At 37.9% G+C, this 144,179-nt stretch overlaps 8 protein-coding genes, 1 long non-coding RNA gene and 1 other non-coding gene across 13 annotated transcripts in view; 6 read left to right on the top strand and 4 right to left on the bottom strand.

Moving 5' to 3' along the window:
* Positions 1-3,503, top strand: part of LOC122656633 (amino acid transporter AVT6C-like) — a 7,386-nt gene extending 3,883 nt beyond the window's left edge. Inside the window, exons 2-5 of the mRNA XM_043851240.1 lie at positions 944-1,096; positions 1,785-1,988; positions 2,797-3,265; positions 3,366-3,503. Of these exons, the coding sequence (XP_043707175.1) occupies positions 944-1,096; positions 1,785-1,988; positions 2,797-3,265; positions 3,366-3,489 (950 nt within the window). The 3' untranslated portion in view covers positions 3,490-3,503. The remainder of the gene's footprint in view (positions 1-943; positions 1,097-1,784; positions 1,989-2,796; positions 3,266-3,365) is intronic.
* Positions 3,504-6,090: 2,587 nt separating this feature from the next.
* On the bottom strand, positions 6,091-7,158 carry LOC122655400. Its single transcript, XM_043849597.1, has 3 exons — positions 6,995-7,158; positions 6,633-6,907; positions 6,091-6,569 (listed from the first exon to the last, which is right to left on the bottom strand). The coding sequence occupies exons 1-3, from the start codon at positions 7,156-7,158 to the stop codon at positions 6,091-6,093; spliced, it is 918 nt and encodes a 305-aa protein (XP_043705532.1).
* A 2,555-nt stretch (positions 7,159-9,713) lies between these two features.
* On the bottom strand, positions 9,714-12,583 carry LOC122655399 (alpha-soluble NSF attachment protein 2-like). Its single transcript, XM_043849596.1, has 3 exons — positions 12,371-12,583; positions 9,894-9,943; positions 9,714-9,809 (listed from the first exon to the last, which is right to left on the bottom strand). Exons 1-3 carry the CDS (start codon positions 12,513-12,515, stop codon positions 9,714-9,716), a joined length of 291 nt encoding a protein of 96 aa, XP_043705531.1. The 5' UTR covers positions 12,516-12,583.
* An 11,595-nt stretch (positions 12,584-24,178) lies between these two features.
* On the top strand, positions 24,179-33,742 carry LOC122656632 (amino acid transporter AVT6C-like). Its single transcript, XM_043851239.1, has 5 exons — positions 24,179-24,600; positions 31,188-31,340; positions 32,026-32,229; positions 33,036-33,504; positions 33,605-33,742. The coding sequence occupies exons 1-5, from the start codon at positions 24,189-24,191 to the stop codon at positions 33,726-33,728; spliced, it is 1,362 nt and encodes a 453-aa protein (XP_043707174.1). The 5' UTR covers positions 24,179-24,188; the 3' UTR covers positions 33,729-33,742.
* A 15,377-nt stretch (positions 33,743-49,119) lies between these two features.
* On the top strand, positions 49,120-58,798 carry LOC122656934. The gene is made up of 3 exons (XR_006332192.1): positions 49,120-49,130; positions 53,255-53,260; positions 58,594-58,798. It is a non-coding gene; the product is annotated as an uncharacterized LOC122656934 (long non-coding RNA).
* Positions 58,799-63,584: 4,786 nt separating this feature from the next.
* Positions 63,585-76,413, bottom strand: LOC122653817 (protein LURP-one-related 7). The gene is made up of 3 exons (XM_043847767.1): positions 76,046-76,413; positions 75,608-75,817; positions 63,585-63,731 (listed from the first exon to the last, which is right to left on the bottom strand). The coding sequence occupies exons 1-3, from the start codon at positions 76,361-76,363 to the stop codon at positions 63,600-63,602; spliced, it is 660 nt and encodes a 219-aa protein (XP_043703702.1). The 5' UTR covers positions 76,364-76,413; the 3' UTR covers positions 63,585-63,599.
* Positions 75,898-75,970, top strand: TRNAA-AGC. Its single transcript has one exon. It is a non-coding gene; the product is annotated as a tRNA-Ala (tRNA).
* Positions 76,414-93,312: 16,899 nt separating the features above from the next.
* LOC122654682 (peroxidase 5-like) lies at positions 93,313-95,351 on the top strand. Its single transcript, XM_043848890.1, has 2 exons — positions 93,313-93,536; positions 94,545-95,351. Exons 1-2 carry the CDS (start codon positions 93,315-93,317, stop codon positions 95,337-95,339), a joined length of 1,017 nt encoding a protein of 338 aa, XP_043704825.1. The 5' UTR covers positions 93,313-93,314; the 3' UTR covers positions 95,340-95,351.
* On the top strand, positions 94,447-135,002 carry LOC122654679 (TOM1-like protein 6). Of its 2 annotated transcripts, XM_043848886.1 has the most exons (11): positions 94,447-94,464; positions 96,300-96,307; positions 114,422-114,571; positions 115,066-115,144; positions 115,345-115,443; positions 118,336-118,449; positions 122,828-122,991; positions 123,138-123,219; positions 132,123-132,208; positions 133,337-133,645; positions 134,049-135,002. In XM_043848886.1, the coding sequence occupies exons 3-11, from the start codon at positions 114,459-114,461 to the stop codon at positions 134,896-134,898; spliced, it is 1,896 nt and encodes a 631-aa protein (XP_043704821.1). In that variant the 5' UTR covers positions 94,447-94,464; positions 96,300-96,307; positions 114,422-114,458; the 3' UTR covers positions 134,899-135,002. The 2 variants fall into 2 exon arrangements, with proteins under 2 accessions (XP_043704821.1, XP_043704820.1); XM_043848885.1 differs by lacking the exons at positions 94,447-94,464; positions 96,300-96,307 and adding an exon at positions 114,237-114,324 and having other exon boundaries at positions 114,442-114,571.
* Positions 135,003-135,019: 17 nt separating this feature from the next.
* Positions 135,020-136,721, bottom strand: LOC122654680 (pentatricopeptide repeat-containing protein ELI1, chloroplastic-like). 3 transcript variants are annotated; one of them, XM_043848889.1, is made up of 2 exons: positions 136,273-136,721; positions 135,020-136,011 (listed from the first exon to the last, which is right to left on the bottom strand). In XM_043848889.1, exons 1-2 carry the CDS (start codon positions 136,704-136,706, stop codon positions 135,069-135,071), a joined length of 1,377 nt encoding a protein of 458 aa, XP_043704824.1. In that variant the 5' UTR covers positions 136,707-136,721; the 3' UTR covers positions 135,020-135,068. The 3 variants fall into 3 exon arrangements, with proteins under 3 accessions (XP_043704824.1, XP_043704823.1, XP_043704822.1); XM_043848888.1 differs by having other exon boundaries at positions 135,020-136,017; positions 136,279-136,721; XM_043848887.1 differs by having other exon boundaries at positions 135,020-136,721.
* Positions 136,722-144,179: the final 7,458 nt, after the last annotated feature.

Raw genomic sequence — 144,179 nt, 5'->3', positions numbered from 1 at the left:
TCAGCTGAAATCGAAGGAGATCGAGGAAAGAGAGAATGACCAAGCTTTAGCTTCCACTCTCCTGCTTCAACTTCCAAGAGAAACAGCCCCAGAAAGCAAAGCCTAAGGCGGCATCCAAGGATATAAAGCAAATCACTAGAGCCAAGAGCAAAGCACTCACTAAATCAGAACCGCCAGAAGAGATGGTCAATTCCTGTTATAGACTACATGGACACCCCAATTCCAGACTACGAACAAGTAGACTAGAGCCTCCTGCTTCAGCTTCAGCCTTCAGCCAGAGACTCTCTAGTGGCTCCCTTAGCCCCTTGCTCAGTTTTTTGCCTTTAGCTATTAGGAATTTAGAATGAAAAGGATTTTTCATTTTTGGGATTTAGTCATTTAGGGTTCGGCCGTATGTCTTTTTGGTCTTCTACTTTTTTATTTTATATATCTATGTATTACCATATAAAATTTATTTATATATATATAAAAGTATAAATATAGCTATTACAATAGAGGACCTTAAACTCACAATGGAGTTCACCATTAGAGGACCTCAAACTCAACATGGAGCTCACCATGGTATAGTCATAAGCTCAAAACATGCAAATTATCGACTTTATATTCTACAAGGCAAAACATACATGTATACCGGGTAGGGAAAAAGAGCCTTTGGAATAGAGAAGTTGGAAAAGATTCATTGGAAAAAGAGCAGTTAGTTAAGATAGCCGTTGGAAGAGAGCGAGGAAGTAGAGTTGATGTTACATGCTTGTCGTCATCATAACTACATCACTATTTGAAGCAACACTTACATATGAATATTCTTGCACCCTTTTGTCTTAATCCTTAAGGTTAATAGTATGTGTTGCACTTCTATATATGGTCCGTATGTGCACTCTTCATATACCATCAAGTCATGTGAATTTTTTTGTTGCTGACCATTTCATCCATATGCGTAATGTAGGTGATGTGTTGTCGGGGAGCCAATCCGAAGGATCAATACACTTGGGTGTTTTGCAAGAATGGTTTGGTTTCCATTGGTGGAACACCCGTGCTTTCGCACTCCTCTTTACTACACTCTTTGTGTTTCTTCCTCTTGTCTTGCTGCGTCGTGTAGGTTAGTAAAAGTTAGCTCTTTTTCTTTTTTTCCTATCATTTTTTTTCCATCGCAAATTTTCTCTATTTTTTTTTGCTTGCTTTCCCCCTCTTTTGGAAGGGAGTTGTCAAGAATGGGGTGAAAGTTAAGAAAATAATCTTTTTTTTTTTGGGTAAAACAAAATTTATTCATTAGAGCGTGGAGAACGCATAATTAATGGGCTAGACGCTCCTCCAACATACAGTAGAATTTTGTTATACTATCGAACACACTATTGACATGTCTTCCTTGCTAAGGAGTTAGGAACATAAGTGATCTTCCTAGGAATACAATGAAAAGAGCAAGCTCTAAAATATGATAACAAATGTAAAATATCCTCCACAATCAGCTGAATCATATTCTTAGGGATCCAAATCTTTTCACTCCGTTTGAACTTCCAAACATTGAATTATACAAAGTTTGAGCATCAACTAAATTATTACCAAGTGGCAAAGGAGGAAGAACAAGCTTCCAACTTCCCATATGTCATGACCATTTTTTTTTTTATGGAACCATATATCACAACTATTGTTTTAAACGTTCTATTTCTAACCCAAATAGGTAGAATGAAGCCAAAAATTGATAGTTAAGAAATATATACAAGTTTTGTATTCGGCTATCTCAAAGTAGCTTTAACCCATTATTTTTTCGTGTGATGTGGTTTTTCTAGAGTCGCTACGGTTTACTTCAGCCATATCAGTTCTTCTTGGTATTGTATTTGTTGGAATTAGTTCGGTGATGGCTATACTTGCCCTTTGCGAAGGGAAGACACAGAGCCCGAGACTGCTACCGGATCTGGCCCACCAAGCATCTTTCTTTGACCTTTTCACTGCTGCTCCTGTCATTGTGACGGCTTTCACCTTCCACTTCAATGGTAAGCTTTAGGCATTCGTTTCCTTCTTATTTGAATTTGGCAGTTTCTATAAAAGTCGATGGTAGTCTGGTTTGGTCTCCCTATACACTTAGGGTGGTGTTGGGAAAATAGTTTCACATGGGTTACCTGAGTCTTTCTATTCTTTCATATACCCATGAGTCTCTCTATCTAATAGTTTGAATTTTTGGGTTAGATATTTTCATGTATCAGACTAGGCTTTTTCCAATCCTACTTCAGGTGCCTCCAAAACTGTGTACGCGGTTCCATACTTACTACACGTGAGGGGAAGTGTTGGGAGAATAGTCTAACATCAGTTACCTCTCAGTCTTTCTGTCCTCTCATAAACCCATGAGTCTCCACATCTAATAGTTCGAACTTTTGGGTTCTCATATATCTGTGAGTATCTCTGTAAGGTTTCCATCCCAAAAGTTTGAACTTGTAGGTGAGGGACTCTCAGGAGTATAAGGGGTTGTAAGCTAATTAGTAGCTAATGTGGGACTAAATTTCCAACACTCCCTCGCATGTGTGGTAGTACACATTGTGAACACGTGGATACGGTAAAAGCCCACTTTGATATCATGTGAAGCTTCCATTCCAAAAGTTTGAACTTGTAGGTGGAGGGACTCCCAGGTGTATGTAGGCTAATTAGTAGCCAATGTGGGACTAAACTTCCTACAATCTCCATATAATAGTTCGAACTTTTAGATTAGATATTACATAAGGAAGGCATCTTTAGATTTCATCGGTTGTTTATGAATTATCACCATAATATTTAACTTACTTCAAGCTATAACACATGTGAATGCAGTTCATCCAATTGCAGTCGAGCTTCAAAACCCTTCCAAGATGGTTTCAGCAGCTCGAATATCAATAGTACTATGCGCTACAATTTATTTGACTGTAGGGTTCTTTGGGTACCTACTGTTTGGGGACTCCACCATGCCAGACATACTTAGTAATTTTGACAGAAATTCTGATTCTCCAATAGGTTCGATACTTAACGACACGGTTCGGTTAAGTTATGCACTCCATCTCATGTTAGTTTTTCCTCTAGTGAACTTCTCTCTTAGGGCCAATATCCATGAACTACTCTTCACCAAATCACCTCAATCGACTTCAGCAGACACCACAAGATTTGTCTTCCTCACCAGTTTTCTTCTAGTTTTCATTTACATTGCAGCAATAGCCCTCCCAAATATATGGTATTTTTTTCAGTTCATGGGCTCAACATCAGCTGTCAGTCTTGCACTTATTTTCCCAGGCGCCATTGTCCTAAGGTACAATTTTTCAGTATTTTATATGACTGGATATGCATATAATTGATTTTAACAGAGTTTAACTTTTGAATGATTATTCTCTCTATTTTTATTTTGACAGAGATGTTCATGGGATATCCACAAGAAGAGAAACGATATTGGCAGCGCTAATGATAATCTTAGCATTAATTACAAGCTCTATTGCTATTTCCTCCAATATAATTAGTTTAACTAGAAAATTATAATTACCTTTTTTTTTTTTTTTTTTTTTACTTGGGTCGATGTATTTACCATACGTATGGTCTTCTCAAAGTTTTGTATTGTATAGAAATTTCTATAGCCTACACCGTCAAGTGAAAATTGTGCCAAGGCTTGTAAGTATATATTGATAATGTGCTAGTTAGGAAGGCTAGGATTGCAAAGTTAGGCTGATTGCCACTAAGGATGTTATGGATGGTTTATCTCTTTGTTAGAACTGTAATGCTCTCCTATTCTTTTCAAATAAAAGAAGGGAAAAAATTCCCCATGACATCATAATCCAATTTTCCTCACATGAATTTTTTTATTATTCTCTCTTTTTCATTGAATATGTAGGCGTAATGTGGATGATACCTTTTTTAGGATAATTATTGGTGTGGCTTGTAGATTCTTTCCCGACACTAGTGGCAAAACCTCTTCCATAAAAGAAAAAGGAGAAAAATAAGAAAAGGGAAAATTACATTGCCACCCCATGAGGTTTGTACTAAATATAGAGCGATCCCCTGTGTTTCTAAATTATACAGCCACACCCCCTGAGTGGACCCTTGAGTGGATGGCGTTAAGTCTAAAATTTAAATAACAAATTTTACCCTTCAATTAATCATATTCTGATTTTTTTTTCTAACATAATGGGACCCACCACTATTTCATTCTTTCTTCTTCTTCTTCCTGAACCACCGCCCCACCACCGCTGCAACCTCTGTCTACCATCCTCTACCCTCTTCCAATAACCCCATAAAAAGCGAAATCTGTGGCCATTTTTCCCTGGGGAAAACCACCCTCTTGCACGTGTAATCCCTTTATTTTTGCTTCAGTTCTGTTTTACCAGGAGAAAAAAGGAAGGAAACCCAAATAGTCTTGAATCAGAAGGGAGAGTATACGAAGAAGGAGAAATGTTGTGCCTTGGGGACCCAAAATTCAGTTGGATTGAACAATGGGGGATACAAAAACTATTAAATCAAGTTAAAACCCCTATATAAATTTTCTATATAATGATCGATAGCCCTCCATAAGAAAGAAAAGAGCATGAAATCACACGGATGATGGAACTCTTATTTTCATGCTTCACCCAGATTCAGCAAATATGGATTTTTAGGAGGGAATGAGGAAGGAAAGATGAAAACCAAAACAAAGTTGAAACTCTGGACCGATTGCAGAGGGGATAACAAGGAATGAAACCAAAGAAAACGAAAGTTGGAAAGAAGTTCTAGCTAACCAGGAGAATATTAAAAAGAGGGAAAAAAAAAAAAAAAATCCTCAAATGAAGATCGGGAACAACTAATCGAAGAAGCGAGCAAAAAATCATACAAACTTGGAGCTGCTCTTGATCGTCAACAGACGAAACTTCTTCCACCACCGCATCAACGGCTTCACCTTCACTCTCCTTCATTTCCTCCCTGGGTTCTCCATTCACAACCTGAACACTACCATTGGCATCTTGTCTAGTTTCTTCCCTTTTATGATAAAAAAAACCTTGACTTCCTCAATTTCTTCTTTTCTCCTCCATCTCTCTATCATTTTCTTGGCCGCGACTTTCTTAAGCTCCAAAGCAACGTTTGCTATAGAGTATTTCTGCATCTGAAGGATCGGGATCCAATTCAATCGCCTCCTATGTATCGCAGCAAAAATCAATTCATACTTAGCACCATGGCCATCGAGTCCATCAAGTTGAGTCAGGTGGTTACAGAGAGCGTTGATAATGGCGTTGGCCGCCGCGAATTGTCCCCTGAACCATGCGATAATGGCGTCTCTTGCGAACATCTCCAACGGCATTTGTGCTGCCGGGATAGGCATCGTTGAAGCCATCAAAGCTTTATCGGCCGATGGTATTGGGCTGGCGGCCATCGCCATCTGAACTGATTTTTGTCTTCTCCTGTCCTATTGTACCGTGTCATATCGAAGAAAGTAAGACGAGAAGAGAAGAGAAGTCGTTCAAGAGTAGAGAGAAAAAGAGAGGAGAAGAGGAACATGAGCACAGAGAGAGGACTGAGGCAAGTCGTCGGTGATGGCCTCAGCAAATCGCCATTGCAAGAACTTGAGGCAGGTCATCGTTGATGAACTGGAAGATTTCCTGAGGTTGATCGCCAGAACGCTAAACCTTGATTCAAGCAGCAGAGGAAGGGGGTGTAAAGTTTGGACTGCTCTACGGGCAAAATGGTAAGTTCACACCATATCAAGGGTATATTTGTCATTTTAAGGCATCAATGGCCAACATGTCAGCAACTAACGGAATACTTTAACAGAGTGGGACTGAGTGTAACACATACCCTAAACTCAGGGGGTCTAAGTGTATATTTTAAAAACACAGGGGGTCGCACTGTATTTAAGACAAACCTCAGGGGGTGGCAGCGTAATTTACCCATAAGAAAAAGAAAAACCCTTAGCCACCTTCCATCATTCACCAAAACAAGACATCTTAAAAATGCATGGACTCTCCAATAGAGAAATACAAATAACCTTACTCTTTCTCGATGCTTCTACGAGATGCTGTTGATCGTCCTTGCAATAAATAAAATCTATTGTATTATTAAATTCTGACGTGCCAAAGAACCATCTTTTTTTTTTTTTTGTTTTGGTAAAGGGGAAATTTATTGATTTCTAGGGTGTGTACAACCAGTGGCCTCATTTACACATAGATCATGAAGCCAAAGAATGGAGATTGGCCAATCTGTCTCACACACAAGAGGCAGGGCCTTCCTAGCCAAGGTATCTGCTACACTGTTTAGATCCCTTGGAATACACGAGAAAACGATAGAAGAGAACGATGCCGAGAGCCTATGAATATCAGAAAGGATATTCACCACATCAGTTGGGGGTACACTATTGGATTGGTGAATGAGTTCCACTGCCACCATGCTGTCGGTTTCTACCTGGAGATGGGTAAAACCCTCTTCCAACGCCACAAAGACAGCAGTTCGGATTGCCATCAATTCTCCTTGGAGGACTGAGCTTAACCGGAGAGGAACTAAAATAGCCTTCTTAAGTGAACCAGTGTGATCTCTAAACACTATACCCAATCCACCTCTAGAATTTTCCTTTCCCAAAGCTGCATTGCAATTTGCTTTGACTGCTCCAACAAATGGGGGAACCCAATGCTGGATAGGTCAGTTTGTGCCTATGACACTGGAACTTCTGTTAGCAGCCGAGGATCCAGTGGCCTCCGAGAATTCGAGGAAGGCTTTCTCTGCTATTGCAATAACTTCAACTGGAGTCCAACTCTTTCCATTAAAAGCAAGCTCGTTCCTAGCTCTCCACAGGTACCAGTAGACAAACGAAGCCCTCGCCAGGGACTCTCCAGCCTTGATCTTATCAGCTCTAACCAAAACGTCCCAGCTTCCAATCCACTTGGTCAGATTTGGGTTAGACGGAGGAGAATATTGCAATTGGCATCCAAACCATACACTCCTTGCAAAGGAGCAATCAAGCATAATATGGTCACTGGTTCCCAACTAAGCACCGCAGCTCAAGCACTTCGGATCCACTTTAACTTGCCTGGATACTAAGCTTGCTCCTGTAGCCACAACTTCATTACACAGTTGCCAAAACAAACTCTTGATTTTTGGAAGAGTCTGAATCGCCCAGATACGATTCCAGACTTTGTCAGGGATAAGATCCCAGCTGTGAAATCTCGAGGAAGAAGCTCTTGTTCGTCCCATCTCTATTTCCTTCTTAACCAGCAGCCAATAGGCCGACTTTACCGAGAACTGCCCATTCCGCGAGGCGCCCCAAAACTGCGTGTCCTCCCCTGCAAAAACGCTGAGTTTAATCTTCAAGATCGCATCAATGTCACTCGGCTGGAAAAATCTATGCAGCAGGTTTGTGTTCCACGACCGGCTCACTGGGTCTATCAACTCCGAAACAAGCCTGAGTGGACACCCCGCAGGCTTTTGTGACTGGAGTTTGAAGTTTGGTAGAGAAGGTATCCACCGGTCCTCCCAAATATTTACATTTGCACCATTTCCAATTCTCCACACTAATCCCTCTTCAAGAATATTCCTCCTAATCAACAAACTTCTCCATCCCCAAGATGGTCTATTTCCCAACTTTGCTTTTAAGAAATCAGTACGTGGGAAGTATATGGATTTTATAAAGCGTGCCCAGTATGAGGTTGGTAGGGACCATAGTCGCCAAGCTACCTTTGTAAGAAGAGCATAATTTTACAGCTTTGTATCCTTGAATCCAATGCCTCCCTTTGATTTTGGTCTACACAATCTCTCCCACGACATCCAGTGAATTTTCTTTTGATCTGAAGAATCTCCCCAGTAAAAATTTGAAGATGCCTTCCTTATGGAGTCATGGAATGAAGCGGGTAGCTTAAAATGGGACCCCGCAAAATTGGACATTGGGGCCACTGCTGCCTTCAAAAGAACCTCCTTTCCTGCGTGTGAGAGTAATTTCTCCTTCCAACCTTGCAATTTTTTCAATGTCTTCTCCTTCACTTCATCAAAAACGAACTTCTTTGAAACTCCAAAGTCCGTAGGTAGTCCCAGATATTTCGAGGGCCCATCACCAGATTTGATCTTGAGGATTCTTAAGAACCACCTCTTGAATCTGTCATGAGTATTAGGGCTTAAAGTAACACTCGACTTCTGAAAATTGATGGCTTGACCCGTTGCCTTGCAATAGAGATCCGACAATCTTTGAGGGAATTAATTTCTGCAAGCTTCACCTGTGCAAACAAGAAGCAATCATCTCGCAAATAATAGATGGGTGATCGGATCACCCCTATGTCTCACCCCGATTCCATGCAGGGTACCGCCAATCTGCATGTCTAATGATGGATGTAAGGGCTTGGGAACACAGAATAAAAATAGCGGGGGAGATAGGGTCCCCTTGTTTAATTCCCCTAGATGGAGAGATAGCACCTTTAATACAACCATTAATAAGCAGGTTATATGAGACAGTAGTAATGCAAGTCATGACCCGCTCAACCCACCACTGACTAAAACCCAGTTTGAGAAGCATACCTTCAATAAAGTTCCACTCCAGCCTATCATACGCCTTCCTCATATCCAGCTTTAAGGCTAGAAACTTATCTTTGCCCTTCTTTTGCTTCTTGATATAATGGAATACTTCAGGGGCCACCAAAATATTATCTGATATTAATCAATTCCTTATGAAAACCGACTGTGTTGGTGCAATAATTTTATCCAACACCCCATTTAGCCAATCAGCCACAAGCTTTGTGATAATCTTGAAAGCAATATTGCATAGGCTGATTACGTTAATAGGAATAAAAACAAAATTGTATGCTACCTTATAGATATAATCCATTGAAGTATGAATCCACGTCAGAAAAATATCATAGGTTAGCAATAAACAAAATTGTATGCTACCATATAGATTCTGGTCAAGGTCAGGTGGGAAATCTGAACCATATCCCCTTTTAATATTCTTCTTATTTTTCTTCCCTGTGGTAGTATGGTGACAAGCAGGTACAATCCCTATTGATTTACTTTCTTCTATTGTTTCTGTAGAATTAGTAAGGGTTCCCTATTCCTGAACAGTGGGAAGGACCAGGGTTAATTTGATTGCAGTTTTATTGTTGTCGTTACACCTTGCGGTACCCCTGTTTTGGGTGTTCTCCTGGGAAATCTAGCCCTTGGATTGGACTGAGGTATGGAAGGTTTGTTCCTCACTCCAAAGGGAACATACGATCTAAATTTGATTCTGATCAGAGTGTCAGATTGTCAGTTCTTGATGTTCCATAATTTCAAAAAACATTATTTTCTACTCTGAAACCCTGCACAGTCTCATCCATCAATCAGATTTACAACCAATTTTGGAGATTTTTTCCACTCCATCACACCTTCACTCAACCAGGGTGTGAAGGAAATCAGAATATCAGATCTTCTGATCTTGAGTCATTAATTTTCTCTGCTGGTTTTAAACTGTAGTCTACGATCCTGTATACATAGTTGCATCCTAATAACTGTTGGTAGGTCGAGTCAACTCCATTACTCCCTCTCATCCTCAAATTGATGTCATATACTTTGGATGAAAAATTCTTATTTTTTATGATAAATTCAACTAATGATATCCTTCAAGCAAAACTAGAGACAAAGCTAAGATGACCCCAAATAATGGGAAAATGTACATCAAAAAAATATCTTTCACAGGGTGGAGATAACATCATTGAGTTTAAAAGATAAAACAATATAATTTTTTTTCTGATGGAAAAAAAAAACCTAGCAGAACTTATAAATTATATTTATGCGTAAAGAGCAAAATAACCTTTGGGGGAGGTTTTATTGTAACATTTTGCAGCATCGACATAGCCTGAAGCAGCTTCATGCTTGCTTCCTGACTGAAAAAGAGAATAATTAACAGTGTCACAAAGGAAAAATAATAAGAACTTAAGTGCTTAACCAAAAGATATATACATCAGTACCTTCAAATGACAATCAGCTACATTGATGTAGGCAGCTCCAGGTTTATCCCCTAAAAAATATATATATATATATATATTAGAGGTCTTAACAAGCATATAATATGAACTTATTATATCTGTAATAAACCTTGAACTAACTCAACTTATTTTTGAGATATTTCAAATCAGTTGTTAAAATGCTTTGCCAAACCTAAGTGACTGACCCAAAACTCTAAAGAACAATCTCTCAAACATTAAGTACAAAGACCCAGAGAAGAAGAGATCAGGCCCTAGCTGCCTCGAGACTTTCATTTCAGTTTTCTTTTCTTTTTTCCACTCTCAAATATCAAGCATTTGATATAATAAAAAGAGATATATACCACTTGCTCAGAACAGTAAAAGAAAAGAAATAAACAGAATCTTTACATTCATTAAAAAAAAAGGACACACTGTAACACAAATATATGGCACACAGATCAAAACAAATAACAGCCTAGTAAAGAGCATCACTAATTTTGTGTCTCTATGCTGTCGCCTAGCCATGGTGCCTGAATGCATGCCTGTCTCCTAGGCAGTTCTGGAAATCTAGGTGAGCATCTAGCTCAAATCACCTAGGCTCACCTAAACCCACAGGGACCTCTTAGTTGCCTAGGCCACACATGGGCATTGCCTTCACAACAGTGTTCCAAATGTTATAAAAGAAAAAAGACCAGCACATTTTCAAAATTAAACGCCAATGAACTGAGAATCAAGATTCAATCATCAAAGTAGATGAATTGCCGAAACTGTTACAAGCCAGCAATTATTATATCCAGGCCGTGGATGCCACCCATTCCACAAGTACATCGTACCCGGACCATATGGCCAATCCTTTGTTGAAGCACGAAAGATCACATCCTGTGCTACTTCCCCCCCCCCCCAAAAACCCAGAAAAAAAAGAAAGAAAATAAAAAGTCTCGGGGAAAAGATCATCCTGTTTAAATGATGTGAAGCAAGAACCATAACCTAGATACCAAAAACCAAATGCAAACGACTCATAAACAATGGAGGGAGACTAAGTCTTCCGGGGATACGGGTGTGGATTTTGATATAATTTTAATTTCTCGTATTTTGGAAGCGAATGTGGATTTGGTGTTTTGGGCTTAATAATTGTATCCTAAAACATATATCAGTCCAGTCCTTTCCAAAACAAAAACAAAAAATTCTGTCTAGTCAAATTTGAAGGCTTTGTTTGGGGCTGTCAATTCTAGCACAATTCTTGGTTCTACTTTTAGGAGTCTATAAACTGGGTTTTGCTTTTACATATTCTGTTTTTCATTACACCATTTCTTTTAAGTTAAAAAAAAGGTGTAGTTAGTGCACGAGGGTTTCGTCACAGCGGGGTTTGGGGAGGGTCATAATATATGCAGCCATACCCCTGCTTTGCAAAAAGGCTGTTTATTTTACATAACATCGACGTTATGTGAGAAATCATTCACCTTTCCAACAATCCAACTAGACCAAGATCCCACTAATACGATTTGATTTTAAAGAACTATGGTCAAATACAGGGAGGATGTCAATCTCTGATAGTATTCTGTAAAGAACTATAGTCAAAAATCAAAATAGAAGGAAGATATCAATCTGTGATAGTATTCTGTATGTCAGAGTTCAAGTTCCATTCTAAGAAATATTTTTGGGCAAGTAAGGCATGAGGACTACCCAAAAAAACCAATTCATGCTTTCTTGAGGAGGCACCTTTTCTTTCAAAGGCAAATGAAACTTCAATAATTTTTAAGTGATCTTTTTACATCCCAAAACACAAAACAAAACAGAAAGAAGAAAGAAATGAAAAAGAGAGGGAGAGGGAGAGGGGGAGGGAGAGAGAGAGAGACTATAGCATAACTGGACTGAACCAAAGACCACTTGGACATTTGGTCAAAGACATGTCATGTCAGTCAGCGCATACTTTGTCTACCCAACTTGTCATTATTTTATTGCCAGCTTGTTCATCCATTCTTCATCATTTCCCGACAATATCTATGCTATGTTTTACTGGAAATTCTGTAGGTTCCTAAAAGTTCCATGGAGTCTCCATAACATGTTTCGAATTTCAATAACTTAGAAGAAACCCGACATGAATTGTTATAAAGATGATTGTATCTAAATGAAGAACAAAAAATGGTAATCCAAACAAAAAAATTAAACCTACATACATTTGCACCGAGCCTTTCACCCAATAGGTTCAACTCCCAAAAGAAGAATATTCTTTTAGATCAATCACAGATGGATCAGCAAACGTCTAATTCAGGAACCAATTCTAAGAAAATGATGCATCCAAAAAAAAATTCTAAGAAAATGATCAATGCAAACCCTAGATCAACATTAGCCAATTGGATAAGAAAAAATGAGGGATTGTTACGAGAAAGTACATAAGAATTTCATGCCTATGAATTGAAATGTAACAAAAACAAAATGAATCAAGAGCAATTGAAATGGAGAATAGAGAGATAGATTACATGATTTAGCGAGTTTGTAGGAAGAAGCAGCCTTCTCGTACAACTCAGCGGCGTCTTCGAACTTAGAACTACCAAAGAGGTTCCAGCCATTAAGTTTCTTCTCAGCTTTCTTCTCGAATTCTTCTCCTTTTGCAGCATCCGACATTTTCCGATTATTCTGAGCTTCAAAGCGTCGCAGTTAAGAGAGAGAGGTGGAGCGGAAGGAATAAAAGTGCAAGGATCAAAGGTTGTGAGATTTCTCACCATCCATGGGTGAAGTGAAAGAAAAAAAAATGGCGCGTCAACATTTTAGGCGAGGATCTCTCCCGCAGGCCGCGAGTGGCAATTTTCTAAACCATCCAGGTCCGAGTGCCGGTTTATTCTCTATGGTCCGATCTTACTGGTTTTCGAGTCCATCCGTCCATCCTAATCATGAAATCCAGAATTTAATTGGGTTTGGAATTCATATGTGACTCAGTCTAGCTCAACTCCTACGGATCTTTGTCCCCTCCAGCTCCCTGCCCGGCCTAGTTCCCCCCAGTGCCTGCAATAAGGGGGTGCAATGATCACCCTACCCCTGCCCAAACACTCTGCCCGGATGGGGTCCACCCCCCTTATTACAGGCACCGGAAGAATTGGGCCGAGCAGGGAACTAGAGGAGATAATTTTCCCAATTCATACCATCAATCGTATGTTATACAAGGCCACCATCAAAGTATTGTGAACCATAAAATGTGGAAAGAAGGTTCCTCGTGACTAGGGGGTGTCAACTGGGCATGTTAAAACCTCAACCCAACCCTAGGGGGTCTTACAATCAGCCCAAGCCCAGTTCAACCCTGCTAGGACCTAACAAACTCTCGACCCAGGCTTGGTCCTGCCAGGGTTTACCCAACCCTGATTGGGTCTGACCGGATTGACCCTGATTGGGCTGAGCCGGGTTGGGTTGGCCCTAATTGACCTTGAATTACATGTTCTCCCAATCGAGAAGCTCCAATCAAAACATGGAAGAATGACACATTGACACATCAAGCAATCAAGCCCAAACAACCTCATTGGCACAATCTGGAACATACCAACAACCTAGAAAATCATTCAAACCAGAGAGAAACATCTCAATTAACAATAGGAATAAACTAGCCAAAGCATAAGTAGAAAATGTAGCCCCAAGGCACAGTCATGTATCACCACTCAATCTTACACATGTTCTTATAAATTGAATAATATACCTCCAACACTAGATCATTGCTAATTTACCAAATATATTGTTGTATTTCTGATATCCACAGTTACAATAATGTAGAGAATATATATAGGTTGAGTTACATGACTGAAAGAGAGAGAGTCCTAGTCGGTTAAAGTACAAGAGGTTTATAAATTATTTTTTTTGGTAAAAGGTGAATTTATTCAGAGAAAGAGGATGAAAAAGCCGAGGCATCCAGATTACAAAGATCCTGGAGCCAAGGAGAGGATATCGGCCAAGCTGTCCTACATCCAACGGACATGGCCTTCCTGGCTAGATGGTCTGCAACATAGTTAGACTCTCTAGAAATATGGAAGCTTTCCAATGGCCCCGGCCTGCTGGTAGTCAGGATGGAAATGAGATCCAAATTATCGGATTCAACATGGATTCTGTCGAAACACTCCCTTATACAGATGAGGAGGCCAGATCTCACAACTAAAGCTTCTCCCATAAAACTCGATCCAAAGTGACCTGGTTCAGAATAGGCAAGAAGATAATGGCCCTGGTAATCTCGCACAACATAACCCAAGCCTCCGCTACTAGAATCTGCCGCCAAAGAAGCATCACAATTGAGTTTCAAAATACTCAGTTCCGGAGGTCTCCATATGATGTTTCTCAGCGTGGGGGTAGGAGCTTGGGGCATTACACTTGCTGCCGTCGCCTTGAGAAACTCCCTGTGTGCCTCGTGGGCCGATTGGATGACCTCAATTGGGATCCAGCTTCTTTGATTAAAAATAAGATCATTCCTCGCTATCCACATGGCCTAGCAGATAAAGGATGCAAGGCCACACACCTCCCTATTTTCCTTTTTTGTCCCAATCTGAATAGCACCCCAGCTCTTGATCCACACATTAAATTTTGGGTCCCGAGTTTGGGGGCTGAGGTAGGAGAGAGAACTACCAAACCACACTGCTCTAGCAAACTCGCAACCAAGGAAAATGTGATCGACACTTTCAGTTTAAGCTCCACAATGCTGACAAGAATGATCAACTGGGATACTTCGACGTTGAAGAGCCTCTCCCGTTGCTAAGCCTCGTGCACAAACACGCCAAAGTAGATTTCTGATTTTCGGCAAGGTATGGCAACCCCATATCCTAGTCCACATACAATCTGGGATTTGTTCATGCCGATTTTGATTTGAGGAAGTTGGGCTAGTGGATTCAACTTGAGTTTGGATATTCGACATGTTGTGATAGGCGGACTTAACTGAAAATAACCCATTCTTGGCCGCTCCCCATACAAGAGTATCATCATTGGGAAAGAAACTTAGGACAATCTTCTTAATGGCACACGCATCAACCGGGTGGAAGAAAGTGGATAGCACATCCTGCCTCCAAACCCGAGCCTCAGGATCAATTATATCTGCCACTGTAACTAGGTTGCATCCGTGAGGTCTGGAATGTTGGATTTTAAAGCCTACAAGGGAAGGGACCCAGTTGTCCTCCCAAATCCGAACTGACTTGCCATCTCCAATCCGCCACAAAAGCCCGCCATAAGAGCTTTCCTCCCTTCCAATAGATTTCTTCAAGCCCATGACGATTGATTACCCATATTGACTTTCAAGAAAGAACACTGGGGAAAGTAGATACTCTTGATAAACTTAGCCCAAAGTGAATCTGGTTGATCCCAAAGTCGCCAAGCCACCTTTGCAAGTAAGGCAAAGTTGTGGGTAGACGTGTCTCTAAAGCCCAAGCCCCCTTTCCTCTTAGACTTGCACATTCTGTTCCAAACAACCCAATGAATTTTAGAAGTATCATCCACCTTACCCCAATAGAAATCTGCTGCCATCTTCCTCAAGTTGTTGTGAGTTGACTTTGGAACTTTGAAATGGGAGCATGCAAAGTTGGGCATTGCGAATGCGATCGACTTGAGCATGACTTCACGGCCTGTAGGAGATAGCAACTGGTGTTTCCAATTTTGGATACGAGCGGCCACTTTATCATTGATGTCTCTAAACACTTGGGCTTTGGAAATACCAAACTCGATCGGCAAACCCAAGTATTTTGTTGGACCGTCACCATATGGAACCTTGAGCACTCTAGAGAACCATCGTTTAAACTTTGATGGGGTATTGGGGCTGAATGTGATGCTTGACTTTTTTAGATTTATTGCTTGACCTGAGGCTTTGCAATAAAGCTCAAGGCATGCTTTGAGATTGCACACTTCAGTTAACTTCGCCTTCGAACTTCGCCTCCGAGAAAAACAAACAGTCATCGACAAATAACAAATGTGAGACTGGTGGGGCACGATTATGGACCTTAATTCCTTGGATCATATTACCTTCTTCTGCTTGGTTGATGACTGCTATCAAGGCCTGAGAGCATAAAATGAACAAGGTCGGGGATAGTGGATCCCCTTGGCGAATGCCTCTGGAAGGGATGATATCGCCTTGAACTGTCCCATTGATCAGGAAGCTATATATAGTTCGCCGATTTAATGCATGCCATAACCAAAGAGATCCAATGCTGCTGAAAGCCCAACTTTGACAACATAGCCTCAATAAAAGGCCATTTGAGGCGATCATATACCTTCTTCATGTCAAGCTTGAGAGCTAGGAAACGTTTCCTCCCCTTCTTCCTTTTCTTAATGTAGTGGAAAAGTTCATGTGCCACCAGAATATTATCGGAGATCGAGCGATTCGGTTTAAAAGCCGATTGCGTTGGAGACACCAGTTGATTAAAGATCTGTTGGAGACGCCTAGCAGTAATCTTGGTTATTACTTTAAAGGCCACCCCACAAAGGCTAATGGGACGGAACTGCTCAACTACCTCTGGGTTGGGAGACTTCGGGATCAAGCTTATGAAGGACTTGCTCATAGTTGAAGGAATAAGACCTATAGTAAAGAAATCATCCACAAAAGAGAATAAATCAGCATTAACAAGATCCCAAAAATTCTAGAAGAACGTTGGGGGGTAAGCCGTCAGGTCCCGGAGACTTTAAAGCCCCCAAGGAGAAGATAGCATCATGGACTTCCCCACTAGTTGGATAGCGACAAAGCATAGTGTTCATGTCTTCCGTTACCACAGGATTCACTGAATTCAGAACCATATGTAAAGCCTCTGCGTCCATAGCTTCTGAAGTAAAAGCAATAGAAAAGTGATTCTGAATAAGCTGGTTCACTTCCGCCTGTGATGTCATCTAAGCCCCAGAGCTATCCTTGAGTTTTAGAATCTTGTTCGATGCCCTACGTTGGATGATAGAAGTGTGGAAAAAGCCCGTATTCAAATCTCCTTCCTTTAACCAAGCAATACACGACTTCTGCTTCCAAAGTATCTCCTCCCTAGCCATCTCCTCTCCCAACAGAGCAATAACAGTGTTAATCCGAGCCTGGGAATACTCAGATTGGTCCTTACTTTGCAACCACTCTAATTCTTGATGGAGATTCCGAATGGAAGTTTGGATATTTCTAAACACCTCAACATTCCATTTCTTAAAATCTTTCTTACAGTTTCCCATATTCTTCTGAACTTGCAGAGCCGCAGTCCCAGTAGTAGGCACACACTAGGCCTTGGTAGCAATAATCTTGCATTGGGAATGTCGCAACCAAGCCGTTTCGAACCGAAATGGGTGAACCCCATTGATTTTGCCACCCTCCGAGTCAATAGTGATCGGATTGTGGTCTGAACCCACCGTTGGTCTCACAAAAACTACAGCATCGCTGAAGCGACTCCTCCATGGCTGGTTTGCAAGAGCACGGTCCAAACGAATTCGGATATTGGAACAGCCGTGTCACCGATTACTCGTTGTATACCTCGGACCTTTAGCTCCAAGGTCCATTAGCTTACAACTATTAATCATATTCTGAAACCTTTTTGAGTCATGCCCATTGTTGTGAGAACCCCCGGCTTTTTCATACCACCCCAAATAGGAGTTAAAATCTCCCACACAAATCCAGTCATCCACTCGATGTTCTCCAATATTAACAAGCCTATCCCACACCGATTGCCTTCTTGCACGAACAGGATCTCCATAAATGCATGAAAGGTAGAAGGGAGTCTCTTTGTTGATTACAACTGAACAATCAATAACATGACCATTCAAAAATAGCACATCGACATGGACATTTGATTGCCACAGTAAGGCGAGGCCCCCAGCCGTACCTTTGGGATCAACATTAAAACAGGAGGGGGAATTCAGAACTTTACAAATCTTTTTAAGTTTAGGAAGTGCACACCTGGTTTCAATAATGAACATGACATCCGGCTTTTCCTTGGAGGAGAGATTCTGGAGCAATCAAACCGTCAAGGGTCTCCCCAACCCTTGGCAGTTCCAGATGAGAAGCCTCATAGTGACCCATGGGGCTGATTTCCCCTAGCCGCCATGGGGCAAAACTGTAAAAAATGATCCACATTTGAAGCAGAAGCTCCTGGTTCTTGTTCTGTCTGAGCTGTTGTTCTCGTTTTCCTTGCTCCCTTTACCTTGGGCTTGGCCTTTGGTGGTTTCGAAGGGGGGGGGGGGATGATTCACTTTGGGTGGCAGTAGATTGTGCTGGATGGGTTGGGAATTTGGGTACTGGTGTTGGAAACTGGGGTACTACTTAGCAGGTTCCAGGGAGTGTTGTGGAGTGGTAGACTCAGGGCCAAGCCTTTGGGGAGGAAGGGTGGCAGGGAAAGCCTGCGTTGTCTCAGAATGTGTCTGCACCAAGGTTGGACCATTGATTCTGGGTTGGGTGTAAGCGATAGTGTTTCTTGGGTAGGGGTTGGTCGATAGGGTAGCTGGGCCCGGATTAGAGAGAGAAACTGTTGAGAGCTGAGGTAAAAGGGCCAAAAGAGTGTTCGTAAGGTCCGATCTTTGGCTTAACTGAGTTCTAAGGTAATTAAATGGGTTCAGCTCTTGGTTTTGTTGAGATGATTGGAATTGATTTATGATTGATGGTATGGTATGCGATGGGATGGGCATATTGGTTGATGATTGGTCATTAGGAATGTTGGGGTAAGGGTATGACAAATAAGGGTGGCACTGATGGTTAGCAATAATGGACAAAGACTAGGCCTGATGGGAGAAAGTTCCAGGACCTTGGTTACCTGCTGTGTCAGATATCATGTCCCCCCTGATTGCATGTAGCGTTGGAGAGCACGCCTGTTCAGAACCTGTACTAGTACGTGTGGATTCAGACTGTGAGTTGGCTGCATTGGTGTTGTTGAGACACTCCTCTCTCCTTCCTCCGACAATCTCCCCTGTACCGGAATTTACAGCAATGGCGGTGGCTTGGAGCTCCTCTGCTATGATGGTAGCTGCTTACTCAATAGTTCGCGCTGATGGTGTTAATCCCTATATTATCGAGCCATAACGGTTGGGAGGCAGATGCACACATCTGGAATGTGGAGAGCAGCCATGGCTATTACGGTGTTGTTGATGGGTTTCAAACTGGGCAACACACCTCTGTTCCTCATGTCCTATGATACCACAGAAATAGCAGTAGACCGACAATCGTTCATATTTAACGATGATCTGGCATTGTGCATCATTTTGTCTTTTGAGGGAAATGGAGATTCGTAGAGGCTTGAGTATATCCACAGAAACGCGAACTCGAAGAAAATGAACTCTTACACCTGCTTGAAAACCATCAATCACCATTGCTTGCAGTGGTTTTCCAATCTTAGCACCGAGGTCCATCGCTAATTTGAGGTCCTAAATCTCCATCGGTGCCTTATGCAGCTGAATCCAGAAATCAACTTGATTGAAACTCCAATCCCTAGATTCTCTCCGCCGTTCCAGAACTAAGAGACTGCCTACAACTGTCTAAGGGCCTTCCATCAGAACGTTCTCCAAGTCAAATTCATGCTCAAAGTGGAAGAGAAAAATCCGTTCCATGTAGGGATGTGACTCTACTCTCCTTTTAGTATTCCAGGCGTTGAGGAGGACTTCTGTGACTAACTAAGATCGAAATCTTTTTCCCTCCAGCACCTTACCAATCAGGGTATTGGTCCATGATTGTGTTAGTCTGTCCTCTGTTTCATCATCAAGGATGAAGGGATCATCTTCAACGTCATTTTCAGGTGAGGGATCATCTTGTGGCGGTGTGGGGTTTGGGGTTGGTAAGGGAGGAGGCGGGGTAGCTCATAAACATGAGTAGGAATGGGTAATGTTGTCCGTGATGATTCCGAGAAAAGGCTACGGTAATGGGAAGGACTGTAGCAAGGAGAGAGTAGGGCAGAGAGTAGAAAGAGGCTGGAGAAAGGAAATAGAAACTACAGATAAAGTAGTAGGTAGGCCAGGGATGAAAAGTAATGACGAGAGAGTTACCGGACAGATTTGGTAGGGAAAGAAATGGTTAATGACAAAACATTTGGATCTCTGTAAAAGTACAGCAAGGCAAGGGTTTTACCTGAAGATCATAAAAGAAGCGAATGGGTTTGCGCACACTGTCCATAGTACTACTATGTATATGTGATACGGATAGAATCCGAATGTTGTGATAAAAGTCCAATCGCAATACGAGAGCCAATATAGAGTTATGTTGCACTGAGAACTTTATCTTGGTCAATAATAAATTGAACCTGAAGCTTCCTTTTGGCAACTTTGTCACGCACAAAATGAAAATTGATCTCTACATGCTTAGTGCGAGCATAAAAGGCCGAATTTACATAGACATAAGTGGCATTGATATTGTCACACCAAAGAATCGGAGGACTACGAAGAGGAAAGCCAAGCTCTTGAAAGAGGGATTCCAACCAGATAAGTTTGGCGGCCACGTCAACCAAGGCCTTGTATTCATACTCGGTGGAAGACCGAGCAATAGTCTTTTGCTTGCGAAAGGACCAAGAGATCAAATTAGAGCCAAGGAATATAGCATTGCCACCAGTAGACTTTTGGTCTGTGTTATTCCCTGCATAATCGGCATCAGTGAAGGCCTGGAGATTGAGGGAGGAGCCTTTTCCAAGCGAAGACCAAGTGTAGCAGTACATTTGACACATTGTAAAATGCTTTTGACCATAGACCAGTGCTCCTCAGTGGGCAAGTACATATACTGGCAGGCACGGTTACAGCGAAGGCGGCATCAAGGCAAGTCAACGTGACATATTGGAATCCCTACGATGGAGTGATAATGTGTAGCATCTGCAACTGGGGCAACCATTGTAATTGAGGGTTTTAGAGCGATAGCCCTGGGTGTTTGGACCGGTTTGCAATTGGTCATCCCTGCACAATTGAGCAGGTCACTGATATACTGTGACTGGGAAACGAGTAGGCCCTGAGAGTGGCCACTAACCTCAATACCAAAGAAGAAACTCAATGGAACCAAATCCTTAATTGAGAATTCAATGCAAGCTAATGAAGAAGTCGTTGCACTTAAGAGCTGTTAGAATTGGTAACCAAGATATCATCAACGTATACAAGAACACAAAGCAAATGCGTACCAGCCCGATATATGAATAAAGAGGGTTCAAACTTGAGCAAGTCCATATAAAGAAATACCAAAATCAACTAGGAGTCCAAGATATTTTTTAGGACCATTGTCATTTAAATATGCAAAATTCTGGAGAACCACCTCTTCCATTTAGTACGAGTATATTTGGTGAGAAAGTCAAACATGACTTTTGTAAATTAATAGCTTGCCCTGATGCCTTGCAGTATGTAGATAGACAGTCCATCAACGTGCACAATTCTTCCAATCTAACTTTAGAAAATAGGAAACTATCATCAACAAATAATAAGTGTGAAATAGGCATTGCTCGATTCTTGACCTTGACACCATGGATATCACCAGAAATTTCATGTTGCAATAGGAGACAACTCAAAGCATGAGAACATAAAATAAATGAAGCTGGAGATAATGGGCCACCCTGTCTCACACCATGTGATGGAGTAATAGTACCTCGTGATGCACCATTTATAAGAAAACCATAAGAACAATAGTAAGACATGCCATAAACGTTTTTACCCAATTCTAAGAGACCTAGTTTTAAAAGAATAGGTTCAATAAATCCTCACTCAAGTCTATCATAGGTTTTTTTTTTACGTCAACTTCAAGGCTACAAAATTCTCTCTCTTTCTTTTTCTTCTTGATATAATAAAATAATGGGTGATGTTTTCTGTGCCGCAGCGTAGCCTGCGTCTAAACACATGGGCCTACCATTCAGGGGGGCAGGGTGATCATTTTGCCCACCCCCATGTGTTTAGGCACAACCTGCGCCACTAGCACAGAAAAATTCTCCCATAAAAATAATTAATGAGCAATGAAGTCATTTGTCATAATGGATTTGTTTTGAATAAAAGCCAATTTAAAAGGGGATTATCACATTATTCAAGATCAATGTCCTTCTTCATGCCATAACTGAAATTAGGAGATTATTAATTTATATCGACATGTACCACGACCGATACGAGTATCCGTATCATATTTTTTAAACATGGTCATCCATGGATGGCCGAGCAAACAGTCCAAATAGAAACACCCAACTATCCCATTATTTCGTCTCCATACATCTATGAAGTCCGACCGATACGAGTATCCGTATCATATTTTATAAACATGGTCACCCATGGATGGCCGAGCAAACAGTCCAAACAGAAACACCCACCTATCCCATTATTCCGTCTCCATACATCTATCAAGTCCCATTCTTCCGTCTTCATCTATTCTATCCATCATCTTCACTGCCAGATGACCATAATAATAAAATATAAGCTAAATAACATACTCATCTAATATAATATTAAAAAAAAAGGAGAAAATTACGTCTCCTCCCCTGTATTATGCTTTAATTATACATTCCTCCCTTTGATTTTTTCATCTTACATTTTAACTCCTTATGGTTGACCGTGTTAGGATGTTGTTAGTTAATGGTTTGAAAAGATAATATTACTCTTTACTAACAAATTAAAACTGCATTTCCAATTCTACCATTTTCATCATTTTCAACCTAAAACACCCATATCTTTCCTACTCCATTGCTAGCACCACCACCACTACCGCCGCCGCTGCCGCTGCCTCCTCCACCACCACCACCACTGCCACCGCCGCCTCCTCCTCCACCGCGAACAAATAAGAAGAGGTTAGAGGAGAAAGAAGGGGTTATCGGTAAAAGATCATTGAAGATTGCTGCTGGAAGGACTAAAACATTAGAAACCCCACCACCGCTGCAACCTCCGTCTTGCTCACATAAAATAAAAAAAAAAAAAAAACATGTGGACCTCTGGTTCTTCCGACCTTTTGTGGTAGGAAGGGTGGGTTGGGTCGGGGAAGGGGTAGTTGCACTTCAAGACTTCTAGGGACCCATAAACATCTGCTTTTCAAATTTCGAGTACCTTTTATCTTTTGGGAGATTGGGATTGCATCTGATTTGATCTAAAGTTTTGTGTTTCTGGGCAAACTTGTTTTCCATTTTTGAGTGCTTCAATTGGAGAGCTTGAAGAGTGTCAGTTCTGGTGAACCATGAATTGTGCAACCTTAATCTGAACCAAAATCCATGAAATCCCAAAACCGTATTGTCATATCCATCTGTGAAAGGGCCCTTGCCAGAAAATCTAAGACTGTAGCATGAGTAAGATTCAGGTGAAAATAGTCGGGAAGGACAGAGATCAGGAATGAAGTTGCAACAAAGAAACTTAGAATAGAGGGGGGAAAATATATCAGAAGCTAAAATAGTATAGGAAACCATATACGTTGATAGTGAAATCGTAAATGGATTTGGGCAAGTTTTCTGCCATTTTCTGAAGAGAATCAGATGGGTTTCGATAGCAGAAGAAGAAGAAGAAGTAAGCAACAGAGGATGACTAGAGACAACCAATTGATGGATCTATTCATATATAGACTCCACAAACCAATCAAGGAAACCCCTTAATTTTATTGACACTATTAGAGAAAGAAAAAACAACAATGAATAACTCAGAGGGCAGTCAGTCTAATTTCCCCCTGAAAATTTCCAGAACACAGAATGATAACCTAATTAGAACCACTACCACTGTTTTATCCTGCTTTGTCATCATGGTTGCCTTAAGACCCGTTAGAGAAACAACGCAAGCTTGCGACGGTGGTGCGATGTAGTCATTGAGATCGCCAATCCTTAGGGTGGGTGAGAACTTGTGGTAACAAGGGACATGTCTCCCCCACCCTCTACATGAATTCTCAAAAAACTATTTATTTTAACAACTGCGAGTGTGTGTTCTCCGCGCCTTTCTTCTCTAGCCGCAGAGCAAAAGACTCAGGCAATGGTAGGGGGTATGTCGCTGACGATTTCACAGTTCAGAGGTTGAAGATGAAGTTGGGAGATAGAAGAAAGGGTAAGTCATTCTCCCATCTAATTTTCGTTTTTTATCAAAAGGGTAAATGGGTCATCTCACAATGACCTAGGGTTAGTTTGGACATTATAAAATACTAACTATGCCACATCAGCATTTAACAGACGGATGCTAACGGCAGGGGGGTCTTAATAATTTTTCAGAAACTATGGGGAATCGTATGTAAGGTGGAAAAATCAAAGGGAGAAAGGTGTAATTAGGAAAAAGTACAAGAGAGGGGATGTAATTTTCCCTAAAAAAAAACCCAAAAAATATTAGTAGTAAAGAAACAGAGCCAGAGAAGACAAAAGCAGATATTCACGCATCTTATAGAGCGACTGAGACTGAAATCTTCTTTCTTCTTCTTCTTCTTCCAAAATGAGAGATCCAAAGATGAAGAAGCAAGAGAAGATAGAAGCAGATATTCACGAGTCGCTCCTCCCGGAGCTCAGGCCACCACTAGAGAGTAAGAGCACAGACACCGATGGCGGCGCTTCGGTCTCCGGCGCGGTGTTCAACGTGTCGACAAGTATTATTGGAGCCGGAATTATGTCGATTCCGGCTACTCTCAAGGTCTTAGGCGTCGTTCCGGCCTTTGCAATGATCGTGATCATCGCTATTCTCTCCGAAGTTTCAGTTGATTTCCTCCTGAAGTATACAAATGCCGGCAATTCGACGACATACGCCGGAGTCATGAGAGAGGCGTTTGGGAGAATTGGATCACTAGCGTTGCAGATTTGTGTGATGCTCACCAACATGGGTTCGTTGATCATTTTTCTCATCATAATCGGTAAGTTCAAAGCAGCTAAGCATTAATCTTTTGTTAACTTTTTAATTTCCTGTATTTCACCCCTGGTGGCATAATTGTGATAAAATAGACCCGATCTTACAGTTTCACTCGATCACTCGATGATAGTTCGAAGACGCTAATCTCATATATACTGTGAGCGTTACAGTCTAATGGTATCTCTCTCTAGGATCCCATGTGGGTGTACGGAAGGAACCGAGAAAAAAAACCAAAAACCTGTTAGTTTGTTTCTGTGACTGTGATGTTAGCCAAACCCGTTCTTCTGAGCTCAGATTCATTGTATATGCCGAAAATGGAATGGTACTGTAGTGAAGGGCTAAGGGCCAGGGTCTGTCCGAACACATTGCTCGGATGTGATTAAATTGTCATTTTCACTCCCTATGAGAAGAATCGGACAACGGACCCATTCCGATATTTGGATTTTTCAGTGACGACGAAAAAAAAAAAAAAAAAAAAAAAAAAAAAAAAAAACCTGTGCCTGGCGTGATGCACGTTGGCCGTTGGCTCCTTTATAAGCCCAATAAAGATTTGCCCTATTAATTTAAAGCTGGGCCCACATTTATAAGACGTAAGAAGACCCATATGAATATGGCAGGCGTTAGAACCCATACGAATCGACAAACCGGGATGAGCAAGGCAAGTGCAGCGTGGCGCGTGAGTGTAAGAGGCAGAGAGATAGGGATAACAATCCGGAAACAGATCTTTTCCAATTCTTTAATTTGGCGATTTCCGGTAGTGCCACCTTCCTATGCGATACGTGGCGTAAAAAGATTAATGCCTGATAATTCTTTGCACCCTTTCATGCTCTACCAATCCGTTTTACTTACTTGATTCGAAAAACCCAATTAGACTTTTAAACCCAAAAGGAAAACTTTTTCTTTGCAGCACCTGCAACCTTAATCTCATCTCTCCTCCGTTGTATCACCCACACGGGCCACACACCACACCCCATCCGTTCTCTATCTTTTCCTCACACCCCTACCCAGCATCCGGTTTCCGTTCCCTTCCTATATAGAACGGACTCTTCTACTTTGATGAAGAAATAAGAGATTGACAGAAAATAGATGATTAGGAAGACGACAAGCTCCTTGGGATGGACCTGTCAGGAGAACAAACCAGAGTTACCATTAAGAAACGCTTAACAAAAACCTCGATCTGAAAATTGGGAACAAATCATCATCCAGAGAGAAGAAAAGAATGGGTTCTTAAAAGAAAAGTTTTTCTTTCTTTCTTTCGAATAAAAAGCTAAAAATTCAGAGAGAATTCTATTCAAGATGGGGTAAGCAGTATTACAGCGTGAAGAAATCTAACATTTTGTTTATGAGTTGGGAAGATTCTGATCTGGGTCCCTTTGGTTTCCTTCTTACTTTGTCCTGCCTTAAAGAGAATGACTTGGGATTCACATAATCCCTCATCTGGGGTCTCTATTCACTGTCGCAAACCCTTTGGTTTCCTTCCTAATTTTATTTCTCTTTTTTCTGTTGAAATCTCTTCAACTATTCCATGAAGTTCCACCTCAAAGCGATTTGAAGCTTGTGCAACTTATTTCATTCCCCTGTTTCTTATTTTGGGAGATTAGAACATGGCTCATAAACATCTACGTGAGCTATTAAGCGAAGATCAAAAACCTTTCGTTCTGCAGAACTACATTGAAGGGAGACGTTGCGTTGCCAGCTGAAAATATCTGTAACTAGAGCCCACCTACAAGTTAAGAGGCGGAAACCCATCTCTGGCAACTCCACTTTCCCTACTTAGTTTCTGTAAAAATGCTTGCTTTTTCTCCTTCCACGAGTCTCCGGACTTGAGAAAATCCCCTCTGTTCGATTCATTTCTCTTCCCCATTGAAAAGCCCATCTACTTGGGTTGAGAGGATCCGGTTTCCAAAACGGGTAGAGTTTCATGGAATGGTGCAAACCATTCTTGGCCATTAGATCATTTTGTGCCAGGTGTGGCACAGGGAAGGTGGGGAAGGTGGCACTTCGGAGAATTGCCAGATTAAAGAATTGGAGAGGATCTCTATCCAAGAGAAAGAGAGATAAGGTGGGTCGGTGGGTGTCCCAGTTTGGTTCACCTCTTTCTCATAATTGGGTCAGACATACATTTAGAACATGGTAGGGGTGTCAATGGGCCGGACCGGGCCTGCCCTAAACCCTAGCCCAACCCTTGAGGCCTTAACATTAACCCAAATCCAACCCAACCTTACTAGAGCCTAAGGTACCCTCAACCCAGCTCGACCCTGCCAGGGTTTTCCTTAGCCCGATCCGGCCCTGACTGATCCTGACCTGCACCCTAGCATGTGAATTGGGCTGTAAGTCTTTGCATATTATACCAGTAATGAGTGAGCCAAAGCATGTTGAGAAATAAGCCAGGGTAGAAGAGACAACAAAAGCCCCAAATCTCTAAATAATATCAAGATGATCAACAAGGAAATTACACAGACAATTTTTCTTTTTCACAATAACTGAAATTCAAGGCAAATAAATTACTGGTGAAAATCAAAAGGCTGCCTCAATACCTCCAAGGAGTTGAGAGTAGAACATTTTCGAATTTAATGTTGTTAAGTCACAATCAAATGGGAGATTGGAAAGATATTGAGACTAGAATATAATAAAACCCAGAGAACGTATAATGCCAAAAGAAAGTGTTTACGAATGAGGCAAAAGAGAAATCAAAAGAAAGTTATATGTTCTTATACACCCATAGAGGTATCATTTCTTGTAGGGACTGCCTATAGATGTATTTAGAACTTGAGACCTTCTTTTGGTTACCCCTTGTCTTATTTTCAAAAGTAGTTTAAGTCAGGGGTAAAATAGCATTTTCAAAAATAATTTGAAAGTAACTTATTGTTATGTCATTACCAAAATGTGTCATTATTTTGCAGAATTTCTGAATACACATGTGAAATGATTGGATTTACCCTCATCGGAAAAAAATAGTTTGTTACATAAAAAGGGCAAAAAAAAATAAGATTACAAATTATTTGACACCTTAAGAGGCATCAATAAGAAAATCCCTTTGATATAGCCTTAACATAAATGAGGATAGTAAGAGAAGCAGTTCAACTGTTTTGACCCAAGATGTAGATGCATTCATAAACTATCAATTGCTTTCCTTGTGATGTGTTTTCAAGCACTTGAATTCAAGAACTCATACTCTCAAAAATGCTAATTCAAAGGTTTTACACACTGATTCTATGAACAATTCTACATCCCCCATCACCCCCACCAAAAGCTCAGATCTATTTTTGGATGCAAATAGGATGTACCATTTAAACTAGATATAGATCCTCTTTGATGCAAATTAAAAGGGGGAAGATTCAAAATAAACTAGAAAATAAATAAAAATACAAGATAAGAATGGTCAGAGAGGACCATTTAGCTCTTGGTCTCTTGGGGACTCACTCACTTGTCCCCACTCACTCAAGTGTGTGACTCACTTATCACTAGAGGACCTCAAACTTACAATAGGGCTCACCATGACATACCCGCAAAATAAATAAAAAAAGGAGCAAATTTATTAAATCGACATTCCGCAATGCAAAAGATACAAATATTTAGGAGGGAAAACCTTTGGAATAGAGGAGTTGGAGAAGAGCCATTGGAATATAGCCGTTGGAAAAGAGCCCATTGGAAAAGAGTCCTTGGAAACATTTTGGAAAGAATGTATTGAAAAAAGAGTTGTTTCTTGAGAAAGACATTACTCATCCTATAGTTTGAACGAAAATTAGAGCAACGATTTGGTCACCATGTTATCTATTATCGAGCGTGCTTCTTGATTTTAATCAACTTTGTAGATTTTCTCATCATAAAAATCATAACTTGCTCTGATACCAAACTGATGAAGCTCAAAAGGGGAGGATTGAAAATAACTATAAAATATTGAAAATAACTATAAAATAAAAAATATGATAACAAGGGTCTGAGAGGATCAGTTAACTTTAGGTCTCTGGGGGACTCAATATATATATATATATATATTAAAGCAAAGAAGGAGACTGTATGGAGAAAGGAAAGGGACAAAGGTGATCTTGTTTGGCGCGAAGGCTGCTAGTTCGGGGGTGAAAGGCACTATAAGAAAGATATATATTCTCCTTTTTAATTCACCATGCGAAGATGGACGTTCAGAAAGGTTCTCGAGATTCTCAATCATCTAGGAGTGTGGGAAGGGAGCGAGACCAAGTATTTAGGGGGGGGGGGGAACCTTTGGAATAGAGGGGTTGGAGAAGAGCCATTGGAATATAGCCATTGGAATATAGTCGTTGGAAAAGAGTTGTTGGAAACATTTTGGAAATAATGTATTTGAAAAAAGAGTTGTTTCTTGAGAAAGACATTGGAAGAGAAGGAAGTAATGGAGTACACATCAAATGTCATCATCATGAGTACATCATTCTCCCTTGCTTTAAAAGACTTGTCCTCGAGTTTGAGACAACAATCAGAGCAACGATTTGGTTATTGGCAATTTATCAATTATTGGGCATGCTTGTTGATTTTAATTGAATTTGTAGCTTTGCTCGTCACAAGAATCATAACTTGATCTAATACCATATTGATGAAGCTTAAAAGGGGAGGATTCAAAATAACTATAAACTAAAAAATATGATAACAAGGATCAAAGAGGATCAATTAACTTTGGGTCTCTGGGGGACTCACTTATTTATATATATATATATAGGGATAAAGCAAAGTAGGAGACTGTATGGAGAAAGGTAAGGGATAAGGGCTATCTTGCTTGGCGTGAAGGCTGCTGGTTCAGTGGTGGAAGGCACAACAAGAAAGATATACTCCTTTTCAATTCACCTCGCAAAGATGGACATTTAGAAAGGTTCTCGAGATTCTCAATCATCTAGGCATGCGGGAAGGGTGCGAGACCAAGTAAAGCCACATAGAGAGTAAACTCTTCCCATATATCAAATTGAATATATGAATGCAACCCGAACCAGAGAGATCAATCTATGCCTTTGATTTAAGGCTGCCGGCGGCATATAATGAACTAATCCCCGATCGACAAGTTTTCCGAATTGGAACACAACAATGAGAGATAGGAATGGAGATTTAAGAGAGAGCCTATGATCCAGACTTCATTGATGCGAAACATTTTTTATTTTTGCATACAATGATAGATAGAATTCCATAAAAGACCACTAGATAGAGCAGTAGTGATTTCGTATCCAGTTAAAATCTTGGCTAATTAATCATAGTGGGTAGCTCTAGTAGACCTATAGAGCATGGAACAAATAGGGTGAGATATATAATAAGTCTGTGTCTATCTCTCTCTTCTCCCTTTGAAATGACCCTCTGCCCTTGCTAGGTGATGCCTTGTTCCACGTCCCATTGGAGTCGCTTGCTAGTGCCTTCCCACTCTCCACACACACACACTCACACACACACATACACAGACAAACACACACACACACACAGCCATTGGAACGTAGCCATTGAATATAGTTGTTGAAAGAAAGGACCTCAAACTCACAATGAAGCTCACCGCTAGAGGATCTCAAACTCACAATGGAGCTCAAGATGGTACACCAACAAATTCCAAAGTTCAAATTATCAACTCTAACTTCTACAAGCATGAATATATAAGGAAAAGAGTCGCTATATATATATATAAGGGAAAGAATCATTAGAATCAATAGGAAAAGATAGAGTATTTGAAAAAGAGTCGTTGCTTGAGAAAGACGTTGAAAACGGAGGATGTAGTGGATTGGGCATTAAATGCTCATCACCATAACTACATCATTCTCCTCCTCTTTGAAGAACTCATCCTTGAGTTTAAACGGCGACTGGAGTACCAATCTGATCATTGTCTGTGTTTTCCATTGTCAGTGTACTTGATTTCAGATCGACTTTGTACACTTGTTCGCCACAAGAATCAAAAATTTTTCTGATACCAAATGGGCACAATTCATAAGTGGAGGATTCAAAAGAGGACCATTTGACTTAAGGATAATAGAGCACCACTTAACTCTAGGTCTCTTGGGGACTCACTCACTCGAGTGTGAGACTCATTCACCACTAGAGGATCTCAAACTTACAACGAGGTTTTCCATGGCACGCCATCCCACAAGTTCCAAAAATAGATTATCAATTCCAACTTCTACAAGCAAAATGATATATAGAGGACCTTAAACTCACAATGGAGGTCACCACTAGAGGACCTCAAACTCAACATGGAGCTCACCATGGTATAGTCATAAGTTCAAAACATGCAAATTATCGACTTTATCTTCTACAAGGCAAAACATACATTTATACCGGGTAGGGAAAAAGAGCCTTTGGAATAGAGAAGTTGGAAAAGATTCATTAGAAAAAGAGCCGTTACTTAAGAAAGACGTTGGAAGAGAGCAAGGAAGTAGAGTTGACGTTACATGCTTGTCGTCATCATAACTACATCAGTATTTGAAGCAACACTTACATATGAATATTCTTGCACCCTTTTGTCTTAATCCTGAAGGTTAATAGTATTTGTTGCACTTATATATATGGTCCATATGTGCACTCTTCATATACCATCAATTCATGTGAATTTTTTTGTTGCTGACCATTTCATCCATATGTATAATGTAGGTGATGTGTTGTCGGGGAGCCAATCCGAAGGATCAATACACTTGGGTGTTTTGCAAGAATGGTTTGGTTTCCATTGGTGGAACACCCGTGCTTTTGCACTTCTCTTTACTACACTCTTTGTGTTTCTTCCTCTTGTCTTGCTGCGTCGTGTAGGTTAGTAAAAGTTGGCTCTTTTTCTTTTTTTCCTATCATTTTTTTTCCATCTCAAATTTTCTCTATTTTTTTTTGCTTGCTTTCCCCCTTCCTTTGGAAGAGAGTTGTCAAGAATGGGGTGAAAGTTAAGAAAATAATCTTTTTTTTTGGGTAAACAAAATTTATTCATTAGAGCGTGGAGAACACATAATTAATGGGCTAGATGCTCCTCCAATCATACAGTAGAATTTTGTTATACTATCGAACACACTATTGACATGTCTTCCTTGCTAAGGAGTTAGGAACATAAGTGATCTTCCTAGGAATACAATGAAAAGAGCAAGCTCTAAAATATGATAACAAATGTAAAATATCCTCCACAATCAGCTGAATCATATTCTTAGGGATCCAAATCTTTTCACTCCGTTTGAACTTCCAAACATTGAATTATACAAAGTTTGAGCATCAACTAAATTATTACCAAGTGGCAAAGGAGGAAGAACAAGCTTCCAACTTCCCATATATCATGACCATTTTTTTTTATGAAACCATATATCACAACTATTGTTTTAAACTTTCTATTTCTAACCCAAATAGGTAGAATGAAGCCAAAAATTGATAGTTAAGAAATACATACAAGTTTTGTATTCGGCTATCTCAAAGTAGCTTTAACCCATTATTTTTTCGTGTGATGTGGTTTTTCTAGAGTCGCTACGATTTACTTCAGCCATATCAGTTCTTCTCGCTGTTGTATTTGTTGGAATTAGTTCGGTGATGGCTATACTTGCCCTTTGCGAAGGGAAGACACAGAGCCCAAGACTGCTACCGGATCTGGCCCACCAAGCATCTTTCTTTGAGCTTTTCACTGCTGCTCCTGTCATTGTGACGGCTTTCACCTTCCACTTCAATGGTAAGCTTTAGGCATACGTTTCCTTCTTATTTGCATTTGGCAGTTTCTACAAAAGTCGATGGTAGTCTAGTTTGGTCTCCTATACACTTAGGGTGGTGTTGGGAAAATAGTTTCATATGGGTTACCTGAGTCTTTCTATTCTTTCATGTACTCGTGAGTCTCTCTACCTAATAGTTTGAATTTTTGGGTTAGATATTTCATGTATCAGAGTAGGCTTTTTCCAATCCTACTTCAGGTACCTCCAAAACTGTGTACGCGGTTCCATACTTACTACACGTGAGGGGAAGTGTTGGGAGAATAGTCTAACATCAGTTACCTCTCAGTCTTTCTGTCCTCTCATAAACCCATGAGTCTCCACATCTAATAGTTCGAACTTTTGGGTTCTCATATATCTGTGAGTATCTCTGTAAGGTTTCCATCCCAAAAGTTTGAACTTGTAGGTGAGGGACTCTCAGGAGTATAAGGGGTTGTAAGCTAATTAGTAGCTAATGTGGGACTAAATTTCCAACACTCCCTCGCATGTGTGGTAGTACACATTGTGAACACGTGGATACGGTAAAAGCCCACTTTGATATCATGTGAAGCTTCCATTCCAAAAGTTTGAACTTGTAGGTGGAGGGACTCCCAGGTGTATGTAGGCTAATTAGTAGCCAATGTGGGACTAAACTTCCTACAATCTCCATATAATAGTTCGAACTTTTAGATTAGATATTACATAAGGAAGGCATCTTTAGATTTCATCGGTTGTTTATGAATTATCACCATAATATTTAACTTACTTCAAGCTATAACACATGTGAATGCAGTTCATCCAATTGCAGTCGAGCTTCAAAACCCTTCCAAGATGGTTTCAGCAGCTCGAATATCAATAGTACTATGCGCTACAATTTATTTGACTGTAGGGTTCTTTGGGTACCTACTGTTTGGGGACTCCACCATGCCAGACATACTTAGTAATTTTGACAGAAATTCTGATTCTCCAATAGGTTCGATACTTAACGACACGGTTCGGTTAAGTTATGCACTCCATCTCATGTTAGTTTTTCCTCTAGTGAACTTCTCTCTTAGGGCCAATATCCATGAACTACTCTTCACCAAATCACCTCAATCGACTTCAGCAGACACCACAAGATTTGTCTTCCTCACCAGTTTTCTTCTAGTTTTCATTTACATTGCAGCAATAGCCCTCCCAAATATATGGTATTTTTTTCAGTTCATGGGCTCAACATCAGCTGTCAGTCTTGCACTTATTTTCCCAGGCGCCATTGTCCTAAGGTACAATTTTTCAGTATTTTATATGACTGGATATGCATATAATTGATTTTAACAGAGTTTAACTTTTGAATGATTATTCTCTCTATTTTTATTTTGACAGAGATGTTCATGGGATATCCACAAGAAGAGAAACGATATTGGCAGCGCTAATGATAATCTTAGCATTAATTACAAGCTCTATTGCTATTTCCTCCAATATAATTAGTTTAACTAGAAAATTATAATTACCTTTTTTTTTTTTTTTTTTTTTTTTACTTTGGTCGATGTATTTACCATACGTATGGTCTTCTCAAAGTTTTGTATTGTATAGAAATTTCTATAGCCTACACCGTCAAGTGGAAATTGTGCCGAAGCTTATGAGTATATATTGCTAATGTGCTAGTTAGGAAGGCTAGGATTGAAAAGTTAGAATGATTGCCACTAAGGATGTTATGGATGGTTTATCTCTTTCTATTGCTAATTTTTTATTATTTTCTCTTTTTCATTGAATATGTAGACGTAATGTGGATGATACCTTTTTTAGGACAACTATTGGTGTGGTGTGTATATTCTTTCTCGACACTAGTGGTAAAACCTCTTCCATAAAAGAAAAAGGAGGGAAATAAGAAAAAAAAAACCCCTTAGGCACCTCCTAGCATTCACCAAAACAAGACATCTTAAAAATGCATGGACTCTCCAATAGAGAGATACAAATAATCTTACTCTTTCTCGATGCTTCTACGAGATGCTGTTGATCAGCCTTGCAATAAATAAAATCTATTGTATTATTAATTAAATTCTGGCGTGCCAAAGAACCATCTTACTTGCATGTATTACGTTAGTAGGAATAAAAACAAAATTGTATGCTACCTTATAGATATAATCCATTGAAGTATGAATCCACGTCAGACAAATATCATAGGTTAGTTTAAGCTTAAACTTAGTTAGGTGGTAAAGGAAGTCATATATGTTGGATATGGTGTGTCCATCAAATCTAATTTACTATTTATTTCATGGGAGAAAGAAAGCTAACCGGTGCGGGTTGTGACGTGTACCTGTGCCCCGACACAACCCAATATAGAAAGATCGGCGTTGTCCCTTGGAAAGGCGGAAAGGACCAGGGGTAGCGCTAGTCTTTTCACATTTGGCTGTGTCTAGGTGCAGGTACACGCTGCAGGCTAGTGCCTATTAGCGTTCCTTTTCCCTTATTTAATGATTAATTTGCATGATTGGGTGTTTCTTCGGGCTGTGATTCTCTTGTGGAGGACCTAGAGTCTGATCATGTCATCGATTCTTTGCAGGGAGATCATAATGAAGACGAAAATGTTTTTGGCATTAATGGTAGTAGACCTTAGGTTAAATGGTGTCATTTTGGATCGGAAGAATCCTTCCTTTACTTCAAAAAATCAAAGCGAGAGATGGGTGGTTCCTCCCATTCACCCCTACAATCCTAATGAGAAAAATGTCAATTTTATATTCAGGTGATTGGTAGTTTGGGGTTGATTTTTCTTTGTTACCCTTTGGGCAATTCCCTTTGGCTTGATGTGGCTGTAGGGTAGTCCATTATTTTGTTGTGGAGTTCACTCTTTGTATTCTTGTTCTTTCTCTTATTTTTTTTGGGAGCAAAGATTCTTTTACTTCGATGAGTAAAAATTTCATTCATCCTAAAAAATGTTCTCAGGAATATATATATAATGATTCTAGACACAAATGTGAGTATAAATATTTGGGTGTATCAAATTGGATCACAATACAAATGATTAAAGGCAAGATTTTAATGATAGTTAACAATTGGTCCCTAGACTTGAGACATCCTTATCATTGAAATAGAATATTAAAGGTTTTGGTGTACTAACAATTGATGCCACCCTAGCTGTATATTATTGCATTGGATTCAGGATGTTTGTCTGTAGACAAAAATAGATGCTTAATAAGGAATCCAGTTTACGTACATAGTGAATATCATGAGAGAGAGAGATTTGATCATGCTGGGATAGAAATTCCTAGCTTTATGATATGCTTTGTAAATAATTAACAAGAGAATTTAAAATATGTATAGGATCGAATGAAAACACCCAAAAGGGAGGGTGAATTGGGTAATATCGCTTTCTTGCGAAATATAACAACCAATTATAATAATAGTGCAAGAACATATATAAGAAGAAGAGATAGAGACAATGACGGGCACAAAAAATATAGAGTGGTTTGGATTCTCCAATCCTACGTCCACTACCCGGATTACACAAACCAATGTTCCACTATCACGGATCCCTTTCCAAATGTCAGGAATCAAGCTTTACATATTTCAATCACAATACCTCGGATTGAGAACACAAAACTCTCTCTTGTTCAAGGAATTCTTTATCTAGGTCACATAGACCAAAAATTTCCTCCCCAAGTCACATAAACCAAGGATTTCCTTACCCAGGTCATATAGACTAAAGATTTCAATAAGATGAGTTAGGATACTGGCAGCATTGATGATAACCTTAACAGTAATTTCAAGTTCTATTGCTATTTCTCTAATGTAACTAGTTTAACTAGATAATTATAATTACCTTATTTACTTGGGTCGATGTATTAACCATAAGTATACTCTTCTTAAAGTTTTATATTATGTAAAAATTTCTATAATCTATACATTAAGTGGAAATTGTGTTGAGACTTTTAAGTATTGCTAATGTGCTAATTATGAAGGCTAGGATTGAAAAAGTTAGGATGATTGCCACTGAGGATGTTTAGATGCTTTATCCCTTCGTTGTAAATTTTATTTCTTTTGTTTTCATAAAAAAAGTGGAAATCGTGCCTTCAAAACTATAATAATCTCTTATGCTTTCTAAATAAACGAAAGGAAAAACTTTCCATGATGACATAGAACAATTTTCATCTCACATGAATTTTCTATTATTTTCTCTTTTTTTTGCTTTGAACATGTAGGTTTCGTGTGGATGATACATTTTTTAGGACATCCATTGGTGTGGTTTATAGATTCTTCCTCCACACTAGCATCATGGGAAACCCTCTCCCATAAAAGAAAAAAGGAGGGAAATAAGAAAAAGAAATCCCTTAGACACCTCCCACTTTTTTAGGGTTTAGCTTTGTTTTGCCTATTAAAGGTCTACCTATCTTCTTCTCCATGCTATATTTCATCCTATGAGCATTATCTTGGTCTTTTACAAATTTTATCTTGAGTCTCTACTAAGAAATTCTTGGAAATCTCAACTTCAACATGGAGAATTGCTTCAATATATGGAAGATTACACCAAGACATGGAACTAGGATTTATGTGATGGCATATAATGTTGGTTCAACCCACTAGATAGTGGATTGTCTTTATTTGAAAAGTCATTTTATTTTTTTAATAAGTTGTGTAGTGGTTTAATCTCAACCTTTGAATTACATCGTTAATGAACGATCAAAATATCATAAGAGCTTTTAGGATTTAACTTTGTTTTGCCTATTAAAGACCTACCTATTTTGTTTGTAAGTGAAGTTGAATTTTAATGAATGAAAATCATTGTTACTCCATTGAGTAGATACTTGAACCATGATGAGTTTCACTTCAATCAAGCTGAATTGAAGTATTCCTTGCAGCAATCAATCCAGAAGTATTGATGCATCTACCTTCTTTGACAACCTAGAGGAGTTGATTCATTGGGGGGGGTTTTATCCTTCTTCTATCTCCATCTCTTTATTTCTTCAATTTTTATTATTTTATCATCATTCCATATTCATCCTATGTTGCAACCTATACTTCACAAGCCATTATCACATTTTTTCGTCCAGAATTTGTGAAAACATAAATAACCAAAGTCAGAGCCATTTTCGTTTTCTTCAAAACCCATTTTCAATCACCTTAATCCCATATTCCAGTACAATGTTATCCCTAAAATACTACCTGGAAGTCATTCTGCCAGAATTTCTAGTTTATATTTAAGAAAAGAAGTACTCTCACGATCCATCTTTAAGCAACCCCATAGGGTAGTTGCATCATTTGGTATTAGAGCCTAAGAGGAGAGGATCACTCATCATGGCCCCCAACTGTAGAGGTAGCCATTTAGCCTAGTTGAAAGAAATATCGCGCATTCAACAACAACTCACCAATTTATCTCTTCAAGTGCAACTTCAGCATTAAGTCTTTGTTTTAATTCATAAGATAAATAGAGTGCAATCAGTGTCACTCAATCCATTCCCAATTAACATTTCACATCGTCCACAGATCAGGTTTACATGCAAAAAAAAAGAGTTTGTTCAAATCACTATTGATTGATGACGGTCTATCCTTTTTCTTCAAGAGAGACCACTTCTTTATCTTTGGAGTTAAATGAATACTTTGATCCAAAAAAACATCTACTTTTCGACAATTACGAAGATGGCGACGTTGAAGAGTGCAATTTGTTTGAGATGTTTGAATCTGACATTGATTCAAAAGCACCATAAGAATGTGATTTGTTGGAGAAATTTGAATCAGATTCACCATCGCCAGCTAATTTTGTGCTTTCAATAGTTTTGCAAGTTTCCAAGATGAGAGGGAGCCTACTTTCTATGATGTTGGATTTTATACCAAAAAACGCTTGACTAAAGAAAGATTGGAGGAATTAGATCCGTTTTTCCATTTGACCACTCCACTTTCTTTGTCACTCGGATATGTTCTTCAGTTTATGGCCAATACTTTTAATAATTTCTCCATACTCTCCATCACCACTGAATTTTTAGTGGCACACCTCACATAGAAAATTTTGGTTTTCTTCTTATGTTAGAGCATCAAACATGTTGTACATATGATGTTCTTAGTATTTTTTCATTTGATCCTAGTGGCGTATGAAGACATTTTAGGGTGGATTTTTCAATAAAGGTAGTCTGATGCAGCCCAAAATGACGAAACTCAAGCCTAAGTGCAACCCCTAAGGAGGTTAGTCCGAATCTGGGCCCAAACCCATTTGATCCACTTGAACCAAGGCCCAGAGGGAACCGAGTACCAAGTGGTCATGCCACTTTTTATCCCAACAGCCTAGCCCCACTGAAAAGTGACCTAGAATTAGTGGTGGGATCCTAGTCAAAGTCTTTTGGTCTTCTCAATTCTACACTTCATCCTATGAACACTATCTTGGTCTTTTACAAATTTTATCTTGAGTCTCCACAAAGAAAGTCTTGGAAATCTCAACTTCAACATGAAGAATTACTTTAATATATGGAAGATTACACCAAGACATGGAAAATAGAATCTATGTGAAAGAATATAATATTGGTTCAACCAACTAAATTGTGGATTGTCTTTATTTGATAAGTCATTTTATTTTCTTAGTAAATTGTGTAGTGGTTTAATCTTAACCCTTGAATCACATTGTTAATGGACGGTCAAAATATTGTAGGAGCTTTTAGGGTTTAGCTTACCACCAAAAAAAAAAAAAAAGTTTATTTACCACACTTGGGCGGAGTCTTTAGCCACAATTGCCGAGAAACGTGACGAAAGATTCTATTTTAGCTGCGATTGCTGAGAACCGCGACGAAAGATACTATTTTAGGCGCGGTTTCCATAAACGTGGTCATATACCTTTCTTTTGCCGTGGTTTATAAAAATCATGGTAAAATACCATTATTTAGATGCAATTATTTAGAACCGTGGATAGTGACAACGTTTTTAGATGCGTTTTCGTTAAACCATGGTCAATTACTAATCATTTAACCGCGTTTCTACATACCATGGTTATGTACCAATCCTTTAGCCATGGTTTTAATAAACCGTGATCATATACCATTCTTGTAGTCACACTTTTCAAAAAATCGTGATCATATATAGAAACATAGAATAATATATATCTATATAGTAGTTATATGAAATATTTTACATATATATGAAATGATATTTTATATAAATATATATATGAAAATATACATAGTATTACTATATATGTATTTTTATATACATATATATATATATATATATATATATATATACACACACACACACACACACACATACACGTGTTTGCTTTTTTTCATGTATGAATCACCGAAATGAAGACCCAACATTTTATTTTTTTTACTTAAATAATAAAATTGTTTATATAAACAAACATTACAACAACCCATTTTTTCTTTTATTTATTTAAAATTTCTTTTTATTTTATAATATATACATTTTTAATTGTCTCTTAGTAAAGACATTGAGCAGTATTCAAACTATAATTCTAACTTAATCAATTGTATCATCCAGATCTAGCAATAACACTTTAGAAATATTGTTCATAACATCTTTAACATTTTTTTCTGTTAATTCAAAAGCATCGTCAATTATGATTAAAACATTATATTAACTTTCTCTATAATCTATACAAGATTTACATGTTATAATTTGAAGCCAAATAATTTATCTCAGTCCCATTAAAGTCTGTAAATTTATTACAAAATAATAGATTAATTCTCTCCAAAATTCAATTTATAAACTACATTACATATAAAAAATAAATACAAAACGCTACAGAAAATAGTAAAATTCACAGAGTTATCATAATAATTTTACTCGTAATTGTCATAGATAAATAATGTGATTAGTGAATAGTATATCACACATATCATGGACATAAACATTAATTAATGTAGCATTGATTAAAATGAGATTATTTTAATCTCTCTTTCTAATTTCTAATTAATAATAATTATCTCTTATTGAATTTATCTAAAAAAAGGTGAGAAAACTGAGTAGAGAAACGATTGGTCCCTTAATTTTTATAAAAGAATAATTAATGTAACATTAAGGGGGGTTTATTAATGGAGGAAGAATTTAATTTAACTGAAAATTATAATAATTAATAATTAATGAAAGGTATTTTTAAAATTATAACAATTAATTGGGGGGGTTTATCGATTGTTCAAGGAATAATGGATAATAATGTAATTTTTTTTTTGGTAAGATAAGATGGGATTATTTTATACATTGGAAAGTGGGGTTTTATACATTGTTCAACGAAAAATGGGATTATTTTACTATCTCTTTATAATTTATAATTAATAATTAATAATAATTATCTTTTATTGAATTTATCTGAAAAAACGTGAGAAGCAATGTTCCCCTGCTTCTAATGAACTCATTCAACACAAATGATGATACCCTTAAGGCAAGTGATTTTTTCCTATAATTTTTATTTTCTTTGAACCTTCTATATTCATTTCTATCAGAATCCTAATAAGTGAAATTGCTCAATGCCAGATTATTGAGAAATATTCAAAGTCAAATGTTGAAATTCATACTTTTAATCAAGTCTGGGTATTTTTTAAAATTTATTTTTGGAAATTTAGTGTTTCCCCTTATTGAAAAATTTTTCTTACAATTAGACCAGTTAATTCTTTAACTATTTAAGATTCTCGATTTGTTCAATAATAAATTCATATAACAATTCAGTATCATAACTTTTTTCAATTACATGTCATCCATTCATTCCTTGTGCATGCCATGCAGGCCATCTAGATTTATTTTTCCCTCATTTTCTCTCAATTTTTGGCTACATCCCGTCTCTTTAAACTATTTGAAAATACTAACCCTAGCCTAATATCATGAGATATCATGTATCCTATGTTTCTTGATACATTTTTTATTTTTTAAATTTGCATTTAAAAAAAATTCAAGTGAAAATAAAGGGAGAAAGAAATTGAGGGTAAAATAGACAATTTAGATTTTTCATGTGGCATACAAATGGAATGAATTGATTAAGTGTACATTGGAAGAATTTAAGAAGTTGAGTTGTTGAATGAAATTCTAATGGAAGTTCAAGAGACCAAGGAATCTAAAATAGTGAAAGAACTATCCGTCCTAACTACAAGTAAAATTTTTGAACCTGGGAAAACAATAACCCCCCTCCTTTGCCTCATATTTAGTTTTAGATTCCTTCTCAGAACCACAAATTTAACAGAGCCAATATCCTCGATTGGCTGTTAAAGATTTTGTGTCATTTCCATGCAAAGGACAGATTGACAAGGATGAATGGTAAGCCATTTCAGTATTCATACTTCACTCTTACTGTTTGTTTTACTAAGCCTTTTTTTTTTCCCCTGTCTGTTCTGAAATTCATGAATTAACCTATACTATAAAATACTTGGTGGGGCTATGATTTTCTTTCTCACCACATGTACAAGGCAACTCTTTTTCCTGTTTTTCTTGCATAGATCTTCAGTATTCCTAGTCATGAATGACACTATCTGAGTACACATCAGGACTAAATGCAGTGTCTTTTTCGGTATTATGTAACGATGATACATTTTATGTGTTCTGTTTGTCATGTTTTTATTCTCTGTTATTCTAAATTGTTAAAGCATCATGATTTACTTGATACATATTGTATGTCATGTGTTTGTAAAGATTTAAATTATTCTTTTAAATATGGAAACCTAAACTAAAATTCTCCCCAACATATGTTCAGACGGACTGTGAGATTTAGGAGAGAAATTAAGGTGGTGTTGTCGCTAGATGAAAGAAAAGAGGAGTTTTAAGGGAACAAGTATCTTTAGAAACATGTAAAGTTATAGGTTGTTTTTTGAGCATACAGATTCTTTGATGAAGGACTGGAGAGATATAACATGGCTTTACAAAGAGATAAATGTACATGCACCTCATGAACAAGTGTAAAGAACTATAATCATATGTACTATTCTATAGGGATTTAACAATCCCTATTTTCAGTTTGTTCCCTTATGTAGATAAAAGTTTGGTGTTGCCTAACAAGGAGTGTGGGTGGGGTTGGACATCCATGTCTGTTTTGGGGTAGTTTGTCAGTTAATATCATTTACACTTGCCCACTACTTTGTGAGTAACATATAGCTTGTTTAATTCTGATTCATGCAAAATTCTATCAGGCATCCTTGGGAGATCTCTTTCTATATTTATGTCTAATATTTTATATGTGTTTAAGCTCTAGCTTCTATAAGTGAAGGGTAGACCCCTTATTTCTTTTCATATATTTAACAACTGCATTTTTATGTTATCCAATTGCCTCATCCCTATTATATAAATGTGAAGGTATCATCCTGGTTATGGCGATGTCTTTTCCTCCTTGATGAATAATGGCAAGTTTGATGCATTATTGGCGAAGGTATATCCTTGAATGTGTGATACGTTAATTTATCTGATTTTGACTAATATTTGTTACATCTTCTGAATTCTTTTATATTGTCTTATTCAAATCATTGTCATTTAGGGTAAGGAGTATGTCTTCATCGTCAACTTAGATAACTTGGGAGTGTAGGATTAAGTGCTTGCCAATCCCCCAAAATACGCCTTATGAGAGAATGTGCAACTTTAACTTCTTATTGCACATCAGCCAACGCGCATCGCTCCCTCGTCCGAGCTGGGATCTGGGCAGGGTATTTTGGGTCACTCCCAATAATCCCCCCAAATGCACACCCAATAACAGAGCACCCATGGCACCGAGGAGACTCGGACTCGCAACCACCTGCTCTGATACCAATTGTAGGATTAAACGCTTGTCAATCCTCCAAAAGACGCATTGTGAGAGAATGTGCAACTTTAATTCCTTATTGCACACCAGCCAGCGCGCATCGCTCCCTCGTCCGAATCGAGATCTGAATAGGGCATTTTGGGTCACTCCCAACAGGGAGCTGTTGTTGATTTGAGTATCCTTGTTATACCCTTTTTGGATCAGTATTTTCTATATTATATTTTTTTGTTGGTGTTTTTACTTCTATATTTCTCTTCGTCAGCACTGTACAGTATCTGACATTATAAATGTACCATTTGCAAATTTTTTTTGATAACAATACTCCTTGACTGGTTATTATAAGAATTTTAAATTATTTGATATAGAACAAAAATGAATATTGTATGGAGATAATGGTTTTCATGCGTCTTATTTGACTTTCGAATATGGATAATTTTCTAAAACTTCACGTTTGTGTAGGTGATTCCTAAAACCTCGACAGATGTTAAAGGCGGTACCCTTATTTTGTATAAAGGGAGGGTTCAAGTATACTGAATAAGTAGCATACTATACAAAAAAAGTATCTAGTCATCCAAATTTATGTCTAGCAAAGGCATGTTGTTATCTCCACAAATGCTTACTCATAATCAGTAATTCACTATATTAGAAAAAGAATTTGATTTTCTCCACTGATAGAGTATATTCCTTTGAGTACAATTTAATTCTGAAGATATTTTAAAAAATGATTATACCTGTGGACGTGTTGTGGCTACGAATTCTGAGAAAAAGCCTAGAGAATGATACACTTAACATTTTTTGCAAGCTACATGTACTTTAGTTGATATTTCTTTAATCGAGAGATGATATTATCTAGTTTATGGAGAAATATATAATAAGAACTTTGGATTTGAATGCAGTGTCAAATCCTATTGTCAGGTATAACCATGTAGTTTTATGAGTACAAGATTTGTACCTATTACTTATAAACCTTGCAAATAATTTATTTTTGTGGTTGAATATATGATCTTAAATATTTACAGTTTCATGTTTTGAGAAAATTTAGAATAAATTGTACTTCAAATTCAAGGAGTTTAAAAATTAGAGGTAACTCTTAAACTTTTTTGGTTGGATAGAAATTCTGAGCCAAACAGGTACACAATTAAATATTTCGTAGTTACTTATATGAAGATTCTCAACCTTCCTTTTTTCTGTTTTTGTTGAATATAAAATAATTGAATTGGGAGCGTGTAGCCTCACAATATGAACAATTGTACAATTTGTAAATGCACGTGTTTACTTTTTTTCTTGTATGAATCACCGAAATGAAGACCCAACATTTTAGATGTTTACTTAAATAATAAAATTATTTATATAAATAAACATTATTGTAATCCATTTTTTCTTTTATTTTTTTAAAATTTCTTTTCATTTTATAATATATACATTTTTAATTGTCTCTTAGTAAAGACATTGAGCAGTATTTAAACTACAATTCTAGCTTAAAATCAATTATATTATCCAGATCTAGTAATAACACTTTACAAATGTTGTTCATAGTATCTTTAACATTTTTTTCTATCAATTCAAAAGCACCGTCAATTATGATTAAAACATTATATTAACTTTCTCTATAATCCATAGAAGATTTATATGTTATAATTTGAAGTCAAGTAATTTACCTCATTCTCATTAAAGTTTACAAATTTATTACAAGACAATAGGTTAACTCTCTCCAAAATCTAATTTATAAACTGTATTACATGCAAAAAATAAATACAAAACGCTACAAAAAATAATAAAATTCACAGAGTTATCATAATAATTTTACTCGTAATTATCATAGATAAATACTGTGATTAGTTAATAGTAGATCACGCATATCATGGACATAAACATTAATTAATGAATTATAAACGTTCATACCTCAGTAATTTGTGTAATCAATATTTAATAATAGTAAAAGGACACGTACAAAAAGCGCAACTAATACTTCGACGACACTGAATGAATTCAATACATATTTACACACCCATTGTCATAGAGTTCCCAATTAACAATGTACATACTAATAGATGTTTTCTTTTAACCATCTGAAATATTTTTTCTACAATAAAACTAATAACAATTTGCATTAAAATAAATAATAATAATGTTTTAATGTTATAACAATTTAAACAAAATAAATAGATTAATAATAAATTTTTTTTATGACATAGAAATATGTGAACTGACTTTTACAATTGTAGATGTTCTTTTTTTTTACTAAACTTTAACGAATTCCACCTCTTTTAATGTAAATTATGTACTTGAATTATTAAGCATTAGATGTACCTGAATTATTGAACTTGTAAATAAAATAAAATATTTATTTTAGTATTTTGTATTAGTAATTATAATTAAGTAATTATTTTAATAAGTATTTGTTTTAGCTTAAAATTTTACTTTGGTAATATAACTTTTTTGTATACAACATTCTTTGTGTAAGATTCTTTTTCTTTTCCTGTCTTATTATTTTTTACTAAAACCTTTATTGTTGACATTGATATTTCTTTTGACAATGCCACATACAATTGTTCATGTGAAAATACTGCTTCTGAAAGATATACCCCAACATATGGTATTATTTGTCCTTATGATTTATTTATCGTCATAGCAAAGCTAAGACGAATTGAGAATTACTCTCTTTTCAAATGAAAAGAATATCCTTCACTTTCTGCTGGATATAGTGGAATTCTTGGGATTTGTACAATAGTACCAACAAATTAGTCAATTGTAATCTCTGTTAATATGACATTATTTTTGAATTATCGACAAACCAAACGAGTTCCATTACATTCTCTTTATGTTGGATTCAAATTTCTTAATAGCATCACTGGACAATTCTTCTTTAAAATCAATTTGTGAGGTGGTAATCCATTTAGCGCCAATGAATTGAGAAATTCTTCTGGATACTATGTATCTGCATCACCAGTTGCTGAATTGATACTGTAGTATCTAATACTTTCTCTAGTGAATAAATTAATTAGCTTCTCGTTTAATTTGTCAACTATTTTATTCTTAGTTGTCAATATTACTCTTTCTGTTTTATATTTTGTCGAATGACCATGATGTTGCAGTCCATTGAATATTTCATTTATCAATTCATCCTCACCATCACCTTCATTTTTCAATGTAATGACAATCTCATCAGGTATTTTTATCAAATCTTCAACTTCAGTTGGTTCTTCTCCATTTTCAACACGTAATAGAAATTCATTGAAACATGTATCATTTATTGCGCTCATATTTGTTGTCAGTTGTAACTTCTTCATTTTTTACCATAAATATGACATTACTAAACTTGCTTCTACTATTTCCGTTCTTATCCCTTGAGAAGCTACAAGTAGTACCTGTCTGAACTCTCCTCCGAATACCACAACTTTACTTCCAAATGACTCAGAATTCCCTATTATATCTTGCAATGTCCTATCAACTGTCTCAACTGTTTATTTTTTTGCCATTGATGCTTCATCCCAGATTATAATTTTTGCTATTCATATTAATTCAGCAGTGACACTTCGTTTTGAGAAATTGTAAATACTTAAATCATCGATGATGATTGGTATTTTAAATCTTGAATGTGCTGTTTTTTCACCAAACATTGTTGCAGATGCAACTCCTGATGTTGCTGTTGCAAGAGCAATTTCATTAATTGATCTTATCGTTGCAAGTAGGGCACAATATACATGTCTTCCCTGTACCTCTTGGACCATCAATGAAGAAAATATCACTCTTATTTGAATTCATCGTGTTTAGAATAATATTGTATGCATTATACTGTTCTACATTCAGTTTCTTTGGTGCTTCATAATCTTCTTGATGAATTTTTATTGCATATTCATTTTCGATTTTTTTTCGATGATTTCTACTTGATTCTTTAAGATTTCCTTTCATGTTTGGCAAATCATATTCTTTGATGTTTTTATCCATAGTTTGTAAGAAAAAATTAATACTTTTCAGTGTTTCAAAAGCATTATATTCTTTTCCCAGATTTCTTTTTTGAAAATCTTCAAACAATGTTTCAAAATTGTCATCCCATAACTTTTTAACATCTCCAGGCTCACAATAAACCAATATTGTAATAAAAAGTTTCTGAATTATTAGCGGCATGTGGAAGAAAGATGCATCTTTTAAACATTCTAAAATTGCATCATTATTTTTAAGAAGACCATGTTTTTAGCAGCTTCTTTATAAGATAGGTATTGTTGTCTATCAACACATAGTAGATTTTCAAATGATGTTGCTTCTTTGACAGTATTCAATAGCAATCTCAAGTAAAATCTTTCTCCTTCTGAAAGATTGGCCGAATTGATACGTCAAATTGTTTTTTTTTATCTTCCTTAGGGTCCAACATTTACCTTGATTGTTCTACACATAATGCTCTGGGAATTCTCTGTAAATATATTTTCTTGCCTTTGAAAAAATTGAATTCATTCTGAAGAACTCAGTTAACATTGTTCTAAATGTATTATCTGATTGAACAACATTTTTCAAATCTTGATTTTTTCAATACCATGTACAACCCATTTTTTTCTTTTATTTCTTTAAAACTTCTTTTCATTTTATAATATATACATTTTTAATTGTGTCTTAGTAAAGACATTGAGCAGTATTTAAACTATAATTCTAACTTAAAATCAATTGTATCATCCAGATCTAGCAATAACACTTTAGAAATATTGTTCATAACATCTTTAGCATTTTTTTCTATCAATTCAAAAGCACTGTCAATTATGATTAAAACATTATATTAACTTTCTCTATAATTCATAGAAGATTTACATGTTATAATTTGAAGTCAAGTAATTTACCTCATTCCCATTAAAGTCTGTAAATTTATTACAAAATAATAGATTAATTCTCTCCATAATCTAATTTATAAATTGCATTACATATAAAAAATAAATACAACACGCTACTGAAAATAGTAAAATTCACAGAGTTATCATAATAATTGTATTCGTAATTGTCACAGATAAATAATGTGATTAGTTAATAGTAGATCACACATATCATGGACATAAACATTAATTAATGTAATAGTGATTAAAATGAGATTATTTTACTCTCTTTCTAATTTTTAGTTTTTAATTTCTAATTAATAATAATTATCTCTTGTTGAATTTATCTGAAAAAACATGAGAAAATTGAGTAGAAAAACGATTGATCCCTTAATTTTTATAAAAGAATAATTAATATAACATTGATGGGGGTTTATTAATGGAAGAAGAATTTAATTTAGCTAAAAACTATAATAATTAATAATTAATAATTAATGAAGGGTATTTTCAAAATTACAACAATTAATTGAGGGAGGGGTTATCGATTGTTCAAGGAATAATAGATAATATTGTAAATTTTTTTTTGGTGAGATAAGATGGGATTATTTTATACATTGTTGAACGAAAAATGAGAATATTTTAATCTCTCTTTATAATTTGTAATTTATAATTAATAATAATTATCTCTTATTGAATTTATCTAAAACAACTTAGAAAATTGAGTAGGAAAACGATTGGTCCATTAATTTTTATAAAAGAATAATTAATGTAACATTGAGGGGGGATCTATTAATGGAGGAAGAATTTAATTTAACTGAAAATTATAACAATTAATAATTAATAATTAATGAAGGGTATTTTCTTGAGCTTATTGATATTGTTGAAGGGTATTTTTGGTATGAAAAGATTTGCCATGACTTTTGAATTTCTACATTTATAATATATATATATATATATATATATATATTATTATAAAAAGTAATTAATGTGTATGTATGTATGTATGTATGTATGTATGCATGTATATATATACATACATACATATATATATATATATATATATATGTATATGTATTATGTATTATATATCTTTTTGTTTTGTAGATATATCTATATACTTTATCAAATAAAAAAAGATATACATATTTATAAGTTATGTGTATGCAAATATAAATAAATAAATAAATATATATATATATATATATATATATATATATATATATATCTTTTCATAATATATTTTTATATTATTATATTAAATAATAATATATTATATTATATGTCGGTCAATGAGGGCCTCAAAATGGAATATTTGGAAATCTAATTAACCTGATTTCAATATCATCAGATACCATTTTCAAAATATATTTTTTCTTGTTTTGTAGATATATCTATAGTTTATCAAAATAAATATAAAAAAAGATATACACATACACACACACACACACAGACAGATATATGTTTATATATTTATATTATATTATATTATATATATAATTTTGTAGTGGCTTTGTTTTGCCTATTAAAGGTCTACCTATTTTGTTTGTAAATGGAGTTGAATTTTGATGAAGGAAAATCATTGTTACTCCATTAAGTAGATACTTGAACAATGATGAGTTCTCCATAAAACCAAGATGAATTTCACCTTCAATCAAGCTGAATTGAAGATTTACATGTAGCCTTAAAGAGTTGCTACAATCAATCTAGAAGTATTGATGCATCTATTTTCTTTGACAACATAGAATAGTTGATTCATTAGGTGGTTTTATCCTTCTTTTATCTCCATCTCTTTATTTCTTCAATTTTTGTTATTTTATCATCATTCTAGATTTTCATTCTATACTGTAACTTCTACTTCATGGGCCATTATCAACTTCTTCGGTCTAGAATTTATGAAAACTTAAAGAATAAAAGCTGTAGATCTCTCTATTATCTTGAATCTACAACTTGAATCACACCAAACCGTGTTGTATGTTAAAAGTTATTTATATTTTACCAAGCTTACGCAAATCTGCCTTCTACTCAGGTTCATTAACCTAGTTGAGTGTGACACCCTATCTCTCTCCTGATCCAAGTTCTAACAACCTATCTTGAGGACTACATAAGAAGTCATTTCATTATATTGGTCTTATATGTGGGTGACATTCTTTTGGCAAACAATGATCTCGGTTTGCTACACGAGACCAAGGAATTCTTGGCACACAATTTTGTATGAAAGACATGAAGTGGCTTTCTATGTTTAGGCATAAAAATCCATGAGATAGGTCAAATAATGCCACAATGCTACCCCATAAGGGTTATACCAATAAAGTTTTGGAGTGGTTTAGTATGAAAAATTCCAAACCAAGTGTAGCCCCCATATTAAAGAAGACAAACTTAGTCTTTAACAATGTCCAATGAATGAATTGGAGTGAAATGAGTGTAGAGTATCCCATATGGGTCAACAGCAGGCAGTTTGATGTACGCTTAGGTCTATAATACATTTTATATTGCCTTTGCAGTGGGAGTATTAGGAAGATTCCAACAAAATCTTGGTATGTTATATTGGATTGCGGCAAAGAAGATGTTCAGCTATCTAAAGGGTACCAAAGATCACATGTTGACTTACAGATGCGTAGAAGATTCATAGCTCATTGGTCAATCAGATACAAACTATATGGGGTGCGGTGATACAAGAAAGTCTAGTTAGGAACACTTCTCTTGCTTGTCGGAGGAGCGGTCTCTTAGAAAATTGTAAATCAACTAAATTAGCTTCCTCCACAATGCAATTAGAAATCGTAGTATACTATGAGGCAATCTCTCAAGCCTCATGGTTGAGGCACTTTGTTGCAGATCTCAAGGTTATTCCTTCTATTGAGAAACCAATACATACATTTTACGAAAATATGACAGTAGTATGATTCTCAAACAACACATGTTCAATGACTCGATTTAGACATATTGAGATCAAATACTTTGTTGTTAAAGAAGCTATTCGAGATCATCAAGTGATTATAGAATATATTAACACCGATGAAATAATTGCAACTAAGAGGCTTTTGCCAAAGGTATTTGTACATCATGTAAGTCAAATGGGATTGTATAATTCATTATGTGAATTAATTGGATGAACATTGCAATGTAAGGTTACGGATTTCATATTAAAGTAATACTTCCATTTTATTTGTCATCTCATAATTATTTTATGCACATATAGTAGGGAATAACAAATGTTTATTAAGTTTAAAGAACAATTAAGGTTTGCACCAAGAGTTAACCATGAGGTTAGTTTATTAAGTTGTCAAACAAAATGTTCATTTTGAAAATGATAATTTATTATGATACATGGAATGAAAAAAGTTAAATATGGAGAACTTGGACAACCATGATCTGTGAGTTTAAGTTTTCATTGTGAACATAAAAGAATCCATATTTGACTCTATATATTTACAAATGGACATATATAGTTTACAAATTTAAATATTACTTGGCATATGGTAATATGGTTTAAATGGGAGAATGTTGGCTGATGTGGACCAAATTACCACATCAGACCATGGTTGCATATATGGACAGGGTGTCTAACTCCCTTAACCATCTAGACCTCTTGATGGTGAGAGGTATTTAAGGCTTGACTGATGCATATCTCTCTAGTTTTTGTTTCCTCTGTATTCCAGTCTACTAATCGAAACTCAGCCACAAACGTTGAACTTGCGTTTCAGGCGAATATTAGGGTTCTACCTCTACCTCGATTGCTCCAAGGACTTCCAGATATAAACAAAGGCAAGGAAAAATAGATTCAAACTACAGAAACAAAGCTTGCTATTGAAGATCGTTGCAAAGAACGATGAACAATACATCAACGAAGCCCCACACGAGGGGGAAAATCTACTAAGCTATTCTAAATTACTCCTACTCCTAGATAAAGATTAAAGGCGAGATTTTGATAATCAGTTTCCCCTGTCCCTTCCTCTTGTCTCGCTTCTTATTTATAGCAGTTGAGCACCTCACGTTTCCTTCTGTGTAGCCCACTCAATCTCTACGTTCGTCGTGTCCACTTCCCAAGGCACACTCTATAGTCCTAACCGTCCACCTGTTGATAACTGCCACTGAGTGCCTGACCCACTCCCAACTTCCTGGGCCTCAACTGTTTCTTTGGGCTGGATCATCATCGACCATCCTGGACCGGCTAGTTCTTGAGCCATTGGGTCTATTCCCGGACCAAACCATTTTGGGGTGTAAACAGTTTTGTAAAAAAAAAAAAAAACTCATTGGAGAACCATCATCCATTTGTGATAAAAGTGAGAGACCAGATAGGACTACTAATCAAATGTGTTCTTCACGTGTTGGATAAAGAGTTACATTATAACAAAATCAAAAACTATTTTACAAGAAAACAAATCTCAAAACGTTAAGCATGAAAAATATGAGACAAAACTTGGGATATAATGGAGGTAAGTTCATTGAAGGAACAAGCAAAGGTGGACTGCGTATGGAGCTCTATCAATTTTGAGATCCAAACTAGAAATAATCACTTTCACTCCTTTGATTTGGATTGTGCTAAGAATCATCATATTGTCTCTAGTTGGGGTCTTCAGATTAGGCTTATTTAAGTAACCTTTGTCCCCCGCATTTGGGGGGTTTTTTCTCCTTTTTTGAATGGAATTTTATTTTCCATAATCCCAATTAGACCTCAAAATTATATTCTTGGAACTGAGGAGGGGTGTACAGTGGTCAACATTTGAGCCCCATAAGAACAGATAACAAAGGATAATTAATTTCTTCATTCTTTCATTTTTCATTCTCATTTACTTATAGAGAGTGCCACATCTGAGAAGGCATGGATGTGATTGATACCCATTTAACTAGTAAAAGTGATACTAGTGTGACAATATAATTAATAACAGTTAAAGTTTTGGGAGAGAAAGAGAGAGAGAGTGGCTGATGAGATCAGCATTGCGATAGTGTGAAATATAATTAAAACAGTTGAGGTTTTGGGGCGGTTGGTTATATGTAAAAAATACGCTTATGATTCTCTGAAAGTGAAGGATAATGAAAGGTAAAACCCAAACAACTCGCCAATAAAATTTTAAATATTTTCTTATTTTATTTTATTTATACCTGGTAAAAAGTTCAAAATCTAAAATATTATTGTGCTTATTTCATTTAGAGTTTTAAATTGTTGGCTGAGAACCAGACCAACTGGTGAACCGGGTTTGACCAGACAAAACAAACATAGGGGGTCGATCGATCGGGCTTTTGGTTGGGCCTCACCATTTTTTCCCCTTGGTACTGTGACGGCTTGAATAAGTAGTTGGGCCTACATATGGCAGGCATGATCCCATTGATCCCATTTATAAACGGTCGATTGGGTATCGGTCTTTAATTGTACTATCAATAATTGAGCTAAATAGGCCTAAAACAGGCTCTAAACGGCCTTTAAATGGATTTTAAATGTGTCGGGTTGAGTAAAAGGGCTCTCTAAATGGGCTTTAAACGTGTCGAGCTGAGTCGAGCTCTTAATTGCTTGGTACCGGTCAGATGACCGTCGGACTAGACCTCTGCAACACAAATGACTGCATTGTATTTGGTCTGGACTTGAGCCGGCACGTTTAACAAATAAGGCCGGGCTGGTTTCAGGTTTTCCCAGTTGGGTTTGGTCCGTCCATCTGTTAAATGTGCCGGGCCAATTTTGGGGTTTCCCATCCGGGTTTGGTCGGGCCGGTGTGGACCCGGAATTGACACCCCTACACACACTGTCTGATTAAATTAAAAACTGCATCTTATGCTCCTTGTCATCATGTTAAAACCATTAGAAACTTTGACAACCCCTCCCATGGTTCATACCATAGCTTAAAATATCTGAACTTGGACCAGACAACTGAAGGAGCCAGTTCTGGTTTGAACACCAGAAAGCCAAAAGGAAACATACTTGCGTAGGGTCCCCCTCCCCCACACAGCTGATGTCCATTATCCAAAATAGTTAATGTCACCTTTCTCTACTTCCCTGGCTGTTTTCCCTTTTATATGATAGAATCTACAGAGCACCACCTCACTAACCACTAACTCAAACCCTACTTTTCTGAAGTCAGGTGACCTTATAAATTAAAAATTATTCCATAATTTAGTATTACTTTAATCTGATTTTAGACCAACATTCTTCAACTTTATTTTTATTTTATGGAAAAAGAATTCTTCACATATCCCTTAGTGGGATTGACAGGTTAAATGCACTATTATCTAATTCAATCATCTGAGCACTTACTAAAGAATAAAGACCATTAAAAGGGTTGTTCAATATGGGCAACAAAATTTTGTAAAAAGCTCTAGCTAGCATGTTTGAAAATAATTGTACTTAAAATCCTTAATTAACATCTTGTGCAAGCTCCAATGGATATAAACATGCGCTTTCCATAAAATATATTTTTGGGCAGTACCCATCTATTTTGGGAATTCGAGCTTGCTTAATCCTTAAAAAGTGCACCAGTGAGTAATTAGGAATCTATGGGTGTAACAGAAATGGTGGTTTTATAATCTCACATCAATCCAAGTAGAGCCAAGACCTTTTTTATTATCCACATCACTACTCTTTTGGACAAAGTAGAAATTGTTATAGTCCAATTATATGATATCCACAATCCTTTGTAGAGAACATGAGAAGGCCTTGCTCATGTCCATATGAGGCAGAGATTGTGAAGTTCATAAATTATGATCATACTTCAAAATCTCATCGAAATTTTGGATATTTTGGTCAGGTCGAAACGAGATGTTATGTCAAAATGAAAAAAATGCAATATCTCAGAAAAATTTCAGAAATTTCGGTCTAAAAAATGCACTGTGTCGTCGAAACTTCAGTTATTTCGATCATTTCATTTTGATATTTTAATTATTTCGGCATTTTACATTTAGAAATGGTTAAGCAAAATTCATAAAAAAAATATAATATTTCGACGAAATTTCAGTATCTCAGAAATTTTGATCTAATCGAAATGATCTTTAGAAACGAGATTCAATACTATGACTATGACAGACAGGGTGACCAATCTCTAAGCTACATTGCAAGGAAATGTGGATGAGCAAATACATTCAAAACTTTGGAAACCTCATTCAATGATGGATGAAAAAGTATGGATAATCTTTACCTATAGGTTTCAAAGATGTGAGAAGCATCTTTGAAGACTCCAATCTCTCTCATAGAAAGTGGCCTTGGAAAAGAATAGGAGGCCATTCTAGAAGTGGTTCAAGTAGAATGACCCACAACCAAATCACAACAATGATGAGGTTCTCTCCTCAGTCCCACCATCTGACCATACACCTTGCACAATGAGAAGAAGAAAGAAACAAAAGCACAAAGCAAAGAGAAAAAGAAATAATCCAGTTAACCCCACAACACCTCTTTCTTGTTTTGAGCTCCACAACTTTAGTAGGGCTTTCAATCTCGCGCCATGGTTTAAGGAACACCATAATCAGTTTGGGAAAAAAAAAAAAACATAAGATGAAAGAAATATTCAATTCAACTTCAATTTTTTGAAATGAAAAAAAAATCTGGGGTCTAATTGAATAAGATGACCTATTCTTAATTCAAAATCAACCAAAAACCAAACTGAAATCCCTATGTGCTTTGCAGATGCTGCCTTAAAAGGTATTATGTGAGGTGAAGTACATTTTATATCTTCTAGGTAAGGTATATATGGGGAAGAGTTCTTTATGAGGGAGCATAGCCTTTGCGTTTGCACAGGGTCAATGGGAGCACGAGCGGAAGCATCAGATAGGCGGCCGTTTTCGCATTTCATGGGGTCAGGGTGGTTATTTCACCCCCTCTATGTCTGGGCTTGGGTGGTATTCCCCCGCAAGAAACATGTCTCGCGGTTGGTAAGGAAAGTAAAATTTCTTTAGATAAGATATTAACTCCCGAAAGCTAAGGAACTGCCTTAAATTTTGGGAATTCAATGGTTAGAACTACCTAGTAAATCATAGGTTGAACAGATCATTAAGGCTCCTGGTTGCAAGGGAAAATAAAAGAAGGGGGGGTGAAATTAAATCAAAATTAAAATAAAAAAAATTGTGTAATTATTACCTAACATGATTGTATAACTAATTCCAAATCTAGTTTTTAAATTTTACTATATTTGGAAACCAAATTCGTTGAATTAATTTAAAAAGTTTGATTATCATATTTAATAAGAGTATAAGATAGTTAAACAATCATGATTACAAATATTTTTACTTTTTAAAAATTGATTTAACTTTCCTTTTACTCATCTTCAGCCATGAGTTTTCACGTTAATAAATAAAATGCTATTACCAAAAAAAAAAAAAAAAAGTAAAATATACCATGGGCATCTTCATTCATGTCTTTTTTTGTTTTGTTTTGTTTTGTTTGTTTTCTTTTCAATGGAAGCATCACATGATGTTTATTGATGGAATTGATCTCCATATATGACATAAATACAAGAATTTTTTTTTTTTGGAAAATTATATCATGATTTCCAACATGTATTAAGACAGGAATTTGTCTGAATCTCCGTGCAACATTTGTGACAAGGACACATAGTATGAGAACCATGAACCCCAAAATCTGATTTCAAGAGTGTTCATCTCTACCAGTGATTCATGTCCACTCCTTCCAGTAAAAAACAAATAAAAGGTTCTTATCTTCCTTTTGGTCCTCTTGAATAATAGTTGAAGAGTTAGGTTGCAGCTAAATATGATGCAATATGATAGCAAAGAGGATAGAGGAGTTCCTTGGTCAAGATTGTTATTGGTGAAGCCTGATCTCAATCCAGAAACTGTTGCCGTGATTCTTTGGCCGACCGTTTAGCTTTCGAAACGTATCAGAATGACCAAATATTATTAGTTATCTCTTTGAGAGAGGTGTGAGTGAGAGTTTGTATTTGCTTCACAGAAATAGTAGATTCGTTCTATCACTCGGCAGTGGATATAGCCTTTCTTCTTGGGGGTGAATCACGTAAATCTTGTCTTGTCGGTGTGTGATTTCTCTTTCCCTTTGCATTTCTTCTGTAAAATCGTCATTCTGCTGTGTTGTTTTTTTAACAAAGATTTGGTGGGAAGGGGGGGGGGGGGGGAGATGATGGTATATGGTGTTGTTAATGAAATAGCCTCATAAAAATGATAGTTGATGGGATGTGAAACCTACTCTAAGTGTTACCTACCACATCTTCTTGTTAACAGTAACAGTTAAAACCCCAAGTCAATAGAGAAATACAGTGAAGAGAAGGTGAACTTGGTGAATATGACATTCTGTAAGGGTTACTTCTGTCATCTCTCCTAAAATTAATGTTCCAAAATTAGTGGTTACAAGATAATGGGTTTCAATTTTCAAACTAATAATGGGTCCCACACCCAGCTCATATCTCTGCATTCCCTCTCCCCCACATTGTACTTTTTTTCTTATAAAAGAGAGATGTAAAAAAGAGAAGGTGAAATGGAGATAATGGGTCTCCCAGCAAACTCTCTCACTCATAAGTAATTAAAGAGAGCCACAAGCTTTCTCTACTCCCCTGGAGAGTTTAAAGCTGCGGCATGGCAAGGTGTGTGATGTGCAAGATGGAGAAGCAGGGCACGTGCATTACTATCTAACACCATTAAAAATGTTGCCTTCTAGGGCTAGTTAGTTATCCAAGTTAGATAGTTCTTCATGTGCCTTCCGTCTCCATCATGCCCACTTAACCTTCTCTGGTTGATTCTGCGGAACTGTAAATGCGGAATCCTCCGCTCACTCCGGTGTGTCTCCGGCCATTTGCAGGTAAGTTAATGTTCTTGATTTTCAGTCAGCCTTACCTCTCCATATCTCACTTTTGAGTAATTCTTAGCCTTTCAGTATGACAACTCTGCAATGGGGCCTAGCTCTAAAATTCTGATTAAAATATCTCAATCATGTAGGTTTTTTTGGGTAACATCTCAATCATGTAGTGGAGAGAGTTTAAAAATGCATCTACTGGTCCGGCATGAAGATGCCATCAATCCATGTGGAAGGATAATAACTTTTAGAAATTAAATCTATTCAAAATCTAGGAAGAGATACTGTGTGAGTTTGTAGTCAATTCGACTCCTCTACTTCCGCCTGCCCGGTACTGCCATGCACCCCCACACACAAGCGTGGTGGAAAGTACCGTCTTACCCCCGGCTCGGGCGACGACTCTACTTCTACCGCGCTTGTGTGTGGAGGTGCACGGCAGTACCAGATAGGCGGAATTAGAGGAGTCGGATCCGTAGAGGGAGAGAGAGAGAGAGAGAGAGAGAGAATCACGTATATGTTCTGCAATATCTCTTTTCTACTGATCCAGTTTTTCCATATGAATTGAGGGCATTAAAGTTATGGATGGATTAGACATCGAAACAGTTAAGTAGCACTATTGCAATCTGTTGATTGCGGGTTGAAAACTTGGAAACAACTGTTATTGGTGAAGTTTGGAAACAACTGTTATTGGTGAAGTCTGATCCCAGTCCAGATTCTTTGGCAGGTCGTTTTGTCGAGATCGTCGATTTGATATGTATTAGGTTCAGGTCTGAACCAAATTGGGTGAGTCTCTAGGGGCAGTTTTGTACTTTTTGGGTTAGGATTTTCTTATATATTGTAGTTATCTCTTTGAGAGATGTGAGAGTGAGGGTTTGTATTTCCTTCACAGAAATAGTAGATTTGTTCTATCGCTGAGCAATGGATGTAACTTTATTTCTTGGGGGTGAACCTTGTAAATCTTGTCTTCTATATGTGATTTATCTTTCTGTTTATATTTCTTCTGCAAAATCGTCATTCTGCTGGTTTGGTTTTCTAACAACAATCTCTCCTCCGAAGTAGGGGGTAAGACTACCCCTGGCGCACTGGAACGCTCTTTATGGACTAGATATCAAAACATTAGAGTTTGATCCATCTATTTGTTTTTCGTATTACCTTTTTGTGATTGTTACGTTTACCATTACTTATTTTGATGATTTTTTAATTGCACCACTGGAGAGATATTATTGGAAAGGACTCAAAATTTCCTTCCATCAGATTGGTTAGGTACAACATTACTGATGAAGAAAAGAGTAGTTAGAATTGATAGTTGCAACCAGTGCGATCTGATAGTAGTATGAAGCAAGTTGAGTTGCTTTAGGAGGTTAGAGTTGCTTATCATTGTAATAGAAGCTAAGAAGACAAAGTTTGAGCTTGGAAGATCGCAATGTGAGCTTGTTGCATTCTCTTTTTGAGATGATTCAGTTTTGATTATCCAAACAGTCCTTGAGTTGATGTTTTGTTCTCTTTGTTTGTTCGGGCCTAATGCCTCTTAGTGGTATCTTTATCTTGTAATATTTCTTTTTAAGTCTATTATATATATGGGAAAGAAAACCTGGGGGCATGTGGTGCATTGCCTCTGTGCCTAGACACAAGGATGCACGAAATGACCATTGCATCCCATGAAAAGGTGGAAAATCCCAAAGGTGCAACGGTCATTTTGCGTGCCCTTGTGGCTGAGTGCAAGGACAGCGCATTGCACGTGCCTAGATAGCTTTCTTTCTCCCTTTATTTATTTATTCACTCTAAAGAAATAAAGTTTGAACTTTTTTTTTTATTGGTAAATAAGTTTGAACTTGGTAAGGCTTGAACTTGGATTGAAGTTTCAATGGCTACTAGCTAGGGGTAGAGGTGGCCAGTCATCCCAGTGGTTCTTGGGCCTGTATGAAATTCTGAATCAATGACTGAGATCTAGATATACAATCGGAGTGGTCCAGGTTAACATTCCCTTATTATCTATGTCAGTATTATACTACTAACATTTGTAGATTATAAAAATGTAACATTGTAGGTTTTTAGTTATGGGAGTGTCCGCATGACATCTATAAAAATGTATTTAAAACTTGACACTTTTTAATTGCTCCTTATCTTATTCTTAAAAGTTCTTTGAGATAGAGGTATAAAAAGGTTTTCAAAAATAATTTGAAAGTGATATGTCATTATCAAAAGTTGTCTTTGTCATACACAATTTTCAAGTACGCATAAGGAGAAATGATATTATTTCCCTTCATTGGAAAAAAATGTGTCATATAAAAAGGGCAAAAAAAATTATAAAGTTACAACTTATTTGAGTTAATAAATAAATAAATATGTTAAGCAAGAGGGCCGGGAAGGAGGAAATCGGAACCAGAAAGATTCCTACGACAAACCTAAGCCCCCCAATGAACGAAATAGACCTTTCTCTATTGTATAAGCACTGGCCGTCATCCGTAAACAACGCTCAGGTTAGGACGAGTGAAGAAAACCCCTATCCAGCAAAGAAAGCAAGCAAGTCCTTAAGTGTCAATAAGATAATTCTTTTAGTTATAGATAGAAGTACAGGAACAAAAGGATACCGACATGCTACCCTCTTTAATTAGTTCACCATTAATTTGAATGTATATTTTTTTCAATAGCCATTTCAATCTAGTGTCTGTAATGAAATATTGATATATTGATAAAGGTTATATGTTTGTATATACTATATATTATAGCTTAAAATGAATTATTATGGCTTAAACATGTAATGTAAAGTATTTTATGCTTGAGTCCCCCTACACCATCCTTCTAAATTTATTTCTATTTTTTTTTTTACATGTACCTAGATGAAAAATTTTGTAATCCATATCATTTTGTTTTGGAGGCTGAAACTGAAATCTTTGTCAAAAGTTCAGAAACCGCGCGAAATGTAATTAATACTAACCACAAATTCTTGGATCCGGCTCCTCTCCAAGGAACCCAATGCTTAGGGAGTGTCGAGGGGGTATCCAAGGGCTGGGTTGTGCCGCCCACATCCCGGTGCATGCCCAGTCAATCATCGGAATGTGTACGGCATAGTCCAACGGTACTTCCTGGGCGTTGGGCACCTAGGAGAGGAGCTCAATCCCAACTTCTTAGTTATTTGAATATGACAATTATTCATTGGATTGAAACGAGAAAGGATGCTAGGGAGGAAATCATACTCAAAGCAAGGGAACTGCTCGTAAGACTAGAGTTGATAGGAACAAATCAAGGGCTGTTCACTGGTCTTTCTCATGTGAGGTCTCTCTTGTCTTCTAATATGTAGACACAAATTTGAACCATGTTTTTTGGTTGAGCGATTCCAAACAAGGTCCACCATTCTCAACCAGGTTTCAATTTTGAGTTGAGTTAAAATCTCCATTATGTTAGTAAGCTAAGCTGATTCATTGTCTCCTGTAGACAACAACTTAAGTTTGTAACTCTATATCATGTGCGCAAAATTGTAACACTTATTGAACTGTATCGCATGTGATACCACATATTCACATGTTGAGAAATTCATGATGCTATATGTTCCTCCATTATTGCTTTTGCAGGTGTTGGTGTAGATAGACCAGTCTTTTCTATGAAGTTGTACGCTATCTTCCGAGGTATGACTTTATGTATGAAAAAAGGTTTCTATGAAGTGTCCATTCAGTCAGATTCCAAATTGATTGGAGACATGCTAAATGAAAAGAATAAAGATCTTTGAGCATTACGGTCGTTGAAGAGCAAAATCCACCATTCGAGTGCGGACTCTCTTTCTTCGATGGAATATAAGCATGTGTGGAAGGAGGTGAATCAACCAGCAGATTACATTGCCTCCTTACATCACTAGTATGACTTAGGCATTTTCCCAAACATCTATCTTATAGTTAAAAAAAAAAAATTAGTAAGTCACTAAATGTGGATTACCTCAACATGTGTAATCCCACAATCAACAGCTTCCTTGAAGCAGAGCATTCAATGCATGTGTGCTCTGGTCTTTAAGGTAACCATCTCCATCATCAAAACCCTTTTTTTTGGTAACCATCATCAAAACCCTTTTACCTCCATGAAATAGGGTTCTACCCACTTGGATTAACTCGCCCAATGTAATCCCAGAATGCACTGCTTTTTTTATACGTAATTGTCACCTTAAACGCGCTGACAACATCAAAGTAGCAACCATGCCCCATCTCATGCCCCCCTGTAGTGTCCACTGCTAGTTTACCACACGCTGGTGGTGTGTCTATTCCTCTCCCTTATTTTTAGTTTTGGGTAATTTTAAAATTAGACCAGTTTATTTGGTCAAAACTAGTAAGATCAAGACAAATAAAAGATAGATCTTTGTCAAAGATAGCAAGTTGGAAGAGTCAGTTGCTTTCTCCAGCAGGGAGAGAGGTGTTACTCAAATTAATAGGTATGGCAACACCTCTTTACTCCCAAGTCACATTTTTATATTCTGGATGGAGTTCTTGATGAGATGAATAGAGCGATGTGTAGCCACTGTTGGGTTCAAAAAGAGAATGAAAAGAAAGAGTGATGCATTGGGTGAGTTAGGAATGCATCTGCAAACCTAAACTTGAATGTGACCTGAGGTTAAAGAATAAGAAATAAAAAAACTTAGCTTTACTTGTAAAGTTAGGTTGCCTTATCATTCAGAACCCCAGTTATTATGGGCGACTCTTCTTAAAAGTATATTTTTTGATACTGAATCATTTTTAGATGTGTCTACCAAATCATGCTCCGCTCTTATTTGGCAAAGCATTATCAAAAGAAAAAACTTGCTTAAACAAAGCTTGCTTAAAGTTATGACAGAAATACACGTATTTGGGAATATCCTTGGATCCCTTCTTTTAATAGGTATATAATTAATAGTCCCCGTCTCCAAATACTAATCTCTACAGAGTATCCGATTTTCATACCGTTCCCAACCCCCCCCCCCCCTCCCAAAAAAAAAAAACAAAAACAAAAACACAGGATATCTGATTTGATAAATCCACAAGGTACTTGGAATATTTATGTGATGCGTAATGTTTTTCCTCACCTTGAAGTTTGTAGTATCTTGCAAATTCCTATTTCTCTTGCATGTGTTAAAGATTTTGTTGGGGGAGTGTAGACGCTGAAAATTGTCACCCCTCCCGGCAAGAAAACCACATAACACAGATGATCATCGGTATCACATTCCAGATTCGGACCAACCCAAAACCACAAAATCTAAGCCAAAATGGGAGAAGTTATCCAGGTGAAGGATTAACTACTTCCTCAGGTACTAAGTTTGAAAATCACAAGAAATCCACCTCCAACAGGTAAATTAGGTAACTCTTCGGTTCTAGCATTCTTGTTGCCTATGCATTGTATTTTATTTTATTTTTCAAATGCAGGTTTTTCAAATAACCTTAAGACTATGGGCGTAGGGTGATTGCTATGGTTAAGGTGACAATATTCCCTGGATTTGTTGAACATACCCTCAACTTTCTTAATTTTTTTTCTTTTTTAATGTTCAAAAAGAAACATGAAAACAACTCGCAAGCAGAACTTGAGAAGGCTCAAATGAAGAAATTAGACTGAGAGTGGATGAAGTTTTTCCAGAGAAGGGGTATTTTGAAGGCGTTGAGTAAGAAACAAAGAAATGCTCCAAATTTTGAAAGGTAGAACTTTAAATTCTGTGTGAAGAATAACAGGTTTCCAACTCCAATGTCAGAAGGGCTCCAAAAAAATTTTCAGTGAAGCTAAAAATATTGTCTTGGAGTATAAGAGAATGGGCTATGACGAAAGGAAGAAAGTTTTCAAAGATTTTAAGATCCTCCTAAAAGCTCATACAGGGCTAATTCAAGAAATGAAACACCAAATATTCCCTGAATTAATATGGTTCCAATGTTAGGGAAGGGCATTTGATTTCAGGCTTAAATTATCTCTGTATGGGAACTGCATTTGCATATCCAGTGACAAGACAACAACCGGCCTTGTGACTTCAGGTCTGATAGAACATCGAAAACAGGGCATGTGTCCCGCGGCCTGTTCTGAATTGGGTTTGAAGAGTGAAGGGCAGGAGGCAGTGCCCCCAAGTGGAAGTGTGGAACCAAATTGGTTACAAACAGATTTATCCATATGTAATTGAGTTACCTGTCATTTTCTCCCATCAAAATATATTACAACCAAAGCCGCAATCAAAGCATGATCAACAAATCCAGGGAATATTGTCAGCTTAAATCTGCGCCTCCCAACAATAACTTTCCTAAGCTTGTACAGAAGACTCGTCTGCAAAAAATTTCAACAGGTCTATTACTTCTCAGCATCCAAAACAAAGAATAATCTAAGCGACTTTGGTTGACATGGATATGGAATACACCAAAAAATAAGAGACTAAATGAAAGAAAATTACTTGGACTTCATTAGCTAAGTGACTACTCCAACTGCAGCACATCAAGAGCTAGGTTCATTTAGGTGTACTTTTATATATAGAGATAGATGGTAACGATTTCATTGAGAAGAACATTTAGAGGGCCCCAAGGTCCATACACTTGGATTCCCCCCCCCCTCCTCCTCCCACCCACCCAAAAAAAAAAATAATAGTAAAGCATAGGCTGACTAGTAAGTCCATATCAATTATCAAACTAAGAAAGCAGACCAATCACAGAAAGAGGTCAACTTGGTAGCGTACCTTGCTGGCCTCCTAGCATTGCTATTTAAAGAAAAGGCTCAGTGGAGAAAGCATGAGCTTATAAGTAACAGCCAAGTATAAGAATTTGCACCTTGCAAATGAACATCGCTCTAACATATGTGAAATTATGATAAAGTTCAACACCAAGAGGAAGTAGAATCTACAAGCATAAAAATGCATAGAAATGGATCACAAAAAGACTAGAAAATGAAGGTATGATATTAGTTAGAGATAGAAACTCAGAAATTGAGATTTCTCCAAATAGATGGATAGATTGATAGACAGACAGAGAGTAATGTAGTCATGATGATGAATATTTAATGCACACTCCACTTTCTCTCTTCCAACGTCATTTTCAAGCAATGGCTCTTTTTTCAAATGCACTCTTTCCAACATGTTTCCAACGGCTCTACTTCAATGAGGCGCTTTTCCAATTTCTTTAAGCCAATGGATTTTTCCCTTCCCCTATATATGTATCTTTTGTCTTGTAGAAGGTAGAGTTGCTAATTTGTAGTTTTGGATCTTGTGGTTGTATCATGGTGAGCCCCATCATGAGTTTGAGGTCCTCTACTGGTGAGTGAGTCCCCCAAGACACCCAGAGTTAAAGTGGTCCTCTCTAACCCTTCTTATCTTGTATTTTTCTCCATTTTCTATCTTATTGTGCCTTTTCTTTTGAGTTGCGACAAATAAATAGGGATATTTTATTTCTGGTTTTTATTTTGAGAATTATGAGAGACAAAGAGAGAGAGTTATTGAAACTCGCCTGAGACAAGAAACTATTATTACGGAGAACCAATTTGGTTTTATGCCAAGAAGATCCACAAAAGAAGCTATTTACTTGCTTAGGAGCAGGGATTTAAATATTGATAGGTATCGTATCGTATCGTATCGTATCGTATCGTATCGTATCGTATCGGCCGATATGTATCGATTTTGGACTTCTGGAATGAATCGACGAAGATGTAATGCTGGCAGGTTGCAATGAGACTGGCTGGTATGTGTTGTAAACCTCCATGAAAACAAGGACAGAATGCCCTCAAATGCCTCTCTCACGCTTTGAGAGTCGAAGCAGTCGATGTGGCACGCAAATACCTGAGCTTTCACTTCTCTAGCAATCTCGTCCATGTATCATGACAGTCTTCCTACAATACAGATATAAATATAAAGATTGTCATAATTGGGTCCCAAAGTTTCAACTTCAAAGAAGATGGAGCCTGCAACAGAGTGGAGGATAGCAAGGACCAAGGTCACAGGAGAGAATGGCAGAGGTGAGGCCTTCTTGGAAGAACTTGCGGGCAATAGAGCAGCCAAGCTTTGGTACCACGCCTACGATGGCTGTGGCGCCTCTAGCAGAGACAGAACTCCCCATGTTTCGCATCTTAGCTATAACTGAGCATAGACGTACAAGACATGAGGAAGAATAAGAAGTACTCGATGGAATATGGATAAATCCCTATCCCTCCTATCTCCTACTCCTCCTCAGTTGTGTCTGTGTCCTCCACGACCACCATGAGCTCGTGCACTGAGTTTGTGTGAGATTGAGAGAAGAGGAGGCTAGCTTCTTAGTCCACGGGTGCCAACGTTGTCCATTATATAGTATCTTTCTAATCGTGTACTGTTTTACAAAAGGAAGAAGGGTGAAGGGGAAGTATCTCTTCACCCACACCTTAACACTATATAGGCTTGGGCCTTACATATTTGAAACAGAATCTGTTTTTTTTTTACTAAGCCCAAGTGGGCATTATACATATGATAGGTCCAGATCAAGAGAGAATCTATTCTCCAAAATTGAACTACCAAATGGATTTCTTATACTTGAAATATTTCAAATTGATGCAACCAAAACAATTTCAATTTCTTGACCAAAAATCTATTTGTTGACTTTCAGCGAAATCAATCTGAAATTGGAATCAAAATCATACCAAATCAGCTCTTAGGTATCTAGGCTCAATCATAAATAAAGAAGGTGATATAGAGGATGATGTTTCACGAAGAATTAAAATAAGATGGGTGAAATGGAGAGGTGTGTCTGGAGTATTGTGTGATCGACGTATCCTTTAAAACTTACAAGGATAATTTTATAGGACATCATACCACCAGCTGTGATGTATGGTGCGGAATATTGGGCAGTGAAGAAGCATCATATAGATAAACTTAGTGTAGCTGAGATGAGGATGTTGAGATGGACGTGTGACAAAACTAGGAAGGATAAAGGAATGATCCAACGAGAGTTGATTTGGGAGTAACTCCAATACATGACAAGCTATGAAAAATTCGTTTGAGATGGCAGATGGCATGGCAATGTTCAACGGAGGCCTTTAGATGCTCTAGTACGGAGGAGTGATTTGATTCAGATTGAAGGACCTAAAAGAGCAAGGGGCAAACATAAAATGACTCTAGGAGAAGTGGTGAGGAAAGACATGCATAGCTTAGACCTTGTATCAAGTATGACCTCGAATAGAGCTGATTGGAGGGTAAGGATCCATGTAGCCGACCCCATTGAGTTGTTGTTGTTGTATTTTGAAAATTAATTTCTAAACCAATAGTTATTCTTTAAAATCTGACTGTTCTATCTAGCGATTAGATCGGGATCTCTTCCATTAATAAGTGAGTCCATTACTCGCAAGCCAATAAGATTTGTTAGATCTCATCGAAACTGCATCGACTTGATATAAGAGCTGAACTTGAAGCTCTTCATCATGGAAGTTGAACAATATATCTAGGACTAATTAGTTTCAATGAAAGATGATATTCATACACTCCAAGTGATGTGTTCTAGTAATTAAAACTAGATTTTAATAATAGAACTTGCCACATGACAGAATCAGAGTGTTCTAAGCTTAGGAATCAATAGCTCAGAAAATAGAAAGTGAGATACGAGTCATGGGATGGGACTCAAAATCTAGTCAAAGGCTGGTCTAAACCTGCTGTACAATCGATTAGAATATTTAGGAATCAAATGGTTAGATGAGAAGTACTAGGGGTAGACAGAAAATAGACACTTAGAAGAACGCTAAATTAGTAGGAAAGACTTGAACTTTGGCAGCCGAAGAAGGAAAGGGGTGATGTAACCCTTTATTTCTTAACTAAAATAACTACAGATCAGCAACTCTGATGGACCTCAAACTCAAGTTGATGGAATGTAAGGTAAGAGTGAATAAACTCAACAAGTTTGAGACCAGTCAAAGGGTTGGAATCACAGTTACAGCAGTAATAACTTGAGGACAGAACTGAGAAGGAAACCAGAACCGCAAGCTGCTGCACCTTTGTGGAATCGACAGAATTTGCTGATGAAACATGGGAGAATCCTTGACAGCAGTAATGGAAGGACTGATGTCTAGTTTCTACCTTCAAACATCAGTCCAAGTTGCAGCAATAACATCCCACACAATCTACGGATATGCAGGAAAATAGGAAGAGTAAAGGAGGAAGAGGAAGAAGAAGAGAGGAAAGGGGATATGACCAAGGCTTCACCACCTATGGCCTGTGATTGGGATTCATCACTAATCAATCCTTAGATTCACCATTAAAGGGGGCTGCTGTTTCACCACAGTAGCAGCCATCTAACAAGAGAGCAAACAAAATTTTCAAAAGTCCAAATCGTTGGGAGTATCTCTCTTCACTCTTATTTATAATTCCAGCAACTATTGCAAACTAACACCTCCCCCCCCCCCCCAAAAAAAAAAAAAAAAAAAGAAAAGGAAAAAGAAAGAGAGTAGAGTCCTCTAGATAGAATGGAATCCTATAATAAGCTATTACATGAAAGAGAACTAGACAGGAAAACTCAGAAAAGACAACTCCTAATTAGTAACTAAGTTACAAAAAAAATAGAAACTAATTAATGCTAACACAAAATAGAAACTACATAGGATCTTTGCTTAGAGACAATCCAACAACTCCTACTAGAAGCCATGGTTCAAAATCTCACGATATATCGCCGATATTTCGGTATATTTCGGATATCTCGACACTGCCGAGACGAGATGACCATACGAAATGAAAAAGTCCAAATTTCGGTATATTTCGTGATATTTCGGTATGTTTCGTGAAATTTCGTCGAAATTGACGAAATTTTGGTATATTACTGAAACAATGTGTATTTAACTATTTATATATCAGGGTCCGACCGTATACTATCAATCAAGGGTGCAAATCCAAAACACCACTTTGAGTTTATTTTTTTGCAATATGAAGGTCTAAATGTGTGTATTTAGCTTAAATAAGGGTATACATGAAGTATCAGGCCTTAATATGGCCAAAACCCACCGAGATGGACTGCCGAAATATGACAGAAAAAATACCATATTTAGGCGAAATTTCGGATATTTCAGAAATCTCGACCTGCCCGAAATGGCGAGACGAGATGAGATCTTGAACTATGCTAGAAGCTCTTCTCCACACAAGGCAGCTACCCAGCTTCAGAAAATACTCTCCATGCAAGTATCTAAATGGGGCCCACACAATCTACTAAACCTTACCCTCTAGATGCTGCATAGATTTATCTCAAAAAGATCTTCTAAAACATGTTGGTTGCAGGCCATAACATTGGCAGAAATTATAATCAGAACATGTGCTTAATAGAAAAGAAACTAGAATATGGACTTGTTTTGCCAAACTGCGCCTGTGGGGCTTGGAAAAATGTCCTCGAGTTTTAGTAAGTCTAGGGATAAGCTTGATGTGGTGCACGCCCAACTTTAGCACAAAACAGTATTCTTGCCACTCACAATAGCTAGGAATAAAATCCCCAAGGCGTGGCTCTCTCTCCTCAAAGAACTTGGGTGGAATCACAAATTTGATGTGCTCCAACTCAGGAACAATCTCAATTGTAAAGGGTGTTTCTGTAAACCTCTACCTCAATCTCTGTAGTAGTACCAAGCCCATTGTCTTCTTTATTGTCGTTCTCTTCCTTAATGTCAGTGATAGTGTCAAGACATACAAGGTTGACACCTTGTTTATCCTCACCACCTTCATAACCCTAGATTCATCATCATCATCAGGTGGGTATGGCTTGTTTACCTCCGCTTCATCCTCCTCCTCAATGATGTACTAGAAACCATGGCATTGAACTTCGGTCACATAAGACAGAATTTTGCAACATGTCCATACTCTTGACAACTAAAGCATTGAGTGTTGAGGACTATTATCCATAGGTGCCTTCCCTTTGTTGTCGGTATCCGTAGCAGTACCAAAGGGTCGTCCGTAGGTAGTAGTAGTAGCACAACCTATAGGCCAATCCAAGACAACACTCCCTGTAAACCTTCTGTTATCTTCCACGGCTTGAAAGACAAATTGTGTCATAGGAAGCTTTAGTAACTCCTCTGCTCATAGGACCTTCTAGAAATAAACCTGCAAGTCAAAAATGTCAACACCACCAATCATGTCCCAGATGTCCGGCCTTAATCCCAATTTGAAACAGGATGCAAGCTGATCATCATCCTCCTCGACACCCAAACATGAAACAAGGCATCAAACGATATGATACCTATCAATACTTATTCGTATTTATTCCTGTGAGCAGATTGGGATCCATTATTCTCTAATAATAGGCTGTTGAAAGTTGGATACCAGCCTGCATTACCCCCTCTCTCTAAACTATTTACTTTTCGACCCCAATGGCAAATACATATGCATGTATATAAATGGATTTTCTGGAGGTGTCAATAGATTTGTAACCTTACTTTTTTGCTCATTTTTTATTCCCAAATATTATTTAATGCAATACTTAATGCAGGGGTAAAAAAGGTTTTGCAGAAATTGAAAATCATTTAATGTGACAATTAATGCAGTTCTTATGTGAATGAGAGATTTACCCTCATTGAAAAAAATGCATTAAATGCTTTTGAGAATAAGACAAGGGGCAATTACACAGCAGCCTTCCCTATTTGCTCCATTCATTTCGCCGGAAGCAATTATTTGATGTGGTCGCCATCCTGCTATCTTGCCATAGACTTCCACTGGTATTTGGGTTATCTCACTAGTACAAAAGTGAAACCCACCACTGAAGGTGCTGATCAAGAAAAGTGAGGTTCTGCAAATTCTCTAGTTATGTCATACCTCCTCAGTATTATGCAACCCCACCTTGCTCGGGGACATCTCTTATTGGACACTGTTGCAAAAATTTGGAAGGCGGCTCAGGAAACCTATTCACAGGTTGGGAATGACGCCCAGGTCTATGAACTGCGCAAGAAACTTAATGAGACCAAGCAGAAGGAACTCAGCCTATCCCAGTATTATTCTGAGCTGCATAGCTTGTTGCAGGAGTTGGACTTTTATGATGCGTCTCAGGCCTCTACACCTGCTGATGTTATTGCGTTTCAGAAAAGGGAAGATAAATTCCAAGTATATGATTTCCTGGCTGGCCTTAACGTTGAGAATGATCCGATCCGTGCTCAAGTACTTATCTGGGATCCCTTTTGTACTCTGGAGCAGGCTTATTCTCTGGTTCATCTTGAGGACAGCCGTAGAGCTGCCATGTTGCCGCCTCCCTCCCAGGACTGATCGGCTTTTTTTTCTGGTTCTCCCCTGCAGCCTAAAGGTGGGGCTTCTTGTCCCAATGATCGTTCTGCTACTAATCGAGAACCCATCCGGTGTGATTATTGTGGTAAAGAAAGGCTTACTAAGGAATTTTGTTGCAAGCTTCATGGATGTCCCACTGCTTCTTCCACTTCTAACAAAGGACGTGGACGGGGAAATCCTCTGCACACCATACTGAGACTGATGCTGCTGATCCTCCACCTAGTGTTGCTCCTGCCACTTCTCAAGATGAGCTTACTACACTTCTCTGCCATTTGGTAACCAAATTGATTCCAGTGTGATTATTGTGGTAAAGAAAGGCTTACTAAGGAATTTTGTTGGAAGCTTCATGGATGTCCCACTGCTTCTTCCATTTCTAACAAAGGACGTGGACAGGGAAATCCTCTGCACACCATACTGAGACTGATGCTGCTGATCCTCCACCTAGTGTTGCTCCTGCCACTTCTCAAGATGAGCTTACTACACTTCTCCGCCATTTGGTAACCAAATTGATTCTTCTGCCTCTGCTAATAATGTTTCCGCTACTTCCTCCACTTTGGTACCTTCGGCTTCTGCATCTTCAGGTATTTATTTTGCTAGTCATTGTGCATCTGCTGCCTCCCATCCATGGATTTATCCTAGTTTAAATATTTGAAGTGTTTCTCCATTTATGTTAATCCATTCGAATGTGTGGGACCCTGCCCGTTTTACCTCTATCTCTGGCTATAAATGGTTTGTTTCTTTTATAGATTGTCACACCCATGTTACTTGGCTTTATCTTATGCATTTCCTACTTTCAATTGTTTCAAAACCTTGTTCGCACCCAGTTTAATGCCCAGATTAAAATTCTCCGTATTGATAATGGGCTAGAGTATAAGGATGGTGCATCCAAGACATATCTTGTAGCACAAGGTATCATTCACCAAACAAGTTGTGTTGACTCTCCCGCCCAAAATGTGGTAGTTGAACACATGAACTGGAATTTATTGGAGGTGGCACACTCTCTTATGTTTGAAATGAATATAAAGGCTGTCAAAATGGAACCGAAACCGAATGTCGGAACCGGAACCGACCGTTTACGATTGAACCGAACCGCACCGTATAAAAACGACACGATTGTGATTTCATAGGTTCTATTACCGGTTCGGTTCGCTTCATAACCGGAAAACTATCGGTTAACCGAATAAAAACCGGGTAGAAAAGAGATTAGGAATATTCTTATTTGTTTAAGAATGGGGTTACTCACTCTAAATTATTAGGACTCCTTACTGAAATTTTTTTGAATTTCACTTTGAGTGCCAAATTCATGAAAGGACGGAAGGTTTTAGTACGAGCATGTCTTAGTGGACTTTGTTAATGAATTGAGTGGGGTATGAATGGTGATGTCCTTAGGTTGGTTTCTCTTGCGGTACTTTACGGCCTTAAGTAGTCATTTAAAATTATCATTGCAACTAGCCTGTCTAAGTGAACTTTGCCTAGACTTAGATGTTTATGAAACAATATAATTTATCCCACATAACAAGGATATGGATAATGATATTAAAGGGTACAAAGGTGAAACCGATATTACAAACCGCATGTAAACCGGATAACGAAAACCGAATAGAAACCGCTAAAACCACACCGCATATAAAATGATTCTGAATTGGGGTGATTCTTATTCGGTGCGGTTTTGGTTTCTACCTTGCAAAATGTGCACCAAACCTGAACTGCACCGTTTGACACCCTTAATGAATGTTCCACCACAATATTGGAGCGAGGCTGTCTTAACTGCTACTTACGTGATCAACCACATGCCTACTCACATTTTGAATTTTCAGTCCCCTCTTCAGGGGTCAGATACCTTTCTTATTCCACCAAAGGTATTTGGTTATGTGAGCCATGCAAGGAACCACCAGCATCCAAGTAAATTGGAACTACAAGGATTGAAGTATGTGTTCATGGGATATTCTCCTACACAGAAGGCCTACAGATGTTACCATCCTCCATCCCGCCGCATTTATGTGACTATCGATGTAATTTTTAATGAGGTGCACCCTATTTTTCTCCGGCATCTCATTAATGGGGAGATTCTCCATGGGTTGGTGATGATGATATGCCTGATATGCCTGATAACCATCCTGTCCAGGGGATCCTCAGTCTATTGTCGTCATTCCATATCCCATTGTTTATACCCGTCGAGCTCGTGGGAAGCAAATAGACACCATCACAGCTGCACCAACTCTACCCAGTCAATATGCCTGATATGCCTTCTCTTGTTGATAACCATCCTGTCCAGGGGGAGCCTCATGTCTATTGTCATCATTCCAGCTCCCATTGTTTATACTCGTCGAGCTCGTGGGAAGCAAATAGACACCATCACAGCTACACCGACTCTACCCGGTCAACCAGATCCTCCTGCATCAGATCCACTATCTCTTGGTAATTTCTCTCATAAGTCTCCTTTTCCTATTATTTTAGATCCTTCTCTAGATCTTCCCATTGCTGTCCGGAAAGGGGTTAGAACTTGTACGCAACACCTTATTTCTCAAGTGGTTTTTCTCTTTCTCCATCATACCATGCTTTTGTTTCTTCCTTGTCCTCTGTCTCTCTTCCTAAGAATTGGCAGGAAGCACTTCAAGATTCACGGTGGAAGGCAGCTATGATTGAAGAAATGCAGGCTTTGGAAAAGAACAGTACTTGGTTGGAACTTAGTTCATCTTCCTCAGAAGAAGAAGACTATAAGTTGCAAGTGGATATTTGCAGTAAAACAAAATGTTTATGGCATTGTGGATCGATACAAGGCCAGGTTGGTTGCTAGGGGGTTCACGTAGATCTATGGGCTTGATTACGAGGAGATCTTTGCTCCGGTTGCAAAGATGAACACTATCTGTGTGATCTTGTCATGTGCAATTAACCTTGGATGGGAATTGCAGCAACTAGACGTAAAAATCCATGGTGAACTAGAAGAAGTATACCTGGATATTTCTCCTAGCTTCGCTACTCAGAGGACTCATTGGAAGGTATGCAAGCTGAAACGTACCCTATACGGATTAAAGCAGTCCCCTTGAGCTTGGTTTGGGAGATTTCATTGTGCGATGGTATCTTTTGGTTATACTCAAGCAATGTTGATCACACCCTCTTCATCAAGCGATCTGGATCCAAGATTGCAATTCTTATTGTCTGTGAGGACAATATTGTGGTTACAAGCAGTGACACCGAGGAGATTATTCGTCTCAAATCACGTCTTGGGAAGGAATTTGAGATCAAGGACCTCAATAAATTGAGGTAAGTTGCTCATTCTACCAAAGGGGAGTTCCTCTCTCAATGGAAATACACTTTGGATTTGTTATCTGAAAGGGCATGTTAGGGTGTAAACCTTCAGAAACTCCTCTAGAAGCAAATGTCTGGCTATCTAGCAAGACTGGAGATCCTGAGGATAAAGGGCAGTATCAACGGTTGGTTGGGAAGTTGATCTATCTCTCCCATACTCGACCAGACATAGCCTTTACGGTTAGCATGGTTAGCTAATACATGCATGATCCTTACACATCACATTGGGAAGCTGTGATGTGTATATTGAGATATATAAAGTCTGCTCCAGGAAAGGGTATTCTTTTCTCTCCCTTTGATCACCTGCGGGTGGAAGCCTTAACTGATTCTGACTGGACCATCTCTCTTAATGGTCGACGATCTACATCCAATTACTGCACTTTTGTTGGAGGTAACCTTGTTACTTGGCAAAGAAAGAAATAGACAGTTGTTGCAAGATCCAGTGCTGAAGCGGAGTTTCGTGCTATGTCCCATGGTATCTGTGAATTAATGTGGCTTCAGGGACTCTTGAAAGGCTTGGCTGTTCCTACATCTATACCTATGATGCTTTAATGTGACAACAAGTCTGCCATTAGTATTACCCACAATCTAGTCCAGCATGATTGCACCAAGCATGTAAAGATTGACCGCCATTTCATCAAAGAAAAGCTAGAACAAGGGCTGATTTGCACTCCATTTGTCAAATCTGAAGACCAGCTTGCTAATGTTTTTACTAAGGGATTGAGTACTAAAGTGTTTTGTCCTCTTGTGTGCGAGTTGGGCATGTGTGACATCCATGCACCAACTTGAGGGGGAGTGTTGTAATATGGGGTTCAAGGGTTAATTGTCCATAGGGTTTATATCTTGTGTTGCCCTAGGGATTTTATTGTGTTTGTACTCCATTAGTGCTATTATAAATAAAGGTGGGCTGTGTCTCATAGACACAAGTCACAATTCCCAAAACCATCAGTCCCAATACGCAGAATAAACCCCATACTGAACCAATCTGGACTAGGGGCTCTGTTAGCCTTGTAAGAGTGAACAACAGAGAGAATTTCAGACTTCGACGAGATAGTCTGAAGGATAGCTTGGAGGAAGGGGGGGAATGGATTTGTTGAGAAGGCCTTCCAGAATAGAATCTAGAGTGAGCAACAGAGGGCCTGAAAAGCTGCACAATATAATCCACTGCTCCGGAATTTATATCTTCCATTTTAGTGAGAGAGGAACCATATCTAGACAGCAAGGAAACAAAATATTCTTGACAGCAAAATTGGAACCTTGATAAGAATGCAGAAGCATTTTTATTTGACTCCCTAATTTAAATAACATTAATTGTGTAATATGTAAAGCTAACCTACCCAACCTACAGCAATGCAACCTGAAGTGAATAACTTACTGAGTTTCAGCTTAAGGATCTGGGGTTCGGCTCCTTCTCAAGTCAAGTATTGGGTTCATTATTTCTACATAGAATTCTCTGTCTGCTGTCTTAATGATTCTGTGACTGTGTTATGCACTGTTAATTAGAAATTACTAAAGAAGCTCCAAGGTTTTGAGCAATGTGAATACCACATCCAAAGCGCTAGGACTACATATGTAAACAATCAAAGAAATAAAATCAAGTCGGTTGGAGGGGGAGAGGGGGGGGGGGGGAGTATTGCATAGTCATTACCTCTGCAATAATGGAATTTCCTTTGTAGATGGTGGAAGACCTTTGAAAGGGGCAACCTCTGATCTTGAAATCTGATGTTGAACCTCCCCAGTTCTCATCAAGCAGGAACACCTCTAACTCTGTAGTCAAAAGCGAGAAGTAGGTCCTCTGCACCCTAAACACTAGGTCCTTACACTCCTCACTCTCCCCTTTAAAGCCTTGCCATCTTCCCTACAAACAAGTAAAACACAATCACAATTACAACCATCATATACTTCATATAAAACGTAAGGGCAAAACATAGCATAGCAGGGGATGTAGCTCAGATGGTAGAGCGCTCGCTTAGCATGCGAGAGGTACGGGGATCGATACCCCGCATCTCCATTTTTTCCTGTCGATTAATCGAACTTTTTTTTTTTCTTAAATCGCCAGAAAAATTAACAGAGAGGGAAAGCTTACATCGCAGGGGAAGATAGAGAAGATAGGATTTCCTGAATCATCGAGCAAGAGTCGCCTGGGTCGGGGAGTGGATTTGGAGCAATTTCCGTCCACCCTGAACACGAGATTGCCGGAAGAGTCGGTGAACGTCAACTCGCCACGTTTAAGGTCTTGATGCCTCTTTTGAACGAACAGATCAATCGGTAAATGCGAGATCGGCGTATATCCGACGGCGGCAGAAGTTATTGCGGAAGCTTCAAGCGTTTGATCCGGTTGGATTGAACTGGCACGTGGTGTTGGTGGTGGCGATGGCTGTGGTATCGGATTACCAGAACTCATTGAGAACAGGGGAAAACAAACCCAGAAGGGGAAAGAAGCTTAAGAGGACAAACCCAAACCGTTGAAACTTTTTTTTTTTTTATAAGAAAACGTCATTTTTTTTTGTGTTAAGGTACAAACTTTTGATTTGAAGCTTTCTTTATTAGTAGCTCGAAATTCTTTATATTTTAAGTGTTATACAATGTTTTACCGAAAAAAAAAGTGATATACAATGTGGTTTGATCAGGGTTTTAGTAAGCGGCCAAACTGGATCGGCCGTATTGGTTTGGATTGGTCATGTTTGCTTTAATAAAATTTGATTTTTGTTTACATTTTTACCCCTACAATACTAATCCACCGATACAGGATCACTCAGATGTGATATTGGTTTCCACCAATATTGATACGAATCAGCCGATCCGATACCCATTCTTCAAACCATGGTGTGATTTCGCCAATGCAATGAAGCCAACTAATCACGGTCTTAGAATCATAGGTCCAGGGCTTACGGGCAGCTATTCCTTGTTGGGTTGTTGAACATATATTATGGGGAAGAGAAGGCTACCCGGTTGTGTTCTCCACTTGTCCCCGCACCAGCACAAAAGCATTGCTTTGAATTCAAATTGACTGGTGATTGAACAGTCTTTTTACGCACAAAGGCATTGGTTTGCGTCTAGGTCCAGGAACCACGCTTACTATGCGATTGGTTAGCTTTATTTTTCTCTATATATTATATAGAAAAAAATTCCAATTGTACATAAGATTCTATTTTGGATGAGGGGATAAATTAATTTTTTGGTATTAGAGCTATCGATATGATATTTATATTTTGGGAGAAAAGACGCTAACTGGTGTTGTGCCTCAGCATGTACCTGCGCCCAGACACAACCCAGCACGAAAAGACCGGCGTACCCCAGTGCGCCAGTCTTTCACGTTGGGCTATGTCTGGGTGTAGGTACGCGTCATGCCCAATAATCAGTTAGCATTCCTTTTCCCTTATATTTTTTTTTGAAAAAATTCACAGACACCCCCTTTAAGTATATCAAATATCACGGACACTCCAAACAATGTCAAAATATCAACCTTCACCATGACATTAAGCACAGTTAGCACCCAAAGTTGAAATGTCCATTTTACCCACTTAGTTATTTAAATAAAAAACTCTCATTCCATCTTCTTCCCTAATCTTACCATTGGAGCATTTTATTACCGTTTGCTGTTCCAACTCCAACGACAATCAAGTGCGGCAATTCCATCTCTGACGACCATTACCTGCGGCAACTCATCATCATCCATCTGTAGAGGTGGACTAAGAATGAATCGTAACTCACTCTATTGAGATATGAAATTGATATTATTGCCTTAGCTTAGAGAGATTACAAGATTGTGAATATATAGGTGAAGGTGAGAGGAATCCACAAGTTGGAAACTCAATCACCATTACCATATAGAGAGAGATATGATTGAGATTTTATAGAGATTACAAGGATTGCATGCTTGATGCTCAAGCAATGACAATAGTAGAAAGATAAGGATTGCATGCTTGATACTCAAGCAATGACAATAATGGAAAGATCTAAGATGGAAGGCTGTTATAACTGATACACTCAAACAGTCTTAATATAGTTTGGGACTTTAGAGGCAGAATCGCCTTAGCCTTTTAACAAGGTCTAGGACAAAAACTATTTTTTAAGCAAGGTTTAGATGGTAGGAAGGCCAGTTGCAAAAAAAAAAAAAAACCAGAAAACAAAGCAAGCTACATAATCTACGTATGAATTGATATAATAACAGATAAAAGTCAGATATGAAACTTGGAAACAAACCGATCAATAGCGAATCATTTACAAAGGCCTTAAATTGCTGAAAGTTGTTAGGAAAACCGAGTACAGCCGGTAAGAATGGAAAAAAAAAGTAAGGAAGAAGAAGAGAATAAGGGAGAAGGGGTAGATTAGAAGGTACCGAGAAGAAGAATAATGGCATCTCTCTTCTGCAATTTTCTCTTTATGTCAACAGGTTTCCACGGTGACCCATCTTAGTAAAAATGAAGGAACTGTTATAGACTTTTGTGGAAATCCGACGGACAAATCAAAATCGGTGGATGGCTCGCTGCGGGTCTCATCTTAGGTGCTCGATCCATGAACAAAGCCCGTTTGTGTTTTCTTCTTCCTCATCTCTGCTTAGTGCTTTTATACTTATCCATTAAATTGAAAATTTTGGGTTACAGGAAGTAGGGGTGTCAATTACAGACCCGCATCGGTAAAACCGGCCGATACCGACTGATGAAAAACCGTGACCGACACGACCATTTATAAACATGCAGGGCTTCAAGACCGATCGATTATTAATCGGTCGTTCCCAGTGCAGAATGGGAGACCAGCCGACTGACCGAAACCTAGACTTGTCATTGAATTGATTTTTTTAAAGTAAGAAATTATACTCTATTGACATGAAATATAATATATATATATATATATATATATATATATATATATATATATATATATATATAATGGCTGATGGACTGATCAAATTAATGATTTTATTGACATATTTATATAATCAATGGTGACTTCTACCGATTGAAGTGACACAAAATATTAAAATATTAACCCATTACTTCACAAACCCTATTTTGTTTCTTCTCCACCGAATGATTCGAAACTCTGAAAGTCTCCGAAAAGATCAGCCGTAGCAGTTTCAACATCTTCAAGCCACGCTCTTCAAAATGTAATCCTAGAAGCATAGTTCGTTTCGTGAGCCTATCGTCGAGGCTTCCATATGGTTTTTACTTAAAACCAAAGAAATCAAAATTTCTCATTTCACTTTTCTTTCCTGAAACCTTCCCCTCTCTTGCCATGGATCTCATCTGTCTCTCAGGGGCGCAGCCTAGGCTGTTGTTAAAGGTTTGATTTGTTTTTTTTTTTTTTTTCTTTTTCCTCTCTATTTCTCTATTGGCAAAATACCAAAAGCTTCATGTCTGGAACTCACCGTCTATGGAAATCTTGTGTTGATCTATGAGATGAATATTGGAATTTATTCATCTCACAAATCAACATTAAGGAGACCACGAAGAACAAGAAAAGCGGACTTAAAGCCCAATTATGGCCTGGAAAAGCTTTGCCAGATCTCCATCCTTACGCCCGAGAATGGCCCGGCAACCGACCGACCGAATGGTGTCATGTCCATGCCCAGCGTCTGAAGGCCCGACTCCATAATCGGTCGGGAATTGTGCAACATCTTAAGTTGGTGGTGCCCGATTAAGCCTGACCGAGACCGGCCAACACCGACTGGTTGACACCCCTAACAGGAAGTGAACTTTCAAAGAAGATGTGTAATGGGCATTTCCAAGAATTTGGTAACATACCTAGTCAGAAATTTACATATTTCCACTTCCAAATCTACAAATATCGTCACCAACTTCATGGGTACTCTCAACCTTCTTGCCCTTTTTGCCGGTTTCTTGGCCCACGCTAAGCTTGGTCGTTACTTGACGGTTGCAATATTTGCAACCATTACAGCATTGGTGAGTGTTTCGTTTAATTAAATTCCTTCCCTTTTTTTGTCTTCTAATTGTTTTAGTTATGGAAGTATTCTGTTCTTCTGGTTTAGGGGGTTACTCTGTTAACGTTAGCAACAAGCATCCTAGTATGAAACCTCTACAATGCAGTAACTACAGAATCCAGCACCATCAATGCATAGAGTGGTAGAACAACCTTCGGTTTTGTCAAACCCAAATCCGTCTCCATACAGAGATCTAGAACACAATTGAATAAAAGAACAGAAAAATAAAGTGTACCTGTCACCCACATATGTTGACGAAGAATAATAACAAGAAAAGCTCCAAAGCTTGATTCGTCCTTGAACAATAACTGACGTCACTCGGTCTGGATCTTCCATAGCCTTCTCCTCCCACCTTGGCTCTCTTTCTTATGAGAAGAATAGAGAATGAGACTAAGAGGCTGCAGGGACCCTAACCATATATTTATAATAAATACAAACCCTAATCCAATCCACCCTCACAATGAAAAATACTAGTATACCCCAAATATCCTTAAAACTATTCCCAAACAGGGTTTATGCCTGTGGACCCACACTAGTAGGTATGGCATAATTAATTAAGCCTAGAAATCCTAATATAGAGGTCAATGGCCAACAATTAGCTTTCCTATATACTTCACTTTACACCATAGCACTTAGCGCCGGCGGCATAAAATCAAACGTTTCAGGGTTTGGATCTGATCAATTTGATTTGAAGGATAGTAAGGAAGCGAAGACCATGAGTTTCTTCTTCAATCGCTTCTACTTCTGTATCAGCTTGGGTTCTTTGTTTGCTGTAACAGTTCTAGTGTTCTATTGTGGAAACCTATTGAACCCAGCTCCTCTTCCTCCGTCGGTTCATCGAACTTGTCTTCCTCCTTTCGATCCTCTTCCATCTCTGCACCTCTTTCTCTCTCTCTCAGCTTCCTCTGATGCCTCTCCGACAAAACCAGATTCTCTCTCTCTAGAGTATGTTTCTCTATCTGTCAATATATTATGTATAAGTTTGCTTTTGGTATGAGTTTGCCGCAAATGGAGGCGGAGGAGTAAGGAGGGTACAAGTCATCGGTGGTGCGTGATGGTCGCCTCCTTAGTTACAGGTCTCAGCAATGAAGAGAATGGTTTTTATTTGGGATTTTACCCTTAAGGTATTATGGGGAGTTCACATTGTGGTAAGGGTAATTTTACCATTTAAAAAGAGTTAACAGTCACTTAACTGCACAGACCTAACAGAGTGGACTAAGTTGAAATAAAATCATAAAGTAGAGGGGTGTCTTTGATATTTTGACATTGTTTGAGGTGTCTATGATATTTGATATACTTACAAGGGGTGTCTATGAAATTTTCCCTATTTTTTTTATCCTGAACTCTAGGATTGAGCAACAACAACAACTAAGCTTTATCGCAACTAAATGGACTCCACTACATGGATCCAAGAAAAACCAAAGGCATAAAATTAAAACAAGTATAAAGAAATTAAGGAGCACAATAATATCAACAACAACTCAGCAATGAGCCAATAACCAATCTAACTGGTTAAACAATACCTAAACAAGGTTTTCTCTTTATAATTTTTTTTTTTAAAAACAAACCAATACCTAAACTATACATGTCTTTCCTCACTACTTCTCATTGGGGCAATTTGGGCTTAACCCTACCTCTTTTGGTTCCTTCGATTTGAATCAGATCACCCCTCCACACTGGGGCATCCCAAAGCCTCCTTTGAACATGGCCATGCCACCTCAAATGACTTTCTCGCAACTTATTGTATATCAAGGTAAAGCCCAACTCAATTCTAATATGGTCATTCCTTGCTTTATCCTTCCTAGTTTTACCGATCATCTATTTCAACATCCTCATCTCTGCTACACTTAATTTATCTATATCACGTTTCTTAACTGCTCAACATTCAACTCCATACATTATAGCCAATTATACGACCGTCCTATAGAATTTTCCTTTAAGTTTTAGAGGGATACAATGATCACACAATACCCCGGATGCACCTCTCCACTTCATCCATCTCACCTTAATTCTATGTGAGACATTGTAATGCCCCACACCTAGAAAAATATATAATTATTGATGTTCAGGTTGATTGGTACTCGATGGGTTTGTATTAACAGAATTTAGTTCGAGTCAGCCCAACAGAGAAGTTATAATAGCACAGGTAAATATAAATTTCATCATTTACAAGTATTAAGTAAGTTATAATGATCACTTAGTGTTCCACAACAAAAAGAAAAAAAAATGATAATTGTGCAGTTTTAGGTACAATGGTAACTTCCCTTGAGTTTTAGAAAGACCATTCAAGTAAGAATTTGGGAAAGTCCAAAACAAGAAAAACGTAGGTAATTGAGTTACCTTCATTGTGAAAAAGAAAATCGGATCAAACGAAGCTAAGATGAGAAAGTGATGAGCAATTCAATGTATACTGGTCAGTTGGACCTACGCCAGAGCATAGGTTTCAGCAGCCGGACGGTTGATCGGAACATGACAGTCGATCAGCAAGCAAGCAACCGTCATAGTCGCTTAAATGGGTCGGTGGCCTAACAGTTGACAGGCAGACCGTGGCGGTCGACCATTAGAACACAAGACAGTCCATTTAAGTCTGATTTTTGGCTCGTTTTAGTCATTCCAAATATCAGAAAAGAGAGAGAGAGAGAGAGAGAGGAAATGAAGAGGAAGAAGAAAAGAGTATTTTGAAGCTTAAGGATTTTATAAGCGAATTGAGATAATTAAATTTCAGAAGAGGGCATTTTAGTGGATCTCAACAAGATAGAGATTGTGATTAACTTGAGCAAGCTAACCAGTGTTATAGAGATCTAGAGTTTCTTGGGGTTAGCCGGATACCACCGGAGGTTGATAGAAGAATTTTCCAGTATAGCTTTGTCATTGTCCAAGCTGACAAGGAAGAATGTTTGGTTCGAATAGACTGAGTAGTGTGATAGAGAGTTTCAGAGAGTTGAAGCAGAGATTGATTATAGCCCCAATTCTTACTTTACCTTCAGGTTCAGTGGGGTTCATGATTAATTGTGATGCATCGAAGATGGGGATTGGTTGTGTGCATGTGCAGCAGAGAAATTCTATTGTTCCCTCGTGGTTAAACTTGGATTTTTACCTCAATTAATCACCATTCATAGAAGGTGAGAACCATTGTCAGTTTGAAACTACTGGATAAGATGATCAAATTGTGTGGGGCTAGTTCCTAGTTGTATATGGTAGATCGGGTGGATCAATTGTCTAACATGTGATGACAATGTATTTGTACTCAGAAACTAGAAACGAACTTTTATTGAGCTCCGAACATATGGTGGCTTCGAATTTGTTTTTTTCTAATGTTTGGTGGTTAGTTACCCACTTCCCTCTCTACCCCCTTGTACTTCTAGTTCCTCTCTGGAATTTTTTTCAGGGCTGTTTTAACTAATAAATCACGGTAGTGTTCTATTAAAAAAATTAATAATAAAAAAAACATTTGATTTCATATAGAATGATTATAACTAATAATTGGACAATTCAAAAATGGCCTAACATGTCTTTGGATGTGTTAGGAGTGGAAGGCAAAAACCGCAAAATCACTCATCTGTAGAAAATGCCAAAAACTTGTTTAAATAACGGCATTTGATCCCTTGAGGAAGATCTAGGGATGGTCAGCCACAAGGTCGACCGTAGCCCAAAAAGTAAAGCTTCCTAAGGTTAAGTGATTTGATCTCGGAGCCGAAGCTAACAGCAGGGTCAACTGCAATATCTCAGAGTTAACCTGCTAAGGCCTTTGGTAAAAAAATAAATCTTTCTAAAGTTGGGTGATTTAATCTCGGAGCCGAGATCGACCGTAGGTTTAACTGTGGTATCTTACGGTTGACTTCCTAAAAGCCTTCGGCAAAAAATAAATCCATTAGAGCAACGGCTACTAGCCAGATCGATCTACCATGAGAAGCTCAAGGTTAACCACCAATGCTCCAACAGCTAGAAAGTGGCTAGCTTTCTAGCTATTTGATTGGGGCTATTTAAAGGTCTCTTTGAGGCATTTTTTCCATATATCAACCTCTCTGGTTATACTTGAGCAAATTTGTAATATCTTTGACTTTGCGGGACTCTAAGGCTATGTTTGGTACGTATTCTTGGAATGCATTTCAGGTCGATTTCGCATTCTTAGATGATAAAAACAACTATTTTTATCACCTAAGAATGCAAAATTGAAATGGGCTGCATTCCAAGAATGAATACCAAATATAACCTAAGTGTTCTTTCATTTTAATCCACCCTAATAAGAGGGTTATTTGTTGTTTTTTGATTGGTATGTCCACATACTAAGAAGCTTTTTGGAATTGAGTTAAAAATCTCAAAGACAACTTGTGAGAAGAAGTTATAGAGTGATTGATACACCAAGTAATAGACTAGGTTAGGGCCGGGGTGAGCCTTGGAACACCTGGATTTGGTTGTGAACATAGGCATTGAAACAACACCCAATTCACCTCATATTGGGTTTCCCTATGACCCAACAAAATATTTTTAAAGTGGGTCCTAGGCCCTAAGAGAAGGATTCCCCGAGACCTTCTGTACTTGCACCTGACCTACAGGCTTGACTAATTTGTCTAAAACTAAATCGATTATTTAATAAACATTATTGTTTCGATTTTGGGTTGTTTAATTTTTTCATAATCGACTGGTCTCGGTCAAACCCGATTAAGGAATGAAAATTGATTAAAAAGAAAAATTAGACCAAGTGTATTAAAAAAAAAGATAAAAATGACTAAACCAACCAATTAAGATCGATCAGAACCGAAATCAACCAATCAATTATTAACCAGTCTCAGTTTTGGCATCAGACCACCTATACTCTATTTTTATTTTTTTTTGATAGTAACTATTTATTAACCAAGGAACAACATTCCCAAAGAGTCAACAAATAGGGGAAGAGAAATACAGGGGGGAGGGGATACATTCCAGAAAGTACAAGCTTGAGAGGCTGCTCCCACAGCAGCAAGGAGATCTGCACCTACATTTGCTTATCTGAGAGTATGGGTAAAGGTCACATCTCTAAACAAATGAAGAAGTTGCCTGTAGTCATTAATTATTGATGAAATTCTCCAAGGCATTGTATTAACTTTGTGGGTGAGAATGTCTATCACCAATAGGTTGTCGCTCTCGATGATCAGATCGAAAATTCCCATATTTGAAGCGAGAAAAGAGCATATCTGACTGCTAAAGCTTTTGCCACCAGCGCAAAAGTCCTACCAATACCGAATGAGAAACAACAGATGAATGATGAGTTGGAAGATCGACAAACACCACCAATGCCAGTCTCAGTTTTGGCATCAGACCACCTATACCCTACTTCAGGAATTGTATGTGAAGATGATCTGATGCAACAAAGGCTTGGCTCTTCAGAAGGGATCTGACAACAACAAATTCCTTCACCCAAGCAATTGGATCTCTGTTTCCCTCCCAAAATTTGAAGGTGAACTAGGTTTGAGAAGATTTAGAAATGTCAACAGAATCCCCAAATTAGTTTGAAAGCATGTAGTAAAAAGGAAAGGCAATTGTGTTATTGGGGAAGACCGATGTCACTTTAATCCAAGAAGTTAATCAAGAGGAGACAGATTCGAAGCTCACTCTAGAATTAGATAGATTCAAGTCAATCAAGAGGAGAGAGAGTCATTGACTCTCCCAAGGAGTGGGGACCAAATTAGGCCCCACTCATATAAAAGGGACGGCCAAGGGGCGCAGAGCCGGGCGTCTAAGCCTACTCCTCTCTTGGCCGAATTCTCCTGGCATTCTCTCTATTTTTCGAGTTTGGTGAAACTGGTAAAATTTGAAGCTTTGAAGAGAACACATTGGCTTGGAGAACCTTGGCAGCACTAAAAATGTTCAAGATTGTCTTATCTAGTGTGCTCATTGGACGATGAACCATTATCTGGAGGAGGAACAACACTTGAGGCTCTTTAGGTTAGCAAATATAATTCACTCTTTTATGGTTGATCTTGTATGGTTTGATATTCATGGGATGTGAAAGAAACCTGAATCGATCTCTTTTCGCTACGCATTCAGGTATGGGATGTTTACCTCTTTCCATGGAAGATGAAAAGAGATGTTAATCTTTTATTTTCGTTGCCCTAATTCTCATGGGAAAAAGATTGAGATGATCCTAGGACCAACAAGTCTTTGAACCTAAATTTGATGAAGGCCTGGAAATTTGCAACAAGATCTCTTCCATGTTCCAATCAACCATTAACATCCAGCTTTTGAAGGGAGGTAATTACTTTGGAACACCTTTCATTTCTTCGCTTCAATTTCTCCCACACTACAATTGCATGTGCAACAAAGAAATTCTATTGTTCCCTTTTGGTTAAACTTGGATTTTTACCCCATTCAATCACCATTCATAGAAAGCGAAAACCATTGTCAGTTCGAAACTACTGGATTTGATGATCAAATTGCGTGGGGATAGTTCCTAGTTGTATATGGTGGATTGGGTGGATCATTTATCTAACATGTGATGACAATGTATTTGTACTCAGAAACTTGGAACGAACTTGTATTGAACTCCAAACATATGGTGTGCTTGCTGTAAGAGCTTCGAATTTGTTTCTTTCTAATGTTTGGTGTGGTTAATTGCCCACCCGGCCACCCCCTTTCTTCCCCCTTGTCCTTCTAGTTCCTCTTTGGAATTTTTTTTCAGGGGCGTTTTGACTAATAAATCATGGTAGTGTTCTGTTAATAGAAATAAAAATAATAAAAACATTTGGTGTACCCTCTTGCTCCTGTAATGGGTGTGAATTCGTACGCTCGACCTGTGAAACCTAACCAAGTTTGACCTATTAAACCGAGACTGGACTATTTGGTTTGTTTGAGGGTATCTTTCTTTACCGAACAAATATTTTGGAGGCAGGCATGTAGGTGGAAACAAACAACCCATTGTTGCCTGAGTTGCAATAATCTTACAAGTAATCAAATTCCTAATTCTACCAAAAAAAAAAAAAAAGGGAGAATATTCTCTATGCTGCAGCGCAGGCTGCGCCCAGACACATGGGGTGGGCACAATGACCACCCTGCCCCCCTGAGTGGCTGGCCCATGTGTCTGGGTGCAACCTACGCTGCGGCACAGAAAACATGAGCCCAAAAAAAAAATCAAATTCCTAAGAATCATTCCAAGAAAGGAAGTGGGGTTCATGACCACTGCTAGCAAAAACGAGTTTCAAACTCCGTTTCAAACACGCTCCCGTTTTTTATCGTTTTAAACACGTTTTGCCATATGCTTCCCAAACATACGGTAAAAAAGGGCAAACGGCAGGCATTCCCGTTTTAAATGCGTTTAAAACATGTTTAAAACACGTTCCCTTTTTTTTGGCGTTTTTTAAGACCTTGGACTTAACTGACCATATCTCTCTCTCCCGAACTCTGATCGGCTTGATTCTTTCACCGACGTAAAGATGACTCGAAGGGCTACATTTTTCATCATATCACCTTCAACTCAAAGTCAATGCATGGATACCGGAAATAGAAGCATGTATTTCAAATAAAAATTCCTCAATTTATATGAGAATAATGGCATTTTTTTTGTTCCGTTTTTTTGAAATATAAACGTTTAAAACCCGTACCGTTCGTTTTCCGTTTTTTATCTTTCTCTGTTTTTTTGACCGTTTTATTTGACCGTCTGTAGACACCACATTTTGATACCTTGGAAGTATGTCTTGGCAATGATGGTTAAGGACGTAACTTGTGTGGTGACTGAATGGCAAGAATTACCAAATTACCCCTATCCCATTTTTTGTAACCAAACTGTCCCAAATAGAGCCTAAACCCATAACATAGCCGTATTTAACCATTTTAAGTTCACATTTGAAGTTTCACCCAAATCCAACACCTTTCATGAAAATGACCGTTTTGCCCCTGGCACGGTTCTCGGTATCTGGACCACCCGATTTAGTCCGAAATACTTTGGATGACCTCATTTGGTCATATTAAGTTTTCACGTAAAGTTTCGGCCAAATCGGGTAACTTTTGTGAAAATGACTGTTTTGCCCTTGGTATGGTTCTTGGTACCCGAGCCACCCGATGTGACCTGAAATCATTTGGATAACTTTATTTGGTCATATTGTGCTTACATGTAAAATTTCATGTAATTTTGGTACCATTTGGACCTTGATCGGTGTGAAACACCATTTATATGCTTTTCTCGATATCCGTGCCATTTTTAGGCAAAATCCAGCCATATCTGCCACACGGATGGAAAGTACGGGTTGAGAACTTCGCGGCAATATGTGGGGCGTCAAAATCGGCCACATGGATTGGGAGATATTAGCATTTGAACGTGGACCTTTAAAATGGAATCTTTAAATGGTTTATTAAAAAATAAATATAAAAAAAAAAGGTGGGTTTGACCCGAACAGAGTCAACCCAGTCTGACCCGGCCCAGCTGGACTGTCGGCAGGGGACAAGCCCCCACCATTTAGGCTGAGCCACACATGGCCCCATGCCCACTTGCCTGAGCCAGGGTAAGGCTGCACCGGCCTAAGCTGCCCAGCAGGCCTAAGCACACGCAAGCCCAGCGAGCCCATCACTCACCTCATCCCCAGCCATTAAGGCCCCAAGGGTCTTTGAGACCTTTCCTCGAACACTTTTTTTCCAATAAATAGGAGGTGTTTTAGAGAGCTTAGAGACGGAGAAAAATTAGTGAAAAATTACCTTCACGCAGTCCTTGATCCCCTCTTTCGAACCATGATTTTCTCATCCATAGGTTATGCTTCATTACTGATATAAAATTCCATAAATACCCCTTCTTCATCACTTTTGCCATTCGGAGCAACCACACTTGGAGCGGCTTTTGGAGGTTTCTGGCGACTATTTACGGTCACACAAGGTTACTCAAGCTGAGCCTAGGCACTTCCACGCTTCAAGGGTATTTTTCCATATATTTTACTTATTTTTAAGCATTTGTTTTGATTTTCTTTACAACAAAGGTTGTTTTTCAGTTATAAAAATGTTAAAAATAATTCAAGAGTGATAAAAATATGAAATTTTCAGGGATGATGCTTGTCACTATGTTTGACATTCATTAATTTTCTCAAGCTCCAAATCATTTTTTTTTTGGTGACATTTTTGCCCCTGTAAAGGATTTCGGATTATGTAAAATCTGAATATGTGAGTGGGTATTTGGACAAAAGTGTTATGACCACGTTAAAGATCAGGTTTTGATTAGTGGGAATGGGCTCTGGTTTGATCCAATTCGGATCTGTGATGGGGATTTTGTATTTTTCTTTGTTTTCCCTTCTTTTTTAGCATTTCAGAAAATATTAAAAATAATATAAATGCATAAAAATTCACAAAGAAATTATGGAATGCATATTTCATCATTCTTGATTTTATGGAATCATTATCCACTGACATGCATGTTTGATAGTTTTTATACATTTCCCACCTCATTTAGGGGTATAAATGTCATTTTTCTAATTATAATGAAAAATTCTGGAAAAATAGGAAAAAATGTTTTTATGCATGACATGCTGTTTTATAATGGTTTAAGATGTTTTCATATGCATACGTGACCATCATGCTTGATAGATATGCATACAAAGTCATTTGCGCCCTCTAGGGGCATTTTGGTAATTTACCAAACGTGGGCCTAGGCTATCATTCTGGAGATATCATTTGGTGTGTTCAGTCATTTTAGGATGTTTAACATCACTTTCGACGCCTACAATGATTCTAAGTGTCTTTTTTGACACTTTACCATTTTGCCCTTAGGGGCATTTTGGTCATTTTGTGACCAAACCTTGCTTAGGACCCTGGAAAGGCTCCTGTTACTTTTGCCGCATGTTTTAACATTTAATAAACATGTTTTAAGCATAAGTCAGCATTTTCATGAATTATCATGCATTTTCTACATGTTTGTCATAACAGGGGCATTTTGATAATTTTTACCACCCCACATTTTCTTGCCATTTCATGTGCTCTTGATGATCCAAATGCATGATGTTAATGTTATTTAATCATGTTTTGCTTATTTACAGTATTTAAATATGATTTCATGCCTTTGTACATATTTTGGCCCTTTAGTGGCATTTTCGTAATTTTGGCTATTTTGGCCTATGAGCTATTTTGCTTATCAATGATTGTCCTTTTCCATAATATAATTAAACTTGGTTTTCTTTTTTACAGTCAACCATGTTTTTGACCATAGAGTTAGGCTTTCTAATTTAGGTAAAATCCATTAATTAGCTTAATTAGGATGCATAATATACATAATCACCAAATTTAGGAGTAGTAATTAGGATTAAAACATTAATCTTAATTAACCTAATTAGGTTCATAAATTTCAATCAAGTTAATAAAAAAAATCTTCAAAAAAAAAATTAGTTTAATTAGGTGCATAATATGTATAACACAACAGAGTTTGGTCTGGGAAGACCGGCCGTCGGCCGGGCGGTTGCTGGGTGCCTAACACCTTCCCAGCCCGTAACTTGACACTTACCTACAGATCTGGGGCAGACCATCCATTGAGTCATTGGAGTTAATTTAGCGCCCCTTCTACGAAGGAAGGGCACCATTCATGGGTCCTAGACCCTAAATCTAGGTGGCGACTCCCATTTTCCCATTTTCTTTCTTTCCCCCCGGGTGCACGCCAGCGACCCTCCGTCCGCTGTACCTACACCGTCCGTTTGCAATTTTTTACCGTTTAAAACCCATACCGTTAAATTCCGTTTTATTACCATTCCCCTTTTTGCTAACTATGTTCATGACTCAATCTAATGTATTATAAGCTCCTCTGGAAGGATCTATGATTGGTAGTTGAGTTTCGTTGATTTTTCTTGTTCTCTCTTTTTATTTTCTTCTAAGTTGTTAAGTTGTCCATTCATATTACCCCCCCAAAAAAAAGTTGTTCATTCATGAAAAGTGCACTTTGTACAACATAAAGGTTATTCAAGTAATTGATTCATTCTTCATTCATCCATGAGAATTACCAAAAATGGCTTTCCTTAAACATTTGTGAAATTAGTTTAAAAAGGAAATTGAAGCTCTTGTAATCATGATTGGGTTTAAGTGTATAATTACCTTAAACTCTTATTAAATATGATAATCATAATTTCAAATGAATTCTATGTTTCCTTCTTAAAAACAAGAAATTTGATTGTAAAATGTAGTAAATTGAATAAATAGATTTGATATGTTTTGGAGTTAATTACACTATCATGGTAGGGAATAGTTACAAAAGTTTCCATTGAAATTACAATTTGAATCCTCTGTTGCTGGGCAGCTGTGTATCCGACATGAGGACTCACACAGGCAAGGTGTGGATCCCACCTAGGCAATGGGTGGGGCCTATGTGAGGCCACACATTGGCCACTTGGATGCCCGGCAGCAGAGGATCACGATCTTTGAAATTATGAAGAAAAATTCTCTATGGGGGAGTGTACCACCTACACCCAGACACAAAGTGTTCAAAATGACCACCCCATTGCCCCATGAAAGGCAGAAATCCTGCTCCCAATGTGCCAACCAACTCGTGTGCTCTCATTAGCACTGCGAACACATGGACCACACTCCCCCACAGAGAACGTTAGTTGAACCTATATTTTTATTTCCCTTCAACCAACAAAGTCCATTGTAATACCAAACACCTCTAGGAACTAGGATTTCAACTTTTTTTGCAATAGAAATAGGATATGCCGTACATCAAGTTCATTTATTATTTAGCTAGCTGGTTGCTTGTAATGTATTTCTCAGTGCATTGTTGCTAAAAAACGAAATTTCCAAAACTGCTCCATGAATTCAGTTTCCACATTTGAAATTAAGTCTTCATTAATATATACAAAGCGTGAGGCCTTTAGGATGTTGAAATCTCTCACCTCTCAATAACATGCTTTACAACCATTTCAGGAATGAGACAAAACAAGATCAATAATTATTCAAATTGAGTCCGGATCCTCTCCAGAGTCATTGAAGCGGATTGCTCTCTAATAAAGCTCTCCTAAGGTCACGTTTCATTTCCATTCACGCTATTTAAATCTAGAATCTAATCTCAAATCTCTCTCTCTCTTCCACACCTTATGCGAAACAATCCTGCAACTCAGTTCATGGGCTGAGGTATTATCGCATTGTGAGGTATCGGCATCATATCGCTCGTATCAGGGCAATATATAACGGTTTTGGTTGTGGCCGATCTCGATATTGTGTCAATATTATATCGGTGATACATTACTTACGGACAAGAGGTAAAACAGTCAAATATTTTTTTAAAAGGGAAATCAGGGATAATTTTGTCAGATACGGCCGATCCTTGTCGATATTGTAGTGGTATCATATTGGTTTTGCAAGTAACCGATACTTGATCCACTACCATGTAGTAAAACCATGGGTTCTAGTGATCGATAACAGTTTCTACCGATCCAGATCGGTTAGGTTCACCCCTGTTTCTTTCAAAGAAATTAGATTTTTTAATTCAATTTAAAATTTTACCCTTGTCTATACTGGTTCACCAAGACTGGATCGGCAAGGAATCGGCATTGGTCTCAATCGATACTAATGCGAATCGATCGAGCCGATACTGATTCTTCAAACTATGATCTTGATATTTGTCAATACTGTATTGGTGAAATGGTACAGACAAAGGGTATAGTAGTAAATAACCTATTTTTTTTTTAAACAAAATCAAGGGGTAAACTTATTATCTAATACAACCGATCAGTGTTGATGCCATATCGATATCGTATCGATTTTCTAGGTGATCAATACCCAATCCGATTCAAATGACCAATACCCGATCCGGCATTAGTAACCACTCCCACAATATAATTTTTTCATCATCCTTATGCAAGACCAAATCGGTAATTGTTCATCAAAACCAATATGAGTTGCAGGATTGTTTCGCAGTAGGAGAGAGAGGAAAAGAGATTTAGATTTGAGATAAGATTCTGGACTAAAGAGAGAGAGAGAGAGAGAGATTTGAGATTAGATTAGGAAAAAGAGAAAAGAATGAAGAAACGGAGTTAAGTCTCCATGAAAGACTATGAAAGGTGGCCTTGGGAGAGCGTCATTGGGGATGCATGAATCCTCTTCAATGACGCTGGAGCGGATCCGGGCTCTTTCAAATTTACTGTTAGTTTTGCATTAATAGCATGTAATATTGAATACGCAAATCCCCACTATTGTTTTACTGGAAGTAGAATTTATTGGCAGAATCCGAAATGCAAGGCATGACAGAGAGAGAGAGAGAGAGAGAGAGAGATATGCACGCAAGGCAAGAAAGATCAACTAATCTTTAATTATTCTTGAGCTCACGTTAGCCGAGGGAAGACATGTAACTACCAGTCCTCAAGTACTACAGCTCAAATCAAGAACAAAGCAGCTTTCACTATATAAGTAGGCCTTAATTACATCCCTGAAAGATTGCTTACTACAAACTCCCTTCTCAAGAAGACAATTTGTGGGAATCATGTTTCTGTCTGTTCAAGTAATTGAGCTTCTGCTCTCTGTAGTTCTGGTAGTGCTGGTGGTGGTTAATGGTGGTGGTGACCAGTTGGAGATTGGGTTTTACAATGAATCATGTCCTTCAGCAGAAGAAACTGTTCAGTGGGTAGTGGCCAGGGCGTATAAAAGTAACCCAATTATAGCCCCTGCACTCATTCGCTTGCATTTCCATGATTGCTTTGTAAGGGTAAGTTGTTTTTAATTTCAAGGTGATATTAATATGATTTTCATTAGGGTTTACTCAGAAAATTTATACTCACTTCCATATGCATTTCCATGTTTCAAAGGGTTATATGGATTGTCCAAGAAGTTTCAAAGGCAAGTCCATATGCAATCTTGAAGTTAAAATGACCGGTTTTCTGTGCCATCTCTGGTGGGAAAGGAAAAAGAGAAGATGGACCCCCTCTTACACTTAGAGCCATATCTAGAGTGCCATTGACTTTGAGATCAACACTACGGCTGCGTTTGATATGTATTCTAGGTCGATTTTGCATTCTCGGATGATAAAAATAGTTGTTTGATCTTATGGTACAAGAATGCGAAATTGACCTAGAATGAATTCCAAGAATACATACCAAACACAGCTTTAAAGATTAATCATCTTCATGCTTGGGATGTTTATTGTCTCAAGAATAGATATATTAATGTTTCATCTTGGGGTTTTTCAGACTAGGCTTTTGTAACCTCTTGTAAAGGGATTTCCCATTGGTGCTTGTATACATAGTTTAATTTTATTCACAAAACAAAACAAAAAAAAAAATGATTTATACGCATTTTATATATGCAAATATCATTGTCTCTCCGACCCATCTGACCCCTGTGTCGGATGGTTGGTTCTCGCCATGTGGGGTGCGAGTTCAGATCTGCTACACACATTGGGGACAGGTGGGGTGCTGGTAGAGGATCGTGACTCTCCCTCTCTTGGATCGGGATCCTCTGTTGTTGCCTACCCATGTGGTCGATGTACAGCCTCACACAGGCAGGGGCGAAATGACCACGCTACCCACTACGCGGGTGGGTTACACACCCTGCCTGTGTGAGGCTGCACGCCGGCCGCATGGGCAGGCTGCTGCAGAGGATATAAACTGCTCTCTCTCTCTCTCTCTGTCTCTCTTAGGTATAGGCTATAACTCTTGCTCATATCAGTTTCTTTGAGTCAATCCTGACTAGAATTTGATATTTGTTTACCTCGAAGGGTTGCGATGGATCTGTATTATTGGACTCTATCCCAGGCAATGCATCAGAGAAAGAATCAGAGATCAACAAAAGCCTGCAAGGTTTTAACATAATTGATGAAGCTAAAGCTATGATCGAAGCTCAATGTCCACATATTGTCTCCTGTGCTGACATCCTTGCTTTTGCTGCTCGAGACAGTTCAACTCTATCAGGAAAAATAGATTACCAAGTCCCAGCAGGAAGGAGAGATGGCACAATCTCTTTAGCAAGTGAAGTAGAAGCTAATCTCCCATCTCCACTCTTCAATGCAACTCAACTCATTGCTAACTTTGAGTCCAAGAACTTAACTGCTCAAGAAATGGTTACACTAGCTGGTGCCCATTCAATTGGTGTTGCACACTGCAATTCATTCATAAATAGACTTTACAACTTCAGTGAAATCAGTGATGAAGATCCAAGTCTTAACCCAATTTATGCTTTGATGCTTAAGATGAAATGCCCTTCAAATGTTACATCTACGGACCCTACTATTGTTCCATTGGATTCTTTGACACCTGAGATCTTGGACAACAAGTACTATGTGGGATTGAAGCTTCACTTGGGTCTATTAACATCTGATGAAGCTCTACTTACCAATAAAACACTTGAAGATATGGTGAACATATTTGCAAACGATCCCAAGGTGTGGGCATGGGCATTTCCTCAAGCTATAGTTAAGATGGGAGGGATTGAGGTTTTGACTGGAACTGAAGGAGAGATCAGGATTAATTGCAGTGTCGTTAATGGTGGTAGCTTTGCCTTCTCTGATCAGTGATGAAGACAAGTTTCATAAGAAATGTAATAAATAAACTACTCAACTAAATAAAGTCATTTGCATGTGCATGAACGTGGATTACTTGTCTTTTCCCTTTCTTATGCTGCGACATATCAATGTATATTATATAAAAAATAATAAAAAAAGGGTTAATTCCAAATGCCCCCCTGAAATAACCAAACATACGGTTGCCCCCCTGAACTTTCACTAATGCAACGTGTCCCCCTGCTTTCCAAACTAAGTACCAATATAGTCCCTCCCGTTAGCCTGAGACGTTAAGTGATAACAGAACCTAATTTTTGAAAACTTATGAACCATTCTGCCCCTTGATAGGGTAGAATGACAAAAATGCCCTTATTTGAAAGAAAAAAAAAACCCCTGCAACTCATCTTCCCCAAATCGTTTAGGGTTTGGGGAAGATGAGTTTTTGAATCTAAAATGAAACAATTTCCCACGACCAACTTCTCAAGGTACTCTAACCTGGGGTTTCTTCTGGAACCGATCTTGCCTTTGTTGAGCTTCTACAAATCGATCCCTTACGGGAGCTTTGTGGCATTCTTTGCTTTGTACCTGGGTGTCGTGAGAAACCCTAGGTTTAGCAGTTACGTGAGGTTCAATTCGATGCAGGCAGTCGTGTTGGATGTGCTTTTGATGCTTCCTTTGCTGGTCCAAAGAATCATTAATCCGGGTAGGGTTTCGATTTCTGGTAATGGGTTATAATGCGATCTTTGTGTTCATTGTGGCTTGCTTCATGTATAGCATAGGTTTTTGTATTCTGGGTAGAACTCCTTACTTGCCATTTGTTGCTGAAGCTGCAGAAAGGCAGCTTTGAGATTGATATGAATCTATGCCATCGAATGGGTATGTTCCGAATTGAATATATAGTTTGCCTTTCCCATGACCTTTACTTCTTATTCAATTAATTGGGTGTTTGATGAATTTTCCCCTTAAATCTATTCACTTAATTGATTGTTTGTTTTGTTAGCTGTGATTTGAATTTTTGAAATGGAACATAGATGTCTGAAAACTGAATTATCTAACGGTGCAGTCTACCTGTTTTGTTCCTAATTAATTGCTCTTGGGAGCTTGCAAAAGAATGGGTTCTGGAAAATTAGTAGGGTAGCCAATAAAGTAGATGCCAAGATTTTTATGGGCTGTGTGCGTGGAAGACTGAGTTGTTATGAATTTCCAAGCAAACCAGCATAGGTTTTCAAGGCCTCTGGAACGAGATGTTGAGGATTCTAGGATTCTAAGGCTGCGTTTGGTAACGGTCTGAACAAAGAACGTCCGTTTTTTACTAGAAACGTTCTTTTGCGTTCTTGATCTAGAACGGCGTTCTGAGACCGAAAATGACCGTTTGGTAACGTTCTCAAGAACGCTGTTCAGAACGAAAATGTTGTTTGGTAAAATCTGTTCTTTTCTATTTGATATTAATTATAATAATGCCATTTCTTTGTCAATTATACCAAAAAAAGACTTGTAAAATCCTTTTCTCTTACCAACCTTAGCATAAAATTAAAATATCTCATTAACATAACCAAAGTAAGTATAAAAAGATGCCAAATTTCAAAGATGCCATTAAAATTAGGTTCTTGAGTGGATTAGTGGCATAACTAACTATGCTATGAACAGTTGAATAAAGAGGGCCTTGGTGGACTCGAACCATCATCCTCTTGGAACATGCTCATGTTCCAAGTGCTCTTCCAATTTGAGCTAAAGGCCCATCAAGTTGTCAATGAATTAACACAACAGATTAAACCAAATTATATTCTCCATTCTTTTGGATTCTAGAAAGCTAGGAGATTCCATAGACTGAATGATCTTAACTAACTGAAGCACTTGGCTATTTTGGACATGAGAAGTAAAGAAATTTTTTGTTTTTCAAAGAAAAGGCAATTAGTACAAACAGAAAAATGGTGGTGCCAATGGCAGAACCTCTTGAAATTGGTCCTAAGCGATAACATAGATGGGCCCTGCTCTTACCTGCCATTCATTGCTTCCCTTCTCAGTAATTTCTTTGTCTTCCCCAATCCCCTTTCTCCTATGTGAGTGGAAAAAGTAAAGGAATAAAAGGTATGGATATGAAAGTTGAATCAACTTATAATGTAAAGGGCAATCATATGATAGTCCCCCCTAGGGTACCCAGATTAGAAATCAAAAGTTCAAGTTTGAACCATTCTCCCCTGTCATACCCAGTAACCAAACGAAGCCCATCCCACCTACAAATTTCCTTTTATTGTTTCCTGCAACTAGAATTGATTTCTCGCAGCCCCTCGTAGTGCACTGTTTTCTTCTCATTGATTCTATAGGTCGAATATTATTTCCTACATTCGTTCAAATCCGTTGGCCTGCTTTAGCTCCTGCATATAGACAAAGAAACTGTCCCATACGATCGTTGTTTCCAATAGTTCTTGCTTGAATTTCAATCTTGTTTATCTATGCTGAGTTGTACAATCACTGAGAAGAGAAGATGGGAAGAGAGTTGGATGATAGATGGTGTGTATATCATACCAGCCTTCATGTTTTTATATTTAGAAAGCCAAATAAGAGTTACAAAGGAAATAGGACTCTAACACCTCTTACCTAGCTAAGCCTAGAACCTAATTACAATAGGAAACTGAAATATAACTATAATAGGAAAGAGAAACAATATAACAATTAAATCCCAAATTACTTAGCTAAGACTACCCTCCCATGTATGTATCTTTAACAGGCTCCATTGAATGCCCAGCCCTTTTTGGGCCCATAAATGGACTCATGGATGACCCACAATTTTCAGTTCTAACAAGACTCCCCCCTCTTTTGTCTTTTATCTTCTGCTCTAGATTATGGAAGCTTTAATAACATAGCAAACTGTGCTTCATTGGCTCATTATTTGTTATTCCTTTTACCATATATAGTTCTGATATCTAATCCTGATTCATTCTTCCCTCTCTCTCTCTCTCTTTTTCCCCCTTCCTTTTTTTTTTTTTAATACCAATTACATCATAAACTACTCACAGAATAATGTAAATACAACCAACATCTCCATCTATCAGAAACTCTATAGATCCTAAGCTAATGAACTACTAAAGTTGTCATTTTCTGCCTTACAGCTACGATCAGAGTACCTTGAAGCATTCTGATCTCTATCATTTAGTGAATAAAAGTGGTATAAAAAACACTTCAAACGATTAGAAAGTAGTTCCTAGTTGCCTAACACCATCTTCAGAATATTCACTTCAATACCCAAAGCAAGTTAATCAAAAGAAGGGAGAAAAAAATATCAAATTAACCAAATCAAACAATACATGGAAACAAAAAAAATGGTGAGGAAAATTAGAGAAAATAAAAAATATGGAGGTAAAGCAATATTTACTTGGCAGTTATCACATTTAGGGAGCTTGTTGGAGAGGCACTGAAGAAGAAGCCTCTGATGTTCGCTTGCAAGCTTGTTTGCTTCATGAACTTCAATGTCAAAGTTGTCGGTGCCTTCTCACACACATCACATTGAGGTTCCCGAGAAACTCTGCAGAAAGGGGAAAAAAGAGACTTCGACTAAAGCAGAACAGACAGAGAAGTGGGTTTTGACAACTCTTTGAGCTATGAAACTGGTTGAGTCTCAAAAGATTCATATAAGGCTGAGAAAACCCAAAAGAATGGAAAGAGGGAACAAAAAAAAAAACTCCGAAGATGTGAAGAAATAAAGAAGCAGAGAAAGACTGAGAAGAGAGAAAAGAATGAAGGAAGGAAGATGGGAATACGTGTAAGAAGAAAGACGTGTGGACAGTAAAGTGGTTGGTTAAGAATCACTGTAACTGTGCAATAGGAGATAATGTTTGATTCTCATAATAATCAACGAAGCTTCGGTGCGATCTCCTCCTAAATTCACATGGCAGACAAGCGCACGGCTTCAAAATTCATATTCCATAATCTCAAATCATACCAAAAAAATCCCTAAAATTACAGATCAAACAAAATTCCCAAATCACACCAAAAAAATTCCTAAAATCCTACACCTTTTCGGCTGAATCCTTCCAAGTATAGGGTTGGTGATCCAATTCCTGAGACACAATGACACACAAAAAACCCCATCAACCACTGATTTTCGCACAACAGGGACGACCTAGACACAGAGAGAGAGAGAGAGAGAGAGAGAGAGGGAGAAAGCGAGACAGAGAGAGCCAGACAGAGAGATTGAGAGAGGGAGAGAGAGAGAGGAAGCGAGAGAGAGATGAGATCATGGTTACCTTGGCCGTAGTTGCAGGTACCTTCTCTTCCTCTGTTCCTTCTATTCCCTTCTCTTCCCCCAAGGAGGCTGTTGGCTTCTTTTCTCGAAAACACGGGATTTCACGTTATCGCGATGTAATTGTCGTTCTTTGTTCTTTACAGACCGTCTCCGAGACGGTCTGTAAAGAACGTTCTTTTGGTGATGAAAACCTCCGGTTCGTTCTAAAAGAACGAAAAAATGAACCGTAAAGCCAAACACTTTTTCATGTTTTTTTGTTCTTTTTGAACAAAAGAACTGTTCAGAACGCTGTTCTGAACGTTACCAAACGCACTCTAAGAAAAAATCACTTCTTTCTTTAGGGTGTGCAGGAAATTGTTTCATTTCATATTCAAAAACTCATCTTCCCCAAACCCTAAACGATTTGGGGAAGATGAGTTGCAGGGGATTTTTTTATTGATTTATTTATTTTTCAAATAAGGGTATTTTTGTCATTCTATCCTATCAAGGGGTAGAATGGTCCATAAGTTTTCAAAAACTAGGTTCTGTTATCACTTAACGTCTCAGACTAACGGGAGGGACTATATTGGTACTTAGTTTGGAAAGCAAGGGGGCACGTTGCAATAGTGAAAGTTCAGGGGGGCAACCGTACGTTTGGCCATTTTTAGGAGGGCATTTGAAATTAACCCAAAAAAAAAACCCTAAAAGTTTTTGATCAACACACTAAAAGAAATTAGGACTGAGTTTCCCTCCACCCATGGTGAATGGGATCAGGACGGGAGAGGGCGGGAATGGGTATCGAGAGGGTATTTTGGAATACACTGAAACCCAAGGAGGGGTTTGTGAACCCGAGTGAACCGTCCTCTATGGGTGGAGGATAACTTTGTCCAAGAATTTATTAATGCATGATCTGAGGAGAAGAAACTCATTTCGAGAAAAAACAAAGTTTACAAGAAAAGGGGGTGGATGAATTTTTATCCTCTCTAGTGCGGTGCATCACCTAGTGCATGGATGGTGCACCTCACATGTGCACCTTTAAAAAGCCAGTGCACAAATGAGATGCATCGTCCGATGCACTTTAAAGGTGCACTCGGCAAACAGGAAAACAAATTGAAAATTATAAAAGAAAACAAAGAAATTAAATAGAAAACATCATCCACAATGACTCTGGCAACCTAATTCAAAGAAGATGCCACACAATTTAGGCAGGAATTATAGATTGACTAAAGCTAACAAAAGTAGAATGACCCAAAGACTTAGCCAACATAATCCCATCTCTAATGGCCTCATTTTCAATAGTGGCAGCTGAGAAACTAATTCCATTCTTGCATTTTGCTGCGGTAAAAGAACCTAAATGAGATTTAATGATCACACATCGACTGCCTTTCTACAAAGAAACATTCCAAGCCTCATCACTGGAAATTGATGGAATATTCAGAGGAAGGAGCAAGAGTTCTAGAATAAGGATTTGAAGACGCAACGCACATATGCCCCCTCCTTAACTAAAGACAACATTGGTTTGAGATTTCCAGATCTTTCGTAACACAGAAGACCATAGAATCTGAAAACCTTCTTATTAGGAACAAGGCTGATAAATAGGAAATTAAGCCAGTCCTTAAAGGATCTGGGTCCTCCACTTCCAAAGCTTGTACTTTCACCCTACTTTCTTGAGCTCACTACGTCACCAGGCCTGACAACCATCCAACAGCTGGTATTGAAAAATTTTAAAATTTTTTGATAATTACATGAGACCTGTTTGAACCACCTTAAACCCCAAAACAAACCCACCCGATCGGTTCGAACTCATCAAACCAAACTCATTTCACTCAGACCCACACTTATGGGCTAGGGTTTCAAATCATTTTGGGGCCATCGTCTTCTTCCTCCCTCTCGGCTGCTCTGCTGCAAGGCTTCTCCACCGAATGGTTTCAACGTGGATCCGAACGAAAACCATAATGGAAAAAGTATCTTGGTTCTTGGTGAAACCAATTTATTATTAACTCACTATAAAGCAAGATTACCTGGATGACAAAATCTCTTCTTTTTTTTTTTTTAAATTCAGAAAAACAAAGTGGAGCAAGAGATAGGCATCTCTGTTTCAGCCTTTCAAGTTCTACATTTGTAGAATTAGGAATTGTGGTTCGAGCAGCTTTGACCCTTTGGATCTCTTTATTAATTGAGAAATACAAAGAAGAACAAGAAACAGAGCAAACCCATTTCAATCTTGCTCTGTTTCTGGTGTGTTTTAGTGGGTCTTTCAATGGATTTTTCTACTGAACAGAGGAAATTGGAAGAGGGAGATGTAAGTGGGGTGACGAGGAACCATCATCCGCTGCTGGCGATTGCTCCGACAACTAACCCATCTGCCATGGGCGAAACCGGTGAGGTCGCCAAGAACTTCCGAGCTTTGGTCGACTACGCTGACCGCAAGTTCACTAAGCCTAACTTCCAAAAAGGGAACCGTTCAAAGCTCGTTGAGTCTATAATCTTCGGAGATGGTCGGGTTCGTGTATTGTTAAAGGCTTATAGCAAAACCAGATAGATTATGGATGCGTTTGAACCGATCGGACGGGTTTGTTTTGGGGTTTAAGGTGATTCAAACAGGTCTAATGTGATTTTCTAAAAACCTAAAATATTTCAATACCAGCTATTGGATGGTTGTCAGGCCAGGTGGTGCATTGGAAGCTCATGAAAGTAGGATGGAAATACAAGCTTTGGTAGTAGAGAAGCCGGATCCATCCTTAAAACACTCTGCAATGGAACTCCTGAGAATTGAATCCAAAGGATATACTAATCAACTGGTTGCCTCAAAAGGGCATTGGAATAGAGCATGAACAATAGATTCCTCCCCACTATTGCACAATGAACATATTGCATTAATAAGTTTCTTACAGATAAAAGTTGCTTAACAGCAATGGAGTTAGTCGAACACCTCCATACAAATAGTCTGATTTTAGGAACTAAATTCAATTTTCAAAAGAAAAGCCCAAAACAAATCATGAAAAGTGTATGGGCCCAATCTGTAATTATTGGTCCACGAAACATTCCCTCCCCAATAATGAACCAAAAAACAGATTTCTTCCAGTGTCTTTTCCCTTAAAGAAATGGAATTACATCTACCCAAGATATCTGATTTAATATATCCCTCACAATGAGGGGACAAGGTCTTGTTTTGTTTCGAAAAAATTCTGAAATTTCTCTCTTGCCAAATATGGGAAATGGTGGAGCAAAAGGCAATCATGTCAATGGCCCCCACCAGATCCCCGCCAAACTTTGTCTCCATCCACTTGGCCTCCTCAAGGATGCTTAAACCAGCCCGATGGGAGTGGTGATCCATCTTTAAAATGTCATTCCAAACCTGATCAATGAAGTTGCAATGGAAGAAAAGGTGGTCTCTACACTCTATCCCCGTCCATAAGAAGCAAAAAAAAACTGATTTACCTACTTTCTTCACTTCATAAGCTAGTCAGCCATGGGTAGCGCATCAACATACAATGCCAAGTGGTGAAGGACTATTGGTGGTTGCAATGGCACTTCTTTAAATTATCCACTATCAAATGATCATTAAATAATTTAAAGAAGTTTGACAAGTCCCTAGTGGAATCGTCACTGTGAGAAGAATGGACTGCACGGGAAGTGGATCCGCCCATATAGAATCCGATGGCATTGAAACGTTGAGCGGTGGATCCTGATTTCTCTCTCTCTCTCTCTCTCTCTCTCTCTCAATTGGTACTTGAGTCGCCACATTGAGATTATAAAAATGGCACTCCTATCAAAATAAATGGGGTTTCTAAGGCAATGAGTTACCACCTAGATTAGGGTCTAAGACCTACATTTCAAATTGACTCCAAAATAAAACCAAGAGACGTATTGCCAAGTTATGGTTGAAAGAAGTTGTTGGACACCCTAGATTGAAAATCGGTCTTGGACGATTATTTAAATAATGAATATTTCTTAAGAATATAGAATTTATTTTACATGACCCGATTACATATATATATATATATATATATATAAATTTTTTTGGTAGATGGCCGGATTACATATTACAAAGGAAAAGATAAAAAAGAACACCAAATAATTATTACAAAGTTTTGCCCTCTTGGAAGAATGGGGATACATCTTGGGGGGATGGGGAATTATCCTACTGACTTGTCAGCCCATGTCCTTGTCACATGTCCTCTAGTCTCACTTAGTCCACAAAATATTTACATGGTGTCTACTATATTAAGGACATTAAACAAAAAGAAAAATTGAAAAATACACTTAAAAGTCAAAAAAATTATACATAACAAAGCTTACTCTAAAAGAAACACCCACAATGTTAAGAGCAATAGAACATACAAAAACTAGAGAAATATATTCTGGGAAACTAGCATGATTCGGGTAGAAAATATTCTTTAAGGGTTTATAGAAAATACCCCCTCTTACAAAAAAAATGAAATAAAACAACAGAAATAAAAAAGGTACTTACCTAACTAAAGAACTTTTTTTTGTCAAGAGGATGCCTTTGAGCTCAAGGTTGTGCTGACTCCAAGTTGCAGTGGTTTGACAGTGTAAACGAAAAGCTCCATCACTATATGATAATTTTGGGATTTTTTTTGGATTTATAAGAGTTTTTCAGCGGTATCCTAAGGATCCTAAGGCTTGGAAAGGTTTCTATGATTTTTTGGATAATTTTTTGATATTTTTTTAGGATTTTTCAAAAAAAAAAAAAAATGACAAAACACAGGCAGAAAAGTTTACGACTTCGCAAGAAAGGGGAAAGCAAGATTTCCCAGACCTTTCTTTGAATTTCTCTGATCTTGCGTCCACACCTTTCTCCCTCTTGCAAATCCACTTTACATCAATTGGGCTTTACGCCTTGTTGTGGATCAATAATATTCCAGACCAGGTTGGAATATATAGAGTGCACCTCAAAGAATAAAGCGTATATCCATCTCTTTGTATCTACATCCTTTGTAGCTTCAAATTTAAACGTGTATTTGAATCTAGAGAATTAGACAGCATATAAACTCTTTTACCTTTTCTTTCTCTTTCATGAGAATGATATATTACATAGGGGGTCTAATAGTCCCCCCCCCACTACGTCAATACTCATGAGGATGTTCCACAACAGTGAGAGTTTTAATCATAGGTATAGCTTGTACAAATAAAACTTGGTAATAAGAAAACTATCCTATATCAGTAGAATCTAATCACGATTAGGGGTATAAATGAATAGCCAAAATCCGTTTTCGTATCCGTGTCCGTATCTGTGTCCGTATCTGTTTAGCACTATCTGAATCCGTCCGAAAGCTAAACGGATGCGGATACAAATAGGCTATAGCTATATGAAAAGCTATATTTACATGTAAACGGATAAAATATCTGATCCGTATCCGTGTTCGTGTCCATTTAGCACTATCCGAATCCGTCCGATAGCTAATCGGATGCGGATGTGGATATAGCACTATCTAAGCCGAATCCAATCCGTTTACAGCCCTAATCACGATGTGATGCAATCCACCTTACAGAAAGTCACATAACATATTGCTCTACATGATTATAAAACCTTATATTGCTAATTGGTTTTCCTAAGAAGTAATATCTTTTTGACTGGATTCCATCTTATTTGTTAGCTGCCTTTGGATGTGTTCTATGCATCCCCCCACACCTTAAGATGTCATAGATTAGGTTTGTGTCCATTCTTCAATTAAAAGACACCTTGGGAACATACTTATTTGGAATGTTGTTCATTATATTTACCGTTGTTTCTAAGGCATGAACCCAAATTGATAAAGGTAGTTTAAAATAATTAAGTGTTGATGACCACATAACAGACTTGAATTAGCCCATGTGATAGATAATCAGACATGTATTTTATTGGTACAATTTCAATTTAAAATGAGTAGAGGAAGTAGATAAAATTACAAAAGTTGTCACTTTGTATTTTATATTTAGGGTAAGATACACTTGGGGTGCCCAACCTTTGTTAAAAGGACTTTTGAGATACCTAATCCTTTTTTTTTTTTTTGTGGTAAATAGTACTTCTATTCAAATAAACGACATGAATTACACAAGGTTTGGATACAAAGTATCAAAAATCAAGGAATGGAATATAGCCTAAGTGTCTCACATGTCATTGACACGGCCTTCCAGACTAGGGGATTGGAAACACCAACACATTCCCTAGAAACAAAGTTGTAAACACAATCAACAAGACAAAAGGATATATGAAAAATATCCTTAGGGGGTGAAAAAACCACTAGTGGAGTGGCAATGGTAGTCAAAGCCGTATGGGTATCCACTTTAATCATCCTTGATCCCAACAATCCAAATTGACCAATTGTAACTTGAATACGGCAAGCAGTTGGGTTTGACCTTGAGATTCTCCAGTCTTCTTTTCTGACATCTACTCTGGCTTCGGCTCCACCCTTGGATCTATGACTTGCATCCTCAAGCTTCTCATGATGGGGGGACTTGACACAAAATCCACTGATGCGATCAGGATTCTCCAAGGAAGATGGATCGTGCTTATACGAAGCAATAACTTGCCGTGGTTGCCAATTAAAAGACTAGACCATCGAACCCAAAGGTTAATGAGCACTAAGTGATGGAGCCGTTTGAGATGCACTAGGCGGTGGACCCAATCTTTCAAAGGACGTTTTGAGTTCCTTATTGGTTTAGTCATACTCAAAATTAAATATATTTTCAAATTTAGCCCTCTCAATCTCACTCCCAACCATCACCTCCCATTCCTTTTCCAACCATAACCCCAACTGTCACCAACGCCGTGACCACCACTTCATCCCCCCCCTGCAACCTTGCCTTGCCCTCCCCTACAACTCCACCCTACCCCACCATACCATGCTCCCTGCCCCACGCTGTTGGGGATGGACAAGGAAGGGTTGCAAGGGGCATGGTATGGTGGGGTGGGTTTGCAGGGGAGGGCAAGGCGGTGTTGTAGGGGATGAAACGGTGGCCGCAGCGTTGGTGATAATTGGCGTTAGGGTTGGAAAAGGAAATGGAGGTGATGATTAGGAGTGGGATTGAGAGGGGTAAATTTGGAAATATAATTAATTTGGAGTATACTAAACCAATAAGGCACCCAAAATGTCCTTTTTGAAAGAATGGGTACCTCAAAAATCCTTTTAATAAAGATTGGGCACCTCAGGTGTATTTTACCCTATATTTTATATTCATCCTATTTTTTATGGTATTTGGATAGTTTTACTAAAACTTTGAATCGGAGTTTGAGCAATTTTCCTTGCTTACTTTGGATAAAATTTGAACATGGAGATGTAGGTCTTCTCTATCACATGGACTAATAATAAAGCGTCATACTTCACTAGGCATAGTGACGCATAAGGGCCCTCTATATAAACACTTTTTTGTTCGGTAGACCTTTTTCCTTTTGATCAAGTTTTTTGGACCACTGGTGTGATGTAAGTTGTACTGGGGTCACATCCTCCATCAAATTGTTAAATAATTTATAAAGAACTAGGATAAAAAAAAGGGAGAAAGAATGCCACTCGGTCACGCCAGACACGCCGCCCCTGCGCCCTGACATAGGGGGGATGCAGCGATCATTTTGTGCACCCTTGTTCAGGGCCCAGGGGCGGCACACACACGACTGGGTGGCATTCATAAATTGATAAAGAATTAGGTGCTAATTATAATGCTATCCCGTGTAGTCAACCTAACCAATTACGACTCTATCCAGTTGATGATGACGAGGACGATAAGAAACACATATATAGTGTGTTTGAAATAATTTCCTAAGATTGTGTTTGCTATAGCTGTATTCATAGTATGAACGCTATAGATTGTATTAAAATCAGATGAAGGAAGATTTCTCCCAATGAAATTTCTAATCCTCTTCTTGGACGCTTCAGGATTGGGTTTATAGTATTTTGTTTGAAGGTCACCTTGTTTTGGTAGCTCTAGGTTGTATGGTGGCAAGTCAACATTTGGATGTGGAAGTGCAGGGCATTCCCTTTGGATCTTAACCATGCTATATCTTTGAGGATGGAAGATCATAGAGGTCTGAATTGACAATAAGGATTTGGCAAATCTTTTGCATATTACTTTTCAGAGAGCATGGCCATGGCATTTAGTTTCCAATCTCATGGAGATATCTAGTTTATTAAGAGATAAAGTTTTTTGTATCAAAGGGGACTCGGATGTTGTTTATAGTGTTCAAAACATCATTCAATTATCAATACATGTTATAAAAACACTGATATCAAAAGGAGAAGACGGAGAAAGCCTAAGCCGAACGAGAACACTCTGTCCTTAAGACAGTATTTGCATCCTATTACTGCACTGGGTTGTAGCAAATCTGCCTCCCAAGATAAAACAGGTTGGACTAATTACTGATTTGCAAAGACAGTAATCACTTGAAACTATCAGAGAATTGAGAATTTGTTAATGCCTGACTGACTGAAATTGTACCACAAAAATTGAATGATTTGGGCTGTCCATTTCACATCTATTTATAGTGGTAGATGTATCCCTTCAAGACACCTCATGGAATGGTTGTATCCATTGACATGAGTGGATATGATTAAAAGATTCCAATCCAAGCTCTTATATATAAGTGTCTCTTGAAGATATCCCATGGTGTAGGTGTGTCTCTTGGATCAATGGATTAGATTTAAAAGATTTCAATCCAAGTGCTATGAATGCACCTATACTAAATGGATATGTCTCTTTAAATATACATGTCCCTTAGCCAAAAAACAAGGCCAACATTGAACCAAAGAATGACCCAAAACAGTTAAAAAAACCAGGCCAACATTGAACCAAAGAATGACCCAAAACCGTCTACACAATTATTGAAAAAATTCCAACAATACACATAGGGATATTGTACTCTTAAGATAATGAAATTTTATTCTCATAGCCTTTGTACAAAGTATGGCAAATTCTCAAGACTAAAATCATGTTTTACCATGTAAAAGGGCGATATGGCAATTTTAACCATATGAATATCTAGAAAATGGTCTACATTTGCCACATGTCAAAGTTTCAAACTTAGATTTAATCATATATTTTTCCATTTATTAACATATTATCTTGTACTTTCAGTTGTCCATATCTTTTTAAAATTGTTTTATTTATCCAATAGATTTTTCAAAACCTTATTTTCTCACTTGCAAACTTTGTATCATAACACTTGACACATAATTAAGCAAGGGACATTCGGATCCACCTATCACAAAATTTTGACTCTATCTAATCTATCACGTGGAAAATATTTGTGTCAATTTAGAAAAACTCTCTAGATCTATTGAACTAGAAAATTTTCGTCTATAAAATATTTGAACATTTAGTTATTTTCATTTTTTTAATAACGGCATTTTTTTTACCTTCTTTTGGTAGGAAGAATGTAAATCTTATATCCAATTTTCTACTATGTTGCTATGACAACTAGACAACTCCAAACTATGAAATGAAAAGAAGATCACATGTATATTATTCGAATTTTCAAATTTGGACACACCATTTGTATGGAATTCATACAAAAAGCAATTATATGGTCCACCATGTATTGCATATGTTTTCTTTGTACTTTCAATGATCCAGGGTTGTTTAAAGGTGTATATTTTATCGCTATTTTTTTTCTGTTTTGTTTTAACATGTCAAAGAGATGGATTATACTCAAACTTCGTTGAGGCTATCACTCACTAAAATCATGGTGATTAAGAAAAATAGATCCATTGTTTTCCTATTTAGATAAATAAAAAGTGCATTTTTTTTATGAGAAACAAAAAGAAATATACTGGAAAATAAATTCATGATCGAACGCTCACACCCAATACAGTAGATTTCCTACCTGTAATAGCTTTGTAAGCAACTCTACAAGCTAAAGAAATTACGGAAGAATCTTTACAAATTATATCAATATTCATATTTTGTATTAAAGAAGAAATAGATAATAAGATTTGGAAAAGATCTTAAGGCCAACCAAGCTTTATTCCCAGTTTAATCCACCTCACAATCTTAGCATTATCCACCCAAATCCTGACTTTTTGGAAATGCTTAACTAGTGCCAATTGCGACTGATGCAGGTTGCAACTACAAAAATGCAAAATTGCAACTTTCTATATCTACTCTTGAGAAAGATGAAATTAAACAACAAAGATCAAATGAGAAGTTTTCACAAAAATAATGCAAAATTGCATCTTTATATATCAATCTTAGAAATATGGATTTTCATCCTCTCTTGAACCATAGTTGCATAACAATAAAAGAAAAAGGGAAAATATCATCCCCTCCCTCTAAGTTTGCCTAATATCAATCCAGTACCCAAGTTTTGAAAAATATCTACCCCCTCCCTTAAGTATGTAACGGTGTTAAAAAAAACCTGTGTAAAGACAAAATTACCCTTTTTAATATCTATTGAAAGCATATGTCTTTCTCCCTCGCTAATGAAAAGACTATATTATCCTTTTACTTCTACCTAAAAAAAAAAAAAAATCTTTTCCTTTCGCCGGATTGTTGAATGATCGAACTCCAATCCATTCGATCTTTTTTTTTGCTTTTCTTTTGTTTATGGTTGGTGACTACAACTAGGAGGTTAATTAATCTAGTTTTCGTCTCTTTAATTACATCCTTTCCCTCAAATCATTTCGTAAGATTTGGATTCATGTTTTTGTTTTTCTTCTTATGTTTGGCCTTCCAATCTACTGGGCGCGATGGATCTATCAAATTTCAAGAGGAAGTGAGAGAACGAAGGAGAGATTCCTCTGAAAAAGTCGGAGGTTTGAACTTTGAAGGTGTTGCAACTGCCTGGTGTTGCTAGTTGAAATCCGGTGTGCTTGGCTCGGGTGACGAAGTTGTGTATTATTTACTATAAGTTTGCAATTTTTTTCCGTTTGAAAATCTAGAAATCTGAATAATAGATTGGATTAGAAAAATGGAAGGCATATGGGTTTGGGATGGAATCAACGTGGGCTGAGGAAGCTGAGGTCCCAACTTCCCAACTAAGATCTAGAATAAGTGGAGGTGTTGAAACTAGAAAGAGACGCCCTCTTTGAAGTTTGATTTTTGTCTTGTTTTTTTCCGGGTGTGGTGGTTGTGGGATGGAAGAGATGAGGGCGAAATAGGTGACAACGACGTCAATGGAAGAGATTAGGGCGAAGCAGGTGACAATGGCGTCAAGGCCCGCATACACGATGTTTTTCACACATTCTCCTCTCCATGGCTCTTTTGGTTTTGGTTGGGTTTCGTTCCAAGATAAACGGAAACCCAGATCCGGATCTTCCAAAAAGAAACCTAGATGGAGAAACTTGTGAACGGAGAAGTAGAAGAAGAAGTCGGAGAAACCTGAAGCACTCCCTGCAACGAAGAAGAAACCTGTGAACAAAGAAGAAGAAAATGGGATTTGATTTTGAGGGAAAAACGAAAAAAAAAAAAGGAGGAGGATTTTGGGATTGGAGGGCTAAAATTGAAATTAAAATAACTTAAGGGTAATTTGGGGTTTTAGATAAATTGGACTTGTCCACGTCATCAGTTAATGGTCGTTTTAGATTAATTCGGCCAAATCAAATAATATTCGAATAATTCTATTGTTGTTTTTTTTTTTTTTTAAGGGGTGGGGAATAGGGATTCGAACTCGAGACCTCCTAGTGAGCATGGACATGAAACGCACCACGGCTCACCACCTGCACTAGGCAGCTGTTGGTGAATAATTCTGCTATGTTAAAAACAAAATTGTATCTAAAATCAAATTAAGTTTTTGGGGTTTGGGCTTGTAGGGTTTCATACTTTTACTTTTTGCCTTTACCGATCACAGATCGATCGCTCCTCTTTCACCTCGTTTCTCCCTCTCTCCCATAAAATATGGGTCATCATGGACCATCTGAAATGATTCTTGAATATTTTATTCCAAGCTCCCATCACAACTTTATCCTATAAAGTATGAGCCATTGTTTGAAACTCAAGTACTTCACCAGACAAGGTTTTATATATTAAGAGGAAAAAAAATACATAAAGCCAAAACATGGTCTAATAGAAACATAAACAGATAATGGATACGAATCTTGGATAACATTGACTGATGAGAAGTGATTATTTTGACAAACTGTGAGATAGACTAGACAAACTACAATTAGATGTTATGATTTTGATTTTTGTTATGTTTTAGACCATTGTAATTCTTGTTATGCTTTTATGGATTATGGAATTAGATGAACTAAAAATTACATGTATTCCAATTTTTATGTTACTTGTATCTTATACAAGTATGTTAATTGATAGATAATGTTTAACAGATACTATAAATATTAAAAATAACATCCAAATTTTTTGCCCGACTTTTTTACCCTTTTTTTTACCAAATTCTTAAATTAACAAAACAAATTATTCCAAATAATTCTCCATCCGAATCTGAATTTGCTAACCATGATCCGTATTCACCATCTAATCTTAATCTATTTCTTTCATTTGTTCGAGTACAAATCAAACTCCTAATATTATCCATAGAAAAAAAAAAAAAAAAAAACTCTAGCGATGGAGTCTAAACCAGTGTTTTAGTAAGTAGCATTAGTATTTGCCAATTCCAATCCAGCAACAGTATACACACTGATTTGTATCGGTCCTATTTTCTTAAAAAAAAAATAATATTTTTTTTTTACATTTTATCCCGATCGTACCGATCCACAACACGGGATCGGTCAGAAATCTGGCAGAACCGATAACGATTCCTCAAACTATGGTCCAAACTCACCATTCCTCATTTGCTTTTTCCCATTGTGAATTAAAACTGTTTTTTTTTTTAGAATGAAACGGTGGATTTGGTTATGTAGATCTTACTAAAAACAAAAAAAATAAAGATTATGGAGATTTCCAAAACGCGATATTAATATGAGGCTCTAACTCAGTAGTCAAACGAGAATTGAGGTTTTGAGAAAAAAAGAAAAGAAGAGAGAAGTGAGATTGGGGTGTTTTTCGAAAGTTCACTTTTATTTTCTGCTTAGGTGGCATGACCAATAATTAACTAGGGAGATTAAGTAAATCTTTTTAAATAGAAACTAGTGGGTATAAAACAAATTTGAAACCTACTTATCTTGTAATTTCAGTTTTTATCCAGTGGATCTAAGAAATTATCCCTATAATCAATCACCCAGTATTTATTGCGATTCTTATCTTTCCTCGATTTTTCTATTTTTTAACTTTGTTTTTATTGATATATTTATTCATTGTATTTTTAAGATAGATACTTATGACTCAACCAAACAAGGTTTGACTTTTCTAAATCATCAAGTTTTAGGGGAGTCAATTCAACAAACCTAGTTCATGTCTAGCTAAGACATTATGACATAAGGATCCATTTATCCCATTACTATTATTATTACGACAAGAGTTCGCTGCCTGTTCGTATGGCCACTGCACCAATGTGAAGGCCAATAAGAGCACAATTAGGGACATCAACATGGATGAGATTTTTTATTTCATGGAGTGGGATGGTAATTTTGCATACTCTTTTCTGTGGCACATGGGCCACATGACATGACTAGGCAGTGTTCTTTTTTCTTATTATTATTATTATTATTATTCTTAGGGAAAGAGAATGCCACTCAGAAACGCAGTGCACGTCACCCCTGCGCACACATAGGAGCATGCAAAATGACAGTTGCATAGGGGTGTCAAATTTGGGATCAGAACCGGTAATCGAAACCAATCCGGACCATTAAGGACTCAATAGCTCTGGAGCCATTGGAACTGGATGATATATAAACCAATTGAATGGGAAATTGGGTCTCTAAAACCCTAAAAGGCTTTAAACCCTAACCTATTAATAATATTACATTGTTTGGGATTTTTAAATGATGCCCTTTTGTTGCTCTTTAAGTCATAAGCTTATGATTTAAACTCAAGAAATTATGAACTGTTAAAACTGTCTCTTTATTTATATATGCATCAATATCTTTATTTTGGGTTCTACAAGACTATATCTATGTATGAAGAAACTCTCATTGTCCTTGTTTGGGCTCAATAATGTTTGGAACTGATTAGGAACTAGAACCGAGCCACCCATTAGTTAACGGTCCTGGGTCTCAAATTTGGATCCGATAAGTTTATTGGTCCGGTTATGGTCTTGACACCTTAGAGTCAGAACCGCTAAGGATCCAGACCGATAGCCCAGAATCGAAACAATTGACACCCCTACCGCTATGCGCGATCAAATGGTGTTCTTTCCCCCTTGTTATTATTATTATAATTATTATTATTTTATCAATTAAGTGGTAGATTTCATTTTCACCTGAGAAGCATTATGCAACTTGGAAAAATATACAACCATTTCCTTGCCACTTGTAAGTCAATTTCTTAGTACTCAATGTGGTGGCTCACATTGCTGAGGTGGACATAGAAACTAAGATACCTACTCAATACAAGGGTACTATGGTAAATACACATACATCAAGATAGATATAATATTTTGCCCTTTTTCCATCAGAATCTCGAGGCATTTTCGTGGCAAAACCAAATCTATTCCCAACGCCAGCTTGAAAAGGACACCAACTTATCTTATTAGCACAATAGCACTTCCTCCACTATAAAAAAGGGGAAAAAAAAATATTATCGTAGGACTAAATTTAGGAGAGAGGATAATAGAAAAAAAAAAAAAAAAAAAAAACTAAAATTCCGGTAAAGAAGAAGACGAGAAAACAGCTCTGACTGGTAACAGAACAGAAACCTCTTTTTACGCTCTCTCTTTCTAATTTTGTTTTCTTCGTCTTCGTTTGCGGAAGCAAATGGCGCAGTTTTCCTTTTTCTCGTTATTTAACAGTTCGTTAGAGCTATCGTCCTCTTCGTCTTCTTTTACAGTTTCCATAAAGAAAGCATAAAGGTCTGTTTATCTTAAAAAAATTTCCCATTTTTTGGTGTCTTGTTTGTTATTCTGAGAACTCGAAGAAGCAGAGATGATGTCTTCTTCAGCTACGGTTCGAGTCGATAAGGCGACTAGTGATCTTCTGATTGGTCCTGACTGGACTCTGAACATGGAGATATGTGATTTGATCAATTCTAGTCACTGGTAAATTGAATTTTAACGAGTTCTCTTGTTTCTGCTATTTTCTGTCAAGTTTTAGCTCTAGTTTTCTTTTCAGTTTTAGGGTTTGTGTTTTTCCTTTGTTGGTAATGGTAATAAGGGTTTGTGTTTTCCACGAACTGAAATATCATGATTTTGTTTTTCTTTTCTTTGTTAAGTTGGTTCTCGAATTTTGAGGTTGTGAATTTTATTGAATTTTGAATTATTATGGCTTAGTTGAAAAGAATGCGTACTTTTTGCATGGTTCTCAATTGATTTTCTTACGGAAAGAAGCTTTATGTTTTTTTCGTTGGCTAACCCCTCCCCGGCTAATTTGTTGTTTAATGTAACAGAGGTGGAATTAAATTGTCTGTGATAACTAGTTTTATGGAGAATTGGTTGTTTAGTACTTTAGTAAAGTTATTATTCATTATTTGTTTGTTTCTAGAGAAGAATGAATCAGTGTTGTTGATTAGAGGCTTTTGGTCAAATTTGATCAGGCAGGCGAAAGATGTGGTGAAAGCTTTGAAGAAACGGTTGCAGCATAAGAGCCCAAAAGTTCACCTTCTTGCTCTGACCGTACGTTTTATGGGAGCTTTCCTGTATTTATCTTCACCAATTCCTTTTCTGACGACTTTTTGTTGATATGCACTTTGATCTTGCCAGTATTGATGAATGATTCCTTTTCCTTTTTTCTTTCTTCAGCTAAACAGTTGAATTCTTAAAGATCAAATTTTTTTCCCTGGATATTACATGGAAAATTTATTTTTCTTTTCCAGCTCTTGGAGACCATGATAAAGAACTGTGGCGATTATGTGCACTTCCAAATTGCTGAACGGAGTATTCTACAGGAGATGATCAAAATTACAAGGAAGAAGGTGAGTTGCTTAACATTGTACTTCAGAACTCTAATACATTAATAATTTCATGGAAGGGAATAATCTATCAAAAAAAAAAAAAAAAAAACTAGGAAATATAAGCGTCTCGCTATGGCACATATGCTAGAGTTTGATACTAGGGGTCTTTGTCAACTATTACGAAGCCATTATATGAAATCTGGTGACAAGAAAAATAGTTCCTTGATAGGAAAAATGCGTTGGGAGTCTTCATATCAAGGGAATATCCGATTTATTGTTTTGGAAAACAATTTGATTTGATGTAATCATTTTTTAATATAGTTTCATTTGCACTGTCACTGATTTGACGTAGCTTTGATTTTAGTGCAGCTCAGGCATTTTGTCATTTATTTTCTCTCGCATTAGTTGCAAGATATTAAGGCTGTGTTTGGTATGCATTCCAGGTTGATTTCACATTCTCGGATGATAAAAACTTATCGTCCGAGAATGCGAAATCGACCTGGAATGCATACCAAACACAACCTTAATGCTACTTGGTCCTTTAGAGTCAATATGATAGGTTATTTGTACTCAATTGAGAACTGGCTCTAGTCTACAATTTTGGGTTTCCATATAGAACATGCAGAGTGCCAAATATGTTTATATATTGGTATGTTATAGCATGGTGTTAAAAGCCAGACTGGACATTGAGCCCTAAAGGAGTCTTCCCCCTCTTTTTTCTGGTTGAACTGCTGGTTTCACTAAAACTGAGAACCTAACGAGAAACAGGAATTAGGTTTTGACTTGAGATATTTCTTCAGATATCTGTATATAATTTATATGTCATAGCATTTTATAGTAATGTCACAATTCATATCTATTAAAACCATCTGTATCCATATCTGTGTACTAGCAGTATGTATTATCTATGGGCCTGAGTTTTAGGTCTCATTGTTTTGACGAGGCTTCTAACCAAGTTCAGCTTGCATCCTGATCAGGCCAGTGGGTGGGGGTGGTGATTGGGCTTTGGGTGAAGCCATAAAGCCCAGTTGAATCCCTGCAATCCACTTTTTAAATTCTTTCTTTTTCTATTTATGTAATTTGACATTTCAAAATTGGAACTCTTACTACAAAAGTATCAAGTGAAAACATTTTATATATCACTCACAGAATTGCTATTTTCTAAATTTTTGTACTTTCATATAATTCTTTGAAATCAGAACCATCTAATTCTTACATCAATAAAAAAAAATGAGTCAATGAAGGCCCCTCATGTGAAGGTGGTTTCTCAGCATCACAAAGGAATTTACTTTACTCACATAATGCATCTTGTATTGGCATGATTGCCCCCCAACAACAATGTAAAGGTTAGACTGAGACTCCTTACATGACAGACACCTCATTATATCATAACCTGGGCAAAATAAAAATCTTGATGACTAGCATGTATGTATGGGCCTACTTGAAATCAGTGTGGGTTGTATTGGCTCCCCCCCCCCCCCTGGCCCTCACCTGTCATCATGCAGTTGGTGTAACTGGTCCTAAATCCTACATGAAGAATGAGAATTGTTGTATTAATACTTGGGGTCTTTTTGGTATCATTTTTCATTTTGTTTTTGGCCTATTTAAAAAAAAAAATCATTACTGAAAACCATTTTGATAAAAAACTAAAAACTGTTTGGTAACTACTAAACACAATAGATTGTAGGATGAAAAATGAGTTTGGTAACTACTTGTGTAAATAATTTTCACAATAGATAGGTGAAGAAATTCTCCCATCACCCATCTTCTTTCCCAAATCAACTCTAACCCGTAAGGGATGGAGATTTTGGAACTTTCAAGGATCATAACAAAAACACAAGCTTGCAACCACAACTCAAAGTAGCTTTCTCCAGCTACGATTAGAAATTTCAGAGAGAACCAGATCGCAAGATCAATCATTCGAAGAGCATAACACCTCAAATCATCAACTTCTCTGCCACACTTGGGAGTAAAGACAACTTAATCAGAAAAAAAGAACAGCTCTATTCAATTCGCAGGTGTTATGAGATTGTGAGACTGTGAAGAGTAGTAAAAGACGGAGGGGCCAGAGGGGTACGAATGTCTTTTCAATGGTAAACAGTTGAAAACCCCATTCTGTTTCCTTTTTTTTTGTAATCGGTTATCAAATCCAAAGTCAGTAACAGTGACTGACGGTACTCAACTAAAGCACTCTCTCACTGCATGCAGATTGCGATATAATGTAAATAATGCCCTAGCACTCCTGACGAACCAACACTCTTGGGCTGGAAATTTTCCTGCGAAGCAGCCGGAGTTGGGAGAAGAGAAAAGAAGTCGGCAAGAGAAGAGGACGGGATCGAGGAGGTGGTGGTGAATGACGCTGGAAAAGTTGCCGACAAGAGAAAGACCTGAGGAACAGATCGTTTCCCTCTTTTCACCGAAGAAGAAGGGGCTTTTCTAAAATCAAAACCAAATGTCTATTTTACCCCCACTTCTTCTGCCTTACAAGCACGTGCTCATTAAACTTGAGTTAAAAAAATGAAGGAAAAACATTTTTGGCCATAATCCATAATAGACTCTTGAGTCTATTATGATTTTGGGGGTGTTTTCATTTATTTTAAATAAAACTATTTTCAAAAATGATACCAAACATATGAAAAAATGAAAATGAAAAATGATACCAAAAAGAACCTTAAAGCCAAGCAGGACCAAATTTATAACTCTGGTATCCTGGAGAGATAATGTTTTAATCAGAAAAGATAAATGCCGTGTATATGTGTATATGATGTCTTGGTACTTTCTTTCCATTGTATTATTCAGTTATTAGATATTGACTTTCCTTCACATCAGACCCTTAGTTCAAATTTTAAACCCCCTTTGATTTAGCAATTCTCCAAATTCTGTTGTGAGTTGATTTATGGGTGAGATTTACAGACAGATACGCACGTCAGAGATAAGATCTTGGTGCTTCTAGACTCTTGGCAGGAAGCCTTTGGTGGGCCTGAGGGAAAATATCCTCAATACTACTGGGCGTACGAAGAATTAAGGGTAAGCATCTGGTTCATAATCTTTATTTTCATTTGCTTGTCCAATATAGCCGTGCTACCGCAGCCCTAGTGTTGAATATGACAAGGCCACCTTGATTTGTAATTGATTCTATTTGTTCCTAGAAATTGCCATCAGATATTGAAAATGCTCATAGAATTGTAGAAGTTGCAAGTTCGTGGACTATGGATAATGATGTAGAGGTGGATTGTCACTCTATAGGTGTTTTAATGCAAGCTCGACCTCGAACCAGGGAAAAACCAGTGGGAGATCGATTGCAGCAGGATCAATAAAATAAGGAAGAACAAAATTGAATAATTGAATGTTTTATTTCTCTTTTCTGTGTACATATGAAACAAGAACATAAAAGGGTATGAAAGAAGAAGGGGATATGGAAGGGGAATAGGGGACTCTCTCAGTCCAGGGTCTATCACCCATGGTCTCTCACCATTGCTGCATCCCACAGCCACTGCCTCTCACAGCTTCAAGCCATAGCTCTCTATTTTCGTCAATCTTCAACCGTGCCCTGTATTCAGCCTTGCTCCTTATTTATATAATAATCGGTTACAGCTCTTTAGACCTATCCTAATTAAAAACCAATTACAAAGCAACCCAATCCCAATCTAATTATGAAACTAAAGAATCCTAGAAAAGGAAACTACTAATTCATAAAACCTATAAGATAGAAACTGCTATGGGTAATAAAACACCCCCACACAAGTAATAAAAACTTCCTAAACAATAACCTATGCAAGCTGTCAAATTGGTCTTCACTTGATCTTAACCAACTGGCCATAGGGCCAATGAAATCTGGTAATTATCTTTCTCATTTAATATTGGTCGATATCCTCCCAAATAGAAATCCCCAAGCTGATCCTTGGACAGAATTCAACTCGATCTGGCAGCACTCGATTATGGAAAATATCCCCTCGAAATCACCAAACATATCCCCTTGAAATCAGCAAACTTGATGGCCATAAAATCTGAAAATATTTCTCCAGATAAATCTGATCGAGATCCTCATAATATGCTGACTAGACTGCAGAATATGGCTGCTCGAGATGGGAAAAATAGAGCCAAATAATAGGCTGCTCGACAGCCCAAGCCATGGCCAGTTGTTGACCAGATTTAGAGCCCCAGTCGAAGACTTGATCTACATCATGTTTCCATCTATTAAATATTCGTCTCTGAAAACTTACTACTGTCAGAGCTAAGTAAACTTTTAGCTGGAATACTACCAGTTACTTATCCTGACCCATAGAAGTTCTATATAATGAAGGTGTTGTCGTAGTTGGATCAACTTTTTGAACTTTAAGATCCATTTGTAGGAACTTCTTAATGTAGTCCTAGGTAGGAATAGTCCCACTAGGAGCCAGGGAATGGGGTCACACACTAGGGCTGGCCGATTGGGACAGCGTAGGCTAAGTTAGGGCAGAATTAGGGTTAAAACTTAAACTAGGGGTTTGAGTTAGGGCTTTATGTAGTAATGACATGCAGGTTTTTAGGAAGCTAATGGTAAAGGTTTAATTAGGATTGAATAAGAAATTAAAATTCTGGAATTCTAGGGTTAGGGTTACGGGTTTTGGGAATGAAAGGAATGAAGGGATTTAGGGTTTCTAGGGGGAAACAGGTCAAGGGCTTCTGGCCGAGTGTCACAGATGTGGGGAAGGTGACTTGGTTGGAGTTTGATGAGGTTTGGCTGGCTGGTTTGGTCTAGATAGGTTTTAGGGTTTTAGGTCTTAATGGTGAGGGAGGGAATTAGGGTTTTTAATGGACAGTTGTGGCTGCTGGTTGGGTCGAGTGGAGGAACTGATATGGGGAGGCTATGGTCTAATTTGTGATGAATATGGATGAGGGATGAATGCTGGAATGTAGTTAGAGAAACTAGGGTTTGGGGAAATCGATTAGGTTAGATGGAGGAAGAAGAAAGGAAGAATACAGTTGCAGAAATTTGTAAACTTACTGGAATTACAGAACTTCAATGGCAGCAACCTTGAAGAGCTTGATTGAAGGAGAAGATGGACCTCCCGATCTGCGAGATGCAAAGAGTCGCCGGATTCCTCCAGCCTTAGCCCTTGATATTACTCACAAGGGGATCCTTGATATTACCCACAAGGAATACTCTCAAAGAGCAACAGCCGGCAGTCATAGCAGCAGCATAGTGAAACGAAAATTTTAAAACATAATAGGTGGGGGGAGCCTCTCCCACGATTCTATTAAATAAAGAGGCCAAAGGCCTAATTCCTACGCCTGTTACAATTGGAATTCTCCCACTTAAATCGTGGAGAGAGGACCAATTTAAAAACAACTTAAAGTCTTAAAAGAAAAGACTCTCCTACCCCTAATGACTTAAACACAACTTAAACTACTTAAAATAAAGAAGATTCCCTAGTAGCCAATAGGATATAAGAACCCGTTAGCCAATAGGATCACTTCACTTAAAATAAAGGAAGATTCCCTAGTAGCCAATAGGATATAAGGACCTCTTAGCCAATAGGATCATTTCACTTAAATTAGACCAATTGAACCAATTGGATGCAACCAATTTTTTACCCGGTTCAATTAAAAACACAAAATAAAAACTAAGTATAGAAATAAACTACTAAACTAAGGCTCCCACTAAAACCCTAGGTTTAGGGTGGCTTCCTCAATTCGCGGAGGCTTGGATCTGCATCACTTCTATGTCTGTTGTTACTACATATACAGGGAAGACCGCTCTTTCCATCCTTCCTGATGTGTATTTTGCTTTTCATGCAAATGTGTATATCCCATGCCTAGCACCCACAAAAATCAGATTCTGCAATATGTACTAGAAGTAGTGTTTTTATTGAAACCAGATTGGACATCCGATTGTTCTGGCCCTGTAGTCAACAAAACTGATGCAGCATGGCACTCTTTTGTTAAGCAAATTCTCCAAAGTCAACAGTTTAAGTGGATAGCAGTTCTGAGTGTTGTTATGACTGTGGGGTAGGGATATAAACAGATCGAAGTCAGTACGGATATAGTCATATCCGCATTCGAATTCGTTTATCAATTGGATATTCGAATATTTTCCGGTTCGATCGCTTTACTAAACTACTGCGGTTCTGCTATCATCGAAGATTAAACCTAATTTATCGGCCAAGATGATTCTGCAACCCCCAAACTGCACTGCCTATCCTAATACCTGACGAGTGGGATCGTTGTCTCTTGAAGAGAAAACAACAGTTAGTCGATTTCTATGGGAATCGGGAAAAACTCTGCAACTATAGCTTGAGGTGATGCTTAAAATCCCAGTTGCGATCTCTGTGTAGTGGCGGAGCAGCATCTACGTTTCCAGTGAACAATTAGAGAAGAGAGAGAAGGTACTCAGGTAGTACAAAAAACAGAGCAAGAAAGCCATCCAATATCAGAGAACCAAAAAAAAGAGAGCAGAAAATACAAATCGATCTGATCCCTATGCATCTACGAAGATGATGCCTCCTAACAACGAACCTTTGATTCATTAATCTAACCGTATCCTGAAAGCCCGCTCAAGGGTTTGGTCATCGATCAACCATGCTAGGCCACCAACGAAGCATTGGAGATTTGAACTCAACATCTGCAGCCGCAAGGAAAGAAGTGCGGAAATAATGGGGAAACTTAATACTTAGTGGTGGGGTAATGTAAAATAAAAAAAATTGAATTAAATCCATGAGGTGATGAGGAAGAGTGCGGAAATAATGGCTTATGTCAGTAATCATGACGTACTATAATATATCGACAATACATATTATAATTGTATTATTATTATTGAAGAGTTAAACGAATCGGATATTATCCGATCAGAAATTGCACTATCCAAATTCGTATTCGATTAGTTTTCGAACGGATACGAATAGTTTCCGGATAGTGCTTTTTCGAATACGAATGTTTCTAAATGGATACGAATGCGAATCGAATTCGGATTTTGACTATCCGTTGACATCCCTACTGTGGGGGCCTGGGTCGCCTGGCAGTAGATGTCTTAATGGTCCAACCACCAACATATGTATATACTATACTTGAAAGTTGAAATCAACAGCTGCATTTTATGTAGTGTATCCTTTGACCCTCATACAGCACTGTCAACCATACATTCTAAGGATTGGCGGATCCCTGTCTATATCATTCCATCTGGATGGGGGTTGGCCTTGGTCGATCCAAGTTTACTTTAGCTAGGATTGACTGATCCAAGGTAACTTCAGCTAGGATCAGCAATGATCAGCTGTTCAAGATTGATCTGGATCAGACTGACCCCTTGATCCCTGCTATCATCTCAGGCAAACATTTTCATTTGTGCACATAATAAGTCATGCCTGAAACAAACAGTAAATTCATGAAATAGTATGATCTGATAAGTATGGGGTTGCACTGTTTGCAGCGTTCTGGAGTACAATTTCCCCAGCGTTCCTCAAACAGCACTCCAATATTTACTCCTCCCATTACACATCCAACATTTAGGCATGCTCAGGCAGGTTATGGAATGCCTAGCGATACTTCACGAAGGCTTGATGAAGCAATGGCATCTGAAACTGAAAATTTAAGGCAAGGCTTTCACTTTGACTTTTATCTGCATCGGTCATTTATGTTTAGTGTGGTTGGTTAAAATTGTGTTTTTGTTTTCCTTCCTTTATTAGGGTTGTTGTGTTTGTAAGTTTCTATATTTGTTTGGTTGTTTCTGTATTTTTCAGTTCATCAAACATGGATTCCATGCGGAGTGTTATGGACCTTTTGACTGACATGCTACATGCATTGAACCCAAATGACCAAGAGGTATGTGCGTTTATTTTCCCAACCCTGATGGGGGATCAGTTCAGACAGTACAGTAGATTTAGATTAGAATGTAGTTTAATGGATATTCTATTGTTGCCATGTATGACTAAAGCTTGATTATGATCATTTCATTCGGAGGGTTGTGCAGCTAGAACTCTTCTTCTTGTAATCATAGTTATATGTTTCCCTGGTGTTATTTGCAGTGTTAGCCCACATTATTTATATAATCATTTTATCTTCTGAACATAACACAGTTCCAATTAGTTGAAGTACAATGTTTGGTGTATAAAAAAAAGGGACAATGTTTGACCTATCCTCTCCTTATTGAGGGTAAAATTGTAAGTTCAGATATTTAGGCCCTGTTTGGTTAGAAGTGAAGTGAAGTAAAATAAAATGGTCAGTGGTAAAGTTAAAGGTAGAGCCCCAGTATGTATTAAACTGGGGCTCTACCTTTTTCCTTCCTTAATGGTTGGTATGCCTATTATTGGGCTGGGTCGGGTTTAGTACTTGATGGGGCCCCCTGTCCTGTTTTTTTTCAAAGAAATCAATAAGGCCCATGCATGTTTCATGGGTTTTTTTTTTCTTGGGGGGGGGGGGGGGAGGATTGGTTGGTTCCACGGTGAGGGTTGATCAATATTTAGTAGGATTGGTTTAAGAAGCCTTAACCTAACCCACTGCTTTCCCAGTTGTGCTGTGGAAGTATGTTCACGTGATGCACATTAATCAAATATAATGAGAAGTAGTTAGGTGCACTTACATGGTTGCTTATAATGCGGTGCAGAGCTTATGTACTTCAATACACACTTAAGGGAGGGAAATATTAGCATGAAGTACGGCCAGTATCCATCTGTTAAAGTGGGCACTCATTGTACGGGCAGGATTCTTAGAATGTATCACTTAGATGCTCCTTTAAGGAGCATCATGCTAGCACTCTCTTTTAAGGATTACATTTTGTGTAGGTTGTGACAGAGTAAAACCAAAAATATCGAATGCCTAACTTGCATAGGAGAAGAGAAAGAAGAAAAGAAGAGAAGAAGAAGAGAAAAAAAAGCATACCGATAGGGAATAGAAAATTATTCTAACCAGCTTCTAATAGATATATTTATAATACTAAGTTTGTAATAATTACAAGATAAGGCCTCTACTTATATGTATTTACACAGAAGCCCTTGAGTAATTAAGAACATATTAAAATACCCACTTCAGTTCTAACCCCACCTCTCAACGTGGAGCATAAATATCTCTCATGCCTAGTTTGGAACAACCTTGAAGAAACACATTTCAAAACAAAGCTTTGGTAAACGAGTCACCACATTGATTAGCAGAACTGACAAATGGAGTGGAGATTAACTTCCATATCACATCATCTCTCACAAAATGACAGTCAACTTCAATATGCTCTGCTCGTTCATGAAAGACAAGATTTCTAGCAATATAGGTAGTTTCCTAATTATCACAATACATGTCAGCAGGCTTGTTGATTGGAAAATCAAGCTCCTGAAGAAGTGACTTTAACAAGATTAGTTCAACTGCAGTATGAGCCATGGCTCTATATTCAGTTTCAACACTAAACCTAGCCACTGTAGTTTGTTTCTTACTTCACCAAGTAACAAGATTACCACCAACAATTGTACAGTTATCGATGGTCGATCTCCTATCGTCTTCAGCACCTGCCTAGCCAGCATTAGAAAAACCAACAAGATCAATATGGTTATGAGATTTATAAATGAGACCATTTCGTGAGCCTGCTTGGGTTTCTCCATGAACTGGCTTATAACACCAATTGCAAATGATATGTTAGGCCTAATCACAGTAAGGTAGATGAGTTTACCGACCAATCTTTTATATTGATGCTTGTCTGCAAACTCTTTATTGTCACAAATTCCATGTTTCTGATGAGGATCCATAAGGGTATCAATAACATAGTTTAAAATCTCGCGATATCTCGGTATCTCGGGCTGGTCGAGATGGCCGAAATATCCGAAATATCGCCGAAATATGGTATTTTTTCAACCATATTTCGGTACTCCATCTCGGTGGATTTTTGGCCATATTAAGGTCTAATACTTCATGTACACCCTTATTTAAGCTAAATAAAGACATTTAAACCTTCATATTGCAAAAAAAAATGAACTCAAAGTGGTGTTTTGGGTTTGCACCCTTGATTGACAGTATACGGTCGCCGACCCTGATGTATAAATAGTTAAATACACATTCATTAGGTACTAAAAGACATATAAGAAATTTAAATAAAGTAATGAAACAAAAATAACTCATAACTCATAACTCATAAACTCCATAATAGTCAATAGTTCAATACTCAATAGTCAATACTCATTACTCAATAGCCAATACACAAAGTCACAAGTTCACAACTCACAAGAGTGCAAGACTCGCAAGAAATATCACGAAATATCCTAAAATATCACGAAATATGAACTTTTTCCATTTCGCCTTGCCATTTCGTCTCGGTATTGTCGAGATTTCCGAAATATCCCGATATATCGGCGATATTTCGCGAAATCTTGAACCATGATCAATAGGTTTAAAACCTAACATTCTAGTCTCAAACAAAAGATTAAGCATATATTTCTTCTAGAATAGACTAATCTCCTTCTTGCTGTGAACAACCTCAATTCCCAAAAAATATTTGAGAGCATCCAAGCCCTTCATTTTAAAGTATTTTTGTAAGGAGGCCTTGACACTTTTAATACCAGATACATCGTTACCAGATATGATAATATCATTAAAGTAAATAACTAACACCATCACCTTGGAATCCTGGTGGCGAACAAACACAGAGTGATAAGAGTAGCACTATGTGAACCCATCACCAGTAACAATTTTGTTAAATTTATCAAACCAAGCTCTTGGTGACTGTTCCAAACCATAAAGTGCTTTGTGAAGCTTACAATCTCTCTGTGCATTCTCTCCCCCTGTGCAAAATAGCTTGGACGTTGCTCCATATAGACTTCTTCAAGTAAACCATCATATAAAAATGCATTCTGTATGTCAAACAATCAAGATTAACATCCAGGGAAATAAGAGTGCGAACAGTGTTCAAACGAGCAACAGGTGAAAATGTCTCAAAGTAATCAGCCCCATATGTCTAAGTGTATCTCTTCGCAACCAAGCGAGCTTTAAGCCGCCCAACAGAGCCATCAGGGTTATACCTAATGGTATACACCCAATAACACTTCACAAGTTCCTTACTTGGAGGCAAATCAGCTGGAGTCCATATCTGGTGACAATGTGGTGCATCCATTTCCACATCTATAGCCGATTTTCACCCAGGATGAGCAAGTGCCTCTTGATAAGTTTTAGGAATAGAGTGCGCAAATAAGGACAAGGCAAATGTATGGAAGAAGATGGAAGATGTGAAATAGAAACAAAATGAGCAATAGGGTAAGCAACAAGGTTGGTGCACTATCGAGTTACCATTTTTTAGGGCGATAGGTAAGTCAATGGTCAGATGTGGAGGAGAAAGATTCCTAAACAAAGAGTCTAATTGTGTTGAGGGCAGTAAAGAAGGAACAGCTGCAACCGGAGAAATGGCGTAAGATGGCACTTGTGCACTTGTCGTGGTGCTGACCGAGTTGTAGATGGAGGATCTGGCAAGAGGAACCAACACTGGAATGGGAGAACTAAAAGATTCAGCTTCCAGGACATGACCCTCATCATAAAATACGCAGTACAAGAATACCCAAGAAAGTCACATTTGAGGGCCCGTGGAGTTAATTTATCAATGTCAATACCATAAATTATGGATAAAACAAGTGCAACCAAAAGCTCTAGGTGGTAAAAAAATAATGGAGAAGTAGTAGAAACTACACCATGATCAGAAGCTTGGGTAGAAGAGCAATCAATGAGGATGACTCGAGATGGATGACAAGATTACTTGAACCAGTCATACGAGAGGAAGTTCCTGAATCAACAACCAAGTGGCAGGGGATGAAGAAGCAAGAAGCACAATAGTACCTGTATGAACTAATGTAACAGTGCATGAAGAGGTCGATGACTGAGTCTCAAGTGTTAGAATCATTTCAATAATTCGTGATAATCATCATGAGACACAGTAACCAATTGACCAAATCCCGATGAAGCCATAGTTATCAAGGCGGGAAGGCAGCCATGGCGTTTTAGATGCTCAAAATTCAAGGCGACACCGCCATGGCGGCAAGGCGTCCAAGAAGCCTGGACGCCAAGGCTTCGCCATGGCGACGCCTTGATAACTATGGATGAAGCAAGGTTAGTGTCATCCAATGACACTATGCTAGAATTTCCATCAGTCATTGATGTATTGGCATATTGCATCAGCCAGTAAGGTTTGGTACTTCTCCTAGCACTTGTCAACAGCATGATTATTCTTGCCAGTGTGTACACTGTAGGAAAATCTGAGTAGGATGTTGTCATCCACAATTGCCAAGGCCATGTCCTTGACCTCCCCCTGAACCTCAGTTTCTTTTGGGGAATCCAGGACCACAACCACAAGCACCATTTTTAGCTTCTAAAGCAGCACTTATCTTGGAAGGAGGTGATTTAGATTTAGTGACGGTGGGAGACACAATATGTTAGATACAAAATGCTTCATTCATAAAAGGAACATGATGTAGATTGAAGCACGAAGAAGAAAATAGCAAAAATAAAATTCTGGAGAAATTACTGTTCATGTGAACAGTACTACGAGTTACTTTTCGCGTGCTACTGTTCACGTGAATAGTGCTGCGGATCCCCCTTGACTGATTAAAGATGCTCCACGATTTTGCTAGGATCCTTCTTTGACCAGTCGGCTGGATTTGTTGCACTTTAGAAGTTTCCATATTTATTAGTTTCTAATTTGCTTTAGTTTCTAATTTGTGGCTGGATTATAAAGCCAAGTAGATTTAGTTAACTTCTCTTTAGTTAGAATTTAGAAGTTTCTATTTTAGATTAGCTTTTATTTTTGGGAAGTTTCTATTCTATTGTAAGCTTGCCTAAGCTATTAAAAGGCATCACATCTTTATGAAAGATCAGAATTTTTAGAGAAAAGAATATTTTGGCCACTTTAGCCATCGAGTTTGGGGGTTCCTCTTTTGCTATAACAGCTGAGATAGCTGTAGGTGAGAGACCCAGACTGAGATAGCCATCCCCCTGCCCCCTTCTTCTATCTTCTCTCTTCTCCTCTTCATTACCCTGCTCGAGTTCCTTTAGTGTTGTTACCACTGTTCTGTGACTGCAACTGTTGCTGCTGCTTCTCCTTAGATCAACACAGATGCTAAGAAGCTCCATCGAGCCAAGGCTGCTGGTGATTATTCCTTTGCCCAGAAGTCATCCGATTGCTGTTGCTGTTGCCACAGGCTACTGATGCTGTTGCTGGTGATCCATATTCAAGAATGAAGGCTTCTCTTCCTCACTGTGACTGTTGCTGTTGGAAGGCCCATCGATTGGAGCTGTGTCACAACCTCTGCAACTCTCAAGGCTGCAACCTTCTAATTCCATATCCCCTTCAAATCACCACCTACTCTGCTAGGTTTTGAAGCTCAGATTCCCCTCTCGATTACCTCCACTCGATTGAGACTTCCACCCTATTCCATGCCTAAGACTTCCAAATTCCACACACTTAGTATTTTCATTCTCACACCCTTCCATCTTCAATTCTAAGCATCAGAATTGACTCAAAATTGCAGGCCAGACTCCAATCACCAAGTTTGACACTCAGCTACTGCTGGAAGCCCAGAACAGCATTGTTTGGAAGGTTTCCTCAAACCTTCTATTTGGGGAATCTTTTGATATCTCTACATCAGACCATCAGAATTGAATCAACTTTGGAGGCAAGCTTCCCCCTACTGTTATCTTCATTCGATCCAAGTATAGTGACCATCACTTGGCTGGTTTGATCATAAACCCTAAGTTTCTAATTCTGGTTCTGTTGTTGTTTGGATTTTTGTGGTTTTTGAGACTGGTATTCCAGTCTTACATTAGAACATTTTCACTAGCAAGGAACTGACATTTGACAGGCATAATCAGAATTCAAACCAGATAAAAATTTGGCCACTTGAAACTTAGCACGTTGAGTTTTCAACAAGTTCAAATCAGTAGTAAGAGGCTGGTAGGTTTTTAGTTCCTCCCACATGCCTTTAAGTGCACTGTAATACATAGTTGTTCAGGCGACTAGGCAATCCAAGGTGCCTAGGTGTGCAGTATATGACTAGATGTAATATAGCAATGATAATTTTATATAATTATGTTTATATGCAACATAGAAGCCATATCAATGCACTATGATATAATTATGCTAGTAATGACCTAATATGAGAAAGTTAACTTATAATGAACAATAGTATACGCATATTCATAGAAAAACAAAACAATAGCATAAATCAACGTAAACTTGTGAAGTGTCAACAAAGTGTGTTGTCACCTTGGACCCAAGAAAGAGCTTGACAACTATGCTATAATATTCTCCCATAGATTTGTCACCTTTATTGAAATTAAAGATCTTCTGATAAAGATTTTTTACTCGGGACATTTTTATTTTGAGAAAAGTTCTCTTTCAAATCATCCCAAACTCCTTTGGGTGTCGTATGGAACATAACATTCGCAGCACTAGATGTATTCATACTCTTCCATAATTAGACTAATAATGTATCATCCTCCCGCATCCAATCATCAAAGTCTTTTGAATCAGCAGACGGAGGTGCTGAAGTTATATACTTCAATTTCCTTTGGCATTAATATAAACTCTTACAACTCAATAAATAATTAGATGCACCATTTAGCTTCATGGCATTTATTTGGACATTAACAGAGTCCATAGAGAGTTTAGAGTCACTGTCACCTATTATAAATAAAGAAATCACAGTACAAGGGAAGCAGTAAAGGACAACCACTAGTAATTCAGAACCAAATGTCAGTTGCAGCAACACATATCAATCCAAAATTGTACCAGAATAATACATCTGACCAAGCTACAGGGAAGAATCAAGATTAGTATCAATTCAGATGTATATATCCGTCCAACATACAACCAAGGACAAACCAGAATAATATTTCAACCCAGATGTGTAAAACAGACCAACATTTAACCAAGTGCAGCACCAGATATCAAACCAGTATAAAGCATGGGCTGCATAGCAGATCAAAACTGTACCATAGGGAGAAAAAGCAGAAAAACAACCAGAACAACCACAGGGAATAATGTTGGTCTGATCATGCTGGATTACGCTTGATGTACTGGTTCTAGTAAGAGAACAATCCTGCAAAATCTGAAGTGATTAGAACAAAGGGAAGATGACTTCTTGAAAAATCCTACTTGGATAAGGATTTTGAAAGATCTGCACCAAAACAGATTGGATGATGCGGAAATTTAGGATGCCAGACCTCTCTTAATAGTAGGGAAAGTGTGCAAAAGATGGCTGAAATCCACTAAAGTGAAGACGCCCTTTAAAAAAATCGTTATATTACAAGGACTCATCAAAATCAATTCAGACTCAACAAAGGGAAGATGACTTCAAGAAAAATCTTACTTGGATCAGTTTTGAAAGATCTGCACCAAAACAGATTGGACGATGCTGAATTTAAGGTCAATGGACCTCTCTTGATAGTTGGGCAAGTGTACAAAAGATGGCTGAAATCCACCAAAGGAAAGATGCCCTTAAAAAATCCTTACATCACAAGGACGCTTCAAAAAACGATTCAGACTCGCCGAAAAAGAAAAATATGAGAGGATAGTATTATGTGAGGAAATGATCAGAGAATACTTAACGTGCTTGAATTGTCATAATCAATCAACACATATGATCATAAGACAGCCATACTTGGATCAGTCCACATTGCAGATAAGATCACAATAGCACATTACTCCCTTGATTTCTTGTTTCACATAACAAGGGGAGGCATGTTGAACACAAACAGCACTAGTTGCTGTACACACCACAATCTTGCCTCGAAGACTCTCAAACCAGAATAAATGTACTGATTAAATTTGCTCGGATACCATGTTACAGCCGCTTATCCCAAAAGGTCGAGCTGTTAAGTAAGGCCACAACAATATATCAACACACAACTACACCCCCATGTGTAGGCCCACACACACGTGCGTGGCTTTGCACGTGGCACCAAGGGTACAAGGCATAGGGGCACAACAACACAAAACAAACTCCTCACGCTTACTAGAGATTGAACACTTGACCACCTGGCTCTGATGCCATATGACAAAATAAAACCAAGAATATCCGTTACCTAACTTGCACAAAGGAGGAGAGAAGAGAAAGAAGAAGAAGAAAAGTACCCTAACTGGCTGGCAATAGTAATTTATAATACCAAGTTTGTAATAATTACAAGATAAGGCCTCAGATTTGCACACAAGTCCTTGAGTAAGAAAGAACATATTAAAATACCCCCTATGGTTCTTTACATAGGTCAAAGAATCAATGACTGATTTGGAGATAAGGCCTCAGCTTACGTGAATTTTGGTTAGTTTTATATGGGTTAGTGAAAAATCAATATGCTTTTTAAGGAAAAAATTATGTACTGGTTGAAGTTGTACCAAGACAGGTTCAAAGTGGAACCACAGGCCTGTTTTTTAGATTTGGCCTGGTTCCTCCTGCATTGGTACTTAATGAGTACCTTTGATCTGCATCAACTTTGAAAGGTTAGGATGGTTATGATCTTCTGAGTGGTGAATGTCTGACCTTTTGCACAAGCAACACATGTGCCAATAAGGTTAACTGTGTTCTTTTGGGAGCACATGTAGTGTATTTGCTTGTTTGGCCATGTCTATAGCTGTATTGGATTTGGAACAGGGAATAAACTGCACCCCAAGCCCAAATATCTTTTTTTGAGAGATGAATTTACTACTTATCTCAATGTGATTAAATAAATGAATTATAACATAGCATATTCCGCTTTGTCTCTATATATAGGCAGTTAAAGATGAAGTGATAGCTGAACTTGTCAATCGGTGTCGCTCCAACCAGAAAAAGTTGATACAGATACTAAATTCAACTGGGTGAGTTTTCTGAAAAAAAATATTTGTCTGTTCATGCTGTTGGAAAAGGATAACTCTAAAGTCCATTTGGCCTAGTGATGGTTGACTCATTACACCTTATGTGATTCTCTGTGTCAATCTGTGCATGGCTTATATGAAAACGAAGGTTGTGTTATTTCCCGGTGGAGGAAGTTGTACTTTTGATTAGTGATGATTATATTACTAATTCCATATCCTCTTGACCAGAGGATACCTCTTCTAAGTTTCAACCATTGGGATATAGTCTATTTCTTGCACCTGTGATCCTTTTTTTCAATATATAATTTGTTAGAAGAATAAAGTAATCAGAAAAGTAAAACAGAAGGAACTACCAGCTCTTAGATAACCAAGAAGCCCTGGTGCTGCTATTAAAATGATAAAAATTTATACTGTCGACTTTATTTTACTTTATCCCACTTTCTGCTATACGACCCAATCTGGATCAGTATCTGATGGGATACTTCTTTTAGATTATCCTGCACATACTGATCTCAATTGGTGGTGTGCCTTGAAATGGTTGAGGTTCTAATACTGAACTTTGAGAGGCCATTGGTAGCCTTTGAAATTGTAGACATTGTCCGATGAGCGGCAGTGCACCTGTGTGCACACACACTCAGAGGCCATGATTTGCTATTGTGCTTTGTTGGAGTAAAGTTGTGAAGCATGGATAGTTTCTGACCTCTGAACTGCTCTTTCAACTCAACTAAGCCTTACCCCTGCCAGTTGTCTTCTGCCACATGAACCCGTCTGTCTTTTATGTTGTCTATTATTCGATGGAGCTTTATGGCTTTAGTAGTTTTCCAGTGTAATTATCTTACTTATGTCTTCTATTTCCAAAACTACCCCTAGGTATCTTTAGTTGAATTCACCAGAAAGTATATCTGCTTATGCAAACTACACAGATATCTTGATGCCATCCCCAATTCTGTGTGATAGTTTTAGTTTCTTTTAGTGATGGAACTGAAAATTTACTCCTAGAGTGTAATCCATACGTGTCAATCCAACTTGACAGAGTGGAACTGCTTTGAGGTTATTGCTAGGTCATCCAATGCCAAAATATAATTTTGGTTCATAGGTTTTTGAAATAATAGTATTTTGCTTGTCTGGCAGAGATGAGGAGCTCCTTGGAGAGGGTCTTGCATTAAATGACAGCTTACAAAGTCTGCTTGCGAAACATGATGCTCTAGCCTCTGGTTCACCCCTGCCTGCTGTAGTAAGAGACACCAAACCTACACCAACGGAAGAAAGAGACGCCAATTCCAGACCAAATGAAGCGAGGGACTCCAGCCCCCGACCAAATGAAGCGAGAGAGTACCTCCCCCAGCCAAATATGAGCCCCTCTACGATATCTTCAGTAACAAGCTGCCAGGTCGAAGATGAGGAAGAAGAGGATGATGACTTTGCTCAGCTAGCTCGCAGGTCTCTTATCATCCAAAACTAACTAGATCTATATTTCACTAGGGAGAAATAATGTGCCTTTCCGCAGCAATGCATATCACACTTCACTCAGTTATGGGCCTACTGATGGCTCCATTAGGTGTATGTTCCCACCTTAATATATTTCTCTGGCTTGAAAATATCACCGTTCTAAGGTGATATCTAAAAATGGCCATTCTGAGTTGCCAGTGAATAATTTGGAAAAAGGTGTAGGAACATATTGATGACTGTTTTCGGCCAAATTTATACTGGTGAAATATAGTAGGTGGGACCCATTGAACTATGCCCAAATTTCCCTGCATGGGGCTGTAAATGCTATGTGACTAGAACTTGGGATCTATTTGAGTTCCGTAAATGATCTGAGCTTGTTGATTTATGATTGCAGGCGTACAAAAAACAGGCCTATGCCGTCTGAAGGCACATCTGCTTGCAATGGAGAAGGATGTTCCAACGGTACAACCCTGTCTGCAGAAGAAGCCCTGAGTCCCAGCCCAAGCAATGCGTTGGCTCTTCCAGACCCTCCTGCTCCAGTTCGGATTACTACAAAAGAACAAGACATGATTGATCTTCTGAGCATCACCTTGTCAACAACCTCAAATTCACCCTACCAGCCTCAAACACCTCTACCAGCTTTTGACCAGAACATGCATCAAGTTCCTGTTTCCCCTGAACCTGCAATCCCTTCTAACCAAAATATGCATCCGGTGCCACCCAGTTCACAAGGGTACCCATATGGTTTTCAGCCCTACCCTGGAAACCAAGGGCCGTTATCTTACAACAGTTACATTGTCCCTTGGGCCCAACCTCAACCTCAAGCTCAACCTCAACCACAATATCCCCAGTACTCATCCAACTACCCTCCCCCACCCTGGGCAACAAGCCCCCCCAATTCAAACCAGAGCCCGGTATCGACTGCAGCTCCTTACATGACTATGACTCATACCAATGCAGCCAGTTCGAATATGCAATTGCCCATGGCTAGATCTTTGCAGTACAATTATTCACTTCCCTCAAGAAGCAATAATGTTTCAACTATTCACAAAGAAGCACAGGCAACCTACACTCCGAGGCTTGCACCCCCTCCATCTGATAACAAGACATTTGTACCGACATACAGATTGTTTGAAGAACTTAATGTTCTTGGGAGTGCAGACAAAGGGTTGAAGGGGGCAGACAGCATGTCTCCTAGCATGTCCAGTACATCTGGCCAAGGAATGGTGGGTGGAAGGAAGTGAAGCTCTTCTTTGTATGATATTATTGTACTTACCTATGAAAAATCTTATATGGACTTGGACATGATTTATGAGAAACTGGTGTATATTTTACCTTTTGCTTGAAATGTGTTTGAAGTCTTACAAACGCATACTTGTACAGCATGATCGTAATCATTAACTTATTTATGCACTCACCAATGGTTACCACAAGAACATTCCCCTTGCTTGAAATGGTGAAATCTGCTGGAGTCCCTTGCTACAATTTCCCTTTCTTCAATCCTTGAAATTAACTTTGTCAAATCATGGCAGTCATTACATACTCGCAGGTTCTTGACTATTGTAATTCGGGTCCCTGCTGGAGTGCTGATGAGTCCTAATCCAATTGCAAGCTTCTCACTGTGACCGAGAAGTATCTCTTCCTTTTTGTGCTCATCCAGATTTTGCACCACCATGTTTGTGTTTGGTACATATCCATAAATTTTTAACTTCGCAATGAGATTCTTCATATAGTTACTGATCTCTTCATGGAGGGGATGGGATCTATCTCCTGACTCAAAAGCATGGACCCTTCTATTGATCTCAATCCATGTATATGCCTTTTCTTTCCTTACCCCTCTATCCATCATCAATTTTCTAACCTTTACAATCCCATCCAAGTCTCCAATCACACCATAGAAGTTAGATAACAACATATAAGCTCCCGCTTCAGGCTTCAATTCGAGTACTCTTTGCCCAATTCTCTTTGTTAGCTCTACATTCATGAAGGAGAAACATGATCTCAGAAATGCAGTCAAAAGCTTTGCATCTGGTTCGATTGGCATTCTCTCTATGAAATCATTGGCCTCTTTGAGGTGCCCAGCCCTTGCAAAAAGATCCACCACGCATGTATAGTGCTCCATCATGGGTTGAATAGTGTATTTGCAGACCATGGTGTTGAAGCTCCTCCATCCTTCCCGCACTAGTCCAGCGTGACTGCATGCAAATAGGATACCCAAGAAAGTTACTTTGTTAGGGAGGATTCCCTCCATTTCCATTCGATCAAATGCCTTGAGAGCTTCCAACCCCAAGCCATGCTTCCCATAACCCACCATGAGAGAAGTCCAGGAAACTACATTCTTGGCTGGCATATTATCAAAACAAACACATGCATCGTCCATGCAACCACTTTTACCATACATGTCAACCATAGCATTCCCAATTGGAAGATATGGCTCAAATCCATATTTAATTACCAAGCCATGGATCTGTTTACCGTTAACCAAGGCTGCCAGATCGGCACAAACTGAAAGGACACTAACCATGGTCGTAAAATCAATTTCCTTTCCCTCTGACCTCATTTTTCTGAAGAAAGAAAGAGCTTTCTCACCCTCGAAATTTTGGGCAAGGCCCGAAATCAAACAATTCCATGATCCTACATCCCTCTCAGACATACTTTCGAACAATTGGACTGCATCCGATGTTAAGTGGTGTCGGCACAAACCAGTGATCAAGCTGTTTGTTGCAACCACATCTGTCTCAGGCATTTCATGGAAGACACGGCGTGCTTCTTCAATGCTAATGCACTTAGAGTACATACCAACGAGGGACGTCATTAGGACGACATCTTGATGGAACCCATGTTTCAGGATTGCACAATGAGCTTGCTTGCCTTCTTCAGCGACCTCAAGTTCTGTGCAGCACTTGAGAACAGCTGAGAGAAGATACCCAGTTATCCAATCTCCTGACTTGTGGAGTTTGTAGAACAGAAGTAGACCATCACGACTTTGCCCTCGTCTGACTAGAGTATTAATCTTATCAACCCAATTGCTTAGGTGGATTCTTCTGGACATTTCAGGGTAATAACCTTTTTCTTTTGATAAAGAGAGCAATACGCCTTTTCCAGATCAAATACAAGGGCTTACCGGGAGGCAAATGTTAACTCCGTGGCGTGCACTCCAACTTGTTTCTTAGAGAGAAACGAGATAGAATCTAAAAGGAATTTTGTGATATTTTAATTATAGGTAATTATATTTATCAAATAAAATTAATGATCATAAATTAAATATCATCATTCTATTTTTAATTTTTAATTAAATGTCATATATAATTAAATTCCTTAATTTGTATATAGGACCCTTTATTAAACAATATCTCATGATAGACTATAGGGCATGTAATAAAATACTGTTAAACACCAATCCATCATATATGTCTTTAATCAGAGATCATGTGATCATTATCAGACGAACAAAAAATGAGATCAAACATTATTTGAAATAATATACTTATATGTTTAATAAATAGAAAATAAAATTTGTATACCATTTACAAAAATGCCATTGGAATCAAATTTCTGTTCGATTAATCACATGCATTCTCTATGCTTAATATTCCCCAATCAAGGGTAATGGATTCCATGTTGAGTATCTCTTTCGTTCACGATATGCAATCACGAATCCAACACACCGATATTGTCATACCTCACTTTCCATGACCAGGGTGGTGTGACTAAGATACACTCATACACCCCAACAACCCCAAAATCACAGAAGTAGTAGTTAGCCCTCACAGTCCCTAACCCAACATAATTGTAATTAAAGCAGCAAAAATAGAAAATATACGAATAAATCAGAGTGGGAAAGCTAATTTGTGATAATATATACATAACCATGTGTGAATTATCCTTTAAACATTCAAAATTTTCAAATAGACATAAGTAGTAAATAAATCCAAGTTATTACATTTCAAGGTAGAACTAAAAATAAATAGAAAGAGTTCTTGAGGATCATATCTTCGATTATAGTGCCCCATAGGCACGCTCGTCAAATCCTCAATCAGCTCCATGTCCCTCGAACTCAGCTCCATGTCCCTCGAACTCTGAAACTTATCAAGCATATCCATGATCGACTATATCCATACCATTGTCGGTGCCCACCGGCAATAATATGCCTTGCATCATAATAGGGAGGCGGTTGATGGCCATCTGCCTAAAAAATTGGAGCATCATGGGCCATCTTTGCTGTATTTTCAGTTTAACATGGTTGCATGCCATCCTAAGCTTCATGGAAGCTTTAATAATGATCCCTACGCCTTCTATTGGGTCTAGGTACACCTAAGAGCTAAATCAATTGATGGGAAAAAGTTTAGATGAAGGATTCAAGGCTTAGAAGCCCCAAATAGGTAGAAGATTTCAGTTGGTTTATAGATGAAGCATATCTACAGCTAAAAGAAGTAGAGAGGAGTACAAATCTATAATTAGATTACTAAATAGATCAACTATGGAAGTAATCAAGCTAATCTTCAAGAAATCCCTAATTAAAAACCCTAAAACAATAGCTAATCAAAAGAAGGACTTAAAGAGTAGGGTGAATCTAGCAAACCTTGGAAATCTAGGTCAAGAGGGGATGGTCCAGCTGAGTTCCCAAGCTTCTCTTTTCTCTCCTTCTTTATCCTTCCTTAGCTCTTTCCCACGAATTTGGCAAAGAGACTGAGCAAAAATGGGTTTTAAAAGCTCAAATCCTTAAATAGACAGCTTAAACTAAGGCCCGTTTGGTTGGTCCATGGAACACTCATTCTAAAACTACATTAAACCATCATTTTGACCAAGCAAACCCCTCATAATGGTCCCACAATGTATGATAGGGTTTAAGAGGGTCCCAGAGTCCTTAGGGTTGCCTTAGGTTAGGTTGCAATAGGTCTAGATGGGTCCCACAGTAAGAAAATGCTTTTTGGGCAATTCTGGGTTTTAGAGGCTGATAGACGACTGATGGAATGATCTACCACCTACCAGGCGATAGATACAACAACAAGGTGCTCAGGAATAGGAAGCTAATGGGGATCTGCCTCCTAATTAGGTGGCTAATGATTCTGCAGGGTGCTCAGAATGGTCCCAAAGCCTACCAGTGATCCCAACTTCAGCCTAGTGAGGGTTTGGGTTCCCAAAAAGGCTGTAGCACTTCCAAAAACATGAAATGGGTTGCCCAAAAAGGTCAAGGACCTCTCCTAATGGTTGGACCAATGGCTTGAGTCGCTAACCAAAGGTTAAGGGTAGGTCCAAGTAGGGGGTGGGTGTTACACAGTGAGTCCAGCTCAAGCCCTGTAAGGTCTTGGACCTCAACTTATGTTGTTTCCCCATCCTAACACATGTAGAGGCTGCCAAGATAGGTCTAGGACTTCCCCAAAAGAGGTAAGGTGTGGATGTTTCAAATAGGTTCAAAATAGGCCCGGATATTGGGCACATGTGTTACAGATATATATTTCATGTGACGTCAATCATTGGTGTTCCAAGACCCGCAATGTAACATCGTAACGATAAGGATCTCTTAGGTCAAAGGGTCACTAGTGATATCTCTCCATAATACGAAAAACTAATACATGTGAGAATTTGTACCAGATTCATTTCTATACACACATTATACGTACTTACTTTTATGTTCTGGAAACAACTTTTCTAGTGTTATACAATGTAACGACCATGTGAACCTGACGTCCGATCCTATCCCTAGTCGAGAACGGTTTTGGGTGAATACCTATGGAACAAACTGCTAAGCCCATAAATGTATTCATGCAAAAATAATTATAATTTATTTATTCCAAAAAGAACCGGGTTTGATGGACATACTCTAACACCATGGTCCATGGCATTCTATTTCTTCTGTTTTCTTCATGGATATAGTAAATTGGTATCGGGGGAGATATCGATTCGGATTTGACAAATTTGCCCTTGTTTCAAATTTTTTTTTTTTTATCTCTTACCGTTGATCTGTATTGATACGAGATCGACTAGAAATCAATAGTCAATAGCAATATGGACTAGCATTAAATATAGGAGATGTATACGTAGTGCAATGGGGTAATGCCACATACAAGTTGCAGCTATTTAGCTACAACCCGGGCAACAACTAAATTATCATGTCGCTCCTACGCCCAAACACGGGTGCATGAAATTACCACACCCCCCGTGAAATCCAAACACCCATTCATTTTGATGCTTTGTACATTCTCATTGGCCCCGCGTTCACTAGGCAACGATCGCTATACCTGCTTTAGATCGCAATCCTAACTTGAATTAATGGAATGAATAAACTCTGATTGGGACTCAATCAGGGCTCAACCCACCTCTAGAAACTTTTGTTTTGCTATTGTATCAAACATTATGGAGCTGTCAGATATTCAGCCTATAGAGAATACAAAGTACTATTCGAAACAATAGTAAAGGAGAAGCAGAGAAAAATGTTGCTATAGAGAACCTTTATCTTTGGAAATTCAATGAATGAAACCAAATAAGAAAAATCTTCAATCAATGCATGATTAGATCTTTCCAAAAAAAAATGACTATTAAACGAAATAAATCTATCTAAACATGTGTTTTAAAACAATGGTAAGAAAATGGTAAAAATATATATAAAAGGAAAAAATAAAATCAAATAAATAAAAATGGAACTAGATCTCCAATCCATGGGCACGATTAGATTTTTTCAACATATATGGACATTATAAATCCAACGTTATGAAAATGGTTAAATACTTAAAACGAGGAAATTTAGGATAAGCATGGAGAATTTGGGTTTTTGGATCAAAGGCCCACACTGATTGCCACAACCTTGTCCCTACAATTAACATGGGTTTTAAACCAACGGTAAGAAAACGATAAGAGATTAAATGAAAGGAAAAAAATATAACCAATAAAAAAATCGAATCATATCTCCAAGCATTGCACGATTTTATTTTTTCAATATATATGGACCTTGTGAATCCAATATTATGAAATATTCAAATATTAATTAAATGAGGAAATATAGGGTAACATGGAGGATCTAGGTTTCTAGATCAAAGACCTACACCAATGGTCATAGCCTTGTCAATGCAATTAACATGTGTTTTAAACCAACACTGAAAAAATGGTAACAAATTGTATGAAAGAAAAGAATATATGATTAGAATTTTTCAATATATATGGACATTATAAATAAAAAATTATGAAAATTGTCAAATATTTAAAACGAAGAAAGGTAGGGTAACTATGGAAGGGTTTGGTTTTGGATCAAAGACCTACACCGATGGCCATAGCCTTGTCCACACAAGTGAAATATGTTTTAAAGCAATGGTAAAAAAAAATTGTATGAAAGGAATAAATAAACAAAATCGAATCAAATCTCCAATCAGTGAATGATTAATTTTATATTGTTCAAGATATAGGAACATTATAAATACAATGTTGTGGAAATAGTTAAGTATTTGAAACAAGGAAAAGGCAAGGCAAACATGGAGGATCTAGATTTTGGATCAAAGACTACACTGATTGTCATAGCCTTTTTTCCTCACAGGTGAAATGAGTTTTAAAACAACTATAAAAAACAATTGTATGAAAAGTAAAGAATAAAATAAATAAACAAAATCAAACCAGATCTCCAATCAATGAATGATTAGGTGTAGAATTTTTTTCCCCAAATATTATAAATCCAATGTAGTGGAAATTGTGAAGTATTTAAAACGAGAAAAGGTAGGGAAACCATGGAGCATTTGTGTTTCGAACCGAAGACCCCATATCGATTGCCACAGCCTTGTCAACGCAATTAATGACAATGGTAAGGAAATGATAAAATTTTGTATAAGGGAAAAGAGTGAAACAAATAAACAAAATCAAACCAGATCTTCAATCAATCCATAATATATGAACATTAAAATCCAACATTATGAAAATGGTCAAATACTTAAAATGAGAAACGGTAGGCTAAGCATGGAGGATTTGGGTTTTTGATCAAAATATCCACACAGATCGCCACAGACTCGTTCACATGAAGTGAACAAATTAAGTTGTCCCAGAATGTTTACTACATAACTTCATAAGATAGTGTTTCACTTTGAGTAAATAAGGATCCGAATAATCTCTCTCTTGAGGGAATAAGGATTACAAGATTTTAGCCTGAAAAAGTGCGAGGAAGGAATTGACCCAAGCGTTTCATCCCAAAAAGTCTAAAAATATAGTAATGATCAGCAGATCAAGATACTTAGTCGACTTCATCAACATGGTTCTTATCACTCTAGAAAATAGGAGGGGCGGAAGGGAGGATGAGAGGAGGTTGCGGAAAGTTTAGTAGAGGTGAGAGGAGGGAAGTCGTGGGCAGGAAGGGGCGGGGAGGGAATAAAGGTGGAAAGAGGCTGAGGTAAGTCACATCTAGGAGGAGAGAAGGGAGGGTGGGGGAGAGGGATCCACCATAGGAGGGAGGGGAGAAGAGTTTCATTGCAGGGTTTATAGCCTGATACTCAAAAATGTTGAAAACAGGACATGAACTCCAACACTCCAACGAATCATTGAGTGAATCTAAGACAGAATCAGATTGCAGTTTAGATTTCAATGAGATCGAAAAATTCAGTTTAATTCCATGCATGCTTGCATCGTTGAAACCTCAATATTCTCATACACAATCCAATCTTCAGATGGTACCTTTTCAAGGGGAAAAATGATAATAACATGATTGCAGAGGGGAAATAACATGCAAGGGCAATGCCTTTCAATACAGAACGATCAGAGATATTCAGCCTGTAGAGAATACAAAGTACTATTCGAAATAATAGTATAGAAGAAGCAGAGAAGCTAAGAAAAATGTTGCAGTTCATCCCCCTTTATATAGAAAACCTTTGGATATACAGTGACGAAAATCCGAATTAGAAAAATCATCAATCAAATTGCATTATTAGATCTTTCCAAAAGAAAAACTATTAAAAGAAATAAATCTATCTAAATATGCATTTTAAAGCAACGGTAAGAAAATGGTAAAAAATATGTAACAACAAAGAATAAAAACAAATAATTAAATATCGAACCAAATCTCTTAATCAGTGCTTACGATTAGATTCTTTTCAATATATATGGATATTATGAGTCCAATGACTTTTCACATATAATTTACAAGGATCGACCGAAGGAAGGGTGTCGCTCCAAAGTTCCATTTTCTTGGATGAACCGATGGGTGTCACTCCATAATACCAACATCTGTGATTGTTGGTGCCAAATCACTCCCACCATCCCCAGATGAGTGCTCACTCTCGTACATCTATGATAGGCTGAGCGGTGCCAAATCACTCTTGTACATCCATAATCGACCGAATAGTACTAACTCACCCCATTATTCATCGTTCCCTAAAGAAGTCAATACATCTATAATTAGTCGAGTAGTTCATGCCTTATCATCTTTACATTGTGGTCGAGTGGTGCTTTATCATCTTTACACTTTGGTCAAGTGGTGACTTATCACCCTTACACTTTGGTCGAGTGGTGTCTTATCACCCTTACACATCGGTCGAGTAATGCCTTATCACCTTGCACTTTGGTCAAGTAGTATCATATCACTGTCATACATCTATAATTGGTCGAGTGGTGCCATGTCACCCTCGTGTATTTGTGATTGGTTGAAGGATGCCCAAATCATTACTGTTTCCATCAGCACCCGAAGGGCATCATTCCTTCCCCCTCAGGTTTGTAACCAGAGTTTGACTGGTGAGGAGTGCCAATGTCGTTTGATCACCATTACCATCTTTGCTCCTCAATCATAAAAAAACCCTTAGGTTTATTGCCATAGGACTGCCAATAAATATCCTTTGAAACCCTTATATCAGAAGGCAGAAAAGGTCGCGAACGCCCTGATAACTGCGACAAGAAAGTTGAGACCTTATTATCAATCTCACACTATCTTGGTGATGACCGACCCGGCCGCTGAAGAGGATACTGCAGAAACCAGAGATACCGGGAAGACTGGTAAGTTGGTCGCTCGGTTGGCAATCAAAGCCCAGGCCCTAGCAGAGTTCATAGTAGAATGCATGATACTCGAGGCACCAATAGTAGAAAATGAAGATGGTGACGAAGATACCTCTATGTGTGAAGAATTGGGGCAATTATGGACTCTGTTTATCGACAGGTCCTCGAATCCCACCAAGAGTAGTATAGGACTCATTCTGATCAGCCTCAAAGGATTTAAGATTGAATATGCGCTCAAGTTCAATTTCAGGGCCTCTAACAATGAGGCCAAATATGAAGCATTGATAGTAGGATTGAAGCTAGCTAAATCCTGCTAGTAATAAGGCTGCAAGTAATTAGTGACTCCCAACTCGTCGTTATGCAAGTCCTTGAGCAGTACGAGGTAAAGGAAGAGAGAATGATGTCTTACCTCAAGCTGGTTAAGAAACTTACCCAACAGCTCGAACACTTCAAAATCCAGCAAGTTCCTCGAACTGAGAATGCCGAGGCTGATGCACTCTCAAAGTTAACCTCTCCAGACCCAATCGAGGTCGGACAGACTGTGTACATGGAAACTCTATCGAGC

This window comes from Telopea speciosissima, chromosome 3 (assembly GCF_018873765.1).
Source record: "Telopea speciosissima isolate NSW1024214 ecotype Mountain lineage chromosome 3, Tspe_v1, whole genome shotgun sequence".
NCBI classification, from domain to species: domain Eukaryota; kingdom Viridiplantae; phylum Streptophyta; class Magnoliopsida; order Proteales; family Proteaceae; genus Telopea; species Telopea speciosissima.
The sequence above is the reverse complement of the archived record's forward strand: the minus strand, read 5'-3'. Positions and strand labels throughout refer to the sequence as shown.

What these genes read in the sequence shown, in the direction of transcription:
- LOC122655400 (XM_043849597.1), bottom strand. Translation starts at nt 7,158, where the DNA reads ATGGGACGAACAAGAGCTTCTTCCTCGAGATTTCACAGCTGGGATCTT. An exon ending in GGAGCAAGCTTAGTATCCAG is followed by an intron (nt 6,908 to 6,994) that starts GCAAGTTAAAGT and finishes CTCCTTTGCAAG; the next exon opens with GAGTGTATGGTTTGGATGCC. An exon ending in ATCCTCGGCTGCTAACAGAA is followed by an intron (nt 6,570 to 6,632) that starts GTTCCAGTGTCA and finishes TTGTTGGAGCAG; the next exon opens with TCAAAGCAAATTGCAATGCA.
- LOC122655399 (XM_043849596.1), bottom strand. Translation starts at nt 12,515, where the DNA reads ATGTCGGATGCTGCAAAAGGAGAAGAATTCGAGAAGAAAGCTGAGAAG. An exon ending in CTACAAACTCGCTAAATCAT is followed by an intron (nt 9,944 to 12,370) that starts GTAATCTATCTC and finishes TATATTTTTTAG; the next exon opens with GGGATAAACCTGGAGCTGCC. An exon ending in TAGCTGATTGTCATTTGAAG is followed by an intron (nt 9,810 to 9,893) that starts GTACTGATGTAT and finishes TCTCTTTTTCAG; the next exon opens with TCAGGAAGCAAGCATGAAGC.
- LOC122656632 (XM_043851239.1), top strand. Translation starts at nt 24,189, where the DNA reads ATGAGAGATCCAAAGATGAAGAAGCAAGAGAAGATAGAAGCAGATATT. An exon ending in TTTCACCTTCCACTTCAATG is followed by an intron (nt 32,230 to 33,035) that starts GTAAGCTTTAGG and finishes ATGTGAATGCAG; the next exon opens with TTCATCCAATTGCAGTCGAG. An exon ending in CCAGGCGCCATTGTCCTAAG is followed by an intron (nt 33,505 to 33,604) that starts GTACAATTTTTC and finishes TTATTTTGACAG; the next exon opens with AGATGTTCATGGGATATCCA.
- LOC122653817 (XM_043847767.1), bottom strand. Translation starts at nt 76,363, where the DNA reads ATGAGTTCTGGTAATCCGATACCACAGCCATCGCCACCACCAACACCA. An exon ending in TCTCTATCTTCCCCTGCGAT is followed by an intron (nt 75,818 to 76,045) that starts GTAAGCTTTCCC and finishes ACTTGTTTGTAG; the next exon opens with GGAAGATGGCAAGGCTTTAA. An exon ending in GAAATTCCATTATTGCAGAG is followed by an intron (nt 63,732 to 75,607) that starts GTAATGACTATG and finishes AATTTTTTGCAG; the next exon opens with ACGAGTCTTCTGTACAAGCT.
- LOC122654682 (XM_043848890.1), top strand. Translation starts at nt 93,315, where the DNA reads ATGTTTCTGTCTGTTCAAGTAATTGAGCTTCTGCTCTCTGTAGTTCTG. An exon ending in TCCATGATTGCTTTGTAAGG is followed by an intron (nt 93,537 to 94,544) that starts GTAAGTTGTTTT and finishes TTTACCTCGAAG; the next exon opens with GGTTGCGATGGATCTGTATT.
- LOC122654679 (XM_043848885.1), top strand. Translation starts at nt 114,291, where the DNA reads ATGGCGCAGTTTTCCTTTTTCTCGTTATTTAACA. An exon ending in TCTGAAACTGAAAATTTAAG is followed by an intron (nt 122,992 to 123,137) that starts GCAAGGCTTTCA and finishes TGTATTTTTCAG; the next exon opens with TTCATCAAACATGGATTCCA. An exon ending in TTTGCTCAGCTAGCTCGCAG is followed by an intron (nt 133,646 to 134,048) that starts GTCTCTTATCAT and finishes TTATGATTGCAG; the next exon opens with GCGTACAAAAAACAGGCCTA.
- LOC122654680 (XM_043848887.1), bottom strand. Translation starts at nt 136,706, where the DNA reads ATGTCCAGAAGAATCCACCTAAGCAATTGGGTTGATAAGATTAATACT.